Below are 143,181 nucleotides of genomic sequence, written 5' to 3'. Positions count from 1 at the left end.
ACTCAGGACAGAAGGTTGAACCATTTACCCCAAATCTTCCCAAAGAGTTCAGGGCAGCCCCGGGCCTCATAAAGGAGTCCTCCTGAGTTCCGCACCAGTCCACCCCTGTCTCCACCTCCGCATAGTAGGGGGCTTGGCCTGAAACCAGAGTGCCGCTCTATCTCGCTTCGCCACTGCCACCGCTGTCCCAAGGAAGCGCTTGTCGGCCCAAGAGCCGTCCAGGCCATCAAACATGCCTAGAATCAGTCATAATGGGTCATGGGGAACCGTCCACACCAGGGTCTGTGTGAGTTCCAGTTCCACACCCGCCCAGACAGGATAGGGCATTGCCAGATCATGTGATAAAAATCCGCTGGGGCGTGGTTGCACTGCATGCATGTCGGGGAGGACCGCAGCCGGGCTCTTTATAGACCCGCAGGGGTGAGGTATGCCATGTGTAGGTAGTAGAGTTGTAGTAGACGCAATTTGGATGAGGTCGTCAAGGTCTTGGGGGCCATAAGAGCATCCCTTCAGTCCGCATCCTCTAGGGGACCCAACCAACCCTCCCAGCAGGCACGCAGCGTATCTAAGGTTGCGAGGCCATTATTCACAAGGGAGCGATAAATCCACGACACCCCCCTCTACCCAGGTTCCCCATCATCACTTGGGCCTCGAGGATACTAAATTGAGGGAGGTGGGGGACGAAATATGCACCCCGAGGGCATGCCTAAGCTGTAGATATTTATAAAATTGGGAGGAATGAAGGGAGTAGCGCTGCTGCAAGTCTGCAAAGGTCCTGATGTGGTCCCCAACCCAGACGTCCCCAAGACGCGAGATCCCAATGTGGTCCCACCGACAGAGGTCCCGGAGAGACGAGGCCTCTCGCAGCCAAGTGCCACATCACAGGGGCGTCTGTCTGGTAAATTTCTTGTCCCATTTTGTGTAGCGCAAAGCAGTGCGCCAAGCCAAGAGGACCGTCCTAGTGATGGGCGAGTGTGGGTGTGTGTGTGGGGGGGGGGGGGGGGGGGAGGACCTGCGGTATGGGGGCTCCATATAAGTAGGCCTGGAGCTGCGGGAAACTATTGTACAATTTAATGATAAAGAAATATGTTAGTGATGTCAAGGCTGCTCCAATGCTTGCTCGTTTTGTTACATTTACATACATAATCACTTCCTGTGACATTATCTGGGTCACCACGTCATATTTCCTATCATCATATTGTGAAGCAATTTACCGGGATAGAACCTGAAAAATCTCAACTCAGGGTTGGTTAGTATATCTCTAGCCATTTTCAACAATGTTTATGTGTGTTTTTCCAACTAAAAAGGAATAGTAAAAAGAAAGAAAACAAAAGGTAACATTATTAAATCTGATGTATCGGAAGTACATCACATAAATGAGATTGAGAAACACAAATACTAAGAAAGACACCATAGTAACAAATAGGGCCGCGCCCTGGATCAGAGCACATAAAGGGACCGGATGCATCCCCCAGGCAGGCGTGTGGGGGGGTCCGACGTGTTCAGCACACACCTTCACCCTTTTCTCAAGGTGTCAGAGATGAGTTTCTAGTCTCCCTCCCCAATGAGGGACATCCATTCTCTAATCAACTCTCCCCACTCGTAAACCTAGAGTAAATGGGGGCAATTAGGTAGGTGCCATTCCTACGCCAGACTCCAGAGGGGAGCCAGATATCCTGCACACTTTTATGATAAGGCCAGGGTGGACCTCGCACAGCTCACTCACGCACATGCACACCAACAGGTAATTGTATGCTCACTTTATTAACTAACCCCAGAACCCTCCCACCGGGTATGCATTCTTGCCCGGGTCACACCATCTTCCCGCACCCTACGAAGGGGTGACAAAGACTCGGGATGCAGTTCAAAGATACTGACTCCCTACTCAACATTCCTCCCAAACACACCAAAGCGAACAACACACAGCATTGTCCATGAGGATCCTTGCCTACAAACCCAAACTACCCACTAACACAAAGTCATGGTACTTGGTGGACGACTTACAATGCTTGAGTAAAGATTGAGGGCATGTTATCAACCTTCAGGCAGGGATAATGTAAAAACCACAATGCCCCTGCACTTGTACAAAAGTATATATAAGGTGTGTGGTAACAACACTGTCAATTAGCTCAATATGAGGGAAAATGGTTTAGAACAACATCCAACTCCTTCAAGTAGATCAATTGTCAGTAAACGTTTTTCAGACAAAATAGGGAAGGAAAATCAGGATGTAATCCGTTGTTGATGCAAAAGAGTTTTCGTTTATTGTTCCTTTAAGTAGGCCAACACGTGTTTCATCGCAGGGAAACAGACTGCGAATCTTCAGGGCCTAATAGGTGAGGTGCAAGGGCCACCTCGGATACGTGTATTCGAAAGATCCTGTAAGCCGGAGTTTCACTGGTTGAGTGAAGTCGCACTCCGAGACCGGATAAGTCTCTTAAATAAAGCACAGAGTATAAACCGGGAGGAGAGGATTGACAGGTGACTTCAAATACGTGACACTGTCAACCAACAGGAAAGGCGGGTACACCTTGTCGTAGCAGTTCTCCCTCTTGAGTTTCCCGGCGCCGTTTTCCGAAGACTCTGTGCTTTATTTAAGAGACTTATCCGGTCTCGGAGTGCGACTTCACTCAACCAGTGAAACTCCGGCTTACAGGATCTTTCGAATACACGTATCCGAGGTGGCCCTTGCACCTCACCTATTAGGCCCTGAAGATTCGCAGTCTGTTTCCCTGCGATGAAACACGTGTTGGCCTACTTAAAGGAACAATAAACGAAAACTCTTTTGCATCAACAACGGATTACATCCTGATTTTCCTTCCCTATTTTGTCTGAAAAACGTTTACTGACAATTGATCTACTTGAAGGAGTTGGATGTTGTTCTAAACCATTTTCCCTCATATTGAGCTAATTGACAGTGTTGTTACCACACACCTTATATATACTTTTGTACAAGTGCAGGGGCATTGTGGTTTTTTCTTGCTCTAGTATGTACCAAGCTTGGTCCATCTTCGAACGGTTGTGAGGTTTTACCGTTCGCCCCATTGCCTGTACCAATTATTGTATACCTTTGTTTTAAGCTTTAATTTTACGGACACTCTGGTTGTGCGCCTTGTAATTCTGGAATACCTAAAAAAAAACCTCAGTCGACAGGCAGGGATAATGTGTCAGCCACTCCCTTCTCAGCACTGCACCTGCCTCAGCTTCTAACTTTGCCTCCGCACGAACCTCCGTCCACCTTTCAACGTGACACTCAACAGGATTGTTGTTGGCAGGAAAAAGATGGACAGTTGTGGGTTCTTCTGCGAGGTGTAGCTCAGGCTGTGTTAAATGGTTTCTTCTCTGGTCTGGTCAGCAGAAGACGTCGCCAATTTTTTTTGTCGCAGTACCACATTGGGGAAGGTATTGTCCATGAACACCTCCGTCAGCCTTCTTCTGATGGTCTGTAGTAAGGCCTTCAGCCCTAAGCAAACAGTCCTCAACTCCAACAGATTTATGTGAAGTTGAGTCTCTGCTGGAGACCAGAGGGTTCTATCTTCACCTCTCCCAGATGGCCTTCCCAACACATTAGTGATGCAAGACCACTAGCTCTGGTTGCTGGCAAGAAGATGGGCCTACCACTGGCTCACTTGGGGTTTAGTAGCCATCACTGCAGATCTTCTTACAGTCTCTTACGAAATATAGAGACAATCCAACAGATATCCCTAGTGCTGTGCCCATTGGGACTTGAGTTGCCACTATAGAGCCTACACATGGCATCGGGCATGTTTTACCAGCAGGATGCAGGGGGCCAACAAGCCCAACAGCCTCAGTCTTCTGCACTGAGATCCAGGTCAGAGCCTGAAACATCAGGATCATAACACGAATACCCTGGACTCTCCGCTCCAGGGGAAAGGCAGAAAACTGTACTGTACCCATAATAGCTCCAATGAACTGGAGCATTTGCAAAGAAGTCAGGTGGGACTACAGCACATTGACGGTGAACACCAAGGATGTTAGAAGGTTCGCATCTATCTGGGAGTGATTGGCAACTGCATGAAGCAAGCCTGCCTTCAACAGCCAGTTGTCTAGGTAGGAGAAGACTGCTACCAACAACCTCTATAGGTGTGCTGCACCCACCGCCATCACTTTCATGAAAACCTCAGGGGCATTGGTGAGGTCAAAAGGGAACACTTAACTGCAGGTAGCATCCATCGGGCTACAGGAGGGGGACTTCGGAAATAAGCATCCTGCAGGTTCAGCACCACAATCCAGTTTACGGGATGTGGCAGACACGACCAGGGCTAGAATAAAAAGCTTGAATGTACCCTTCCACAGCAAGCAGTTGGGAGGGCAAAGATCTAAAGAAGTGGGAGTAACACCCAGTTCCTACTTCTGTCGCTGGAGCCATCACTATGGCCTCTTGGCCACTAGGATCTGCATTTCCTGCTGCAAGATGGATAGGTTGTCCTCCATCAGCCACCCGGATAAGGGTGGAAGGTGTGCAGGGTGAAAGAAATAGGAAGGTATAGTCCAGAGTGTCTGAAGTGATGGCCTGCCCCTCTTGAGAAAAATATCCAATTCTGCCTCCGATAGGTTTGCTGTATGCTGGCAAAGACTAAACACTAAAGCAGTTTTGTGCCTACAGTTGCCAGGACGGCAGGGGGGATGGAACCGCACATTGTCGCCGCTGTACTGAGCATGGTGTCTGAAAACCAAGGTCTCAGCCACGAAAGGTTCCCATCATAACCATCTTGAATGGGCTGGGTAAGGGATGCCCGAAGGTTAACGGATCACAGTAAAACTTGTACCACTGTATCCCAAAGTATATGAGGCTAGAAACTACATGGTCTCTAGAACATAGGTTAAACCACCTTAACAGCAATCTTTTTAATTGGCACAATGGTATTGCTTTCCCTGTAAGACATGGAAATATCCAAACCTTAGTTAATAAAAAAAGCGCAATCTCTCTGCTTCTAATTCCACCTAGTCAATCAAGTCACCGGTGACACGAAAGATCCGAGCTTCCCAGGAAGTTCTCTCACGAGAAATTTAACGGCGGACATAGTTATATACGTAACTTAGAGCACGAGTCTTACGTGACCAATCACGTGATTCCAGTAGTACCGTCTTACTTGAAGACTGCACGCCATCTTAGAGAGGACTACTAAGTGATTTCTACAATAGTCTGGATGTACACATCGTACGACTTGCATGCACGTGTTAACAAGTGTACTGATACACAATGTCGTGCATACTCACCATCGTATGGAGAACTATACCACGTATCCTATAGTGATCCCCTGCTTTAAACTAAGCATATCAATGTGTATAAACCATGATACAAACTCGCTAAATTTATAATTCAAGCTTGTGTCAAACAAAGTCTCTAGGACATCAGAGATTATGCGTTAATCAAAGATGCATGCCAACTGGGAGCTGACAGCGCTGCTAGTTCATGATCCTAAGTTAATTTAAGTTGATATGAACGTGAATAGACGCCGTATTGAACACCTATGAATTGCCATATGGAAGTCTCGTACCCGTTTGCCTGGTAAAAAAACAAACACTCACAAAATTGTAACCATAAAGTGGTATGCCTAAATGAGAATCCTCCTGGACATGCTATGTATTTACTGCCTTGGTTTTTAAGGTCAGTCCTCAGTCCTTAAAAGGGTCGAATCTGAAATAATATGTCCAAATGTCCAATAATCCAAACAAACAATTTACAAATACATAAGACTGACAATGTGTACCAAATATTATGCTGGACCAACAAACCTGTAATTCATCTTGGGTGTCATGATAGTGATGAGATTGAGATTTTTGTGTGCTAAATTGTTCTCATGTTGATATTATACATCTATCTCGAGATCTGTATGGTGATTTCCAGGTTGAGTTTTTTCATAAGAAACAGCTTTAAGCAGACTATCACCACTCTAGTCCATGCAGACCAATCGGGCTTTATGCCACACCGTAATACCACGCTCAACATACGGCGCCTCCACGGAGTGCTAGGACGATGCCACATGATCCAGGAAGACGCGGTGGTGGTATCGCTGGATGCCGCAATGACATTCGACACGCTTGAGTGGCCTTATATGATAGCAGTTCTCAAAAAACTGGGCTTTGTTCAAAACTTTATTGGATGGGTACGCCTCCTCTGTACTGCGCCCTTAGCACAGGTGGTGGTGAACAACAAAATGTCGGAGGTGTTAACGTTGGAACGAGGAACGCGGCAAGGCTGTCCCCTTTCACCCCTACTTTTTGCCTTCTCTCTAGAGCCGCTGGCGGCCTGGATATGGCAGGACCTCTCCTTGCGAGGGCTCAAATGAACAGATGGTTGGGAGAACAGGATTTCGCTTTATGAGGACGATATCCTCTTATACCTCGCGTCCCCTTCCTAGTCCCTTCAAGTGGCCTTAAACATTTTTACCAGCTTTGGGAGGAATTCGGGTTATTGCATTAACTAGGGGAAATCGCTCCTCTATGTTCTCCACGGGGACCCCCCCCGACAATCCCACGCTCTTGTCCGATTGCAGTGGCCACAGAGGGATTCGCGTATCTGGGAATCTTCATCTCTAAAGATAAGACGAAGCGCTATGAAAAGAACCTCTTGCCGCCTCTGCAGAGGTTCAAAAGGGATGCCATAATCTGGAAAAAAACTCCCGCTGTCCCTACTGGGTAGCAAAACACACAAGATGATAGACGGAATGTTGCACAATGGCAAAACATTCACCCCCAGTCACAGATCTGGGTTTAATCCATCGTTATTTTGCTCACCAAGCCACCCCAGTTCAGACATGGCCATATGCAAATCAGTCTTGACCCTGTGCCTCATGGGAACAGTCCAGCCCGAACTGCCAAGCCATGTCTTCCCTGGACCGGAATCAAGCATCCTAGGACCGGTTTCTGGCTATCAGCCGTCTTCAGCCAGGATAGCTTGACTCCAGTGGCCTAGTGAGCAAGGGACCCACGTCTGGGCATACCCTTCCTACATAGGGTGAACAGCAAAACTATGTGTAGGGTAGGGCAGCGTTTTTTAAGATGATGGCGCTGCCACGATTTTTATATGCCCTCCAAAACTACCCCGACTTGGTCCCACATTAGGTATTTCACGGAACTCGAGGCCACCCAAAGAGACCTTTCGTGGGTCGGTGCGCCTCGAATATCACTCCAAAAACTCACATTGGGTTGGTATGAGGGGGGAATAGCGCTCCCAGATATCCGGAAGTACTATTGGGCAGCACACCTCTCAGCTATAAATCAGGGCACGAACTGTGGTGGGGATGATGCCGGGTATGCGATGGACAAGTGGCTCTTCCCGGGTGGGAACTTTGAGGCTGCACTCTATTCCAAACCAAGTAGATACCCCCTGACAGGGCCCACTAGACACTCCGTCCAACTTTGGCATATTGTCCACCGTAAATTGGGACGGGCTGATAAACTGACGTTGGCTACCCCGCTTTGGGTCTCTGAAAAGTTGGGTACCTTGGGACGCACCAAAGGATTGCATAACTGGGACCTGATAGGGATCTCACATATAAAAGACCTGTGGGGACCTGAAGGGGTGATTACATTTGCATCGCTTCAGCGCGCCTATGATCTAGCACACACAGAACACTTTCGCTATATGTAAGTTAGGCACTCCCTCCAAGCTAACATCCCGCCCGGGACGACACCCCCTGAATCCTCCCCCCCTGGAGGACAGACTGCTGGGCGGCCACCTTCCAGAAAAGGCTATCTCCCTCACATATTAAAAAAAAACATATTAATCGCACCCCAGACCCGTTACATGCACTCAGGGGTAAGTGGGAGGTGGATGGTCTTAAAATCGATGACGTAGAGTGGAGGGAAGCACTTGCCTCTCCCAAGGAAGTAGCAATATCAGCAAAGTTAAGGCTGGTGCAGTTGAAGGTGCTCCACCGTGTTTATATTTCTGGCACCCGATTGGTGCTGATTGCAGGAGTGTGGACGGGCTCTGTAGACGACGGTGTGGGGAGATGGGGACCTTCCTACATATATTATGGGAGTGCCCTCTAATACAAACATACTGGCAGAAGGTGCACAATTGTATGCGTGAGGTCTGGGAGGTGGAAATACGGCCCGAAGCGAAAAGGTGTCTTTTAAATATATGGGAACCCACAGATCTAACAACCAAGGGCAGGTTGTGGGTGTCACCAGGGCTAGTAATTGCAAAGCGAAATATTGCACGCCTATGGGGAGCAGATACACCTCCAAAGCTCACAGCATGGAAGAAGGATATGGACTGGTGCATGCTGCAGGAGAAGACTGTATATGTGGCTCAGGGCTGCCCCCGGAAATGGGTAGCAGTGTGGTCCAATTGGAACGAATATCGAGGCAACCTATGTGAACCTCCCATTGTCCCCACCCTTGATGTTCAGTTAACGCCTTGACTGACCTATGTAATGCTATGTATTGATAACATCTCGTATGCTATGGAACCAGCAACTATGTACTTCATTGCTACTATGTATAAGCTGACAGTAACGATTGCAGTCTCTGTGTGTATTGACCACTAACTTTACTTTTGAAATAAAAAGATTTAAAAAATAAAAAAAAAACAGACATTCTCTGATGATATTGTATTGAATTTGTATGAACGGATGTATATCACTTATAAGTAGTGCACACCTTGTTCTAGAGACCACATAGTTTCTAGCCTCAAATACATAAAGACACAGTGTTTGGTAGACACAAGTGAAGGTGTAGCACACAGATCATTCAACCTTTTAAATTTGCGTTAAAATTAGGAAATATAAAAGGGAGTGCACAATCTACTTGCACAATACTGTATCCCAAAGGGTAAGAGTAGTGGCCTAGAAGGTAGCTGACATTCACAGACCTCAAGGCTAAACTTGGGGAGGAAAAAAATTATGTTTCCTAAATGGGTCTATTCTTTTTCATTCACAACCAGGAAGAGTGGTAGGAAAAGCATTATGATTCGTTTTGCTGGTGGACCCTGTAATAGCAGGCTCTTTGGTGTTTAGTGTTGAGTAAGAAAAGTAGTCTTGCGTAATGCGAGACGATGGCAAGGAGTGGCCTTGCCTGTTAACAAGCAGGCCTGGACATGGTTTTGAGCAAATGACCAAAAGAGTATTGATAAGGGTCTCATTAATTGGTAATAGGGTCTCTGAGGGAGCCCGTCTAGGCTCAAGTACTTCAGTCAATACATTGGTCTTCTCTTCTAAAGAGATGTAAATCTATAACTTTTGCCGACTTTCACATAACCACAGAAAGAGAGGACCTTTTCCTCCATAGCCGAGGGGTGGCAAGGTTCAAGACCAGTACATGGGGCAGTGTCCAGCCCACTGGCATCTTGACGTTCTTCATAACAGTTTTCCTCTTCATACTGGGGAACATAGTCATCCCTTTCCTCATAGTTCTCATTGCAAAGTCAGTGCTAAAAAGACAGTGTAAAGTGTGGGCCCTAACATGTGGTAAGGCCAAGGTACCATAATCAGAAGGATTGCTGAGTGGCTACATGCTGATCAGAGCCGGGTGCGATCTCAGGTGAGGCAGTTTCTGCTAGGAGTTGGACAGGAAGATGGGCGTTGCCGTCTTCTCCGGCATCGATGCGCAGGGTAAGGCATCAGAACCGAATTCAGCACTGCACGTGGTGCTGAGCCTGATGCAGGTCCAAAAGGCACAGATGGTAGACCCAAAGAAGCGTGGCTCAATGGTTAGAGCGGCAGACCCTGATGCAGAGGTCTGGCCCGGGACCAGGGTTCAATTCCCGCCTCGGCGGTTCTTGGACTCAATTTCCCCGGACCTGAATATTCTCGCCTCGGTGCCTAGTCTAATCATGGGTCCCACTCTGTGACTCTGGGCAATAGCTTGCTTAATCTACACAACGGCCCCAGCAGCGCTTGGATGCCTGGCTTCACCTTGGGGGTGCCCAGGAGTGGACATTTCACAGGAAAGCCAGGATGGGTTCCACAGCATTATGAATACAGCGCTACGAGACCTTTGGGTAGAAGTGCGCTATATAAATACAAACACATTTACATTTACAAAGGTCGGAGTCGGACTGAAGGCCTTTGCAGATTCTTAGGGCCTGAAGGAACACTAGAAGGTGCCAGTCAAGTGCTGAATATGCACAGCATTGTCTCTCTGAAGGCCTCTACTTGCTGCAACATCACAGGAGGACCTGGAAATTTAGGGTGCAGTAGGACTAAAGAATTGGCTCTGAGGTGGAACTGGAGTGAGATGGAGGCACATTGATGCTCTCACACCCCAGACCTCTGGAATCCAAAGGTGGCAGAATTTGGGCTGTTCCCACTTCGACTTCTTATGCTTTTGTTTGGACTTTACCCGAAGACTTTGACCGCAATGAAGATCTGCTGCAGGACTTGGACCTTCCTTTCACCTTAGACTTGTCATGGTGATGGAGTGTTCTTATGTTTAGAGATGTAAAGTTTGGCAGGTCCATCTGAGCGCACTAATCGCAGGCCCTGGATTCGTGATTCGACCCGAGACACCATAAATATACAACTGTGTTGGGACGCTCGCAAACAGATGTCCTCTTAGGGGGTCTAATTTTGAAAGAAAGTAACAGTCAAAAGATCAAGGAGAATCTCTGGATTTGTGTTTGTAAGTGAGTAAAGAACTAATGTCAGCGTGCATGGGTGGTGCCTAAATGTAGCAACGCAGGTAACTTCTTGAGCGGAAAGTTTGAACAGAGGCACACAACAATACCTGCCAGCATGCAGAAGTACTGCTTTTAAAGTTTCCTGATCAAGTCTGACACATGGGGTGGGAAATAGTCACAAGATGAGGAATCTTCAGCTGGAAGGATTCCGAAGAAATTTATACTGGGGTTTTTCAGATGGCATAATTAGCATTGCCTGTGGATAATTGAACTCAGGCCAACAACCGTGGACCCCTCTTCGAGATGTATAAACTATTGTACCATAGGGCCCACCAGTTATATTGGTGCATAACATTTATAAGTTCAGCTTTTAAATATGGTGCAAGTTTACACCCACCCCTCCCCCATAATATGATGCTCACAAAACAGTGACACATTCTAGACAGTTTGTATAAATTAAGATGTCCTAGAGATCTCCCAAACTATTTCGTACATTACATTCAAAAGTTCAACTTTTCAGTAATGTGCAGGATTACACCTCTCCCCTTACCCCATTGTTATCGTGCTCACAAAATGACGCTTTCTAAACAGACTTACGTGGTAGCATGTCCAACACACCATCTTCGTACTCCGGTCCAAAATGGTTCTTAATGGATTCCAGTCCTTGGAAGGCTATGCAAGTGCTTCATGGTGGCCAAGACAAGTTGCGAGAAAGGACATCTTCGTAATAGGCTAGTTCAGGACAGTAGTGCCAGTGTGCGGACATGTTCGCCCTCCCTGAGAACACGAAAGACTGTTGATTTTGAACTAAACCTTTAAAAAGTAGGTTAGAAAGAGGCACTACCAATCTGGAGAACAATAGCGATTGAGAACCCAGAGGTTATATGCAACGCGTGTTTTAATACTTAGTCAGTGGAAGCATTTCATTGGGCTAAAAATGTTCTTGATGGAAGTTATTCTACTTTTGCTGACATTTCTGGAATATGAAAGGGATGACGTGCAAGCTATTTTGTAGACATCCACTCTGAATTCCCCCCATTGGAGATGTATTTTATAGAAAGTGAATACATGTAATTTTAGCTGTGATGAAAGTGTCAAAATTACTCGAATGTATTTTGATATTACTGGTAAAATGGGCGATTGCTTAAACGTGATCGCATTTACCGTAAGCGAAATATGATAAACTACGACACATCTTTAGGTAGATGTTTGCACTGTTCCTTCCTTCTTGGACCCAGGTCCAGATGGATATACATCTACCAGTAGAAGAGGACGCTCCAGCACTTCTCCACGTCCAAGTGTTCAGGAGCTCTAGCGATTGCCTCTCCGTGTGCATACATCTGCAATATGCTAATATTAGGATTATACATTTTCAGTGCGAATTATCAAAATTGTGGTGGATGCACATGAAGTCTCTCAACTCACAACTTTTAGGTACAAGGTGAGGGACCCATGTTTGCAAACTGAAGTTTTTCTACCCTCATGGTTGGTAAAATCCAGGGAACTCATCGAGTGACTCTACTGCTTTACAGATACTTTTCGTCTATTGTGAATGTGTTGGGGATGGCCCAGTACTAAGGCGGACATACAATTGGTCAGATTGCAAACGGCCTTTCATTCTATTCATGAAAAACGTCGATGGGCAGACCCCTCTAATGAAGGGTATGGTAGAGAAAAGCAGGTTAGAAAGTGCCCCTTTTCATGTAGATGGGAGCAGTCAGCACTTCATGTACACCTCAAGTTAGTTATGAGGGTAACTGCCTGATGATTTTGAGGAAAGACAGTTTAGCAGAACACTCCTCTTCCAGACATGCCTCGCAGATGGTGCTTTCAGCTGGGGGATGGCGGTTACCAGGAGACATGGCTTATGGTCCGTTCGAAGGGAACTCTTCATCAATACACCTAGCACAGTATTCATTTGCTAAGCAGGGCCCGAAGGTCCAGACAAGCACAGTATTCATCTGCTAAGCAGGGCCCAAAGGTCCAGACAAGAACATGTTACTTATGAGGACTGGAATACATAACATTCCAAACCATAGATGTGAAAAATGCTTAAAACAGGGTACCACCAACTGATGCTGATGTCAGATGGGTCCAGGGGGAGCAGCCCCATCCCTCGTGGGTGCGCTACAGCCACCTAGCGTTGGAACCCTGCCGGCTTAGCGCATTTGCCTATATGTAGGGACGGTCTGATTATCAGCCAAAGTCAGTTTTTAAGCTTTCATGGACAAGAAAGCAACCTTTTTCAAATATAGTAAAGGGTGGTCAAGTTGTCGGTCCATCAACACTCTCAGTTCAGTTCTTACATTATATTTATGTTGAATCTTTCTTCCTGGGGAACCCAATGGTCACCTAATAAATGTTCTCAGAGACACACCATACACGTTCATAGCCGGTTTGGATTGGAGTACTTTGTACTAACAGGTCCTGGCCCTTACAAATGTGGTCTCTTGCGTGACCTGGACAAGGTCACCCCATTGTCATGTGAATTGTTGACATTGACACACCAACAGCTCTTGAAGCAGCAGCAGCATTCTCAAGAAAGCAGGAAGGCATTCTCTGCAGAGTTGGCATATCTGTTCAGAATCAGGTGTAAATCAGAACAAGAATAAGGCTTGCGTTCAGGGAGGCAAGAACAAATTAAAGTTTAGGAGGAGACCCAAATGGAACCAAAGTGGCACTTCTGAGTGCATGGCTTTGGACATCTGGAAAGTTGTAGGGCTCTTAGGAGCAAGTTATCCAGCTAGAAGACCAGGTCCTTTCATATGTTCACATGCTTGAATCCTTACCAACAGGCTGGGAATCCTAGTAAACTTAAAATAGCAGTAAACGGTGCCAAAATGCCCACATTGTTTAGCACATCTACCTCTTTTGAAATAACACAAACTTCAGCCAAAATGATGAAAGTGTCAGCTCTACTACTCCCTGCTCGAGACCACCATAGGTCAGATTTCAAAGGAGAAGTGTTAGAAGATGACATAATAGAAACTGACCCTCTGGAGGGAGGGTTGCTTGTGAATATATGACAGATACCAATGCTGAAGAACTGGAGTTACAGGAGGTAACTCATTTCTTCTACAGTACAAGATCTTTCATATATTCACATGCTTTAATTAGAAGAGCAAGCAATGCATAGCATTATAATAAAATGGAAAATGGGCTCCGCTTTACTGAGAGGTTGCATATGGCCGACTATCCTACTGCTGAACACCCCCCACCCCCCATCCAGACAGTAGAGCTTTGTGAACGTGTGCCCTCTCTTCCATGCAACTGTCGTCACCATGCTTCTGGTGGAAGGCACCCTCACTCTGCCCTGGATAGGACACTTTGCCTTGTTGTGGTAGAAGGTGATGCAGGCAGTAAGCAAACATGATAGTCCTTATGTCAACAGGGGGTAAACCTTTCCTTGCATGTCCAAAGAACACAAACAAGTCAAATGTGCAAATATCTTTTTTTGTCAATGTAAAATATGACTCAACTGCATACATGCAAACAAATAGAGATCATTTTTTGACAACACGGCATGATTAGCCAAACATAAGTACAGAATAACAGCCACGTTTGTGTGAACTCTAAATGCACTTTCGAGATTAACTTTGGCAAATGTCTGTTGGCACTTTTGGCATGAATTTTGATAACCCAGATGTTGTATGCAATGCTCGTTCTTTTATACTCCCAGAATGTTCGTTGGACTAAGAATGTTCCTAATGGAAGCCTTTTACTTTCAGCATGAACCTTGAGAACTCTGGAAGTTGGTTCGAAGGAGGATTTTGTCCTTAGCAAATATGAGAGTGTTCTTTTATGGTAAACGTTGCAACTCTAACTCTCCTTGCTGACACGAGAGCAATCAAATCTATGGTTTTCCTGAAAAGCTTTAAATAGATTTTAAGGCTTGGTTCCAAAGAAAGTTGCTGGACTTGGCTTAATACAGTGTTTAGCTTCAAAGGCACTAAAGGGTGGCGTATTGGGATAGTTTTCCAATTCTTTGCGAGAACAAGAATGATGAAAAGTACTCAGTTTTTCTGAATCTTGAGAGAGCTGCTAAATGGACTCCTACTGTTAAGTACTTAAAGCCCCTTTTCTGGCCAGGTGCAGTAGGTATGGACGTATTAGGTAAGACAGGTGGAGGCCCCTGTGTTTCACAAGCAGATACCCTATCACTTGGCTCTCTAGATCTTTGCAATCGAAGGAGCATGTGGCTACATCCGAATGTTTCTGCAATCGGGTGAAATGTCCACGCGGCCAAACTCTAGGTGATGTTGTTAGGAGTGGCCGTCACGTGTCAAAAGAAGCTGCTAGGTAGAACGTTGAGCTGTAATCCGAACGACATGGATAGCCTCAGTAAGCCACTGTACCAGTACTGGTGAGGCTACACCGGGCAATGAGGATCAGGGAACAGTAATCCGCTTTCCACACTAGCCTGGGAAGTAAAATCAAAAAAATCAAAAAGGAAATGTGTTCGACCAGATGAATTGAACGGTTACTGCCCATGGTTCCTAGATGCCAGTAATTGCAGGCATTGGTACGTGCATTTCTAGTTCTGGCACATGGTGAACAGGGAGGGACTTAGTTAGCTCATTCTTGCTAGAACTCGCATCAGTGGCAGTCTAAGCGAATGCATCCGCTTTTTCTTTCCCACAGTCTGGAAGATATTCCAATGCAACCTCCACATGATTGGAGTAGGCCTGGTCCCACAGCATTTGTGTTTTTTCAGAGCAAGCGAGACCTCACTTCCCATTGCTTTGTGTTGTGTTGTATTACATCAAGATTGTATGTCTTAGGAGAACAGCCTGTCTTGCTGATATCTGGAAGAATGATTTTAGACCGAGTCTTATTGCACACAAAGCCACAATATTGATGTGGAGCATCTTCTCTGGATCCAACCAGAGCCCGTTACTTATTGCATGTGGGCTCCCCAGCACGCCACCGATGCACCTCAAAGGCTGAAAAGGAAGACCCGTATTGAGGATCACTAGAAACCACCACAGCAGCACCTGTTTAAGTTGTCTTGTTACACAGACTGCCATCCGCAGTCATTTGTTGCTACTAATTCATAGATCTGACAAACTGCTTGGGGCAAAATGTTTTTGCCATTGCCTGGAAATGTTATGTCCTTTCCTTTAAGGGGAAGGCTTTTCCTAGCTGTGAATATAGGACTGCCCCCAAGATCTCTAGCCTGGTTTCCGGCACGGACAGTAGATTTTGCTGTGTACATATGAGACACAGTCAGTGAAACAGTCAGAAGCAGGCAGCTGTAGAGTTCATCTTGTCCCCTGATTGAAGAGTCGTCGTCTCCAAGTAAACCTGTACTTGGACGAATGGCTTGTAAAAGCTCGGACAGGCAGCCACTGGTGCCATGGACCTTTGTAAAGATACAACGTGGCGACTTGAGTCGAATGGGAACATCTTAAATTGATCGTACTGCCCTGCCAATGAAAAGTGGAGGCACTGCCTGTGAATCTGGTGTTTGGGACATGGAAGTATGCATACCAAAGGTCCAGGTAACAAGGTATTTCCCTTCCTGCAGCCAATAGTTGATCAGGAAGAATCTAGAGTAAAACCCCTGTTCCTTCAGGAATTGGGACAGCTACTACTGCTCTTTCCGATACAAGGTAAATAATTTCCTCCTACAGCTACTGCAGGTATAAATAATGTTCTCTTCTGAGTGGATTAGGTGGTTTCTGCATAGAGTTTAGTGAACGGCAATTTGCGCCGATTGAAGCACTCAGAAGCCTGTAGAAATGGATTCTCAAACGGGCAGGAAAAAGGGAAACTTATCCCCCAATTGGGGGGGGGGGGAGGGGGTGCGACAGGGGCCTTACGGGCAGCTTGAAGAAGTTTAGCTCTTGGAGTGGCTGAGGTGGCATAGTGTGCAAAATATTGACGGACTGGAAAGGCGGTACTGAGAAATTACCAGTGGTTTAGATTAATTAAAACGTTCCATCCATCACTTTTTTTTATTTTAGTGTATTGTCCTAAATTGGAGTAGTTGGGGTGAAACCTTCATAGGTGAATGTGTCAAAGCCACTGGAAAAAGGTATTACGGTCATCAAGGTGGTTGTAACGACAGTGCCATCAAGTTCGGGATTGGCTTGAGGGAGGATGAAAATTTGTGGGGAGGCTAAGGGTCTGGTTGTAAGCGTGGATGCGGGTGCCATAGCTTGAGCAGTACTAGTGTGGACTTCACTAGAGAGGTGATCGATGACGAAAGTGGAATTTTCTTTGATAAGGGAGGCTTACTGGTGGTGTGGGACAGGCAAATCCAACAGGGCTGCTTCAGCAGAATTGATTACAGTTTTTCTGATCTTGGCCCATTTTTCAATGTTTCTCAGAGGAGAATCCAGACTTTTCTTTGGAGAAGGTGGCTGCAGGCACTTTGGTTTTAGTCAATTCAAATCAAGCTAAATTACAAGATACTTCAGTTTTTGCACCGCTGTTGTGGAATTTCAAGGTGGAGCACTTTGAGACCACCTCGCCTTTCCAGTCATAGAGACAGTCCTGGACCTGAAATTACCAGAACATTTCATAAATTTCCTAAAAATAGCTTACAGAATAATAAAAGCTGGAGATGCACTGGGTAGAGTCCAAGGAGAATAAATAAATGGGCGGGCAGTAACTATTAAGAGTTCCCTCCACAGCTCTTCTCAGGGAATCCCTTACACAACATATGGCTTTTAATGTGGAAGTATGAGACCTCAGCACCTCCAACTTATTGGCTGATTGTTTCAAATGAGGTGAATGTGCTACTAAATAAACACTACTGATGAGACCTACGGTCATTGCAACGCGGTTTACTGCTATTTAAGTTTAACTGGAATTCTCAGCCTAACTGAGAATGATTCAAGCTTGTAAGTCAAGTCAAGTTTGAATTTGTATAGCGCACTACTCACCCAGAGGGTCTCAAGGCGCTTGAGGGAGGGGGGGAGCTTTACTAATCAAATATCCAAGTTTTTAGTTGTTTCCTGAAGGAGAGGTGGTTCTGTGTGAGGCGGAGGTGGGTGGGGAGGGAATTCCAGGTCTTGGCCGCTAAGTAGGAGAAGGATCTTCCTCCCATGGTGGATCTTTGGATGCGTGGAATTGCGGCGAGGGCTTGATTGGACAATCGAAGTTGGCGGGTGGGGGTGTAGCAGGACAGGTGCGTGTTGAGGTATTCGGGTCGTAGAGGGCTTTGTGTGCGTGGGTGAGGAGGCGGAACGTTATTCTTTTGTTGACTGGGAGCCAGTGGAGGTCTCTCAAGTAACCGGAAATGTGAGCTTGGCGGGGGATGTCTAGGATGAGTCTGGCTGAGGCGTTTTGGATGCGTTGGAGTTTTTTCTGTAGTTTGGCTGTGGTTCCGGCGTAGAGAGTGTTTCCGTAGTCTAGTCGGCTTGTGACCAGTGCATGGGTGGCAGTCTTTCTTGTTTCGGTGGGGATCCAACGGAAGATTTTGTTGAGCATACGTAGGATGTTGAAGCATGATGATGAGACGGCGTTGACTTGTCTGGTCATCGAGAGGGAGGAGTCCAGGATGAAGCCCAGGTTACGTGCATGGTCTGTTGGTATGGGTGCGGTTCCCAGGGCCGGTGCCACCATGAGTCGTCCCAGGCGGAGGGGGATGATCCTAAGATGAGAACTTCCGTTTTGTCTGAGTTAAGTTTTAAGCGGCTGTTCTTCATCCACTCAGCTACTACTTTCATCCCTTCGTGTAGGTTGGTTTTGGCGGTGTTTGGGTCTTTGGTGAGGGATAGGATCAGCTGAGTGTCGTCTGGGTAGGAGATAATGTTGAGGTTGTGTTGGCGCGCAATGGATGCGAGGGGACTCATGTATTCGTTGAAGAGGGTGGGGCCGAGTGAGGATCCTTGGGGTACGCCGCAGATGACTTCGGTGGCCTCTGATCTAAAAGGGGGAAGCGGACTCTGAGTTCTTCTGGCGAGGAACGAGATTATCGAGTCCAATGCTTTTCCTTCTATTCCGACGTTGCTGAGGCGTTGTATGAGGGTGCTATGACAGACCGTGTCGAAGGCTGCGGAGAGGTCAAGTAGGATGAGGGCCGTAGTTTCTCCGTTGTCTAGTAGAGTTCGAATGTCGTCTGTTGCTGCGAGGAGGGCGGTCTCGTGCTGTGTTTGGCTCGAAAGCCGGACTGTGAAGGGTCGAGGGATTTGTTGGATTCGAGGAAGGCGGCGAGTTGACTGTTGACGGCTTTCTCAATGACTTTGGCAGGGAAAGGGAGGAGCGAAATGGGGCGGTAGTTCTTGAGTTCAGTAGGGTCCGCTGTAGGTTTCTTCAAGAGGGCGCTGAGTTCGGCGTGTTTCCAGCTTTCTGGAAAGGTAAAGTAAAAAGTCCACATTTGTAAAGCGCACAATCACCCGTAAGGGTCTCTAGGCGCTGGGGGGCCGTCGGGAAGATTAAGCGAGCTATTGCCCAGAGTCACATGGTGCTGGGCTAACCTGCCGCCGGAGCCGGGGATCGAACCGTGGTCCCCAGATTCCAGCGTCAGCCGGGGATCGAACCGTGGTCCCCAGATTCCAGCGTCAGTCGCCCTGGCCGCGGCGCCACACCTCTCTGGCGGAGTTAAGGGAGCAGTTGATGACGTCTCGGAGATGGGGTGCGATAATGGAGTCTGCTTTGTTGAAAATGTGGTGGGGACATGGGTCGGTTGGCGATCCTGAGTGAATGGTGTTCATCAGGCGGATGGTGTGTTCAGTGGTGATTGGGTTCCAGGCGTAAAGGTTGTTGGAGGGGGGGTTTTAGTTCGGAGGTAGGTGGGGTGGGCTGGTCTCCAAAGCTGTTATGTATGTCGGCGATTTTGCTGTGGAAGAACAAGGCTAGAGAGTCGCAGAGGTCTTGGGAAGGAGTGATGTCGTTGGTGCCGGCAGTGGGGTTGGTAAACTCTTTGACGATGTTGAATAGTTCTTTGCTGTTGTGGGCGTTGTTGTCGAGTCGATCCTTGAATGCTGATTTCTTGGTGGATCGGATCAGTTGGTGGTGTTTGCGGGTGGCGTTCTTGAAGGTGGTCAGGTTGTCAGTGGTTGGGTTTTTTCGCCAGGCTTTCTCGAGGGTGCGACAGTTCTTCTTGGATTTCTTAAGGTCATCATTAATGATGGTTTTTCAGGGGTGCTAATTCGTCAGCACTGTGGGTGATCCATTGTGTGAGGTTGGTGGCTGCTTGGTTTGGGTTCAATGATTTTGCAGGAGGGTTTTGGTGAAGCGATGTGAAGAGCTGTTCGGTGCTAATTTTATTCCAGTTTCTCCGGGGAATAGGTTGTGGGTGGTGGTCTTTATGAAGTTGAAGTGAACGCAGCTGTGGTCCATCCAATGGAGAGCTGTGGTGTGATTAAAGGAGATGTGCTTGCTGGAGGTGAAGATTGGGTCGAGCGTGTGCCCAGCAGAGTGGGTGGGGGTGTCAACAAGTTGTTGGAGTCCGAGATTGGCGAGGTTGTCCAAAAGGGTGGTGGTGTTGCGGTCGTTGTTCTTTTCCAGGTGGAAGTTGAGGTCTCCCAGTAAGATGTATTCTTCGGAGGGGAGGGCGTGAGGGCTGATGAAGTCAGTGATGTCTTTGTTGAATTGTGTGCGGGGTCCGGGTGGTCTATAGAGGAGGGTGCCTCTGAGTGTGGTCTTAGGGTCGGTGTGGATCTGGAAGTGAAGGTGTTCGGCGGTTGTGAGGTTGTCATCGGAACTGGTCGTGATGCGGATGGTGTTCTTATGGATGATGGCAATTCCTCCTCCCGTTTGGTTGATGCGGTCCTTTCGGATGATCTTGTAGCCGTCCGGGGTGGCTATGGCGATGTCGGGCGCTGATGAGGCGTTCATCCAGGTTTCTGTAAGAAAGGAGACGTCCGGCGATGTGGTGTCGAGTAGGTTCCAAAGTTCAATGGCGTGTCTGTGGACCGAGCGGGTGTTGAGTAGGATGCACTTCAGGTGGTTAGTGTCGGAGCTCTGTTTGGAGTTTTTTGATTTGGTGTGGGTCCTGATGACTTGCAGGAGTGGTAGGAGAAGGGTCCATGGGTGTGTCCTGGGGCGGCTTGGTAGCAGTTTGGGAGTCGGCCGGGGTTAAGTGCTGAAAGGGTAGCGGAGTCGTACGTTATGCGGGTGGAGAGGAGTTTGCGGGGGGCCAGGGGGTCTGGCGCTGGGCGCGGTCTAGGCGTAGATGGGCTTACCTTTGGCGCGCCTTCAGCGCGCATAGGGCGCGTCCGCTGCGCGTGAACGCTGCGCGCAAAAGCATCTGTCATAAGTGGATAGTGGGGGGGCGGAGCGAGGTAGGGTCAGCTGGGAGGCGGGAGCAGGGTGGAGAGGCGGGCTGGGAGGCAACAAAACAACAACAAAATGGCAGCAAACCAAAGTCGAAGCAGGACGAGATTGGGGCACAGATAAGGCTATTGCACAGATGTGGCCACCGGCACAATCACAATTAACAAGCAATGCGAGCTTACACAAAAAGCGCTACGAGGTCACACAGGCGCGATGTGGGCTATGCACTGAAAGCGCTATAAATATCACTCAGGCAAATTACAAGCAGCCACAATTAATGCGAGCAGAGCACAGATGCTGTTAATGCGATACGATTTTAATTGGTGATGGCAGCAGAGATCAACAAAGCGCTACGATACCAGAATTTGAGGAGGGAGCGACCGCTTCTGATCGAGTCAGGACGGTCACAGCGTAGGTGCGGAGAGGTCGGCCTCAAACTTCTAGTGGGAGGGAGGGTCAAGCTGGGAGGCGGGAGCGGGGTGGAGAGGCGGGCTGGGAGGCAACAAAACAACAACAAAATGGCAGCAAACCAAAGTCGAAGCAGGACGAGATTGGGGCACAGATAAGTAAATGTATGACAGCTACAAAGCTGGATAGCTGCTTCTTTATCCACAAGTGTTGCATCTGTAGGTTGTGTAGAATGGATAATGCTGCAAGTTACTTCAGTCCATCATCTATTGTGGCCTGCTGTGCTTTGTTGACTTATCGAAATGGTTCGGACTGTTAAATAGCATGTCTAGAACTCTTGTAATTTACATCTCGGCAGAAAGAGGTGCTTTGAAGCCAGTCATATCTGAGCAATATTTCTCAGGTATCTGAGGACTCATGAGTGCGTCATGGTGTTTTCATTCTAAGCTAGGTGGATTTACAGGCACAGGTCAGATTTGGACATTTCTCAATGTTTTACCAGAGGTATCAGTCATACCTAGAAATAAACTGTTGCATCAACTCTTAAGGCACAGTTTTCTGCCCTTGGTGTCCAGTCTTGACCTTCCATTCCTGGCGCACTGCGCAAGGACTAAACTATTTGAGGGACAGTCTTCGACCAGCAGCAGAGACGACACTACCTAGAACAAATGAACAAGAAATGCTGAAGAGTCAAGTGCTCTATATTTTTAGATAACCATGCAATAGCAGAAATTATGGCAGGGCTTTTTCTTGGAGACCAAACCTTCCTGGAAAGTTTCCGTAATGTCTTCAGGTTACACGTGTTGTAAAGATTTGCTCTTTGAATCAAAACAGAAAGCAAGTCTTTTCAGTGGTGGGCACAGGGCAATAAACTATGTGCATGCTCAATCAATAATGTTTAATATGCCCCATAGGGGATGGGCTTCCCTCTAAGGGGAGTCAGTGGCATAATCAAGCATGAGCCTGATGCAAGGAGGGATTTGATTCTCCATTGCCTGTCCTCAGGCACTCTGTTTATGTGTTCATCTGAACAGGCAAACTGCTGTGTCACAGTCAAACGAGGAAGTAGCGTCTTAGACATAGGCTGCATCGGTGGTGCAGCAACAACTGGCTGAGGTGGAGACCTGTGAAAGAGCCTGTATGCACTGATGATGTTGAGCGTATCTAACAGTGGGGGCCTGGCAAAGAGGGAAGGCAAAGAGGGGTGAAAGACCTTTAAAAAAAAAAAATCAGCCTCTAATAATGGTTTGGTTGTGAATGTCTAAGCACTGGAATCTGCTCTAGACACTGTCGCTTTCACTATTTAACCAGGAGCCACTTATGATGAAGGCAAATAAGATATTTCCTTTGCTGTCATCAAGGTACCAATAGACTTGGATTTCTTCAACTGTCCTGCAAACTTTACACTCACTAGATGTCAGCTTCCACCTTGAACGAGTGTTGTTGCTGCTGCTGTTAAGCAAGGGGGAAAGAGTCTCCAAAGATGAAACTCAGACAAGATCACTGGAACTACACAAGAGCAGCTTCCTTATTTTGTCTTGGATCCAGGACCTTCGGTACAAACACCTCACTGAAGGAGGCTGCCTTTAGTCTTTCCCAGTCACTCTGAATTTGCCAGCAAGGGTTTTGTAACTAGCACATTTCTTGGCAGTATGTACTGGCTTTAGGTACTAAATGCATCCAATAGCTGGGTTGCAAAAACATGATCTCCACATGATTCACAAGGCCTGAAATAGTGTCTTTCTGCAGGTGTCCGCCCTGAGTAGGTATTCCACTCACAGAGCTCAACCAACCGGAAGAGAACAGAGGAGTTTATCTTTCAGCTGGGGCTGAGAAACGTAACATCATAGGAAGAAATTACCACATATTGCAGTTTAAGATGCTGACATCTGAAGGAAGAAAAAAAAACCTGAGCTCAGGGAGTCTCTGGAGGAGCGGACCTCCAAGCCTGTTCACCCGACTTGCTAGAGTTTGGAAACTTAGAGGTTAGCAGACTAAGGGGAACAATTTTGAAAACTTCAACGTTGGAGTGGAGGTAGAAGGCTTAAGAGGTTTAGGACAGGTAGGGTAATGTGTGAAGAGACAGAGGCAGCAGAAGGGTGACCAGGCGATCAAGATGTGAGGAGGGTATCATTTTTTTTCATTTAAACTATGAAATAAATAGAAGCATGTGATTAACACTTTATACCTCACTGGGGACATACCTACCTGTAAGGCTGATCATATAATCACTAGGCTCCTTATAACACTCGAGTATTGGGTAAGCATTTCAGGTTAAAGAGTGTACACAGGATATCCCATCTCGTCAACCCCACCAAGAAAGGCACATACATCAGCAAGGATTTGGGTGCAATTATGCAGTGGAAAATAAAAGCATCAAAACAAGCCGATTTATCAAACTGCAATGTTTAAAACTGTTTAATATTTAACTTGAAACTGTTAAAATGAAATCTTGCCGAAATGCTCACAGGGGTGGAGTGCGTAGCAAAGTCCATCTTGTTGTTTGGAGAAACTCTTGGCTCCATGTGTGAATGAGAAGACTAGATAGTGCTAAATCTTTCATCTTTTATAAATACATATAGATATATGTCTAAGCTCTGCCCTTCAATGTGAAAGCAGAAAAATACTCAACATCCCACACCTCTCCTCTTCTCCCCAATTAGTAATATCTATAGACAAAATCTATTTTTTGTGAACACACTTCCTCATCCCAAAACCAAAGCAAACACACACCCTTTGCCAACAAGGCTCATAGTACATTTTAAAATATGACCAGAAAATAAGTGAGTTTACAGTCCACAGTAAAATATTTCAATTTTGTGAGGGGGTCAGCGAAGGCAGAATAGAATCGTAAGCAACTGTATGTTTAAGAAAGGGAAGTGGAAAATTTTGCTTTTGACGAGCCTCTTATTTGGCGATAAGCAAGTGCAAAAAAGAGTGTTCACTGATTATATACATATAGGCATTTAATTGTCGTTCTTTTGCACGTCTGCATTCTGGCCAAGGGAAGGGCTCTTGAGGTTTTTCTGTAGCACATGAGCATCTGCCGGTTCTATCCTCTTGTAATAGTTTTTCTTTGTCTCAATAATCTCAAACCCAAACTTTCTGTAGAAGTAGATTGCTGACTCGTTGCTGATCTGGACGTGCCTGAGCAGGGCAAAAAAAAGAATATATATCAATCACAATTTCAGCGAATTTTCTACACGACTGGCATGTACACAGCTGATAATCCACATGGACAGCTTACAAAAACAAATTAAAAAAAAAAACATTCAAAATATCGGCCCTTTTAACTAAGGCAGGCATAGAGGAGGAATGTGTGTGGACGTGTCATCACATGTTGGACACCTCGGTAGTCTGTGTCCGGACAATTGACATGCATCTGTATATAATGACTAGGTTGTCATTTGTTTCAATTTATCATTACAAGATGGCAGATACTCCTCTTGGAGCAGTAAATCAAAAAGAACATAAAAGCTGCCTCAAGGCACGTTTTTGGGATTTAGAGAAAAGGCACAGCTGGACGAGAGTGAAGCGAGGCGAGTTTTGGGAGGGGCAACAGCATGGGGCAGGGAAAATTGGGGGGGGGGAGCACACAAAGGAACGTTTTCTCTCTCTCTCAAGAGGGACTGTAAGCAAAAGAAAAACATGTGTTCCCTAATTTAGAGAGAAAAACAAATCCAGGAAAAGGATGGTAAAGAAGCTACGCTGCAGGGAAGGGATCAACAGCATGGTGGGGAGGGCGCGGGGGTGGAAGGGAACAGCACACAAAGGAACGTTTTTTGCTCTGTCTCTTTCAAGATGTACTGTAAGCAAAAGAAAAACATGTGTTCCCTAATTTAGAGATAAAAAAAATGCATGGAAAGGATGGTAAAGAAGCTAGGCTGCAGGGGAGGGATAACTACAAAAGAAGGAAAGTCATTGATTAAGTGGCAAGCGCATGAGATGGACAAGAGTCAGCCACTGGTAAGCAACAAGCTGAAACCAAGCACCCTGCAAGTAATGATATTGCCCACAATAGATCTTCTACAAGTGTTACATGTATAGTTATACTATAATAGTATCCGCGTCTATTTTTTCATCATCCGCCCCTTTTGGTTAGTAAATTCCATTGCAGTTGACAAGATCTCGTTAGGCAACTGAGACGGTTACTCGGTCAGTGTAGGATGATGCTGTGGAGTAACTTTGCAGAATAACAGTCCTGTCGGTTATCTTACCTCCGTTCTTTACAACACTGGAAATGAGATGTAGAAACCTCCAATAGATCTCAGTGGGTGCCATTGCAGCAGAATCGACTTCACTGAGTGCACGCCAACTTTCACAGCATGCTGACTGACTACAATCACATTGAAGCCGTTGTCTCATGGCATTTGTAGACAAAGCACTGTGACTTCAGCACTATTTAGTGATCACTGGTGAACTGCTTTTCCTGCTGCCTAAGGATGCCTCGCATTCCCCACTGGAGAATCTGTATGGGGTATGGGTGAAATTACATACCACACGCTCTTTCAGAAGAGACCCCCTTCACCGTCCATGGGTAAAGATTGCCTACTCAGAGAGGCACCATATGACACACTACTGATATTACAGCATTTTCCATCTTCTGGTATTGCAACGGTTTAATTTCCAATTTTTCCTCAACCAGTGAAGGTTTTGAATCATATTTGACAAATAAAGTATGCAGGGAATCTAACCCAATCTACAGCTTTAACATTGGAAATCCTGACTTTAGGACAGACGTTATAATACTTCGACTATAGCTCAATTGTCGGATAGTTTTTTACCTAACATTTTTTTTAGCTTTATTCTATTCTTGAAATTTGAGCAGTTTCTTCTTCAGCTACCATAGCGAATGCGAGAAGCAGGTATTTTACCCCTCAGAAAGAAAAAAAAACAAAAAAAAACAAACAAAAAAAAAAATAGGGTCTCAGCCCTGTATGCCCAAAGTCTTTTCCAAATGGGTTTAAGCCAGACTTGTGATTTTTGGGAGGCAAGAATACTATCCTTCAAACAGCAGTTCAACTGTTCCACCTGTCCCTTGCCTTGAGCATCACACAGGACAAAGGTGAGGAGAGCTATGGCGTATTTATTCGAAATGTTTTTCTTCCCCAAGGACGAAAGTTAAACCTGATAAACTATAACCTGCGTTTCTGAAAACCCTTCTGAACTGAATAAAACAAACAAAAAAGTCAACATTACTAGTGGTGGGTTATTGTGCAAATGCCACTTCCAGCTATTTAGGATGATAGTCCAATATCGCTAAGGTAGACCTGCACGGACTCAACTGCACTTAGAAGAGCACGTTAAGTCAAAAGCAAGTTTCTGCCACGCAGTATTTGGCCTCTCCACAAGAAACACTGGCTAGGAGACTATTGCAAGATTTATCGTAGCTGCACAAAGGCAGTATTCTCTTAACTTATCGTCAGCCTCCTAATGCATACACGGCCACCAAAAATTAGATCAGAGTATGTTTTAAAGAGCGGACACACTCCTACGACCATGACAACCTTTATCCAGTAACTGTTCTCAACCCCTTTAGGAAATATGCATTTCCCATACCACGGCAGTAAAGTACCAACCTTGGTCAATTCCAATGCTGCATGAATAAAATCTCCCAACAGACCATGTAATTATCTAGATCCTAGCCATCCCTCGGAAAGGTACTTTTAAACCAATATGAGGTTCTTATATTTGGATTAGGCTTCTTGTAAAATTTTCTCAGATACCCCAAAACAGATTGGTCTATCTTCATGGAAGATATTCTGACCGTCCCACTGGAGTGTTGTTTTAAAGGCCGGGGAAAGCTAAACAAGCGAACCCAGAATTTTTTTTACCAGGCATAAATCACATATCCAAACAATATTCCTGCAATTTGGAGGACACGTTTGCTACTCTACCTCTAGAATTTCTACCACCCCAGGAGACCGAATACTAAGCGTGTTAGAAGAGCATGGCTGCCAAGCATATGCACTTATGTACACTGTAATCACACGCCTTACCAAAATGAAGAGGTTTGCGTGTAGGAGCAGAAACAATTGTTGCTTCTACAGCAATAGAGGCTTGCTTCTTGCCCTTGTTCCAGACAAACTGCAACAAAAACCTAAGAGGTTCCATAATTACACAACAAATCTATTATATTTTACATTATTTTACATAGTCCCATAAAAGAGACTAATTCTCTCATGTATTTGGAGCCAGTACAACTCTAACAGCTTCCACCAAGTCACCTTCGGTACCACTCCTTTACTAAGAGGTGGGATGTCACACATAATCCACTTAAAAATCTTGAAACTAGGAGCATTTTTCAGGACTCAAATTAATCCACTATTTCGCATTGCCTCAGCAAATATTAGCATGACATCTTGAAAAACTTTTACAAAAGAGTCCAAGTCCTTGAAAATGCAGGACATGACCCTTTGAAAAATGAGGAGGCTAAAGACTGTCTGAAGGGTATCCTTCGGAATTAAAACAATCCAGATGGGGGTAATGAATGCGGTAAGCACTGCAGCTTTCAGGTCAATGTGGAGAAAATGCTAGAACCACCGAAATCTCAATTAGGTTTGTTAACGTGTGATTATCTACTACAATACTGTCAAGTCTATGCACAAACTCCTATCCAATTTTTGGCAGAACTACCAGCAATGCTCATTCTGAGGATGCCACCTCAATGAGGAATCCTTCCATGACCATGTTTTCTTGCGCCTGTTGTAGTCCCTCCAAAGCCGATAGGAACCCCTCAAGTTTTGTTTAACAGTGGCTTCCTTCTAAGGACTGTTCTATATTGGGAGCTTTGGCAGCTGCTACAGAACGGGGGTAGTGAAGCGGGGAAGTTCCTTGTGAATGCCACCGCCTCTCCTCCATCCTCTACAAAGCAGCGTCGTGATTAGCCTGTGCAGCCTGTCTGGACACTCTGGCAGTGCCTAGGATAGTTCTCCACTTGGCTGTGCAACACAGCCGGGTGGAGGACATGCTCAGCACACATGATGGCTTGGCCGGCCAAACAGTCATGTGCACTTAAAGAGTGCAAACCACTCCTCCCTCTGCTCTAGTCCGCTCTAAACTGGCTTCAAATGTGCACTGAAAAATAAAATGAAAATAACATTGTGTTATTACCGTTTTATTTTTTGCACTGCCCAAAGAGCTGAGGGGTGACGCTCGTCTGCCTAAGCGGAGGAGCCGTCACTAGTTGGGAGCTTACCCAATGTCAGATAGACGCACAATTTTTTTAAAGTAAAACATTGCTTTCTTTTGGCTGTCCTCCACCTGAAATTGCCTCTATTTCAATACAAGTGAATGGGACAAATACACTCTCTCGATTCTTTTTTTAAATTATATATTAAACCTCCTACTCTCCTCTTCTAAACAGACTGTAAACCTAGAAAAAGTAGTTTGAACTGACTGTTCTTATTTATTCACTGAAAGTATTTGGGGTGTGTGGCAAGTAAGCATCTATTAAGTCAAAGTTTACCTAACAGTCCTACGTTTGCAAAACCTGAATGATATTATGAGGTGCTATTATTCGAACACGGTTATTCACTGGTTACAATAAAAAACAAGCATTTACAATGCAATGGTTTTGCCTTTGTTAAAGTTAGAGCTATTGGCATTGCTCTTGACATTTTTATTTATGTTTTTTTTAACATAAATAAATGGCATTGTCATTTACAATGCCACTAGCTTTATCTCTCGCAAATGACACACACAAACACACACAGAGCCCCCCCCACACACACACACAGAGCACCCCACACACACAGCCACACAAAGCCCCCCACACACACAGCCACACAAAGCTTCCTACACACACAGCCACACAGAGCCCTCCACACACACCCACACAGCACAAGCGGGCAACAGGGGCACAAGCAAACCACTTCATAAAGATATACTGAACTCTAGCTACAAACTTTAATAGAGCCACCCGCGACCAACTGCATCAAAGAGATTAAATACAACCCAGCGTCCAAGGCAACCAATTTCTATGTACTGCAGATTTAATCCACAGCATCAAATAAAGCAGGTTCTCTCCCATGTCCAAGTTGAAAACCTTATTACAAGCCAGCAATGAGACAGTACAATTTAAGAGAACACTGAAATTTACCTGCAACCAAATTTCAGGAAACCATAGCTAAATAGTTTAATTCGGTAGCAGCAGATACAAAATAGCATGGCCAGTCTAGCACTGTACCTCAGGATACATGTAGGTCTCACACTATAAATTTGAGGGATTCTGTCCCCCTTGGACACGGCCGGCATGGTGCTGGTGGGGAACGACGGAGACGGCAGCGGGGCTAGGGCTGTGGAACGGGGCCGGGAAGCAGCGGAGGAAGATGAGGGAGGCAGGGGGCGGGGTTACAGCAGAACGCGCAGAGCTTCTGAGAACTGTGACAGGAACTACACAAACCAGATTGCACATATGGACGTGGATACGCGCCACCGCTATAACCATGTTAGAGTCAGGCAAATGCTTTCTAGTTTGTCATTTTCTCCGTTAGTATAAGGGCGTGACCAATTAAACTGACAACCCGGCACACAAGTTGGAGGAAGTTCACAGATAACATAACCAAGAGGCAGATACAGACAACATTCAAATTAGTCAACTGTGGCAGAGAAAGCCCTTCTTGCGAAAGGGGTAGCGGAGTGGGGTTATAAAGCAGAGGGACCTGGAGCATAGTAATCGCCAGGGGTGCTTGCGCTCCTTAATGAAACCACTGCCACCAATACATGTACAGCATGGGCTTCTTCGCACAGGTACTGGCTCAGTCCCTGTCTATGGTGACGCATTAGGGTAGCCCCCTCCTATCTACAGCGGAGCTGCTCATATAAAGGTGGAAACTGAGATGTGCAAGTTCAATGATGCTGTCTCGATCACTTTCATTTAGTCACAAAAAAATATCACAGTTGCATCACAATTCATCTAGTTTGGTTATTCTGTAAACAGCATAGTTAGGTAGTATTTTATTTACAAAACGCAAAATTGCTTACATTTCCCAGGAAATTTAAACCAAAGAGGTTATTTACGAGATTAAACAGGACAAACATTTTATTATAATTAGAAAGGGATTCGGCTGCTCGAGCAACATTTAATAAAGGAGGGACAGGGTAGGCTAAGATAGAGTCATTATATTGGTTTAAGGGCTATGCTTGAAAACAACAAAGGCACACCGGTGCCAATGGCCAGCAGAGGGGCCCTCGACAGCACCACGTCGGGGGGCACCGACAGAACAACCCAAGGAGGTGGAGTGGTGTGGTGCAGCGGCCAGGGAAGCTGACTTCGGAGCACAGTGTTCATGGTTCGATCCCCGGCTCCAGCGGCAGCTCAGCTCAGCACCATGTGACTCTGGGCACTAGCTCACTTGATTTCCACGACGCCCGCCCCCCCCCCCCTCCCTCCCCAGCGCCTAGAGACCCTTAAAGGTGTGTAGTTCGCACTTTACAAATACGGATTTACAAGGAGTTGTGAGCCCAGACCAGTGGCAGCGACGTGAGCCAGTTACTATCACACAGCTCGGGAATCCTGTGAGCTGCTCCAGTTGTGACGCATTTTTGTTAAACATAGGAATAATGGGGCAGCCACATAAGGGACGAAAAAAGAGAAGGGGAGAGGAATAAAGTCCGCCAAGGAAAGAATGTGGTAATGTTTTGTCTGTCACTACTGAGAAAGATGGTTCCAGCAGTATAATTACGAGCCACTCGCCTTTCACCAGCATTGAAAAACAAACAAAACACCGAGTACGCAAGCAGAGGAAACAACTTGCGAACAGACAGAAGAGCACATAATGGGGGAAATGCGTGATCTAACCTGCAGGAACTAAAGATTTGAGGTGGATGGAAAAATAAACTGGAATAAAGAGCAGTCGACACATTTTGTTAAAATCCTAGTAGCCTTCAGGCTCTGAAAAGGTGCCTTTGGGAATGGCCTGCCTGTGGGAGTCTTGTCCAGGCCTGCCGCCCAGACTGACATCACTGCACGTCAGAGATTCCACAAGGATGAAGGCTGAGAGACTCTGAGGCGAAGGTAAATAAAGACATTTCTGAACACTGTCTCTGTGTGCCCAATAGATTTTAAGGACAGATAGGGATGTTCTGTAATGGGTAGATGACTGATGGGCCGGAATATTCGCAATGCCCGCACAACATTTAATATAATCAGCAGAAGGCTGAAGAGTTTCCTTTGTCTGAAAATGATACCAGAAGGAGGGGCAGGCTGTGCCAGCGGAAGTAGGTGCTGCACAGTAATGTGCCTTACGACACTAGCTGCTCATGCTCCCTTCCCATCTACCGGTTTCTTTCAACCTCTCTCTGACCTGTGTCACGAGGAAGCACCACAAAAGCCTGGATCATGTGCCCACAAGTCCTCTAACGGTACCCAGTGCTCAAATGTGGGAGTTTTCGTGGCAGCAGTACACCCCGTGGAAGCCATGGATGCTAAAACACGCTGTGGCAGTGTGGCAAGAGGAAGTAACCAGGGGTGGCTGGCACCCTCAAAGCCCTACTTACTGTGCGCAGCGGATCAGGCGGCTTCTCGCGGTCCAGCGCTCCTGCCGATCTCCGTTGCAACTGATCCCGAGCCACTCGGTGCCGCGGCCTGGAGGAGCATAGCAGGCCGCTTCTCCTCCCTTCTCGGCTCCCAGAGGACTCCGGCGTTCAGCGGTTTGAAAATGCCGCGGCAGGAAGGCGGGAAACAGAGCCGGGGCAGCGGCACAGCTTCCAGCGGGAAAGGGGGCGGGAAAGGCACGCCATTGCGAGGCCAGCATCAGGAAACAAGCGGGAGGGGGCGGGAAAGGGGGGTGGAGAGACGCAGAAGTGCCGGCAATGCCGGACCAGATTCGGGGGCGTTCCCGGCTTTCGGCTGACGTCGCGTGACGTCGGCAAAAGCCAAAGAATCTCGGGAACGCCCCCAAATCTGGTCCGGCATTGACGGACAGGCCCCTCGTCCAATGGCTAGGCTCCATTTATGGAGCCAGCCAATAAATGACGAGGGCCGACCCAAACCCCACTACAGTTCTCATCAGGTTTTCGCCTGCGCGAAAAAGATGCGCAGAGCGCATCTTTTCGCCAGGCAAAACCTAAAAAAAAGTTAAATAAAGGGACTACCTCCGTGTCTCTGATGGAAGTAACAATAAGAAAGCTTATGATGTAAAGGCCCTCTGAGGCCCAATTCCATCTTGAGCAGGCAGCGGCTATTTTCTGAAGAATCGTCAACACGTCTACCTTTGACGCAGATGCAGTCTGTCCTTATCTTTTCAAGAACCAGTGTGGAGTGGTGTGGCTCACTGGTTAGAGGCGGCAGACCCGGAAGCAGAGGACGGCCCGGGACCAGGGTTCAATTCCCGACGCGGCAGGGTCGTGGACCAGGGTCAGCGGACTTGATAATTCTCGCTTCGGTGCCTACTCTAACCAGGGATCACATTCGGCAACTCTGGACATTAGCTTGCCTCATCTCCACAACGGCCCCCCACATACACCGGGGATGCCTGGTTTCACCTTGGAGATACCCAGCCGGGATCATCTCACAGGGAAAGCCAGGACGGGATCCCCAGTGGTCTACAGCGCTGGGATGCCCCATTGCTGGGGTAGCCATGCGCTTTACAAGACAACCTAACATAACATAACAGTGAAGCATTATGTAATTCAGACAATGACATCAATAAGACACGTGATGAGACATCATTCTGGAACAAGTGCCTTGTTATCTCCATCTCAAAGTCAGATAATAACAAGCATTTGCAGTGCAATAAGTCTCGCATTTGCTCGATTTTGAGCTATTGGCATTGTAAATGACAATGCCATTTATTTATGTGTAAAAACCTGCAATAATAAAAGGCATTTCAGTTTACAATACCAACAGCTCAAAATCCCGCAAATGTAAGTCCTAGTGCATTGCAAATGCTTGTATCAGTTACGTTATGAGACAGGTTCACAGAACAACAACTCCTCCCTGCTTCAGTTGGTAAATTGGCATATCTTTATTACCTGGAGGCCAAGGGAAACCTATAGTGTGCAACCAATATTTATTGACAACACAGCAATCAAACTACCTGGAATAGGTCAAGCAAGAAAAAAACCGTTTTCAAATGTAACTAAATTAGAGTTCATACAAGAGTCTGGACGCAAAGCTCATAATCTGAATCGGCTAAGAGCAGAGTTATAAAAGGTAAATTTCATATAAATTGAAGCATGTTACATTATCCCTGCATGTAACTGAAAACGACTGCAACTGCTCAAGGGCCACAGCATGAAGTCGCACTGCCATCTGCTGGATTACGAGGAAAAACTTTGAGGTTTCAAATTCAAAACATAACTTTTAAATCAATACAAAAACGCACGCTACCATCAACTATATTAAATAAGTGTCTACCTGGCATTAGCATGCCAGGCTGCAAGAAGGAATGGAAAGTAGCTGCGTTATATCACAAGCATTTGTAATGCAATCGGTCTCACAATTGTGAAAGTTGGAACTATTGACGTTGTAAATGATATTTTTTAACTTATATTTGTTTTGTTTGTAGTGGAATTAAGTGGTTTGAATTGCAATTGTTAGACGGTGTGGAATTGTGGGGGGTGGGATTGAGTGATGTGTATTTATGTAGTAGAATTATGTGGTATGATTAATAGATAGGGGTGAGAGCTGTATATAATAGAAAGTAAGACTGAGAGGTATAAGTAGTTTGTGTCTGACGTGGTGAATGAACTGTAGATAGAGTAGGTCGACAAGCAGGCAGTTCCAGGTGACCAACCGCTCTGGCTTTTCCGCAAGAAACGAATAGCCTCAATCCATTCTTCCAAAATAACTGTAGTCTGCACTTCAGTGCATAATTTATTGTGCAAAATAAACCTTAAAACGAACCGTAACTAATATTGCGAATTCCTGGGAGTAGTCTGTTCAACTAAATTGTATGTCTGGAATTTGCACGCTCCATGCGTGACCCCCTGACCACTAGTTTTCAAAAGTAAAGCCAGTTTTATAAGCAGTAGACAAACCAGCCCAGAGGCTACAACGAAGAAACGAACAAGTGTAAAAGCTTTAGAATACCCACTATGTCACCACATAAAAACACGGAACACTCTAACTTTCACAAGTCCCTCCTTTTATTGATTATAATGAGGTCAGCCCGACCTCACCACTATGTTAACATCACATAGGCAACATCGTGGCACAACCCTTTTCGCATGGGCATATCTTTCCCCCAAGACAACACATCACAGTTTCGAACATAAACCCAGTTCTCAAGAAAAATGTCCCGGTTTTAAATTGTGGTGTGATCAGGACAATCTCTGCTTTTGATTAATGCTGCATACGTGTTACATTAAGGCCGCAGCCACACTGTAGGAGAGGGAGGGAGAAATGAAATGAACTCTTTCCCCAAGAGCAGTGTTACAAAAGAGCGCCCTAGGCACCGAAACAACAAAACAAGAGATCAGTTAAGTGCAAACAAGTACTTTTCAGTGCAGTGTTATAATGGAAGAATTAATATCAAAGTTTCCACGTGAAATAAATTCACGATTTGACTTCAAGCTGTGTGATACTTGTTGCATGTTTCCCTGGCAAACCTGTTCATGGCTCGACTCGTGCACGGGCCCTAAGAGCCAGGGCACGTCCTGATAATCTGTTAGATCGCCCACTTCTACCCCCTATGCATCTCACTGACCCTGCCGTGCACATACACTGCACATGCACCCCTCTGCATAGCCGGGCCACGCCCTGTGCGCAGGCACTCAAGTTCTCGAACCTTCCAGCTCTTCATAGCACCCCTTACCCCCCCTCCCTGCCCTTAAGTTGCGCACAGACTGGACATTCAGCTCCGTGCAAACCGAGAGGTAAGGGAACCTTCAGGCAGAGCATAACCAGGTGTGTGCGGAAGGGCAGGGGTGATACTAGCTGGGGAGAGGTGATATAAATCGGGGAGAGCCCGGGGGGTGAGGGGGTCGGGGTCACACACGTAGTTTCCTCAAAATGGAGCACATCAAAGAACTGAAACTGCAACGACCTAAAGGACTTATGTAAAGCGCTCCGACACCTTCGGGTAAAGTTCGGGCTATATAAAATCGCATTAAAAGACTGACGCCAGAGCCAAATGAATTAATTAACTGACACTGGAACAAAGTAAACACGACGAGAAAACTGACACTAAAATAAAAATTAATGAAACCATACTGAAAGGCAAATTAACGCCCCGATACTGGAAAGAAAATCAATCGACAAATTCTGCGACGATTCGAAGCACCGATTATGTAAAAACGAAGTTTCAAATGTGGAAGCAAAACAGGTGCATGCAGTGCAACCGAGAGCAAACTGGCCCAATTAATGGTCGACTAATATACGATGTAAATGTATACATCAGGCAAGGTTTACACAAAGAGCTGACACTGCGGGCGCAACTGCCGGAACTGTCACTAAAGGAGTAAAGTAAAAAGCCTGTGTTTTAGGCAATAAATAAATTACTACCGCGGGTCAAAGACGGTGACTGAGCGGTATTCTGGAGTTTGCGCCTATGGGGGTTTGTGCGATGATAAGTATAGGTCTAGGGGTTCCCACATATTTTTTTACACAATAAAAAATTACAGAAAAAAAAAAAAAAAAAAAAGACGGTGACTGAGAATTCAAAAATAATACAGGCAATCGACACTCTGTATTAACCCCTTCAACGCTGATGACGAGCTGGGCTCGTCATGAGGTAGCCTCCTCGCACGCTCATGACGAGCCCAGCTCGTCACGTAAAGTGCGCTTTTGAAAAAGTAAGCGTACGAGCGGAATTCCGCCCGCACGCATGCGGTTAAGACCATGTAAAGACGAGACCTGATACTAATACCGAAAAAGAACCAGCACCGCCTCTCTTCTACCTCCTCCACCGCTGAGGAATGGGCAGTAATGACGGCAAAAACGCAAAGAAAAAAAAAAAACGGGGCGGAAACATATACTGAATCCCCCCCCTCCAGGACTCCCTGACCTGCCTCATGGTTGCCAAGGCAATATTTCAAGAAATATTGTTGTGCTACCGTAAGGCAGGTCATGGAGTCCTCGAGAGGCGGTATCCAGAGCAGACAAATCTGCTAAACAGGAGCTTTTTCCAATGTCAGGCCTTCGTTTCGAGAGGCCTGCCAATGGAAAAAAGGGGCGTGGTTTCACGACGTACTGAATTCTGCTCCTCACAATATCTCTCTGCCTGCAGCAGGGCATGCCCTGCAATGCAGGCTTCGACCTAAAAAGCAGTGAAGTCTGAATTGACGCAGGGAAGTCAGAATTGTTTATACGAATGCGTCTAAGTTTAGCATATTTATGCACATATGTTACGACAGACAAGGCTATGGATATGTCAGAAATTACGATCTCATAAGATATGGTACAAAAGGACGCAAGTCAATCACTTGTGAGGAATGGTATTTCCTCCCAGATTATCGCGCAAGATACTGCCAGAAGATTATCAGAATGCAGTGATGCTGCTCCATCTCATTCTCCACTGAGAGCGGACACAGAGCCAAGTCTGGGAGAGAAGCTACAGCTCATGCAGGTTTTCCTCTCGAGAGAACACTTGCTCCCAACTACTGAGAACTACAGCATTTGTGGTAAACCGGTATGCACCGAGTTGATTCTCCCAAGAAACTCTAGATGCAAGTTATGCTACTCCACGCTCACTTAGTATAGCAAATAGAAGTAGGTTTTAAGATGCTGGGTTGCTAGATGTCATTTTAACTATGGTGGAAATGTTCATTTTATTGTTGTCTGCAACAGGCATATGTGCAGTTTTAATAATATTTTATGTGGTTACTTTAGATTTACTAAGCAACAGGACGTGACTTGAAATAAATACTGTTAAAGTGCATTTTCCTTAGTGTATTTCTTGTGTGTTATATTGTAGAGAACAGAATTGGGCTACTAAAGGGCCACTATCATAGGATCCCAGTTTAGGAACTGTTAGCAAGCTAAAAACACAAACACCGCTTCAACTATGTATTGTGTGGGGTTGTTTGAGTCTACAACCTGTTTTTTCAAATTCAATCGCTGGTGCATTGTACTAAATTCACTTGGGTGTGAAAGCAAGCCTTGTATAGCTAAGCCAGAGTCTTAGTTTATGCAACATTGGACCTCTGCCAAGGACAGAGGTTTGTAATCTTCAAGTCCCTGTTTCGGTCTGATGTTTGAGGGTTTGGCTGTAGATCCTATGAAGTACTCAGAGTTAAATGCTCTCAGAAAATTTCCAATGCCTCTAAATGGGCATGGGATGGTTAGGTTAAATTAATATCTCACTTTGTAATAGTGGCAGAGCCCTTTGGACACTCTCCTGTAAGCCTTCCAACCCTGTCCTCTAACACTTCCCCTGACAAGAAAGAACCACGTGACTGCTAATGTTGTGGCCACAAAGATGATGTTGAGTATTTGCAATGTTGTGATGGCTGCCGACTATATCACGGTTAGAAATATTGGCCACCCCATGTGGCGGTATTTGATTTTGGGAGGCATCCTTATAGGAACCTTTTTTTTTTTTAATGACCCCTCCCCTCCAAATGGCTTTGACTGTTCTCAATCCTTTTCTTCCCCCATCACAAAGTGGAAGTCAAAATGAATGTTCTCTATTCAGCAGTGTTAATAATACGAGCATGGATTTATGGTTTCCTGCCAGAAGTCATCAACCAGGCATAGTGTCTACCAAGACCCTGGACTAAGTTGGCAGGTTTCATGGACTGCTAGCCCACATGGCAGCTAAGCACATTTTGGCAGTAGAAACATTACTTCTTGCTAAGCCTATTTCCCTTCAAAGGGAACCCTCATAGAAGTAACATAGGCATGACTACTCAATTCTTCTATCTATTTAGGAGGGTAGCATGGAGGAGAGAGGATCTTTCCTTGAAAAACTGTAGCTGCCTTTTTCTAGTGCTACTTGGAGAGGTGCTGCACTACCTTTATGTCCTCCAAATACAATTTTACACTGTGTAGCACCAGACTTGACTGCATCCACATGTAGGGTTGCTACCTTTAGGAGAGAAAAATATGTCATCATTCCTCGTTTTAAAAATCTGAAAAGGATTGGACATGATTCTCAAGTTGAACTTTCTATCAGGACTCAAGAAATATACTCTCTCTCTCTCACTATGGCGAGTCAGATTTTATCAGGGCAAGCTATATTTAGGGCCTTCTCACCCGCTCTGGCATGCTAATAAAGAATAGGTGTTCAATCAGAAAGTGAAGGGGCAATATAGAAGCCGTTAAATCTTGTTTTTATCTGGTCACATTTGATCTATGTATTGAGACATTGGTCAGAAGTCACCTTACATCTTCTTACAATTACTTTTCTTTCTCTGACTGCAGAGTTTCAGGATTTTGTTAAGTGAAATGTCCGACGTGCTGTATAGAGTGTGAAATGAAAGGATGTCGGTTTTTCTTCTAACACTACTTTTATATAGCTAATAAGTGAACTGTACAAACATTTCAATAGTTACGAAAGCCCATTTTTTTGTAATTGTGGGATGAATAAAATATCTTAAACGGATGAAAACAAATCAGAACACTTTATTTGGCGATGTGCAAATGATAAATACGTTTGCTGAAATCCAATTCTCCCAGATTGTTGTACATTATATAGTTTTATCAGTAAAACTATGTTAATGGGAATGTAAATGACAGTGCACTACCACATCATGCTTTCGTAATATATTAATTATATGTGATTACATTAACTGAGAAACACCCATGCACCAATGGCAATGCTATTTGTGAACTAAGAGGCAAGTCAGAGATTGTGTACCGCATATGTGGGTAGCTTATTAAACATGGAGCAAACATTTAATCTGTTTAATCAAACTAGAGGTTTTTTTGTAGAGCAGAAATGCTGAATTCGTATATTTGAAGGTGCTTTCAAATGTGATAAAGAAGACAAAGGAAGTTCTAACAAAATATTTGCCTAGGCTCACAAAATGTGACACCAGGTTACGGGTCAAATACATTACAGTTGGGTTGAGTAGATTAGAGTTACTTGACCTGCGGGTCTAGTAAAAGTTATGATTTTTCGAGGCCTGTCTGAATCTTTTTTTACATTCCGGTTGTCTGTCTTGGTTTACTTGAACTATCAGCCAGAGGTCTTTAAGGCAGCTGTAGAACACATTTTTAAGTGATCTCTGCTCACATTTACCGTTGTATGAACTGATGAGCGGAATATACCACCATTAGGCGAATTTCCAGATTTTTGAACCAACAGGGACAGCAAAATAGTTATTCACAAATAGAGGGACAGAGGGCTTTTATACATGAGGTCCAGCACAGTTGCCCAAATGCAACATGAAAATTAAAGTTGTGCTGTTCCTGAATGGTCTAGAATTTAGCAATATACAGAGGACCGAGTCAAAGAGATGGGAATCCATTTCTTTGGAATGTAATGCGCTCACACACCCAGTTGGGTGTCATGCTTCATCATCGGGCTGCTCCTCGTCTGGCCGGCGCTGCATTGCCTGACGGGCTCCAGAAGAGGGGCACTAGGCCTCCCATCTCGGACTCTGCTTCCAGCGCCATCTTTGTATGCGGTTGCCGCTGGACCCGCTTTCGGGGAGGTCACCTTTGAACTGAGCTGGTCCAAGGGAAAGGGCTGCATCAGGGTGGGCAAGCCAATGGCATTCTGTAAGACATTTTTTGTATACCACAAACTTTTTGTATATTTTTAATTTCGTTGCTACATGAAAATATTAAAATTAATTTCAGTAGAGCCCGGCTGCAGGGTGCTTCCAGTGTGTGTGTTTATCTGTCAGACCTCGCTTTTCTCGTCTGTCTCCTCACAGCATTTTTCTTTCATCGCCCACCCGAAATCACACACAACTGCTGTTCCGCCATTTTGAGAGAACCTGCTGCAACCCCCAGAATGAAGAGCGCTCAAAATATAAAAACAAGCATTGAAAATGCAATAGGTCTCGCCTTTGATTACGTTAAAGCCATTTGCTTTGCTGTACAATACCATTAGCAAAGCAAATGGCTTTAACTTAAACAAAGGCGAGACCTATTGCATTTTCAATGCTGGTTTGTGTATACATCTTCCTCACAAGAAGTACAAGGTCTGAAGAAAATCCTGGAACGTGAAGGTGCATTAGCCATGGAGATAGTGATCCCATGCCTCGCCCTCCATGGTACAAAAGGGATAGAACTGCTAATATGTAGCTCAGGCAAAAGGTCCTAGGAAGGGAAAGAAAAAAAAAGCATTCCAAATTCTGCTTCTGAATACCAAATTGAGCATTTTGTTAAGATATGTGCAGCGATCAAGGATTTGATTGTTGTACGTAGGAGTGGATTAGAGAATGTCAGTTGTACCTCTTAGGACGGTTGGCGCTCCATATCTCTTCCCCTCACAGGCCAGAGTTCAGGTTATCTAATAAGGTGGATTGGCTGCTTTTAGTCTATTGCGGTTTCAATATCCTAATGCGGTGTATGGATACTACTTTGCAAACAAGTACAAACAATGGCTCATAATCTGAAGAGTGGTAACATTGCCAGCATGCAAACCTATGAAACATCAAATGCTCCACAGCATGCAAGATCTTGGGTTCAGGAGTGGATGGTGGGTGCAGCAAATAAGGATCAGAGAAACTACAGATGCGAAAAGAAGAAAAGGGTCCTTGTCTGAATTTTAGTATACCACTTTCAACTCAGTGTTAAAAGCTTTAAAGGGCACTGAAAGAAAAAGTTTACCAGACTAAATGTTCAGCAGAGTCAATTCACTTTTGTACGCAGGAGGTGAGTGCAGATATAAAAAAGTGCATCTATCTTTAAACCCATGACACTACAGCTCTGGTAGTTTTTTAGTTGCTACATATAGATCGGTCGATACTCCCACACTTAGGGTGATTTCTTCATTGACTTAGCTTAAACATACAAATGACTTACCATCGGTAACACTATCTAATTGCTGATTCTTTGCACCAGCAAATCACACTAAGAGCTAATAGTCCATTTGATGGCCCTTGGAGCGAACAAAGTAAAAACTAAGTACTCTCTTGGGGGTCCAAACAATGGAGTCCCTCTTTCTCTTTTGAGGGATGAGGCAGAGGGAAGCACGCTGAAGGGCGATAGCCTGTCCGACATTAAACTGTTACCACTTTCAATAGAAAAGAAGCTTGGGTCCTCAGCACCAGCTTACCTGGCACTAAGGTCGTATTGTTACGGGAATGAGAAGGAAAATGCTACTTACCAGTATGCACTTGTTCTTGGCATGTAGAGCTGCAGAGTTACACACTGGGCATAGATCGCCACCTAGTGTTGGGCCCGGATGTTTGCAGTTGTTTTTGTCCTGAAAAGTCTTTTGGAAGTTACGGGATAGGTGACTCCTCCTTTGGACAATAGTGCGCATGGTCATCCTTAGATTGTTTTTCGCCAGCAGGGAAATGGAGTTTTGTAAGAAACAAGAAGGATGCTCATGTAAGCTGTACCTAATTAAGATAATACTGGAACAGATAAAGGTAGCCGGTTGGGCATGTGTTACTCTGAAGCTCTACATGCCAAGAACAGATGCATACTGGTTAGCATTTTCCGTTTGAGGCATATGAGCTGCAGATTACACACTGTGCATAGATTGTATAGCAGTACCCACTCTTAGCGGCGACCACCCGTATCTGTTGCAGTAGTTTGAAACAGTGTTTTGAGTACAGCCTGGCCCACAGTAGCTTGTTGTTTAGTTTGCACATCTACACAATAGTGTTTTGTGAATGTGTGCGGTGTAGACCATGTGGCTGCTTTGCAGAGGTCATCTAGGGAAATGTTCCCTAAATGCCATTGAAGCCCCTATCTTTCTAGTAGAGTGGGCTTTAGGAGGAACAGATAATGTACGTTTAGCTTTGTGGTAGCAAATCTGTATACATTTGACAATCCACCTAGCTAGCCCAGATTTTGATATGGGGTTGCCTTTGTGTGGTGATGAGAAAGACAAAAAGTTGTTTACATTTTTACGAAAGGATTGTGTTCTTTCAATGTAGTAAAGCAATTCTCTTTTGACATCTAAAGTATGAAGAGCTCTTTCTGCGACTGTCGTTGGCTGTGAAAAGAATACTGGCAGCTCTACAGATTGAGATGGAAAGGCGAAATGACTTTTGGAAGGAATTTAGGATTGGTACGGAAAACAACCTTATTATGATGCATTTGCAGAAAAGGTTCTTGAACAGTTAATGCTTGTAGCTCACTAACTCTTCTTAGAGAAGTAATAGCTACTAGGAAATCAACTTTCCAAGTTAAGAATTGCAATACACATTTATGTAAAGGCTCAAATGGAGGTCCCATTAACCGTGTGAGAACAATGTTTAAATTCCACACAGGTGAAGGTGGTGTTCTTGGAGGAATCATTCTTTTGAGGTCCTCCTTAAAAGCCTTTGTGGCAGGTACTCTAAAAAGTGATAGTTGTTGTCTATTTTGTAGGTATGCTGCAATGGCAGCAAGATGCAGTCTAATAGATGTGTACACTAAGTTACATCTTTGGAGGTGTAGTAAGTATCCTATGATGTGGTGAATAGACACATCTAGAGGATTGATGTTGTGGTTATAGCAGTATATTACAAAGCGCTTCCACTTGGCTGCATGCCATGCCCTAGTGGTGGGACGTCTAGCTTCTTTGATGACGTTCATACAGTCAGGAGAAAGGTTAAGATAACCGAACTCTAGAACTTCAGGAGCCAGATCGCTAGGTTGAGCTGAGCTGGATACGGGTGTCTGATCTCGCCATGGTTCTGGGTTAGGAAGGTTGGAGACCGGTATAGATTTTGGTACGGTACCACAGAAAGTTGCAGCAGTTTGGTGTACCATGGTTGTCTGACCCAAGTTGGAGCAACTAGAATGAGAGTGAGGGAATGCTGTTGAAGTTTGGGCACCACTAGTGGAAGCAGTGGGAGAGGTGGAAAAGCGTACGCAAATTTACCAGACCAGTTCATCCATATCGCATTGCCTTTGGACAGCGGGTGTGGATACCTGGCGGCAAAGCTTGGGCATTTGGCGTTTGTGGGTGGCGAAGAGGTCTATCTGAGGTTGTCCTCACATTTGAAAGAACGGTTGAAGAACTTATGGATGAAGTTCCCACTCGTGGATCTGTTGTGACTGACGGCTTAACAGATCGGCCATGGTGTTTTGTACCCCTGGAACACTATGGCTAAAAGGAAGATGTTCTGAGGTATAGCCCATCTCCATATCTGCTGCGCTAACAGAGTTGCAGAGAGTGTGCCCCTCCTTGTTTGCTTATGTAGTACATGGCTATCATGTGGTCTGTGCAGACTAAGACAGCTTTGCCCGATATGCACTTTTGGAATGCTTTTAGGGCTAGAAAAATGGCTAGTAACTCCAGGTGGTTGATGTGGAGTAACTTTTGTTGCGGTGTCTGCGTTCCTTGCATGGTGTGCTGCAGGAGGTGGGCTCCCAAGCAAGAGAGCGATGCGTCCGCCGCCATTACTATTTGAGGAACTGGCTCTAGGAACGGTCGGCCTTTGGAATGGTTTTTGCTGTTCCACCATTGCAGAGAGCGGTGCGTTCGACCGTCTACCAACACTAGGTCTGTTAATTGACCGTGAGCCTGGTTCCATTGTCGTGCTAGGCACTCCTGAAGAGGACGCATCTGTAGTCTTGCATGAGGCACTATGAATATGCAAGAGACCATCATTTCTATGAGTTGCATGAACACTCGAGCTGGAAGAGTGTTGCAGTTGGAATTTGGTTAGAAGAGCTTGCATATTTGTTATCCTGGCAGGAGAGGGATAAGCTAGCGCTGTGGAGTTGTTTACTGTGGCACCTAGATATTCTTGTACGTGGGACGGTTACAGGTGGGACTTAGTGTGGTTTACTGCGAACCCCAAGTCGTGGAGTAATTGGATGGTGGTGTGAGTGTGTTGTACACACTGACTGTATGAGCTGACTTGTATGAGCTGACTTTTATGAGCCAGTCGTCGAGATATGGGAAGACGTGAATGTGCGGTCCTCTTAAGTGCGCTGCCAGTACTGCAAGTCACTTGGTAAACACTCTTGGTGCTGTTGTGACCCCGAATGGGAGTACTTTGAATTGATAATGCTGACCGTCTAGTACAAATCTGAGGTACTTCCTGTGAGCTGTGTGAATGGGAATGTGGAAATATGCGTCCTTGAGATCTATAGTGGCAAGGAAGTCGTTTTGCAAAAGGAGAAGAAGAACCTGCTGTAGTATGACCATATGGAAGTGGTCTGATTGTATGTACAGGTTTAGTGGTCTGAGGTCGAGAATAGGCCTTAGAGATGCATCCTATTTTGGAATTAGAAAGTACAGGGAGTAAACTCCTCTGTTTTGCTGATGCAGTGGAACTGGTTCTATTGCGTTTTTTTGTAGGGGGATGTTACCTCTTGCCCGAGTAGTATTGAATATTCTTGCGACATTGGATGCTGTTTTGGTGTTATGTTTGGGGGGGTAGATGTTAATTTTAGACAGTAACCTGATTGAATTATTTGTTGCACCCAGCAGTCTGATGTGATGTTGGTCCAGACTGGCAGGAATTGTTGTAGTCTGCCCCCAACTGGAGTGGAATGTGGTTGGGGGGGGGGGGGGGGGGGGGGGAGACGGGACGGAAGTAGGGGAAATTAGTAGCCTTTGCCATAGGTGGATTGGGTAAGGGCTTTGTAAGAGGTAGAGGGAATATCTGAGGTTTATCCCCTGTTGGTGCCTCTGTAAGATGAGCGACGAAAAGAACGTCTGGGAACTTGCGACTGCAAGGCTCCTATAGATTTTGCTGTGTCCGTATTTTTTTCCGAGGGATACGTCCACATTAGGCCCAAATAAGTGTTGTCCATCAAAGGGTTGGAGGAGGATGGCACTTTGTATTTTAGGTGTAAAACCTGAAATGTGTAGCCAAACATGTCTACGTATGAGGACACTGGTATTAATTGCCCTTAAAGCAGTATCAGCTGCATCTAGGGCACAGCGAATAGAGGTATTTGTGATGTTTTTACTCTTTTGTATAAGCTCATTTTCCCTATCTTTATAGATATCTGGAAGGTGCTGCATTATGGATTCTAATTCATCATAATGTGCCCTATCGTATCTTGCGAGTAATGCCAGAGTATTGGCAATACGCCAAATGTTTGCAGCCTGTGACGCTGTTCTTTTCCCTGATGCGTCAAGGAGCTTAGACTCTGTATCTTGTGGGGAAGCCTCGCCTGATGTTCGTGAATTTGCTCTCTTGCGTGCGTTGGAGACTACAAGGGAGTCTAATGGTGCAGGGCCTTTAATGTATGCTGGATCAGAAGGGGCAGCTTTATACTTTTTTCGATTATGGGGTTGATGATGCGAGCCCTAACCGGATCTTTGAAGACTTCTGATGCGTGCTTAATAACCCCTTTAAGCATAGGTAAAGTTGAGGTGGACCTTTGTGTATTATCAAAGGTATCCATAAGGAAGTCTTCCTCCACTGAGGTAGTATGTAGGTCAACCCCATGATATTGGGCAGCCCTATGTACAAGTTGGTTAAATCCCATAGTGTCTTCTGGTGGGGAAGGCCTGGAGGGATACAAGTCTTCTTGTGGGATGTTAGGGACATCTGGGGTGCTATTATCATTCCAAGGGTCAGGTGAGCCAGGAGGAGTAGAATTATCTGGTGGCTCACTATCCGCGCTATCCCCTGTGTCATTAGAAGTGTCCCCATCATCATTTGGTAACGGAGATAGTATAGGGGAGTGATGTGGTAGGGGCGGATGTGGTGAGGGAATGTTAGATTGAGAGGAAGGAGTTGGAGGAGAAGGTATCCTTAGAAGAGATGTTGCAATGTCCTTCTTCGGATGAGGAGCCGGTGTAGGTGTGTCTAGTGGTCTTTTCTTGGGTGTAAGAGTCATTAGACCAGTCTTAAGATCTTTTGCGTTGGGTCTGGACGGAAAAGGTCCTCTGTAGAGGGTAGATCCTTCGGTGTCAAAGGTTTTGTAGTGTAGTTCCTATATTCCCAATATGCTCTGCGCATTGGAATAATATAAACAGTAGTGTAGACGTAAGACTGAGGTCGACTAGGTCTCTACTGACTATATTAGACTTAATTAGTTTTGCCAGCTAGCTCAGAGGTCACTAGAAACTTTCTCGAATGTTCAGGAAAGAGTTAACTCTCCGGATTTAGACAAGAAGGGATTAGGTTCTGACAACCATATAACATGACAACTTTGCTCCCCCAGAATAAGAGTGTATCTCTAGAGTGTATCTCTAGAGTCGTGTGAAAACAATAGACAGCTATTTCACTCAGTCAATCGTGCATACTTAGTTTCACCAGAGTGCAGAGAAAGAGACTGGCGTTTTCAATAAAAGGTGTTATTTATTGAGCAGTCTTCTTTCTCATGCAAGAGAAATGAATTGCCACAATTGCAATACTTAACATGAAGTAAAGTGCGTACAGTAAAAGGAGTATTATAAAATACTGTAAAAGCATTGATATGGTTTCTTAGCCATATGATACTTTCAAATGGATAAAATATATACATACATAAAAACATTAACTAACGTACTCAACTGGTGCTTCTAAATACGCCTACCCCGGTGTACCTGACCTAAGCCTAATACGTGGGAAGGAGTAAGTAAGTAGCAGTTTAAGTTAAGTTGGTTTTGCCAAGAATCTGAATTAAGAATTCTCTTAAGGGTTTAGTCAGCTCCGTACCTTGGTAATAGAATGTGGGAGGTCTTGTATCTCTCTCTTCAGGACTCGATCTCCCAGCAACCCGCAAGGGTGGCTGGAAAAACCGGAGCTGGATTTTCTCGGCTGGAGAAAAAGACAGCGTCTTTCTCAGTGCGTCAAAAGGGAGGGGCGGCTTGCGTGGGCTCTCGCATCAGCTGGGCTCTCGGGCAAGTAGATTAGCCGCTCTGCTCCAAACCACCGTGTGTTTGCTTAAGGCAGCGTTGGTATATTTATACCTGAAAGGTGCCGGGTTTGACGTAAGGTTGGACATAAGACGTCACTAAGAACTAACAGTTCTTTCTGGACTCCAGGAGTTCTTGTTCAAATCAAAACCTGGGGGATTTCCCGGGCTGCTGGAGGCTTGGTTTGTTTAAAGAACGCGTTGTACTTTCTAGGAGTCGAGGGGAGTAGCCTTGCCGTATTTGGACTGCATGCGCTATTACTAAATATGGATAGGATTCTTATGCCTTTATAAGGATATTGTTTGTTATAGCCATATAAGGGCATAAATCGGGAATATCGAATTAGGGTCCTAGATAGAAATACAACAGTTTTTGGGGCACTCGTGAATGAATATAACTAGGAGTTACGCATATATAGCGATTTCCACTCTCACCAGAACCCACGTGTGGGTTGGAAGTATCACCACGCAGAAAGTAGGTTACTCTTACAGCTGTTGGATTTCTTACACGCTAAACTACTATCTCAAGATATGCTTTCTTTAATTACGATCTGTATCTTTACTCTCCACAGAGCACTTCATTGGAAGTTATAGGTATCGTAACAAGACCATTTATTCTTACTCCTTCTTAATTAGTGATTTCTATCTCTCCCCCGCGTCTCCCTGCATGAAATAAGATATTAGCAGTTTGAATATCACGAGCACTGGTGCATGCACTATAGCACGGGCTGAATGCCATGTACTTTATAGTACGCCTACCGAATATCTCACTCCTCGGGTGATAAGGTTTGAAATATCACGGACCAGTGGGAGCTTTAAGTTTCCGTTCTCTCCATCACTGAATTTTATATATATTTTGAATTTGCTTATGTTGTGGCAAATAGTTTGAAACCAAATGGTTATTCTTGAAGTATTGATAGTAATTTTGCTATCAAATGCCCTTTGTTTTCAATTGGTGAGCATGTGATTCACTTGTAATTGCTTACTAATATGCATATGTCTTTTGAGACAGTAAATACTATGAGGAAATACAACACAATTCTGTACGTTTATCTTGTACAGCCCTGAGAAAGTCGCAGGATTACTGCCTACAGCGACGAATAGCTTTGGCTGTTTGGAAGAAATCCAAATAAAGCAAGACTAGAATTTGAATTGAAGACTAAATTGTTGACCTATGCTTTGATTGTGTTATGTGTGTGTATTATTGAAAAGGGAAACCGTGCTTAAAAGTATACGTGTGCTTGGGAATAAGAAATTGGCCCAGTTGCAGCACCCTGTCCTCCTGCAACAGAAGATCCTCCAGAAGTGGCAGCTTGACCGGAGGACAGGGGCTCATGTCCAGGAGTTCTAGGTATCACAAGCTCCTGGCCCAATCCAGTGTCACTAAAATGGTTTGGGCCTAATCATTTCTGATCTTCTGGAGAGGCAACAGCATGCGGTCATGCAGGAGTCCTGAGCGCCATTCTAGGTGGAATGAGTTTTAGAGAAAGACCCCTTTGGATCGACACTGCACATTGTTGGCAGTAGCGAAAAGATTGAGACTAGGCGATCTCCATTGATGAAAAACACCCTGTACCATCTGTGTGTAACTGCCATTCGTTGTCCACTAAGCATCTGCAGCAGAGTTTGTGCGCCCTGCCATTTAAGAGATTCTGCCATCAGAAAAGTTACCTGGTGCTCCAGCCACTTACTGAGGTTTATAGCCTTCTAGCAAAGGACACAAGACCCCCACTTTGGCTTGCTTGTTTCAGTACCACACCATGGGGGTGGCATCCAAGAGCACCTGCGCCAGACTTCCTCCGATGTTGGAAAGGAAAGGCCTTGATCGCCAAACAATTCACCTTCAACAAATAGAGGTTGACCAGATTGCCCACCAACGCAGAAGCAGTGCACCCATTACACTCAAATCTGGCTGCGATAAGGTGAGGGATCTATAGTGACCCAATTGCAGTCCAGCAGCCACCACTGCAGGCCTTTTGCTGGTTCCTCTGAAACCTGGAAACAATCTGATGGATTCCCCATGAGCTATGCACAATGGAACTATAGGATCCCCTGCCGAGCCTGCATATGACATTTGGTAGGTTTCAAAAGCAGGATGCAAGAGACCATCAATCCAAGCAGCCTCAGAGTTATCCACACAGAAATACAGGACTGAGGATGAAACATCGGTACCCTAGCCCAGTGGTCCTTAACCTGGACTGCTGTGGATCCCAACTTAAATCATTTCTGGAATCCGGGGAGCCCCACTGAATCATTATTGGATTACAGAAACTCCCACTGAGTCATTACTGGAATCAAGGCCTAAGCAATTTTGATGACTTAAACCACAAAATACACAAAAATATGGAAACACATTCTACCCATTACACCAATGATGAAATATTTTATTTAATTCACAAACAAACAAAAAAAATCTACATTTTGATGGGAAGGTTGAAGCTTTTCTAAATTCAACTTAGGTCATCCATCTTCCATACTATATTCTGTTTGATGCACTTGTACTGGTCACACAAACCAGTATGAGGAGGGCATCTTAATTTTTAGCCCGCCTCCCCAGACAGCCGTCGCAGGTCCTGGAGTCTTGTTCAGATCCCAGGCACCAGTTTGCAACAGTCGCTATGAGGCTTGAACACTTTCGTTATTGGAGGAGACATCCCTTGCACACTTAAAATGTGGAAAAAATATGAAGGTAAAAAAAACTTGTCCATAGATGGAATAGCTCCAAATTAGTGTTTGAGGGTGCAGAAAGAAAGGCGCCAACAGCACTGTGCATCGGAGGAGCTTATAAAGCATTCTGCTGATCACTTTTGGAGTGGAACAAAGTCTGTGCAGCTCCACCCCACCTACCGGACTCAGTCTGATGCCTGAGACATAACAGTCACAAGAAGAATCTGCGTTTACAAGCATCCATCTGAAATAGCTACTAAATTCTGCATGGACGCTGAAGTATTGAACTGAGAAAAAAAGAAAGGCCTGACAAACATGGATTTTTAAAAATCTAAACTTTTAGTTACCACTCACTGCGCGATATGAACTATTCTAAAATGTTTTCAACATTCTGCAAACACACCTACACATAATAATTAGTACAATCTTAACTTACAAATAAATGTTGTCAAAGGTGCCATCCTTTTCACAGATGTTTAAGACATGATTCAACATTTTTGTTCCTGCAAGAAATAAGATCAGAAAAATAACGTCATATACTGCTAGGGTGAACACCTGCATCAGTCACCTGAAGCAAACATATCAAACGATCATCAGTTCTATTTGCACAACAGAAAAGAGAAACTAGAATTGGTCCCCGATCGAAGAAGAACCTCACACACATTGATTAGCAAAACCAATCTCTTATAAGGGACTTTGACGTACTTCAGTAATGACTGAAATGGAGGCTATTCCAAGGTGAACAGAAAAATGATGAGCACATAAAGTAATATGAAATGCAAAATCCTGCTTATGAAATATATAAGAGGCTGCTGAATCAGTTCAAGCTCATTTGTCTTGGTATACTACCCCAGCAGTTAATGCACTAAAAAAAAATCAGGACATGTAAGCACAATACTACATAAAATTGAAAATTCCAAAGTAAGGAATATGCTACTTACCAGCATGCATCTGTTCTTGGCATGTAGGGCTGCTGACATTCATATCTTGTGCATAGATCGCCGCCTAGTGTTAGGTCCGGATGATTGCACATTGTTGTCCTGGAAGAGTCTTCTAAGTATCGAGAGATAGGTGGCTCCTCCCCCGGACTACAGTGCGCATGGGCATCCTCTCCATCCTCAGATTGTATTTCGCCATTGTGGCAGGGATGGAGTACGATACAGTAAGTGATGTCCATGCTAGAGATTAATTCTGAGTGCTACAGCTGCGACAGGCACAGGGGAGGAGGGAGGGCGATATGAATGTCAGCTGCCCTACCTGCCAAGAACAGATGCATACTGGTAAGTAGCATATTCCGTTCGAGGCATGTGGGCTGCTGAATTCATATCTTGTGCATAGAATGTATAGCAGTCTCCCCCTAGCGGTGGTTGCCCGTGCCAGCTGCAGCAGTCTGAAAAAGAGTCTTGAGTACAGCCTGTCCTACAGCTGCTTGGAGTGTACATCTACGCAGTAGTGTTTGGTAAATGTATGTATGGTAGTCCATGTGGCTGCTCTACATATGTCTGCTAGAGGAATGTTTCCTAGGAAAGCCATGGATGCCCCTAACTTGCGTGTGGAATGCACTCTTGGGGGAACTGTTAATGTGCGTTTAGCTTTCTGATAACAAATTTGTATGCACTTAACAATCCATCTGGCTATACTCGGTTTGGAAATGGGGTTGCCTTTGTGCTGTGGTGAAAAGGCAACAAACAGTTGCTTAGTTTTTCTGAAAAGTTTTGTCCTGTCTATATAGTACAGGAGAGCTCTCTTAACGTCTAGAGTATGTAGAGCTCTTTCTGCCACTGAATCTGGATTAGGGAAGAACACTGGCAGTTCTATAGCTTGATTGATGTGAAACTGGGATACCACCTTTGGCATAAATTTAGGGTTTGTTCGTAGCACTACCCTATTTGCGTGAATTTGTATGAATGGCTCCTGAATAGTTAGGGCTTGCAGCTCACTAACTCTTCTAAGTGATGTAATTGCCACTAGAAAAGCCACTTTCCATGTTAGGAATTGTATCTCACACGAGTGTAGAGGTTCAAAAGGTGGTCCCATCAGTCTGGTTAGGATCACGTTCAGGTTCCAGACAGGCAAAGGTGGGTGTCTCGGAGGAATCACTTGTTTGAGTCCCTCCACGAAAGCTTTAATAGCAGGTACTCTGAAGAGTGAAAGGTGCTGCCTGTTCTGAAGATAAGCTGCCACCGCAGCTAAATTTATACGTATGGAACTGTAAGCCAGATTGCATCTTTGTAAATGCAACAGGTAACATATGATGTTTTGAGTAGATGCATCTAGCGGATTTATGTCATTATTGTTACAATAGATGACAAATCGTTTCCACTTTGCCGCATAGCATGCTCTGGTTGTAGGTCTTCTTGCCTCTTTGATAATATTCATAGAGTCAGGAGGCAAGTTCAGGTAACCAAACTCTGACTTCAGGAGCCAGATCGCAAGGTTCAACTGCTGCGGATCTTGGTGCTGAATGTCGCCATGGCTCTGCGTTAAAAGACTGGGTGTTAATCGCAGCCTTTGATGAGGCACCACGGAAAGTTTCAGGAACGTGGTGTACCATGGTTGCCGTGCCCACGTTGGAGCAACTAGGATGAGTGTCAGTGAGTGTTGTCGCAGTTTGCATGCCACTAGTGGTATGAGAGGGGCAGGGAGAAAAGCGTACGCAAACTTGCCTGACCAGTTCATCCATATCGCATTGCCCTGAGACTGCGGGTGTGGAAACCTGGCGGCAAAGCTTTGGCATTTTGCGTTTTCCCTTGTGGCGAACAGGTCTATCTCTGGGTGACCCCACTGCTGGAAGTATGGTTGTAGCACTGAGGGATGTATCTCCCACTCGTGCATCTGGTGGCTGTGTCTGCTGAGCAGATCCGCCATCTGGTTGTCCCTGCCCGGGAGGTGTTCCGCCATGAGGAATATGTTCCTTTGGATGGCCCACTTCCACATGCTTTGCGCTAGATGTGACAACTGTGGAGAGTGTCCCTCCCTGCTTCTGTATGTAGTACATGGCAGTCATGTTGTCCGTGCGGATCAACACGACTTTGTTGCACAAATGTACTTTGAACGCCTTCATTGCCATAAAGATTGCCATCAGTTCCAGCAGGTTGATGTGCATCCTCTTTTGCTGTGTCGTCCATAGTCCCTGCACTGTGTAATGGAGGACATGCGCTCCCCATCCCAGGAGAGATGCGTCCGTCGTCAGCACAATTTGTGGTACAGGCTCTTGGAACGGTCGTCCCCTGCAAAGGTTTTGTGGGTTCCACCAATGCAGAGAGTTGTATGCACGACCGGTCACCAACACTAGGTCTTTTAATTGTCCTTGAGCCTGGTTCCACTGCCGTGCTAAGCACTCCTGAAGCGGACGCATGCGTAGTCTCGCGTGAGGGACTATGAAGATGCAGGAGGCCATCAAACCCATCAACTGCATAAACACCCTTGCTGTGAGCGAGTGTTGGGGTCTGAATTTCTGAATCAGTAATTGAATGCTGTTGATTCTTGCTGAGTTTGGCTGCGCCTTTGCTGCCAGAGTGTCTATTGTCGCTCCCAGGTACTGTTGTACGTGGGCTGGTTGAAGATGAGACTTTGGGTAGTTTAATGAGAATCCGAGGCTGTGCAGGAGGTGAATAGTGCGGGACATGTGGCTGGCACATTGCTGGGCTGACTTTGCTTGGATAAGCCAGTCCTCCAGATAGGGGTAGACGTGAATATGGTTCCTCCGTAGGTGCGCAGCTACTGTCGCTAGGCACTTGGTAAACACCCTGGGGGCTGTTGTCACCCCGAAAGGCAGTACTTTGAATTGGTAGTGCTGATTTTGTATGGTAAACCGGAGATACTTCCTGTGTGCTGGATGTATTGGTATGTGGAAATACGCATCCTTTAGGTCTAGTGTTGCGAGGAAGTCTCCCTGACTGAGTAATGGTAGAACCTGCTGTAAGGTGAGCATGTGAAAGTGTTCTGACAAGATGTATTGGTTTAGGGGCCTGAGGTCCAGTATTGGCCTGAGAGACCCGTCCTTTTTGGGGATCAAGAAGTACAGCGAGTACACCCCTGTACCTGTTGCTGTATAGGGACGAGTTCTATGGCCCCTTTTTGCAGCATGCTGATGACTTCTTGCTGCAATAAGTCTATGTGCTCTGCGGACATAGGACGGTGTCTTATTTATTTATTCAAAGTTTTATATAGCGCGAACAAGATCCTTACAGATATCAGAGCGCTTCACAGAGACATGGTAAGATAATAATAATAACATACATAGAACATATCAATATACAATCAGGTAAACAAGTAATATAAGAAGGTACAAGTCATTGATCCCACTACAGAGGTGTTCAGGTACACCCTGGGTGTGTGGATGGTTCACACCAATGTCGTAGTATATAGAGAACACTGAGTGGGGGCATCGGGAGAGCGAGTCAGTAAACCACATATTGGTCTGTAGTAAGAGAGTAGCGTAGGAGTGTCCCCATCAAGTAGAAGTATAGAGCCAAAGGACAGGTGAACAGTGATACAAAGCAATGCAGAGTCTCTGATCCAGTACCTATAATGTTCAGGAGATCTTGGCCAGAAGGAAGGTTTTCACCTCTTTTTTGAAGAGTGCAGTGGAGGAGATAAGCCTAGTTTCAGGAGGGAGCGCATTCCAGATCCTGGGTGCCATTCCTGAGAAGGAGCGCTTGTATGTTTTCTCTTTCCGAAATCTACAAGGTTTCAGGAGTAGATTTTTTGTACTTCTATTGGCTCTAGAACCTCCTGATATAGACAACTTTTGTGCGAGGTAGTTGGGTGCATTGTGGTGCACGGCCGCGTGTGTCATAACTGCAATTTTTAGCTGTATTCTGGCTTCAAATGGCAGCCATTTTAGAGACTTTAGGTCTGGGGAAATATGCGAATGTTTTCTTGAGCCAGTAATGAGTCTCGCGGCAGCGTTCAGGGAGGCTCTTAAGGGTGCTGTTGTGGATAGCGGGAGTCCGCTGAGGGCCACAATTCCGTAGTCGATTCTAGGGATGACTAAGGCTTGTACGGCAGTTCGGAAGTCTTCGGCAGGGAGGAAGGGTTTAATTTTCCTCAGTGTGTTGATTTGGAAATTAGCTCCTTTTGTGGCTTTGCTAACGTGCTGCTGCATGTTGAGCTTGGCGTCGAGTGTGATGCCTAGGGATTTCGCCGAATCCACGATGGTAGGTTGGACATTGAATGCTGTTAGGTTATTGAGCCAGGTTTGGGTGGTGGAAATTTTTGCCGGGGGTGAGATGAGTAGGAACTCAGTTTTCAGAGCATTTAGTTTGAGGTGGTTATCGGCCAACCACGATTGAGTGTTAATAAGCGTGGAATTCAGGTGTTTGATATCTTCCGGGGATTGTAGTTTTAGGTAAAGTTGTGTGTCGTCAGCGTACATATGGAATTGGACATTCGAAGCTTGGAGCAAGGTGGCGAGCGGTTCCATGACGAGGTTGAACAGTGTGGGGGAGAGGGAGGATCCTTGTGGAACACCTAGATCTGCAGGCACAGGTGTAGATAGCACATTGTCGATCTTGAACTTCTGAGACCAGTTGTGAAGGAAGGACGAGAACCATTTGAGAACAGTTCCCGATAGACCCATTCTAGTGCTTAGCAGCTCCAGCAAGTTCTCATGTTTGACCGTGTCAAATGCTGATGAGAGGTCAAGAAGGATGAGGAGGCAGGACTCATTGCGATCAAGAATTTGGAGGGCGTCATCAATTATGTGTGTCATAGCTGTTTCCGTGCTATGTTTCGCCCGGAAGCCTGATTGATGAGGATTTAGGAGGTCAAATTGGTCAATGTGTTTTGTTAGCTGGAGTTGGACACATTTCTCCAGCAGTTTGGCCAGGGTGGGGATATTGGTGATGGGCCGGTAATTGTTGAGGTCAGATGGATCTGCTGTAGGTTTCTTGAGTATAGGTGTGACTTGCCCCACCTTGAGGGAGTCTGGAATGAGGCCTTGTTGTAGGGAACTGTTGAAGATTTTGGTCCAGAGAGGGAGGAGCAAGGGGATGAAGTCTTTTACAGCATTAGCAGGTAGAGGGTCTGTGAGGTGATTAGAGGGCTTCAAGGTGCAGAGTAGTTTGTGTATTGCTTCTTCCGAGTAGGTATCGAAGTACAGCCAGGATGCCTTGGGGGTATGTTGGGTGGAGTGGATGTTAGCTCTAGACAATAGCCGTACTGAATAATTTGTCTCACCCACCGGTCTGTGGTAATGCTCTCCCAGACTGGCAGGAAGTGTTGTAATCTGCCCCCGACCGGTGTTACATGGTCCGGGGGCAGTGACAAGGCGTCACTGTTTAGTATTGGCGGAGGATCTGGTGGTGTTACTCCCTCATCCTCTGCCCTTGCTGCCGTTGCCACGGTATCCACCTCTATTGTTTTTATTACAGGTGGTTTGCATGCTCCCTTTATTGTATGGAGTCTGCTGGGATGCCTGGCCTCTCGTAGCTCCTCTGTTACCGGAGCGACGAAAGGAGCTGCCCCTGAATTGTTGTGACTGCAAGGCACCCATAGATTTGGCTGTTAGTGTATTTTTTAATTTTCTCCAAGATTGTGTCCACATCAGGACCAAATAAAAAAATCAGGGTTCACAGGCTGATTTAATAATGTGGTTTGAATCTCAGGTTTGAACCCAGAGATGCGCAACCAAGCATGTCTCCTGAGCATGACACTTGTGTTGATGGCCCTGGCTGCGGTGTCTGCTGCATCTAGCGCACATTTAATGGAGGCGTTGGATATCAGTTTCCCTTCTTGTATCAGTGTTTCTGCCCCCTCCTTGTAGGCATCAGGCAAGTGTTCTAGCAGTTGCTCTAGTGTGTCATAATGCGCCCTATCGTATCTGGCTAATAGGGCCTGTGTATTGGAAATTCTCCAGATATTAGCTGCTTGAGCCGCTACCCTTTTCCCAGAAGCTTCTAATATTTTAGACTCCTTGTCTGGAGGAGGAGCATCACCAGTAGTTTGTGAGTTGGCACGCTTACGAGCATTTGATACCACCAAAGAGTCCAATGGCAGCTGTCCCTTAATGTATGTAGGGTCCACAGGCGCCGGTCTGTATTTTCTTTCGATTCTGGGGTTAACAACTCTTGCTCTTGTGGTTTCTTTGAAAATGTCTCCTGCGTGTTTAACCCCTTCGACGCTCATGACGAGCTGGGCTCGTCATGAGGTAGCCTCCTCGCACGCTCATGACGAGCCCAGCTCGTCATGTAAAGTGCGATTTCGCATATTTCAGCGTACGGGGGGAAATCATGCCGCCCGCAAGCGGTTAAGGACACCTTTCAACATTGGCAATGTTTTAACCAATTTCTCTCAAGTGGAGAAAGTGTCAAACAAGAAGTCCTCTTCTGTTGGCGAAGGTTTGACAGGATAAGAAGGAGTATCAGGAATAGTCTGTGACTCACCCGGGTCAATAGGGTCTGTCTGGGCTGGAGTCTGGTCATCCTGATCCGTATCCGCAGGGTAACTATATTGTTCATTATAGTCATACCCCATATCCTCATTAGTGCGTGTGGGTGAGTATGCAGAAATGTCCTGGCCATGGTACCTTTCAGTCTCAAAAAGGACAGGCTATGTAGAAGAATCCCTTTTCCTTTTGAGTGGAATTTTATATGATTCCAGAGGATTTTCCGACCTGATCTTCCTTTAATAAATAGTAAGTCTGCCAGATTCGGAGTCGATATGTAGCTTCGACTGATCATCATAGGAGGGCTCTTGGTACACAACATCCTCTTCCAGAGGAAGACTCCTTTTTCCCATTGACACCTTCTTGGGTGTTTCAACCCCGGTTTTCGGATCGAGCGCCTTAGGGCGTGCAGTCGGGGGCAGACCGAATTTTATCGGTGGCATAGTGTCTTTAGACAGACTGACCTTCTTCGGGCCGGCGTCGATAGAGGTCCGACCGACTTCGCCCTTTCGTCAATATGCTTCTGGACCTGCGTAGACTTCGGTGCTCGTTGCGTTGGAGGCACGCTCTTTTGCCTCGATTCGACGTGCTCCTTCGAGGCGCCTTTGGGTTTAGGCTCGAGGGCTTTGACGAGCTGTGGCCTGTCGATTCGTTGCTTCGGATCGAGAATCTTCCGAGACTCGAGTCCCTTGTTTGTGTCGCTGTCCGTCCACGTCGACCTAGTCGGTTCGACGTGCTTGACTTTAGTGATGAACTTCAGCGCACCGATCTTTGGCTCGACACCCTTCATTTTTGACCTCGCAGGGTCGTCGACACTTTTTCTTCGTCGAATCCGATGTGTTTGAATTCTTCGATCCGAAGTCTGTCTTCAGCAGTTTCGGTTTCGTTTTTGACTCGATGGCTTTCAGTTTCACTTTCAGTAGTTCGACCGATGGCTCGTGAGATATATTCTTAGCCAGGCCGAGACGCGGGGCTATAGAATGTTCGTCATGATCTTGGCTAAGGCCTTCTGGCGATGCCTCGACCTGAGCCCTTGGAAGTCTTTCAGTGTCCGTTCCGGGCCCCGTACCCACTGTTGGGTCAGGTTCATCGCTTGAGTCATCGACGCTCCGATGGGGATGGGGGATACGTCGTCCCTTACCTCAACGACGTTTTCATTATCGACGTTTTCTTCGTCGTCTTCATAATAGTTGGAGTCATGCTCCGAACCGGGAACCGACTGCTGTTCTGGATCCTCACCCTCGACGACCTCATCGTCGTCTTCATCGAAGATATTCACCGGGTCGGGCGCTGGCTTCGTCATAGTTTGCCTCGCTGCACGTCGGAGCCTAAGCGTCTTCTTTGACCTCAATCGAGCACAAGCTAGACAGTTGTCCTCATTGTGCTCTGGTGATAAGCACATGTTGCACACAGAGTGTACATCGATGTGCGGGTACTTAGAGCTACAAAAGGGGCATCGTTTGAACGGGCTCCGTTCCATCGATGATCGGGCCTCTGGTGTCGAAAAGGCCATGCGGCTCTCTTCGACGTCCTGCTCGAAAAGAACTGGAACAAGAACTCGGCACCGATCGAAATAATACCGACGAACCCGAAGGCCTTTTGGCCTTTAGAAAAGTTTCCGAACTTGAGTAAAGAAAAGTACATCCGAACCCAATGGCGGAAAAAACCAATCTGAGGATGGAGAGGATGCCCATGCGCACTGTAGTCCGGGGGAGGAGCCACCTATCAAGTGATACTTCGAAGACTCTTCCAGGACAACAATGTGCAATCATCCGGACCCAACACTAGGCGGCGATCTATGCACAAGATGTGAATTTAGCAGCCCACATGCCTCGAACATACATTTTAAGAACCTTAAAAGAAAATAGCAAAGGACTGTTTGTAATTACTCCAGACACGGTAATTTTTTTTTTTTTTTAGCAAGTGTTCACATTTAAAACCCACCCCATCATCCGTCCTATGCCAGCCTGATATAGACATGAAAGGAGCGCAACAGAGGAAAACGTTGCAAAGAATAAAAACCGAGTTAGACCAGAACAACACAAAACTATTAATGCAAGTGTCTGGGGGGAGAAAGGTTTATAGCAATTGTTAATTATATAATAGAGCTAGAGGCAGTGAAAAATTATTTTAGCAAATATTCTAAAGGTTTCGCATTGGAACTTAAATACTGAATATTCTCTATTATAAAGCTCTTTATCAAAGAGACTTTTTCAAAATATACTTTCCATTACACTGTTGGTAACTCCATGTAACTTATTTCATCTTGAGTTAGATATCAAATAGGTGGCTGTTTCAGCATTTCACGATTTCTCCTTAAATTGCACAAGAAATTAAGAAAATGTAGCAGTAAAGTCAACAGCTATCAAAAGCTGAAATGGAACAATTCTTTTCTGCAGGCTCCTGCAGCTTCACTCACTGTCCCATGACAATAAGCTGTGGCAGTTCTGTGACACAGCTCAACTCACGAGAACGATTTGTACTTTGTCACAAGTCATTTTTCAACACTTGTCAATCAATATCTATTGTGTCTAGAGACCATATATGTCATTTTATTTAGTGTTTTTGAACATTTCTATGCCTCCACTATCTGTGGAGAACTAGTTACTTACTTTAGGTAATACCTTATCTGAAAGACTATCTAGCTGCAGATTCCTTACCCAAGACTATTCCCCAGGCGTCAGACTAGATCTGGAAACTTTTTCTGAGCAGTCCCCTGACGCGCTGGTAGATGCCATAATTTTGCTTAGCCTGTTTCATGACCATTTTTTTAACATCAAAAGCACTGAGCTAGAGGCGGAGGACCTAACCCATCGTCAGCAAGACTGGGCCGTGCTTGGAATGATGGTGGCAAAACGCAATATTGCTAGACTCTGGGGTTCTAACGTACTGCCCACGCTGAGAGACTGGTGCAGTGACATGGATGATGCTATGGTGGCCGAGAAGGCGGTATTTGTCCATCGGGGATGCCCTGAAAAATGGGGGCAAATCTGGGGGGGCATGGAACAAATTCAGGGGGGATATATGTTAGCCACCGCGAGTCGACTCGGATGAGTGCCTTTCAGATTGAGGGTTGGGCCTGGAATTTATGTCGGTGGTTGTGTCTCCTGGCGTGATGACCTCCGTCCTTCTGCTTGACGGGCACTATAATGTAGGGGGCGGGTCGGTGGCTGCACTGCCAATGTTAAGTATACTGCAAGTGTGAACGTTTGTTTTGTCGCCTTCGAAGGATTGATTGTACTTCACGTGCTTTTAATTTAATGGAAAGATTTGTTACTTGGTTAAAACAAAAATCACAGACCTAAGCCATATCGTATACTTGAAATGTTTGGACTGTGGTACACCTGGTTTCTATTCGCCGCCCGGCCCCATGGTTGTCGGCTACACGGCTGTGTTATCCTATTGACGATATATGAACTCTATTGCTGTTGCGGCCGGCCCGAGAGGTTGTAGGCCTTACGCTGTGTTATCCTGGAAATGTACAATAAAGGTCTTTAAAAAAATAAAAAAAATGAAAAGCACTGAGCCATACCGAGGTATTAAACCAGTCTTCAAGTGAGGTCCTCAAGGACCTCTTAACATGGAAATCTGCGACTAGATAGTCTCTACCACATAAGACGTCAAAGGTAAGTAACTTGTTCACTTGATAAAGACTTCTAGCTGCAGCTTCGTTACCTTAGAATAGATGCCAAATCAATGTCTCCTCAGAGGTGGATCTGCCGACTGTTTATACTAAAGTCCTGGAAGACTGAGCAAGCAAAATGCCCATCATACTGGAACAGACTGTCTAGATAGTAGTGTTTGGCAAATGTGAACAGCAATGCCCACATAGCTGCCTGACAGATGTTAAGGACTAGGACTCTGCAACTAAAGCAGTGGTCACAGCCTTGGCTCTGGTAGACTGGGCTCTCAGGGGGAGTTTCAGCGTAGTAGATTTTAATACAAAGGACAATCCACCTGGAGATGGTTCTCTTTTGCACTGCTTTGACTTTCTTCGCTCCAGCAAAGAACTCAAAGATGATCGTCCAACCGTATGTCTCTAGTAGGATCAATGTAGAGCATTAACACTGGTTTTGGTTACAGGCGGTGGGGGCTCTCCTCTTTTCTTTGGAAGAAGAGAGAGCAAAGTAAGTCGCAGCATTATGGTCTGTCCAACGTGAAAGGTGTCACAACCTTGGGTAGGAAAAACGGCACGGGTACCAAGGACACATTTTTCCATGAATAAGGTAGAGCAGTATACGAAGGGTTGACGGAGCACTTGCAACTCACTAACCCTCCCTACTGGCAGATGTAATAGCCACAAGAAAGTCTGTTTTCATGGTGATCAGTCGAAGAGGGCAACTGTGCATGGTCTCAAAAGTTGAGCACATAAGATCTTAAGTATGGTCCTATTGGGGTGATGGGAGGAAATGTGTTGGAAGCCTTTCAGGAAGCCTATCACCATGGGGGACTTGAATAGGGAGGGTAAGTCCGGAAACCTCAAAAACACAGATGGCAGAAAGGTACCCTTTAACTGGGCCCAAAGCAAGGCCTTGCTGGGCGAGAGACAAAGCAAACAAACATTTCAGATATGGGTGGAGACAGGATCAATGGAATTGGTAGTACACCAAGCCACAAATTTGTCCCATCAACAGGAGTATACAGACGTGGTGGCGAGACACCTGGCTGCCAAGAAGTCACATGCTTTGGGAGATGGATACAAAATTCAGCTGTCAGAGTTCAACCTCTACACTTGCAGGTGGAGTGTGAAGGTTTGTGTAGAACTCTGCCCTGTTGCTGCGACAGGTGATCGTCCCAAAGAGGCAACCAGATCGGGGGACTGAGATTCGTGCTCAGATTTCAGGATATCATACTCTCTCTGCTCAATCTAGAGGCACTAAAATGACTTGAGCCAGATCGTTCCTGATCTTGTAGAGAACTCTGGGCAGGGGTGGTAACGGCTCGAAGGTGTATTGGAGTCCTGAGCTCCACTAGAGATGAAATGCATCTCCCAGCAAGAGCCGCCTTGGAAAATCCTACACTTAGAACTGCTAGTCATTGTTGACAGTGGAGAATATATCTAACCAAGTAATCCGCGAGGCATTGCCAGTGGAGTTTGTCCACCCTGGTGTTTAGAGTTCTTGCCAAATGCTGCACAACCACAAAGAGGTACTGAAGTTACAGCCAAGTCCAGAGGCACAAAGCTTCCTGCACAGGGTCCAGGACCCCACCGCCCGGTTTGTTTTAGTACCACATGGTGTTGGTGTTGTACAAGAACACCTGAACCAGCCTGCCCTTCATGAACAGAGGAAGGAAGGAAGGATTTTAATGCCAAGCGTATCATGCTTAATACCAACATGCTCATGTGGAGTTGGAGCGGAGCCTCCACTGAAGAACAGAGTCCTCTCATCTCTACCGCCCCCAAATAGTTGCCCCAACCCAGGAGTGACACATCTGTTACCACGGAGTTCTGGGTGGGGTATGTCAAGATGTCAGCCGCAGGTCCAATTGCAGTTAATTAGCCATGGCTGCTGGTCTTTTACAGTTCCCAGTGTTGTCTGGACCAGGTCTGAGAAAGTCCCCTGATGCGGACTCAACTGGGGGGGGGGGGGCGGGGAGAGACTGGAAACCCCAACCTTCGCAGATGGGCTGCGACTACCACTATCACTTTCGTGAACACCAGAGGGGTGCTGGTAAAGCTGAACGGGAGAACAGTGAACTGAAATTGCTCGTGACCCACCATGAACCACAGGTAATGCCTGTGGGCTGACAAGTCGGGAATATGTAAATATGCATCCAGCAAGTCCAACACTATTATCCAGTCTCCAAAATCTAGGGCAGACAGGACCTGAGCCAGAATGAGCTTTTTGAATTTTTCCTTTTTCACAAGGTAGTTGAGAGGGTAAATGTAAGGGAATGCGGTGTATATATCATGTGGTTGTGCTACCACACCGTGTGATGCACTTACCAATCCCTTTAGGACCCTTAAGTTTAGTTTGTCAAACCTTCAGCTCAACCCAGAGTAAGCTGTGGCTCTGAGCAGCAAGGCTTACACAAAGGAACAAGTGTAAAGGATTTAAATGGCACCAAAACAATTTAAGAAAAGGGGGGGCGCCGCAGAGAGCGAGCGAGGGGGAGGCGCCGCAGAGAGCGAGCGAGGGGGAGGCGCCGCAGAGAGCGAGCGAGGGGGAGGCGCCGCAGAGAGCGAGCGAGGGGGAGGCGCCGCAGAGAGCGAGCGAGGGGGAGGCGCCGCAGAGAGCGATGGGCGGGTCGCCAAAGAGCGATGGGCGGGTCGCCAAAGAGCGATGGGCGGGGAGTGGTCGCCAAAGAGCGATGGGCGGGGGAGTGGTCGCCAAAGAGCGATGGGCGGGGGAGTGTCGCCAAAGAGCGATGGGCGGGGGAGTGTCGCCAAAGAACAAAAGGGGGTGTCGCCAAAGAACAAAAGGGGGTGTCGCCAAAGAACAAAAGGGGGTGTCGCCAAAGAACAAAAGGGGGTGTCGCCAAAGAACAAAAGGGGGTGTCGCCAAAGAACAAAAGGGGGTGTCGCCAAAGAACAAAAGGGGGTGTCGCCAAAGAACGAAGGGGGGTTAGTGAAGGGGGGGGTCGCCAAAGAGCGAAGGGGGGGTCGCCAAAGAGATCGAGGGGGGTCACCAAAGAGCATCTCTTTGCAGTCCAAAGAGAAGTTCAAATGGGAAAACGCATTGTGCTCAGGAGCCAGGACGAGAAATGAAGGGATCGGGATGAAACACTTGGCTCTCGTTAACAGAGATGGTATCTGTTTCAACTGAATGTGAGGTTTCTCAGAGAGAAGAAAGAGCTCTGTAAACCAGTGCTGCCATGGCCAGGACAGGGCTATGAGAATCATTGTGCACGGTTCGACCTTCACCTTCATGAGGTCTCTTGGAAAGAGAGTAATGGGAGTAAAGGCGTAGGCAAAGATGCCGGGCCATGCCTTGAAAATACATTGCCCCAAGATCCCTGGTGGTGATATCAACTTGCGAAGAACTGGCATTTCTTGTTCGGGAGGGGTAGGGGGTGGGGGTGGGGGGGGGGGGGGGGGTGTAGCGATGTGGCTTCCGGCACTGGAGTAAGATGCTGGTGAGAGCTTCCTGACACAGCGCCCATTCGTGAGAGGAGGACTTTAATCTGCTTAATCTGTCTATCGTGTTTTGGATTCTGGGTGGATGCTCCACTCATAGATACACTCCGTTTCGAACAGCCCACTCCCAGATGCACTGCGCCTCTTGAGAGAAGAGGTGTGAACTCGTGCAGCCTTGCTCGCTGATGCAGTGCATCGTGGCTGTATTGTCCATCCGGATGAGTACTGCTGAGTTACTTATTCTTGGAAGAGAAGCCTGCAAGCAAAATGTACAGCCTTGAGCTCCAATAAGTTGATATGCAGATGGAGAGGAGGCTTTTGCCAACCATCACCGAATTGCAGGTCCTGAAGATATGCTCCCCAAGCTTCGAGAGAGGAGTCAGTAGTTATGACCAACGGAGAAGGTATGCTCAGATAAGAGACGGACAGTTTTTAGGGCTCGGACTCCTCCCCACTGTAAGTGGGAGGAGTTAGAGAACTAATGTTAAAGGAGAAAAAAAAGAAGTATCTTCTAGGGCTTTGGCCGAGAGAAATTCCAAACATTCCTTAGCGTTTTCTGTCATCTGGCCAGTGATTCGTCTTCGTTGTGTTGTCGTTTTAATAGGCTTGAAGTGATAGGGTAAATGTAGTTTTGTTCCGCCATTTTGGGCATATTTCGTTCGTGCTCGCGCAAAGAAGTACATTAATTATAATTAGGAGCTGTCAGGGTGCCTCCGTAAGTGAATCCAGATGGCCGGGCGCGTTCACCATTCAGCCTTACTGTTCGGCTATGCGGTCACTAGATGGCGCTGTGGCGAACAAGCTCGAAGTTGCTGTTCGAGGAAGTGAAGGCGACGTGGATGTGTGAGCGAGGATGAGAGAAGCGTTTGTTTCCCCTGTTACCACCCATCCACGGATGGGTGTAATGTCGTGATCCGCTGGAGAGGTCAGCAGGGGGACGTCTGCCGGCTCTTATGGGCTGGATCAAGGTTTGTTAATTTTTATATTTTTTTGCTGTAAAGTGCCTTGATGGCTGTGTAGCGTAAAAAAACCTTCTAAGCGCAAATTTTAAATATTTGCTATTAACAAGATGCCTCATTGTGCTTTCACCGTGCTATGTCACTTGTCTGCGCCCATTTATTAGGACTGAGGCCTACTTACCTCAATGTCGACACAATGAGGCGTGTGTACACTCGGAAGGCTGGATGTACACAAACACCTCGCTTGTGCCCCCGGCCACGCCTGGCAGGAGTAGCCTGCTTTGCCCAGCCGGGTCCACATACCGTGCCCGGCCAGCCAGACACCACGCCCGCCGGCCCAGAGGGTTTTCTCCATTAGGCAGAGCAGCCGGGAAGGCCGAAGAGAGGCCCCTTCTGTGCACACAGATGGATGTCTGCTCTCCGGAGGCGCTGAAAGGGCTGGGTAACCGAGAGCAGGTCTCACACCCGAGGATTAACACGAGAACCTCACACCTCCAGGCTAAATATACTCAGAACCACGCGCCACCCTTGGTATGGAGCGCGAGGCCCGCCACACGACGGAGTGTGCGGGGGCAACCAAGCCACAGCTCCACTGTGCTCAAGATCACACGAGGAGCTCCCCCGAGCTGAGGGTGACCCCTCGCGGTCCGAAAAGGAGCTGGGAAACCAGGTTCGAGTCTCGGCGGCAACGGCTCACCAGCCTGTGATTCTGGGAAAATCACTTCCTCTCCCCGTGCATCCAAAAATGAACGTGTAAGCGCCCCAATACCTTTGGGTCGAGTTCGCGCTATATAAAACTGCAAAAGACAGAGATAAAAAAAAGAGCAGACTAGATTGAAAATTGCAATTCGAATAACGACGCAAGACTGGTTCAAGGTCTGCACACCAAAAAGAGTCCGAGGTCGGCCATAAATACCAACATTAATGAAGTGTGTGGTGTACAAGGTATGCCAGTGCTTCTTGGCGTAGGCATGTGCACTGCACCACTGCAAGGTGACACTTCCCATATAATTTTTATCGGGCACCCCTAAAGTTAACATGTGCATAGAATATGTGTTTAGTATATCCAACACCTGCACTTCGATCTGGGGGTGAACCCCTTCCATTTGGGATAGGCCGGGTGTGACGGATCAGGGAGAACGAATACTCACACCTGCAGGTTACAGCTCATGCTTTTCGTACAGTTTTCCCTGCTCACTATTCTGCTGGAGTGTCTAGAAGTGAAACACGCCCATGACTACTGAACGTATGAGAGAGGTACTTGCATTTCACTGGTGTGATGGGTCCGCGGCCTCACGCATGCACCTCGGGGGTCTGTGTTGGAACCCAGGGTCGCAGGCTGAATCTGCGTGAATTCACCCTGCCTTTCATCCTTATGAGGTCGATAAGAAGAGTACATTGAGCTGAACACCACGCCCTGTACAATGACACATGATATGTTAAAGTTGCAGTGTGTGTGGGGGGGGGGCGGGGTAAGGGGAGATTAAGTGATTTGCCCAGAATCACAGGATGTTGAGCCGAATACCATTTTCTACTATAGGTAGGCGCATACCTCTCTGTTGCAGCAAGAACCTTCAATCATTTAAAATGCGATGCGATGCCCAGTGCAAGTTGAGTCACAAGTAATATATAGGCTATCGGATAGTCTGTGTTTCATTGATAAAATCACATCGACACATTATTTATATATTAATAATACAAGGTTGAATTTAAGTCTGTGGAGATACATGCCTATCACACAGCTCGCGTGCCATGGACACTCTCTTCAGATTCCCCCTCACAAGCAATGTACCCACACGTGTCATTACACCAGTATTGGGGGGGGGGGGGGGGGGGGGGGGGGTTGTTACACAAAAGCATATGTTACCTGCAGGGGAATGGGCGTGTCAGTCAGAGTGAGTATGTCTTGCAAAGTAAGTGAACATGGCAGTATTCGAACAGCACCGCCCCGTGCCCCATACAATTTGAGTTTTACTTCTTTCAAGGACAGGAGTAAATTAGTATGTAGAACACAACAAGGAATGACTGACTACCCCACACTGTATGGTGATCTCGAGGAAGCGGGTTCCCTTCTCTTTGCAAAGTGTTCGGACATTTCTAAAATGCCCGCGATACTCCTTCGACAAAGAAAAGCGAAGCATTTGCAAAAGAATTCCAGAAGTACTCCTGGAAACCACGACATGACAACCTTCAACGCCTGGTCACGAGTAGGAAGCGCTATATAAAAATGCACGTGAAATCTTCCCACAAGCGCCCCGCTACCCTCTGAGAATTTCAATCTCCTACAAACACAGGAGTAAATATACAGGAGTACTTTTTTTTTTTAACCACAAATCGAAGCCTGCAGATCTACAGCGGGGTACACATTCCTGCGTTGTCTGTACAGAATTGAAACATTCCTCTGCGGTGCGGGGCTCTGCCAGCACAAGCGTTGGCATGCGGCGGCCAATCGAAAACAGAAATGTTATACACGGCATAATGACAGCTCCATTCCGCGCAATTAGCTGCTCTCTAAACTGAAAGAAAAATGTCAACAAGAGGCGCATACTTGAACTGTGCTGTCAGGGTTAAAAGGGCGCCATGATGGTTCCGCGTCTCCCGGGCTGATGGCTTCAAGCCAACACCCAGTTACAAAACCAGCACATGTCGATGCGGCTGATAAGGGATGCCAGAGGTCTCAGCGCCTGGAAAACAATAACGGACCGGTGCGCTACTGACGACGAATCCCGCGTCAGACAACTCAAGTTTCCAGGTCCAATGAACGACTATCTCTGTCAAATCAGATGTCTCTATGTTGGAAAAAAAAAGTCAGATGTCTCTGCGTTTTGTTTTGTTTTTGCAGTTTTTATTTGCAGTTTTCTATAGCGCTGATTCGACCCGTAGGTATTGTAGCGCTTTATACGAGCACCAGCTACTTTACCCAAGAACACATTAGGGACACAGCCTGCGTTTCTGTACAGCGTTGTCTTGCGACAACGCCACGCCACAGTGGTAGTGAGTCTACAAACACAGAGGCAGATTTACAAGCTCCCTGCGCCACTTTAGCGTCACTTTTTGGGAAAAGTGGCGCAAGGGGCTTGTAAATAAGCCCGTGGGTATACCTAGGCCGTCTCTTCCGGAGAGTTGAGGTCTGTGAGCGAAGACCTCTGTGTCTCCTGAAAGAAACACGATCCAGGAAGGTCCGGCTATATTTTGGTTCTGTGGTGCTGGGTCTATGCTGACCAGTGACATCAGAGGCTGCATTATAGATAGAGCGCCCTTACAGTGCACCTGTCAAATGTTGCACAGAGTGCTTTATTAGAATGAATGAACTGCCCCAGGGCAGCCGTGAACTCGCGCTGTCCTGGGACAGCCAATACACGTGAAATACAGAGCAAATGTTTAAAACCTGCTCTGTATTTCACTATGCAAGTGTCAACCCATCTGCACTTTTAAGGGGGATTAGAGGTACCCTTGCAGGCACGTGCATTGAAAGACTACACTCACTGCAAGGGGTTGTTTAGGGGGGATTCATAGACCACCCTTCCCTTCCCCTTCCTCCCTCCCAGAGGGCTGCCTTTAAGAGGCGCACTGAAAGTGTGCCAGCAGTTTGTGGTGCACTTTGTACCTCTTAAAAGCAAGTGTTAAATGCTAGAGTTTGAGTGTCCGAAGGGCAGCTTTTATGACGTATTAGTTGAAAACAGCCACTGTACATTTCATTTGTTTTGAAGCAAAGCTTTTGCATCTTTGACATATTCCCAAACGTTATCTTCCCCAATCGAGTTGTCATTCCATGACATTTCAGTGAAATTTGAATTAAAAAAAACATTGTTACGACCTGTGAGGTAATGAACGAGATTCTACCTCGCTCAGTTACGTAGCAGCGCAGACCATGATCACGGGGGAATCTCATGTTCGCCGTCGATGGGTTTTATTTGTGGAGTTGTGAACCCTGTGAAAAATAGGTGTTTTATGATTGGCTCTGGCTCCAGAGATTGAAGGCACTGTATCTTCATGTTTTTATCCTTTTTACTGCTTCTGAGAAAGTTCATTTCTTTTCCCCTCTCTGTCAGCTGTAAACTTGTCCTTGTTGCCTTGCCTGAGCTATGGCCACTCTCTCTCCATCTCAGCCCACTTTCCATCCCACAGCACCATTTCCAGCTGTGCCCTTGCTGCTGCCTGACACTTTTCAATGAGCAGATGTCCTGTACTGATAACTGACTCTTACCCAAGTTGTCTTAGAAACTTTCATTATTTTGTCTAAGTCCCTCAGAATTTTCTCTTCCCGCGTAGGTTTTTAGACGCCTCTGATAAGGTGCCTTTATAATCCTGTTTTACTTAATCTGTAACAATTGTTGCTGCTGCTGCCAATAGACCAGTGGTAGGATTCTAGATAAAGATAGAAACTCCACAATCACACCCAAGCACTATTCTTGTATTTGACTAAAATCACATCTAATATACCAATACTTTTGCCTCTGTCGTTTGGAGTATTTTATTTTTACTGATGAGATGCATTATTCTTCTCGTACTTTCAAGGGTATCCAAGCATCACATTCCGATGTTAGAGTAGTCCACACTTGCAGTGTAGTATAATGGTTGCAAGAGATGCTCAAGTAACTGCCCAGCAGATGTCTGACCCGGAGCCCCACTGTACCTCTACACACGAAGCAGTCATCTCACGGGCATGCCTATCCTGACCAACAGCCCGAAGGTTGCCCTGTGGCAGGGGACACCCAAAGGAAGTTACCATCCGTTGGGTGAGCGTAGTCATAGAAGTGTTTAGATCCTGCCAGACGGCCCCAAATACACAGAAAGATCATCTCTGCTGACCTATTTGTAACTCCAATCCAGGAATAAACCACCTGCTCCTGTGAAACTGGGCTCAGTAAAACCTCTTTGAAGGTAGGCTGATGCTCCAAGAGAAGACTTTGACAATAAAAGATGAATGTGACATTTGTTCAATACTGCCCTTTAATGCACTAAAATAAAGCATCTTACATGAAATAACTCAACAAATGCTCAAATATGTGATTAATGACATCGCCACAAAGCAAGGCCTCTTTAATGAATATGATTAAGAGATATCTAGGTCAGATAGACTCAAAACACAACTTCTAGTGAGCCAGAAGAACTCCACCAACACATTGGCATTTACAATGCCATTAGCTCAAACTCAAATAAATCCGAGCCCGATTGCATTTCTAATGCTTGTTTTTTTATGCGTCCGACCTGATAGAGCATAGACAATGGCTGGAGTGATGGGGAGTAGAATGAAGGATACAGTTGTCCGTAGCCACTGCTTGTCTAGTTCCTCCTGGATGAGACGCATCCCTAGACGGCTGAATGGAACCAGGGGGATGAAAGATGACATCTCCCATAGAGATTTGTAAAGACTAACTGAAAGAGACCTTTTTTCGTATCAGTTCTGCCGAAGACGTTAGTTTTACTAGTCTCTCGAGAAACGGATATGCTTTGTTGAGGGCGGTGTCAAGTATTGCCTTCAGGAACGAGATAATCTTGCATCCTTCAAATACTGACTTTCCTGTATTCAGGAAAAGGCCTAGCTTGTTGAACAGTGTTGTGCAGGTCGCAGTAACGGATGTGCTGTGCAAATAGATGGCGCCTTGACCAACTATTCATCCAAATATGGGAACACTTGGTGTGTTTGTTTTCTTAGAAAAGCGGCTACCAGAGCTAGGCACTTTGTAAATATCCAGGGCAGCTTTTAGATCAAAAGAAAGGCCTCTGAACTGGTAATGGCTCCTGGCTATTGTAAACTGTAGGAACTTCCTAAGGGATGGGGATGTGGAAATATCACCTTTAAGGTCGAGGCTTGACATGTAATCTCCCTGATTTAAGAGCAAGCGAATGTCCTGTAAATTTCACCATGCACAAGGACTGCTTAAGATCGGTGTTGAGATTCCTCAGGTCTAAAATTGGTTGCAATTGTTTAACTTTTTGAGGACAAAAAAGAAACTGGAGTAGAATCCCTTTCCCCTTTGTGGTGGAGGAACTGGTTCTATTGCTCCTTTTTTGTAGCAGTGTCATGACCTCTAATTTGAGAAGATGTAAACGCTTTGGAACAGAGGAATGCGGTGGAGTATGGGGTGGGGTTTGAAGAAATTCTAGAGTATGGCCAAACTGAATAAGGTTTAGGATCCATTGGTCTGTAGTCATATGCTGCTAGTGAGTGAGGTAAGCAGATATGTTTCCCCTAATTTGGTTGATGACCAAGGGTGAATAGCCGGAGTCTGTAGGTAGTCATTGGTGACGGGCAGTGTCCCTTCCCGGACACCCTGCTCTACCTCTTGGTGCAGGTCGATTGTAAGCTGCTGGTGGTGGTGGATGGCGTTGGGAATACTGTGGACCAAACTGTTGTGAAGAAGATGTGTAAACAGGATAGCGATTTTGCTGATAACCTCCCCTGGAGGATGGAATGCCTCTTTCTCGGGTGCTCCTGTACTGAAGCATCCTCAGCGACTTAGCTGTAGCTGTTTTGATAGCTTGTAAAGCCTCATCCAATTGCTTGCCAAAAAGGGCTTCCCATCGCTAGTAGCCTGTTTTGGACCTCAGACCTGAATGAAATAGCCTTCAGCCAACCCTGGCGGTGTAACAGCAGCACCTGCAAGTTGTCTAAATGCCATTGTGGGAACATACACAGCACAGTCAATAGTCTTTGATGAAGTGCGTTCTCCTTCCTGGAGAATCTTCTTAGTCCCCACTTTTCTGTCCTCCTGCAGATGAATCAGATAGGGTGCGATATCACACCACATTTAGCGGTCATACTGACCAAGAACAGCGAATATTTGCTTCCCTAACTGTCAAGCGCTGACATGGATAAACATCTTTTTCCTATGTTATCATGGCGCCTCCTTCCTTGTCCGGAGGCTCTGATATAGGTGCAGATTGTTTTTGATCTACGCTTTATGCTGCCTTGGACAAAACGGAATCAGCCTTCAGGTGACCCCTAAGGCAAGCAGGAGCTTCTTTGCAGCTTTGTACTTTTTATCCAAGTGGGGAAGGACCGCAGTTATTGTGGCTGGAGTCTTCAGGACTTTTAAGCCCAGTTCCCAGATGTAGCTTACAATAAGCATGGCTCTTTCGAAAAGGCTCTTTTAAATCAAAGAAAGCAGTCCGACTGCATAATGGGCATGGGTAAATCAAATCCCTCCTTTGCTGCTCTTTCAAGCAAGTTGTGGAAACCCCCAATGTCTTTGGGTGGGGAATCCACTGCAGTTGGAAAAGGAGACAATTGCATGGGAATGAGATAATCATCCCATTCTTGGTGGAGGTCACAGAGCTCACCCTCTTCTCTGACATCAGAAGTTGCCAGATTGTGAAGAGAAGGTTGTGGTGTATAACAGACTATGGTAGGCAACAATAGTGGTGTTTGTTGCGGAGTAGCTGATGGTATAGGTAGAGAATATGCTAGTGGAGAGACTGGCGTTGCAATAGCAGGCAGTAGGAAAGTGCCCCTTTTAGCATGGATACCCCCTAACTTTTTGCCAGATACCGGATGTCAACTAGACTGAGTATGCTAAGATCTTGCTAACCAGGCCCCAGCACCTGTGCACTTTCCCAAAACTGTACTTTTGTACCAACAATTGGCACACCTCTGGGCCACATGCAAGTCCCTTGTAAAAAGGTACCCCCTGGTACCAACGGCATTGTGACCAGAGAAGGCCTCTGAGGGCTGCAGCATGTATTTTGCCACCCTCAGAGGCCAAGCTAAAACGTTGGTGCAGTGCCTGTGCGCACAACTGTGCAGTATTTGGATTTGTGTCAGAGTCAGAAAGGTTGAGTATTGGCTGCGTTATGTCAGGATTAATGCATGGTCTAGGTAGAGATGAATTAGGCTTGAGTCAAACATCACAGCAGACTGAGGGCATCACAGGTGGCATCAGTGTCAACGTCCAAAGGACCGGCGCAGATTTTGGTACCGGACTAAGTCTGCAAAGATGCCTACCTGGCAGGAGGCTCCTCTGGATCTTTGGAGCACAAAGGCACACCAAAGAGAGACCGAGGCGTGCCAAAGATGCACAGCATACACTTTATACAGGCTTCCATCTGCAATTTGACTGAAAGATAGAAATAAAGTCTGGGGTGCATCAGGACCAAGATTAGTGTTGGCCCATCAGGGGAATGGGGAGGGACATGTGCACTATGACACCCTTTCGCCTTCTCTGGGGATTGAGAATGGTGGCAAAAAGGGCAGAGTCCCTTCAGGGCTTCCTATGCTTCTTCTTGGACTTACCCCAAGACTTTGACCGCAAAAAAGAACTACTGCAGGAATGGCTTCACCAGCAGGAAGGAATCTGCACTCTCGACTTACACCAGAAGAGGCCCTGCATGGAGTCTTGTAGTATTTTGCCACAGAGCTTTACCTTGCGTTCATAGATGTTTTTAGGTTCATCTTGGCACCGTCACTGCTGGCCTTGCTGAACTCAAAAGCACCAGAGGCACATTTTGTGGGGATCTGTCACAAACATCTGTTTTACACTGTCTCCACAAGGTTTTAACCCTGTAGTCTTAGGAGTTAGGTTCCCTTGAACAGTGGTAGATTTAAGAGAAATCGTTGAGAAAAAAAAATCTCTTCAAGTATAGTTAAAAGTAGCAGAACTCCGGATCAGCATTTGAAGGTGCTGAAAGGAACTGAAGTCATTGTGAATGGGTGGCGCTTATATGTGGCTCCTTATGTAACTTGCAGAGTGCAGTGAAGTCGGTCTGGTACCACACGGCGACATACCAGCGAATAGAAGCACTGTTTTTTAAGTTTCTGGATCCAATCTGGTGCCTGGGGGGAACAACAAGTTGAGGAACAGCGTTGCTGAGGGCTTCTTCTGCTGAGGGCTTCTATTTTCGCCTACACCTTGCGGAACCCGCTTCGCCTCTCTGGACACCTGGGAGCACCTGGGAGCTTTCTGAGGGCGAAAGGACGTTTTCCACAGACCAGGCAAGGCTGCGAGCGTCAGGGGCCGGACTTCGTGTCCCAGAAGTCTCGGCTCCCCTCGCCTCCCGCCATCGGGCCGCTCTCCTTGCTTGCCACGCCCCCCCCTCATTGTAAAACGACGCTGCACCTGGACATAGCGGGATACCTGCACAGAACGGATTTGAACAGCGTTGCTGAGGGCTTCTTCTGCTGAGGGCTTCTATTTTCGCCTACACCTTGCGGAACCCGCTTTGCGGGTCCCGCTGCGCCTCTCTGGACACCTGGGAGCTTTGAGGGCGAAAGGACGTTTTCCACCGACCAGGCAAGGCTGCGAGAGTCAGGGGCCGGACTTCGTGTCCCAGAAGTCTCGGCTCCCCTCGCCTCCCGCCATCGGGCCGCTCTCCTTGCTTGCCACGCCCCCCCCCCTCCTTATTGCTTTATACATATAAGGTTAATCACTCTCCCGCGGCGCGGGAGCGTCCCGGGAGAAGCCCGGGACAAGGGCGGGACCGTCTGTGGCCGTCCGGGGCCGAAGGAGGCCGGGCCGGGCCACCTCTCTAACACCTCATTGTGGACTAGCCAAGGTACTGTGTCAAATTAAGAAATCGTTTTTATTTATTGACAGTTATCGATTTCTCTGACACAGGAAAAGGTCTAGACCTTGCCTATTTCAACTGAAGCAGGTTCATGCTGACTAATCAAAACTGTTCTTGTTTTTGTATAGTTTTGTTATGATTTATTTTAAAAAATAGTTCCGTTAATACTGTGACCTAGCTTCACCATATCTTCCAAACTATTTGAGTGACATACTTGACCCTTGTTAGTATTCTTGAATTTTACAAACATGCCTAGAAAATCGGCCCGTGACGTCAGAACCACTTAATACGTTAGATTCTTTCCTAGTTCAACTGGTGAAGAAAAAAAACAATGAGAGAAGGGAATCTCTAGGCTTGAGTCAATCCCCAATTTTGCGTCCATTGAGTCCTGCCCCTGACGCACAATTGTCTGGGACTCGTCTATCCGATCCCACGACTTTGATTCTCGATACAAATTCCCAAGACATTATCAATGTTATGGATAATTCGGATTTGTTAATTGACCTCTCGCTACATGCAGTGTCTGACTCCGAGCAACAGCACAACACCGCAGCGGAAGTCCTTCCACTTCCGTCGCCTGTCGCCCGGCCAGTGAGAAACTGCAGAAAGTCACAAACTAAACGTGGGGCCAAGCAGACAGGAAAGAAAAAGCCTACCCCACCACCTAGACAAAGGGAAAAATGTGGAGCATGAAGACCCAGAAGAGTTTAGGCAAATCATTGACGATGACCTATTTAATAGGATCTCGGAAATGATAGATATTAAAATTAGGACCATCATTAAGCCACTCATTGGGAAAATAGATAAACTTACAGCAGAAGTGAAAAAGATGGGTGGGTCACAAACTAAGGTGGTCAATGATTTGGAAAATTTAGCCACCCATGTTATGAAACCAGTAGTCACAGCAGAGGTGGGTTCGGGTCCTGATACATGCTTCATGGAAGGCCAAGTACAGCCCACTTTGGCAGGGCAGTTACCATCATCTGAGCCCAGCCAGGTTGTAATTAGAGAGTCGCCAACCTTAGCACCTGCTGCCCCAGCACCACTGAACTTAGGGGAGGATTCAACACAATTCATCATGGCAGCCTCACCCCTAGTCTTAGTACTAGCGAACGTTCCTGTCCTACCCCCTGAGCAAAAAGAAACCTCTCAAGGACTAAAAGATAAAGCTCTACACTGGCTTTCTAATAATATGTATATGGCATCCCAGGGAGTTGACCAGCTAGCAGGGGAAATTGTTACGTCAAGGAGGGTACCATGGATTGGGAATAAGCAAAAGAAATTTAAAGGGGACTGCGTAGTTTTAAATTTTGCCAGCGCAGAAGTACTCCCAAATATCCTTGCCAATATCTTCCCACCTCAACGTAGAAGCGGTTCCATAATTCCGTTTACCTTGAAATTCTTCTATAATAAAAATCATAATGTGATTTTCCCCAATATTCCCAGGCCTAGAAGGTATGCAAGAGCCAATTATTGGGGTGGGGAAAATAGATTTAGATTTAACAACGATCGTCCACACCCGATGATTAGCCATGGGACAGGGCAATACAACTTCCCGATTGGGCAAATGGCCAGAACCCCGGGTTTAAATTGGCCCAACACAAATAGGTGGGGAGTTAGTACCCCGGGACCTGATAATAGAGGACATGGACACGGCTTCATGGCTAGGCCGGGAAACGAACAGTTTATGATGCGCCCCAATACCCCACAGCCCGTGTGGAACACAGTAGTGAATGGTTGGGGTCAGGCGGCCACCCCATTTGAGTGGGGTTTTGGAACAGGGAACAGGTACGGAGTCTTGTCTAACCTAAATGACTGCGACTGACATACAGAGGTCACTAATCTGGGTAATAATGATTCAACCCAACAATTAGATCGGAATAGCCCACACATTAACGGATTACATCCTGATGAGCTCATCCCTCAGTTGGGGCAGGGAGAACATATTATACCTAGACATGACCATCCTTCTATGTCACACCTGCCTGTGCACTGCGTGAATCAGCGCATTGCCGGAGACAAGCCACAGAGCCTATTGAAAGCAGGTTCAAATGATCCAACTCAACCACTACATAATAATGCAGGGGTATTGGTGGGGTATCTTGAATCTAAGTTACCCAGAAACTCGTGCAAGTTGATAAGTTGGAATATAGCAGGGTTAAACGGTAAGCGACAGGATAAGATATGGTCAAACTTTGTTTTAGGTCACCATATTATTGCCCTCCAGGAAACCTGGGATATCTCAGCCAACCTTTGGTGGGATGGGTTTATTAGTTTCACCAAACCAGCTGTTCCCAGTCGTATGGGGAGGGCAAAGGGAGGCCTGCTGATTTTGTTCTCATTAGATTTAAAGGGTAGCTGTAGGCAGATTAGCACCAACTCACCAAACATTTTGATGGTTGAAAGAGTGACTAATAATATTAGCAGGACTATTTTTTATTAATTTCTATAATTCAGGGAATTGCGACCACAGAGGTCAAAATATCACTGATCTAGATAACATTTTAAATTTGGCCAGTCAGAATACTAAGTTGGATACTGAATACATTTTACTAGGCGATTTTAATATTCATCCGTGCAACTTAATTTGCACGAGAAGTAGCATGGAACGTGATGATGGTCTAGAGGGACCCCATTTTGAACACACTTCAGAGGGTGAGGAATTGGAGGATTTTCTTGCTAACTTTGATCTGCACGAACCAGATGGGGGCACTAGATTGCCAACTTTCACTGGCATTCCCCAAGGTACAATAATAGATTACATATTTATATCCTTGGGTATCTTAAACCGGGCGATTTCTTATCGCACAGTACAATCACACTTTAGCGATCATAACCCGGTAGAATTAGAAGTTGCGTGGGGAGGTCATATGGGTTCATCCCCGTTGATAACTAGGCCTGCCCACCCTCTGAAGACTTCAGATCAAGGTAGACGCCTGAAATGGGCTAAGGTGGTACCAGAGAAATTTTACGCAGAAAACTATGTTAAAATTAAGGACCAGGTTGAGATTTGTAAAAATCCATGTGCCCAGGGTCAAGAAATCGTTGAAGCATTTGAAGGGATATGCAGGCAGGTATCACAGGATCTCATAGTAAAGACAAAAAAAAGGTACCCCAGGAATTAAGCGCTGGTTTGATTCAGCTTGCACTAAAGCACATAGATCACTGCTGGTAGCCTTAAAAAATACCTCGAGGTCAAAAAGTGAGATCACCAGACTTAGGAAGATCTACAAGCTAGCTGTCAAAAAACGAAAGGATACTATTAAACAAGAAGCATGGGACAGTCTCCTCTCGGTGGCAGTTTTGAAAGATAGTAAAAAATTCTGGGAGACCATTAAACAGCCCTTTTTTTCGGATGACAGCAATGATTCTATGGACTGTGTCGTCTCCGATGATAAATGGCTGTCACACTTCAAAAATGTCTATGGGGACACTGTTGATGCGACTAATGAAGTTCCGTTGAAAACCTCAGTCATCCGCCCCATTTTTTTTAATCGAAATGAGGTGGAAAAGGCTATTTTGGCCACTAAAAAGCACAAGGCACCTGGCCCCGACGGTGTGCCTGCTGACTTTTTCTTGTACTCACCAAAATTGTGGGCTGAAGTTTTGACAAACGTGTTTAATGCCGTTAATGGTAATTCTGCACCTGTATCTTGGGACACCTCTACCATTGTTCCAATTTTTAAAAAGGGTTCGCGGGATGATCCAGCCTGTTATAGGCCTATATCCCTCCTGGATTCGTCTGTAAAAATTTTAGGTAGAGTTCTTCTAACCAGGTTGAGGGAGAATGTTGAGCACTGTGGTGGGTTGGCTGAAATTCAATATGGCTTTAGGGAAAGAAAGGGCACCATTGAACAGTGCGTTAATTTACATCTGCTCATCTCCAAGTATACTGTGGCCAAGGAGGGGTCCGTATATCTTGCATTTATGGACCTCTCCTCGGCTTTTGACCTAGTCAATAGGTCGAAGTTGTGGGCCATTTTGCTGGAGATGGGTATTGACGAGGCCTTGGTCACTTTCATAGCTACCCTGCATCAAGAGCTCTCTTCTAGTGTACGCGTGACAAATGAGGGCAGGTGTACCACTCCCTTTAGACCATTAAGGGGGGTGCGGCAGGGCTGTATTTTAGCCCCCTTACTCTTCACCATCTATATTAATGGCATGGGCGCACACCTGGGTGGACAGGAAGCCGACGTCCCGCGTGTGGGAGCAATTAAGATCCCGGCGCTCCTATACGCGGATGACGCCGTGCTGATTGCCCGCACGGGTGTTGGCCTCCAGTGCCTCTTGAATGCATTTGGTTCGTTTATGGAGCGACTGGATCTTAAGATAAACGTAACCAAGTCACACATAATGGTGGTGGGTCGAGAGTGCCGTAAGAAGAGAAACAAAACATTCACATGCAGGGGGGACACAGTCTCTAGGGTATCTACATTCCCTTACCTAGGTGTACTGTTCGACCAGAAAGGGTCCTGGGGTCCGCAGGTAAGAGCTAAGAGGTTGGCTGTTATTAGATCATCTTCAGCGATCCTGGGCTTCGCCGGCAGGCTAGGGGCTAGGCCCATGGAAGCTATATTAAAAATCTATAATAGTAAACCCGTAGCCATTGCCTTATATGGGTCTGCATTATGGGGTTATGTAAATATGGAACCAATTCAAAAAGCCGAAAATAGGTTCATCAGAACCCTACTCTCTGTTCCCCAGTCGACCCCAACGTATTCGATCCACAAAGAAGTGGGCCTACAGTTTCTTTCTGACAAGCTGAGCATGGCCCCCTTGATCCTGTGGCTGAAAATGTGGATGAATGAAGAACTCCCACTGAACCATAAGATTATGTCTGACGTGCTGTCCTTGGACAGATCCAAAAAGATCCCTTGGGTGGCTTATTTGAGCAGGGCATTTTCAGATCTTGGTCGTCCGGATCTTTTTTCCTCTCCCGAGAACATTAAGATCCAAGACATCGAATTTGTAAAAAAGTCATTTCTGGAAAGGAAGGAAGCATGTCGTGAAGAACGCGAATTGGATAACCCGGCAGTGAGGGACCACTGTTTATTGGTTAACTCATCATCACTTGCACCCTACCTTGGTTTTGTAACAATCCCCTTCCATAGGTTTCTTTTAACCAAATTTAGATTTAATTTGTTACACTTTTATCTAGGTTCTTTTAAAAATTGGCAGAAACCAGAATTAGCTCCGCCCTGTAGCTGTGACCAGTTCTCAGTGCAGGACACGATGCATTTCGTTATGTTTTGTGGGTTGTTTTCAGAACCAAGGAAAAAATATTTGTTGCCCACACTCAAAAAGGCCGGCTTTACCCAAGTAAGACCGGCTTTGCTTTATCTACAATTATTACCTAACCCCCATGTTACTTTTTGCATTGCTAGTTTTCTGGTAGCCGCCTCAAGGGCGAAAGCTGTCTGTCAAGATTAGTTTTAGAGTAAAATGTTTTTTATCTTTTTTATATTTACGTGTAAATGATATACTTTTCAATTGTATGTTAAATTGCTTCTCATTTAATGTTTTTTTGCCTGTGTAATTAGGATAATTTTATATGAAATGTATTTCTTTTTAATTTTTCTGCTTTGTATGGCTTTTGAGTAAGCCGAATAAAGTTATTCTGACTGACTGAACAAGTTGAGGAATCTGAAATCATAATTAGCAATCAGAAATACAACTTAATCAAAACGACAGAACTATAAAATAAGAGTAGGGAAAGCCAGCCAAGGGCTCTGAAAATCTTGTACCTGCAGTCCACTTGCACATTCGTAACTGCAGTCAATAGCCCTTACTAAAAATCATTAGACCGGAAATGTAAAACCAATCCTATCTGATCTTCGATAATGTAACGAGAGGTCCCTCTCTCTTCAGTGAAGCAGTTTGGTTTTAAGAGAACTTACCTATACCTAGCCTGCGGTAGGGTGCAAGGCAACCCAGCGTCATGATGTAGAGTCTCTTCTGATTCTGGGAGTGATCCACCCTACAGCATACAGCACCTACTGCAATGTCATTGAAATAAGCTGGGGAGAGAAGAGATCACATTAAAAACTTGCTGCAATGTCACTGACAGATGCTTGGAAAACGAGGTCAGATTAAAAACAATATGGAGAAAAGTAACGGAGGAGAAACTGGAGACAAAATATTGATAGATAATTTTATCAAATCATTTTACTATGAAAACACGTTCCTCTTTAACAAAATTACTGTAAGGTAGATACCAGTATGATGATTAAATAGTTAAAGTAGGCAACTGAAGTACTATACCGAGTTTTGCCAGCTCCCCAACCTCCAACACATCCTTGTAGAACTTGTCATTGTAACTAACTGGGAAGATGACCTGGTTTAACCTCTTCAGCTGCTTGATGTTGTGTGGAGTGACATCCCCCAGTTCGATGCGGCTACTGGAACAAACAGGTGCATTAGATCAAAAGTTACACTTATTAAAACTGGGAAGCAGCCGAGTTAACGCTGCTCTCCAGCACAACGTGTCATTTATGAACTAGAACCAATGAGCGATTAATTTACGTCTGTTCTAAATAGTACGCAGCTTAGAATGCATACACACCCACACTGTGCATCCACTCCAAGGGCCACCGAAGGGAAAAGTGTCCTCTGGGTGAAATTAAGTGATCCTGTGTTAATGATTAGAAATGTCAATATATAGTCGCAGTTAGTTTGTAAGTCGCAATTTACCCACGCACACTTAGCAATGCACAAAAACCTACTCGAAAACTAAACTATTAGAAAAGAAAAACCAATTTGTACCATATCCTGTTACAATCCAAAATGGAGGCGGACACGAAAAATGGCAAGCAAAAGAAAGACGGGAGAAAGCAATAGTTATTTTTAAGAATGAACTATGCTAATGTGAAGAGGTTAAACTGCTGCTGCAGTAACTGTGTGGAGTATAGAGGTCTCACGCCACACCATGTTGAAACAAGTCCACTTCCACAACTCTGGGACTAAAGAAACGAAGATGAGAGCACAAGGTTTTATGTACAACATGTACTTATACAACTTATTCTACATTCACAAATAACTTGGAAATCAAATAAAAGCTTAACTAAACAGGACACTTGTAGAAAGGTTAGTCACTTTTTTAGACCTAGGTCAATGTGCAGGTGCACAGGTGTGATCTACCCTCAGCTTCACTACTGGCCCCATTTTCAATAAAGGTCAGATGGGGGGGGGGGGGGGGGGGGGGGCAGGTTCCATCAAAGTCCTTGTTTAGTTTCTATGGCACAGAAAGGAAAGTTCACTTACCACCCGGGCTTTCAACATAGAAACATAGACAACAGTACTGAAGGCAACTGAGCTTCAAGGGAGCCTTATGCAGAGCTTGCTTTTCACTTTCAGGAAAACATTTTTAACAATCCAAGTCCTCGCAAACTGGAGAGGTCACTGAAGCACGACCTCACGCCTGATGGGACGGATACATTTACCAATATTTAAAATCTTACAGGTAAGATCCCACATTCTGTTTCCCTTAAAACGTTCTTTCAGTCTTACGAATAGAGAGAAAAAATAAAAATACCGAACAAATTGTTCCACCCAAAACTGAACTGTCAAAGTTGCGTTTTTGGCCCTTTCCTGTTGCAGGCGCCAGGCCCTCACACACACACAAGTGATGACCAGAGATGTGGGGAAACGCAATATGGCAGGATCCCCACAGATTCTATGACTTCCCTTGCCAGAAATGTGAGGAAGACGTGCTTTTACCCAAAGGTTTAGGATTGCAAGGGCTTCAGAGTACGAAAACCTTGTTGGACCCAAGCAAGACACCACCCAGGACATGCCTGGGTGTCTTTCAGACACGTCTGGGCGAGGGCCCAAAACAAGCAGCTACCCACACTGTAAAAACAGCATGGATTCTGCTATGTGAAATAGGATGTCTCCAGGTCTCGTTTTGGGGCATTTTGTGTCGCAGGTACTTCCTAGGCCCAACCAATCAAGTGGAATACTATTTTTAATCAGGAGACGAGTGTGAACACAGACTAGTAAAACACGTGCTATTATCAGTTGCATTTCTCTGCAGTCGTGCCATCTAAATGTAAGCCAGTGTGCAAGAAAGTAGTCTTTGTGCAAAATGCTGTCTTAATCGAGTGATGGTATGGGTAACCACAAATTTCGAGGTGTATTAAAAGAAAAAAGAAAAAACAGTTCCTAAACCCAGTATCTTATGTACATTCCAGCAATACATAGGTTTCCTTCACATCCATTTCACATTCTTTATATATTACCAGATGAACTGCTTAGTTGGTACACAATGAAAAATTACTGTAAGCTTCTGCTCAGTTGTAGGTTCTTGGTATCCCGTATTTTTGGAAGGGTCTGTTGAATGTAAAAATGTTGCTTTTGTAAAATGGATAGTGACGAGAAGTTACAGACGCGGTAGTCACAAATGCCTTTTTTTCCTACTCGTTTTCACTATATATTTTTTTAATTATTTCAATAGCTAGTTTCTTTGAGAAACCCTTGAGGGATCTACACAAATGACATATTACTGAATTGAGAATTCGGTCTTTAGAAATGACTTTCCGAGGACACCCATGTGTTTTGCAACTGTTTCCACCACAAACGGCAAGTAGGTTGAAACCACAAAAATTAGAATAAAACTAACTCTTAAAAAAAATAATTTAAAAAACTGGTCAAATATTGTTTTGTTGCTACAACTGTTTGTTCTGAAAGATGGGAAAATCGTGATAGTGCCAGAGCAAAACCTTTAGTGGATACAAAAAATTGTTATGGGGGGGGGGGGGTGAGAAGTGTTACACATGCTTTCTTCTGCAGCACTTTTCTCCTCACTCTTCTCCATAAACAAAATTAGCTATGTTTGAGCCATTTTCTCGTTCACCCTCCAGAGAAATCTACAAACCCTGGGTACATTTAGAAACGCCATGATATTGGGAAAGATATGACGCAAATGTGCTGTATACAACTTCTGGGATTTTTTTTTTTTGTTATCTATGGAGGCATAAGCGCAAAGACTCCTCGTTTAACATACAGTCTGCCAAATAACATGCACATTTGCCAAACAGTGCACTTATTAGGAGCAAACCAACTAATTGTATTTTAACTGATAAAGCATACAAGACAACACTTTAAGCTCACCCAGTACCTTTTTTTAATACTAATATTTAAAATAATACTGAACAGATTTACACCAAACTATGATTTGAGTAAAGTTCTACTTTCAGGCCAAGTTTGGCATGTCAGTTTAGCAGCGTTTACAGTAGCTGTAGCCAAATATTGTTTAAAAAAATTGGCATGCTCACACGATATGGGAGTGCTCAGCGCTGCGGAGATTCTGGGATGGGGTGCATCGATGCCTGGATGAGGTTCTGGCCTGGGAATCCAGAGGGACCCTAAGCTAGCTCTATTGTATGTCATGGCTGGGGTAGGGGGCAATAGGTACAAGCGCCACTTACTGTTACTAGGCTTTACATTGGCGAAACGCGATATAGCCAAAGCATGGAAGGAGCCTCAGGCCCCCTCACTAGCCGCCTGGAAGAACGGGATGGACTTCAGTATGGGGCTGGAACAGCCCATATATAAAGCCAGGGGATGTCCTCGGAAGCACTATAAAATCTGGAAGAGGTGGGCAGATTATAGGGGCTTAGACCTGGACCCGCCGCCCGAAAAGGCCACCCTCCTGACTCTCTGATATGCTGGACTACGAGATATCATGGTTGATGCTTTGGTGGACATGTCAAACTCAGAGTATGGACATTATGTTGTTAGTGGGTCAAGCAGCGGCGCAAGTGGGGTGGGACGGCTGTGTTTTTCTTCATCTCTTCTTTTCTATTTCCGTTTTCTTTGCTAAAAATTGCTGAAGCTATTACTGATATATTGATGATGGCAGTAGACTCTGGATGGCAGAGCTTTGCATAACAGGTGTGTTCAGACAATAAAAATCTGTTTAAAAAAAATGGGCATGCTGACGTAGATGCATATGCTAAGTGAGTGCAAATCTGTCCATGGGAGTCCAACGTTCTAAGCAAATTAAAAAAAAAAATCCTGCTCAGTGAAAGCGAAACCCTACCATAATTTCACAGTGCCAACTGCTGTATATATCTAGGTCACATTCTCTTTACTTAGGAGAAACCTGTGGGCCATGGCAGTATATGTTAAGACAGCAGCAATTAAGACAAGGCCCACTCCAACATCACATCACGTTCTACAGACTTCAGAATGCAAAAGACATTCGAGTAAATCCGTCTCAGGCACTCCTGGCCAGTTCGAAGTGTTTCTGGCACGGTGCCAGGCTCAGCTTCCTTTTGCTTGCAAGAACTTTCTAATGATGCTAAAACCAAGGCGGCATGTATCATGAATCCAAATCGGCTGTGAATCATCTGCACTGGTTTTAAAAAGACTCCAAACAGCGACATTTAACAATCTGCAATGTTGCCCTGTCAAAGAAAAACAGTAAAATCCTGCATGCTCACCCAGCTCAAAGAAAGAAAAAGAATAAGCTTCAGTTACCCCCAGGAAACCTACTGGCTTTGCCAGTGTTTTTTTTCCTAGGTACCATTTGCGCAAACACGGCAAAATAAAAATTTGGCCCATTTTTAAATGTTTCTTTTGATTTAACAAAACTCCTTACAAAGTATCCACATTGCATGCACAAACAAGCACAGAGGCCATCTAAGAGATTTTTGATAAAGCAAATCAGTCAAAGATCACCACATGCTTGTGGAAGCACACCCAGCTAGTATTTTTAGGTCTTGGCTAGACAGTGCATGCGCCATCTCAAAGACGCGTTTAATCTGCAGGCTTCAGCCCGCTCACGGGCTTCCCATTTGCTTGCTCCATAGTCAGTCTCATTCTTGGTCACCTTTTTTCCCTGCCATGCAGAGTCATACCTCTTCTTGGGTTTAGCCCTCCCCCAGAGCATGGACCAAGTTACTTGCAAACATCTACTGCTCCAGTTTTTACAACCATTTTAGGACCTACGTTCTTTTTCAGAATTCTACTCAATGCTCATGCTTTTACCATCTGTTTCCTCCCTCACGCCCTGTCCACAGATCACCCCGTCACTGCTATTCCCTTCGTTGCTGCTTTCCGTTTAGCCCACCTCCTCCCTCCAGTCTCGGCTTGCTTCCCAGTCCACAAATACCCCCTCACCGGTCACAGCTTTAAACCCACATTGTAGTCGGTTTCTTTCTAGTGAGTAGTGATGTTGTGACTTTTAATGTCCAGTTGGTGTATAGCTGATGTTCTGATTGGAGCATGTGTGCACAGATGCTATTACTTGGCACACGTATAGTCTGTAAATTTGCCATGCGTGTGGGCACTAGGAGTGTCCGCATGTTAACACCATATGTGGTCGCTCGGTTATACCTGGAAAATCAGACCTCAACTGAATCAGATATACGTTATCACAGGGCACGTGAGAGCTTCTAAAGTACCTATGTCTTCTGCTGTAATTGCATAGCCACGTTGCTCCTGTGCGAAATGACAAACTGTTAGTGTCTCACATTGTTGCTGTTCTTTCATAGGGTGGGACTGTCTTTAAAAGTCTCCCATCAGGACACTTATTCATAGGTGAAGTGTTTCCGTGCGCCATTGTTACTAAACTTGTATTCTCTACCAAGGAGCCAGGCTGAGCCTTGATGTCATCAAGGTTCGCCTACCCCCCAAGTGTCCATGGCAAAAGTCGTCCTTTTAATGTGGTTGCTGATGCAATGTATTTCCTCATGTTCACTACTGTGAAACAGCCCAACACGGATTCTTTCTGTTTTTTTGTGTGCTCTTTTATATAGCATCACCGATTTACATAAGCGCCCGTTACTTTGCACAAAGACGCATTTATTTTTGTAGGCAAGGGGAGATTAAGTGATTTGCCCAGAATCAAGGATGTTAAGCCAATTTGGAAACTCAAACCACTTTCCCAGCTACACAGTCAGCAGCTGTGGCCCTTACGCCACATCCGCTTCCTAGGCTCAGCCTCCATTCCATATTTTGTGATTACAGCCAAATCACTTATCCTCCCTGTAACAGCCCGCATTTGCTGTTGGTTGCCCGTCCACCTCCCGCCCATCGCTGTGTGCCCCCGCTGAAGGCCGTGGCACTGCTCCCCAACTCTGCTTTTCACATTTTTTTGTGCAGTTTTATATAGCGCCAAAACCACCCGAAGGTATTGGAGCACTTTACGGAAGTACCAGTTACTTTACAAAAGGACACAAGGACCAAAAGTCCACTCTATGTTTATTGCCTTGTAGGTAATAGGTCATTGGCAAGAGTCCTCTCTAGGAGCCTGTAAAATGGAGATCCCACAAAAGATGCTCACTTCAGTCACACTGTTGCTGCAACAATGAAGCGATGCGCACTACGTATTTGCGTAAGGTGCAACGGAAAAGTTATAATCAACCAGCGACAAAGAAAATGCTAGAGCTCAATATCATTCTTTGTAACTGCTACAGAACCTCTACAATACAGTTCACGAGACCTTTGACAAGCCTAAAGAATCTAATGCTTGTGCGAGGGAAATAACCCATTGGTGGCTGAGGAACCAAGAATCCGGGCCCTACAAACTCCAATGCCTAGATCCCAGGCAAATAGTTTAGTCCTATCTGCATCAACTCTCAGACTAATCTGAAATGGCTTGAATGCATTACACAATACATACACAAGAGAGAGACTAGGCAGTTATAATATAGACAGAACCCCAACTAATCCTGTACGTCTCAATGTTTAGACATTCCTTTCTAAAACAGCTTATAAACTGCAGCACAGGAAGGAGTCAATGGCAATGCTCCACAGTAGTTTAACAAAATGTTGCCAAGTTAATTAGAATGTACAGACAGCCATACACGAAAATCCCAGACACTCACTCAAAATAAACTACGAGCCGATGCACGTTTGTGAAGGGAGCAAAACATGTCCAGCAGTTGTGCTCGGTAGCCTTCAAACTTGGCATGGTTAACAAACCAGCTCCAGACCCTCCACAGCTATGCTGGTTGCTCAACATGCTAGTATAAAAATAACGTGTCTATGAGCTCAGATTACTTGAAGTGCAAGAAAGGCTAAAGCATCCAGTCGACGCTTCAAAAACTGCTTATTCAACTTCAGTGAGCCCACTAAAACCCAAGAAAGACACCTTACACAAACACCCGGCTTCCCACGGTCTACTGCAGCCAGCCCTGAACAAATTGCTTTCATTGGACCAGGCCACAGACAAGCACACACTGGCTACAAACTGCATTGAACCCCCTCCAACAGTGCTACTGTACCACCGACATGCAAATCTGTGCAAGTAGATATAACGTCTGAGCTGCGTATCATCTGTGAGCAAGACCTCATTGTAGGTGAGGGTTGGTGACACTAGCGAGATCGAAACAAATCAAGCGCAAGCACAGTTTTCTTATAACTCGTCAAGGTCAGTACATTTTCCCAAAGGTAAATCCTAGTGCAGTTTGTAAAGTGTGTCCCCCTTACAATACTCTGGGATCAAAACTGTTTTAGCCCGAGGGAAACATGCGTATCCTGGGGGTTCCCAAACAGACAGGCCGCTGACCTGTTCGTTGAAGACCTTATCCAAAATCATCTACAACCCCGGACCCTCTCCAAATATTTCTCAGTCTAACGCGTCCACAGGGTGCCTGGAGTCCCATCCTGGCGCGGATCTTCAATTTTCACGACGGGGACATTATCCTTCAAGCTGCAAGTGGTGAACCCCCTCTAAAATTCGAGAACTCTGGCGTCACCTTTTTCCCCAGACTCGACCTACAAAGTGCAGCAGAAACACTGCTCCTTCCTGGAAATAAGGGGCAACAATTTGAAATATGCCATGCTCTTCCCAGCAAAATTGTGTGTGCAATCAGACGGTAAGTCGATGTTATTCCTGTCCCCGGAGGCCTGGGACTGGCTGGAGAGGTGGCATTCCTCCGTAGACCGTGATGGCTCATCCCGGGAACAACCTCATGGATCCGACTGTCCTCAAGGAAAGATTGATGGAGTTCCTACGACACAGGTATTGGCAGACTTAGCGCGTACTGGGGTCAACCTGTATTTACTGATCAGCTAAGACACTGACTGTGACGCCCCTGGTTTTGGAGGAGGGGAGGCACTCGGCATCCGAACATTGTCTAGTGCATGTGTTGTCTCCCATAATGAGCGCTCTAAGACTATTGTTAATGTTTAATTGTGCCCTGGTTTTTGAGGGGGATGGGGGGAATCACCCGGAGTGATAGGAGTTACATGTTCCCAGCATGGGGCTACGAGATCCTTTGCAATTGTTCTTAAGGGGGGGTGAATCTTGGGGTAGATTGGTTGTTTGCGTTCCCCTCCACATGGTTAACGTTATGGGTATACAAGGGCACTGCAAATTGGGGTGGTGGGCCGATCCGAGTCCACATTGCAGGGAGGCAGGGTGTGGGGTGGAGGTTGGGGGGGTTCCAGGGTGTTTCATTAAGGTTTTTTTTAAATTTTTGTTCTGTTTTATGAGCACATACATTTGTAGGGTGGTTACTAGCACACACAACGACCTAACCTGTATACTTCTAATATGCATGGGGGGTGGTCCCTTGCACAGGGTTCCCTCTGTGGTCCAGTGGGTCTCCCCGGGAAGTTCTGTCAATTCTCACCAGGGGTCCTGTTCGACCCGCCTATTTTCATTTCCCGGTGTGGTGATTTGTCCCATTGCGCACTGTCATTCCCTGGGCCCTGTGGGAAGTAGGGCTCTTGTTCTCCGACGTAAATTAGTGATGCTCCTATAGCCTCTGCCGCCCTGGGTCGACTTAAAATAATCTCCTGGAATGTGAACGGATTGGGCGACGGAATAAAAAGGGGGATAGTCTTGCAATATCTGAAACGTCACACCCCTGACCTCATGTTGCTTCAAGAAACATATTCCTGGCCTATATATTGCGCACTAAATCGGTGGGGTTATAAACTGCTAGCACACGCGGTTACACAAGGGGGTCAAGAGGGGTGGGCATTCTTGCGCGCGCCTCCCTTCTCTTTCAGGTTAAGAACATTGCACGCGACCCCGCTGGCCGTTTTGTCAGTGTCCGGACAGTGGGTCACTCGCTCAACGTGACCTCGCTATGCATGCCCCCCAAACTCCACTCCTCCACCCTGACTGCTTTGGGCCCTCACATGTTTAATATACCCGAAGGAGACATTTTACTGGGGGGAGACTGTAATGCTGCCCTGGCTGGGGATTTGGATAGTTTACCACCCTGACAAAGTGAACCACAGGGGAAACTAGTGTCTGACTTTCTAATAGCCATGGGACTAGTAGATACGTGGCGCACACACCACCCCTCCCATCGGCAATACACCTTTCTTTATGGGGCTCATGGGAGTATGTCCCATGTTGATGACCTCTTCTGCCAAGCTACACAGCTTTCTATGTTTAGTGACATCACCTTTTTGCCCAGGGGCATGTCTGACCACTCTTCTATCTTGGCTCACTACGGTGGTGTGCCTTCCAGCTACCGTCAGGAGATGGCCCTCAACCCATGGTATCTTCGGGTCCCGGAGATACGGGATTAACTGGTACAGGCCACATCAGATTACTTCGCAGAAAACTAGGGCTCTGTCGAATCGGACGTGACGCTATGTGAGGCATATAAGACGGTTATTCGAGGGTGTGGGGTGGCGGCAGTGGCAGGCCACCGGAAGGAGAAAAGTAAGCAACTAGAGGATATAGAACTAGAGGTGGCCAATCTTGAACGCGTACTAATCGCATCCGCCTCCCCCTGACACTATCCACAGACTTGCAGTGAAACAAAAGGAATATAACAATATAGCCAGGGAGGCGGCCCAAGCACACTACCGAAGCAGCCAATATAGTATATATGAAATTGCAGACAAGGCCAGTAAATTGTTGGCATGGCTCGATAAGCGCAAGTTGGCCAACAGGTGGGTGGCTGAAATTGTGGCTCCTAATGGTGCGAGACAATGCGACCGGGATGGTATTGCTGAGAGTTCCACTAACCATTTTGAGCAACTCTGTCCCTACATCCACCTACCTCCACGCAGGAAGAAGCAGCCAAACTGCTTTCCACCCTCCCCCTGCCAAGGTTAGACCCTCGAGATGTTAGACTGACACCGCCTTGACTCCTGAAGAGGTGTCAAAGGCGACTGGTGCATTGTGATCCGGGAAGGCCATAGGTCCTAGTGGCCAAAAGCAGTCGCTTCGGTATTGGCTCCATTTCTAGTGCGGATGTATGATGAGAGCGTAGAACATGGAATTTTGCCCGAAACACAGCGATGGGCTAATATTGCGGTCATACACAAAAACTGGAAACCCACGGACCAATGTGGCTCGTATTGACCGATTTCCCTCCTCGACCCAGAGGTCAAGATCCTGGCCCTTCGCCTCATCTCCATAAATTAATACACCCGGACCAATCCGGCTTTATGCAGACAAAAAAATACGGCGCTCAATCTCAGTCGCCTCTCCAGAGCCCCCACCGTACAAGAAGATGCGGTAATGGTGTCCTTAGATGCAAAAATGGCGTTCGACATGGAGTGGCCTTTTCGGTTTGCGTCTCTGGAAAGGTACGGCTTTGGCCCGAGTTTTATGTCCTGGGTGCGTCTATTATATGCTAAACCCTTGGCTTGCGTCTTTGTAAATGGTGGCAGGCCGGCAGTATTGAGTTGGGGAAGGGTACGAGACCGGCTGACCGCTGTCACAGCGGTTATTCGCTCTGGCACTAGAATCCTTGGTGTTCTGGATCAGAGGCGACCCCTCTATCCGTGAACTGAATTCGGCCTGGATCGGTCGGACAGGATCTCCCTCGACGCCGATGACATTCTCTTATATCTGGCCAACCCCCGATCCTCACTTCACGTGGTGCTACATATTCTCACTCTTAAGGAAATACTCGGGTTACACCATCAACTGGGACATGTCATCGATCTATGTCCTCAGTGGGGAGTCCCCACAGCTTTCTCCGGGCAGCAATGCTGGCATAGTCACTTACGGATTTCGCTACCTGGGCATCAATGTCACGAAAGATTCAGATGTCCTTCACCAAAAGAACCTCCTCCCTCCCTTGCATCGCCTCCGGGTTGACGTGCAGCACTGGAAGACACTGCCCCCTACTCTACTGGGTAGAGCTGCCCTCTTCAAAATGATGGCACTTCACAGTTTCCTATATGCCCTACAGAATGCACCCTACTTTATTCCGAATCAATATTTCCAAACAATTGATTCAGAGGTCCGCTCACTTTTATGGAACGGTGGCATGCCCCGAATTGCCCTGACAAAACTCACGCGCAGCTGGTACAATGGGGTACTGCTCTTCCTGCAATTAAATCATATTACTGGGCCTCACAATTGGAGGTCGTCAACCACTAGTCTCACCGTCCCATTACAAACCCAGCGTACAGAATGGAAAGGTTCAATATGGCGGCGGGAAAGTACATGAGGGTGTTATATAGGGGGGGGCCTAAGCAGTTACCCATCTATACCCCTACCTCCACCACAGGCTCGATCTGGTACGTGGCAACTGCCTCGTTGGGCTGGAAGGGTAAAATACGTGGGTTACTCCACTGCTGGAATCCTGCCACTTGGGTATGCTATCGAGTCAACCTGGATTTGATAAATGGGACCAGATTGGTGTCTCCGCAGTACTGGACATGTGGGCGAAGGGTGCGGTGGTTCCATTCGGCGAATTACAAGTAAAATACTAGTTACATGAGGGAGAAACGTTCCGATATCTTCAGGCGTATAGTGAGTCAATAAAAGCAATCCCCAAAGGTTTCGATTTGCCAGTAGAGGACAGGCTTCTCGATGACTACCTTCCAGACAAGGCCATCGCTCTGACCTACTTCAAGATACTCAACAACTTACCGGAGCCTCTCGATAAACTCTGCACAAAACAGTCGGACGACGTGGGGAATATACCGGACGAAGATTGAAGGAGGCCCTGGCATCCCCCAGGGAGGTGGCAATCCGGTCCCGCTTTAAGCTTATACAACTTAAAATACTCCACAGGGCCTACTACACCAACACAGCACTTGTTAAAATGGGCCGGACGATCTCCTCACTCCGTTCCCAAGACTGTGGTTCCGTAGTTACTTTCTTGCACCAGTGGTGGGACTGTCGAATTCTTCAACAGTATTGGAGTGAAGTTCTGTCCACTATGTCCCAAATATGTCAGAAATCAATAGAATCCTCCACTCTACTCTGTATTTTAAACATTTGGGATGCCACCCACCTCAATCGCACCAAACAACTATGGGTCTCTCTGGGCTGTATCATAGCAAAACACAATATAGCCAGAACATGGAAGGGGGGAGTTGGGCCCCGACCCAAGGACTGGTGCATGCAGGTCAAAAGGGTGATATACGAGAGCAGAGGATGCCCAGGCAAATGGACTAAAATATGAGGCCCCTGGAACGAAAGCAGAGGGATTTTGCGCACCCCCTTTGACGAGGATTCCCCATTCAATGTTGATAAGGAGACACTTAAATGATCTAATGTCATTGTGTACCCATACCATTATCTGGGTCTAGTTTATGCGATATGCTCACTTTGACAACCGCTCTTTATCTTGCGTTGATACTTTTATTGTATTATTGTTTCTTGAATAAAAAGATTTATAAAAAAAAATAAAACTAATAGCCAAGCAAGAGTGTAAGAAGTCATTCTGTGAGGAATACAGTGTATCAGTTTTGATAAAATACGCAGAGATTGGCAGAGTTGGAATACTCAAGGAAATCGAAGATATCAATGCTCTGTTGGAAACTAATGAACATAAAGAACAAATAAAGAAAGGACGGGTAGAAATAGAAAAAAGGCTAAATAAAACACGAAGAAATCATAAAAGAAAGAAATCTCTACAAATTCACCACAGATAAACGAGATTATGAGACAGGACACGTTTTTACATTCTCCCAAAAAATTTGATACAGTGTTTAGCACTAGCAAACGATGGTGGTAAAAACAGCGCATTAACATCTATCGTGCAAGCGCATTGTAATTTCTCCTCTGCGTAAATTAGCAGTGTAGATGGTAGCATTGAATCTGATGACCGTGTGGGACGAAAGATACCTCAAATACCTACCAATTTCACACCAGGAGAGGAGCTTACTTTTTTAGTAGAAGACCGCTTACAAACTCTACGACCGTGCAATCAAGCGCAGAAACAAGGAGCAGAAGAAACCAACGGAGAAAACAGAGGCGGAAACTACAGAGAAAGAGGCAAGAAAAGCTTCAACAGCAAGAAATGAATAAGGTACCAACGGATGTTGATCTTACTGGGATTAATTTATCTGAAATACCTTTGTCGATTGCAGAAAAACAATTACTGGCTCTTGGGGTTGTCGTACTGTCCCACTAACTGTTTTACATACACACCAACTAGAGTAGATGTTTTTAAATGTGTTCGCAAACTGAAATTGAGAAAGCATTTTCCACTTAGAACTAGATCTACTCAAGGACTTTGTTCAAATTTACAAGCTGCGGATATTAGCACCTTGTTAGCGGCACAATCTTTGGCTAGTGACAATGACATTTGACAAATTCTACACAGGAAAACCTACAGGAAGCAGGCATTACCTGCAACACTCCAACCATTAGCCCATTCAGACCTTCATCTACCTTTATCCCAATGATGCCAAGGGACGCTATTGATGTGTTTAATGACTGTATGGTTGTGGATTTAAAAAAGTTGAATTGTACTGTTATGCAACAAAAGACATCGCAAACACAGAAATACAGTACACAAAGCTCATCCAAAGATTACAAACACATACGTACGTTATCATCAATCAGGCTGATAAGGAGGAGGAGCTTCGCGGGCATCCAAGATGATTGCGTGAGCACAGAGCTCCCGAGACCCGCGCCGCCCTTCGCAAATATCCTGACTATATCCTGATTCTGAAGATGGGCTTTTGAAGGCGACCTTTGGCTGACCTTAATATTCTTTTCGAAATCGGACGTCGGGAACCGCTTTTATATCGACTCAAACTTTTACGGCCTGCCCCCGGACGGGGCTGGGGGCTCTGCTGATCTTCAGGCTGAAGAGTAGTTGAACAACAACGGCCAGAGGAGTCTTCCCCCAGGCGGCCTCACTTCAACTTTCAGTTTCACTTTCCTACTCCGGGTTCTGATTGACTGGCATTCTCTCAGATCTACCCCGGATCCGGCTTGCTTTCGCTCTACTGCTGAGTGCTTTCTTCCGTGAGCGTTTGGCCTCCAGCCCTGTTGGCATTTTCGTTAATTTGGCCCACTTTCGTATACTCTTGGCTTCATTGAGATCGGCCATTTTCACCAGGTCTCGAGGGCCCCTCCGGGGCACCATTTCCAATATGGCCACCAGACCTGACACCGAGAAGCGCAAGACAAAAACGCCTCTCCGAGGGGGACAAACTCAAACCAATGTGATGGATCGCTACACCCATCCTAAGGGATCCCCCTGTGGCACTGGCCGTACTCCTGAAGACCCCATGGTGGATCCTACTGCGCCTACGGAGGTATCGCTTCAGGACGTCATGAGCGCCATCACCAGTATGAAGGCCTCCATGGGACAACAGTATGAGGCCCTCGCCTTCAAGATTGATACGGTGGCTGTCGATGTCACGCTGATTAGAGCGGACCTGGCGAAGACCAATGAGAGGGTCAAGGCGTTGGATTTGAAGACCTCCAGCCTGACTACTGATGTCACGGACATACAGACTGAGATCTGCAACTTACGTTCTTCACAGGACTTGATGGCTCGTCGTCTTGAGGATTCTGAAAATAGGGCCCGGCGCAATAATGTACGCATCATAGGTGTTCCGGAAAATCCCGAGGACGCTGCCACCGACCTCTTGGTGGAAGACCTGGTCCTGAATCACCTCGCCCCCGCCAGACTCAGTAAATTCTTCGCGGTTGAACGGGCCCATCGATCTCCTGGTGGGCAGCTGAAGCCGGGTTGCCCCCCTCCCCCCCCCGAGGCCCATTATTGCCAAACTCTTCCACTTTCGGGATAGGGACGCTATCCTTCGAGCTTCTCGGGAGAGCGGCCCTGTGAAATTTGAAAACGCCACTGTGAACTTCTATCCCGACTTTACTCCACTGGTTCAGCGGCAGAGAATGGGGTTTCAGGGAGTGAAGCGACTGGACCTTAAGTATGCTATGTTGTTTCCAGCCAGACTTCGTATTGTTTTCTCGTCCATGTCGATCATTGGGTCCTATGAGGGGTGTGCTCTGTTTCCTTCCCGGGGATGGGGGGTGGTGAGTTGAGACTGCTGTCCTGGAATGTCAATGGTTTGGGAGACAGGATAAAACGAGGGGTTGTGCTGCAGTTCCTTAGATGTCATTCCCCCGATATTGTTCTTTTGCAAGAAACGCATTTAATTGGTAACGAGTGCCAGGCTATGAATAGACGTGGCTACAGACTGGTCGCTCACACTGGATTCACTTCTGGCTCCAGAGGGGTGGGTATTCTAATCCGGTCCTCTCTCCCCCTTGAAATTGATGAGGTAATACTCTACGACAGGGGGCGCTATGCTGCGCTCACTGGTAGATGGGAGGGTAAGACACTTTCCATACTCACAATGTACGTCCCTCCGGGCCTGCAGGAGTCGACCTTTGCTGACCTGGGGCGGCTCTTACTGGGGCTTCCTGAGGGTCTTCTGATCCTGGGTGGGGACTTTAACTCTGTGGTCTCTGGCACTTTGGATCGCTACCCTCCGAGGGATTTAGCTAGATCTCAACTGTGGCTGGCTGACCTGCTGGAAACCTTTGGCCTTCTAGATAGTTGGAGGTTGATGCACCCTACGCAGCTACAATACACCTTTCATTCGGGGTAGTCTCTCCAGGTTAGATTATTTCCTTCCCAGGGGCATTTCTGATCACTCCCCCCTGTGGCTTTGTGTTGAGGCTGGAGTGGGTGGCGAGGGTAGAGTGGCTCCTATAAATCCCTGGTATCTCCGCAATCCTAAAACCCGCTCTGAACTGCCGAAATCTATTGACCCTTATTACTTCGATGAAAATGAGGGGTCTGTTTCTTCTTCTATTTCACTGTGGGAGGCCTTCAAGACGGTCATCCGTGGACATTCTTTGTCTTTGATTGCTGCTTCTCAGAAGGCTAAATGTGACGAACTTGTACGCCTCGAAACCGACATAACTGTGCTTGAGAGTGATCTTGAAGGTGATGTTACTCGTTCTAAATTGCATTCCCTCAGTCTGAAGCAAGCTGATTATAGAGCCCTTGTGACCGACGCGGCAAAAGCGATGAATAGAGAGCAACAGGGCAGGATGCTTGATTCCGGTCCAGGGAAGACGGCTTGGCAGTTCAGGCTGACTGTTCCCATGAGGAACAGGGTCAAGACTGATTTGCATATGGCCATGTCTGAACTGGGGTGGCTTGGTGAGCAAAATAACAATGGATTAAACCCAGATCTGTGACTGGGGGTGAATGTTTTGCCATTGTGCAACATTCCGTCTATCATCTTGTGTGTTTTACCATTATTGTTGAATCAGTTGATATCAGCTTGATAACACATTTCTGTAGACAGAAGAGACAAGTTCGCAAGATTCTATACAAAAACTAGCCGATAATTCGGTCAGATATAACTATGTCCCAAATCTTGCCAGAAATTCCTACTTTACCATTTAGAAGGATACCCTCTATGAGGGATGCACGTGTAAGAAACAGTCCTGAGGTTAGCATTTCCAATACCTGGCTATCGGCTAGATCAGGTTTCTTCAAGTGCAGCTCATGTTGCGCATGCAAATTTGGAACAAATGTTACAGAATATGTCACTGCTTTTAGTTCTGAACCTGTCAAAATACAAGGATATTATACTTGCAGAACAGATCATGCTGTATACATTATATAGTGCACCTGCCATTTATTACATGTGGGCAGCACAAAACTGCAAGTTTTTAACAGGATTCTGCAACATCTTAGAGCGGTGGTCAATTCAGATCCGAATTATCCTGTGGCGCGGCAACTCAAACTAGTACATAACATAATATCTGAGGTCATTAAGATTGTTATCAGTTCAGTACCCAAAAACATCAGAAAAAAAAAAAAGATTGAGACAAGTGGAATCAGAATTCACTAGGTTACTTGACACTAACATGCCGAATGGCCTCAACAATAGTGATGATTTGCACAATTTTCTATTAATGTGGTTGGGGACAATAATTAATGATGTCATGATGAATCTGAGGTTTGCCTTTAAATTGGTTTTTATTCTTGCTTCAGCCGGGTTTTAGTCTGGGTTTTCCTAGGTTTTATCTGGTTTTAGTGGAGGATATTACCAGTGTGAGCTCTGGGATTTTATCTATTTAAACATCACATTTTTATGATACTGTTTGCATTTTAGTCCGATGGCTGCTATATTTATGTTTTTTTACTGTGATTTAACAATGTATATGAACTGGTGTGGTGAGGTTTTTATCTGGTGGGGTTTCGGTTTAACTTGGTTTTATCTGGGGTTTCCCTCGGTTTTACGGGGCTCTTGCCGGTTTTTAACATTATAATACCAGTGCTACACAAGAATTTGGGACACCTGTCCAAAATAAAAATTCTTAACTGTAAAAACATGATATCTCAAGTTAGTTTTTGCAGCTAAATATAAAATTAATGGGTGCCAATATTTAAAAACACGTATTTTTTCTTATAGATGCTACAAACAGTATAGTCTGAAGATTGGGACTTGTTTGTATACAACTACTAAGCATATCAAGAGATCAGAATATGAGACGATACAGGGGACGTCTGCCAGAAGCTGCTATGTACTTAATTGTATATATTTATTATGCAACTAAGCACTTTCATGCTAAGCACTTTTTTGCACATTTTCGTATATCAGTTAGTGATGTAACAGACAAATTCTAGGAGTGCAAAACTAATTAAGTCAATAGGCCTGGTTTTTATACAGATCAGTTAGTATAACTCGAAAATTAGCACTATGCTATAAGTTTTATTTGAGATATTTTAATTCCAATTATACAAATTTGGTCGGTTTCTGGCTGTGTGTTATGAGCCTAGAAGCACCAAGCTTTCATTCTGTAGTTAGTAGCACAAACAAGAAAACGCGATTTGTAAACAAATGATGTATTCTTATTGATTCGGTCTTTATTTAACCCCTTGACTGCGGCGAAAATTCCGCCGCGGTGCGGGTGATTTACGGCGTGGGCGTGGTTCGGACGGCCCCCGGCCGTCCTCCGCACACGCCCACCGTGACGTCGGATGGCCGCCGGCCGTCCGACGCATGGAAGGGGTTAAAAAGAACAGGCCTCTTTCTATGTTTGCACTCCGTCTCAAACTAATTTGAATATTTGTATCATGTGCTTTAATTTTGACACTATATATATGTACTGATAGGTCTAGCGCGTCATGTGATCAAGGCTGCCGTTGGTCAGTCAAAATGCGTCAGGCTGGGCACTTGCTTACAATGGACTATGCACTTGCACGTTTGAATCTGCAAAAATAAAAAAAGATTTCTCTCCACGTTGTGGTCCATACCTTGCTTTGGATCAGGAAAAGGATTGTTTCAGGACTGTGGCTACTATATGCACACCGACCTATAAGCACACAGACCCATACATTAAAGCTTTGTGTAACTTTTACCCTTGGAGGTACTTTTCGGGGGCGTGGGGGGGAATTTTTGGTGTATATGGGAACGATTTGGTGGAGTGATTAAGACCTCTGGTGTGTGAGAGTTTCTCCAAGGGGAGTCTTAACCCAACTGTTTATCTCGGTTTAGTTTCATGCTCAGTAGTGCTGCTTGACTCCGTTTATACAAGAAAGGAACAAAAGTAAAAACACACTCAGCTTTGATATACGACCTCAAGCAGGTGTGGGCGCAAAACCAGTAATCTGTCTGAAGGTGTACAAACCCAATCTTTTTGACTTTCAAAAAACCTTGGAGCTACATCTTCATGGGAATTCTTGGCAGTCAAACCAGAAGTTTTAAGAAAGGCTCAGCTATTGGTATTGTATTGCAAACAAATGTAACGAATGACAAAGATAAATCAAATAACATCAAATGCCAAGCTGGATAGAAATTAACACGTTTTTTCCCTAAGGTGTCATGTTGTGCAATAGTCACCTACAATTCTCGTTAAAGGAATGACACGCAATATCCTCCAAGCTAAAAACTACCAGTAGCGAGATTTTGTTATGTTATCTGTATTTGTAGAGTGCACGATCACCGCAAGAGTATATTGAAGCTCCAGCAATGCTGTAGGCGTTACAATTGGCAATTCCAGTCCCTACGAAAAGAAAACTGGTCACCAAGCTATACAGGGCGGTACAGAAAAATACACCACACGACGCCGCCAAATGCCTGGCACGGTGGAACACTGACATTGACCCCCCACTAACTAACGAGGCATGGATGAAAATATGCTCCATCACAGGACTACTATCGTCCAACAGCAATCTTCGTATCCTACATCTTAAGTTTATACACCAGACCTAGCACTCCCCTAACAGATTGTGGAGAGCTGGGCTTAGAGCAACTGATGACTGTAAACGGTGTGGACTGGGGGGGGGGGGGGTTTGTACACCTGGCGTGGCAGTGTCAACTAGTGTTTTGTTACTGGGTGAAGATAATAGTGATGCTCAATTATATGACCGGTTTGAATCTGTGTAACACTCCATCTCTCGGCTTGTTGGGGCACGGGCCGCAGTTTAAAGGGAAAATTGGGAACTTTGTACAACTGGCACTGTTGCTGGCGAAGAGGCGAGTTCTATTCACCGGATGGTTGGCTTAAAGATGTTGTGTACTGTCGAGATCAATTAGAGACTTATACGGACGAACTGCCAAGGTCGTCACGGCCCACAGACATTTGGGCTCCACTGCGGGAATACTTGCTGGCTTGTGACGACCTAACTTCTGATTGACATGTTGTACTCAGGACGTTTGATATACACAACCCTTGACACCTCTGATAATGTGATTATGATATGGTGAGATGGGGTGAAGGCCTTAGATACCACTGGATCGCCCATACCAGCATGTTTTATGTAGGGTGCAACTGCAGATATACTACATAACATGACCTTTGGCTATGTTGTTGCTGTTCATAGATTTATGAGCGTCGAGCTGCTGTAACGTATTGATCGAGGTATGCATTTGATGTAATTGTGCTGATTGCTCAATGTTATTTCAATAAAACTTTTTTTTAAAAAGAGAAAATTGGAGCTGAGCAGGTGTGGGCACCTAGCCCTACCTATGGTAGGTTGGTTAATTGAACAGCCAGGTCTTAGCTTCTTGCAGAATTCAAGAAGAGAGAACAAAGGATATGATGTGGAGAGGGAGGTCGTTCCATGCTTAAGGAGCAACGCAAGAACACCCGTCCTCCTGATATGGTTCTGTATACTTTAGAGTTAATGGGTAAGCCTAAAGGCTTTAAGAACATTCAATTGCCTGCCCTTCCATGAGGCTGAAAATGTCACAACCAAGGAATGAATGTAACCCTTTTTTCGTTCCATCCATTTGTGGTTCCCCCACCACCCCCATGCAAGTTCAAAATGGCCTACGTTTTCAAGCTTCTTTCAGATTCTCAATCATTGTCAAACTACAGCACTTTAAGTTTCTATGGTGGACATACGTTACACCAACTAAAGTTAATCGGATGACCCTCTCGCTCCCATGCAGGTCCTAAATGTCATTCACCATCCGCCTACTTCGCTCACATGACATGGACCTGGGAAAAGATGGGCAAATATTGGCGGACTATATTTGCGGAACTGTCATGTAGGATTTAAATCACACTCACACCTGCCCCATTATTGGCACTACTGGGGTTTGTTCATGACGTCCGCAAAGCTTTGTGCTGCTTCATACCCATTGCGCTCATGCTTGCTAAAAGAGAGGTTGCCATACACTAGGGGAGCAGGCACCCACTTGTGCAAAAGGCGTGGCTCAACATCTTAATACATTGCAATACAAATAGTGAACTCTACGCACACTTACAGACATCCAGACCACGCAATATATGGCAGCCGTTTCGCACATATCTTGCGCTTGAGGACACTGCCAATTCACAACAAAAGCAATTATCGTTCACTGTGCCCATGGTGGTACTGTGGGAACACAACACACTGACAAGTAAAACGCGAACCCACTTTTTTTTTTTTAGGGGGGACTGGTCATTAACGATACTTATACAAGTGCTCTTGCGGGCTCTTCACAGTACAACTGTTTATAAAAGGGGATGGAACGTAAAAACCGATTGACTGTCGAGCATGTATATGGTACCGTATTTGCAAAAATAGAAAATAAAGTTTTTAAAAAGCTTCTTTCAGATTCGTACAAACCACTGTGAACAGCGTACACTTAAGACACAGTAGTATATGGCACCCCCACACTTTAATAGATCAGATCAAAAGGTTGTGTGTGAGGGAATTGCATCAATGTTCTTGTTTTCTATATTTTCTAGGAGTCTGAGATAATGAGGACATCACCAAGGTGGAGGCATGGACCTTTATTGGTAGCACAGATCATAGGAGAAGAAAGTCTGCATCCCAGCAGAATCACTCCTTGACCATCATTAGAATGAAGCTCCCATCACACACTAATACAACCCCCATACCTAGACTGTACTTCTAAAATTCCCTTTCTTGTCTGCACATCAAACAAGGAAATATTTGACATGAATTAACAATACACTGTATTATCACATGACATCAGACCGTACAAATCCTGGGTCATAAAAAAATATATATCACCTTACCCATAATTCTGAGGATCTGAAATACATAAATACATTGATAGCCCAAACCCGCCCGCTTGTAAGGAACGTAACAACGAAAATAAAGAGCACCGGATTTTCAGACCTAATCTGTTAACCGGGAATTGTGCCGTTACAAATGTATCTATTCTTGACCTATGGTTCAGACTACCATTTGAAATCAAGTGATCCACCCACATTCCAGCTCCATTCTATTCTCTTACATTCCTCAAACCTTTCAAACATTCAGCATCACTTATGAACCTTGTTCCATTGCAGCCATCACGCTCACAACCTAGACTAATTTTTCCTTTGATACAACTTTTCCGGAGACAATGCAAAGTCGCCGAACGGGCCTGGAGAGCCCAATACGATGATGAGGCAAAACAAACCTACAAAACTGTGATGAAATCCTATCATGGCTTAATCCTACAGGGTAAGAAGGACTACTTTTCTAAAAAAAATTGCGGAAGCAGCCAACTCCTGTAAGGAGATCTTTTCGATTGTACGAGAATTTACGACCCCGCGTGCGACTATAGATCAGGAGATTCCGGATGAGACCTGGGCTGACACTATTGCTAATTTTTTTACAACTAAAATTAGGCAGATTCAGGACTCTTTTTCTCCGAGACCAACAGCTGCTCCTCCTATACTGCCGAATGAGATAGTCCACCAGACGATGCCTGGTCCGGTTTTGTTGAACTTTCCGCCTCTCACGATCTCCTCATCTTTAGATCTGATGAGGAATCTCAAATCAGGATCGCCGTGTGATCCCTGCCCGGCTAAATTCCTAGCTAGAATGGCGGATGTTATTAATCCCCTAGTTAATCCCATTCTCAACCTTTCCTTGAGTCAGGGGATCCTGTCTCAATCCTGGAAACAGGCCATGGTGATTCCTCTCCTTAAAAAGTCCAACCTTGCCCCGGAAGCCCCGTCCAACTATCGACCAATTTCGCTCCTCCCTGCACTTACTAAAATCCTCGAGAAGCACGTCCATAGCGTGCTCTCCAACTTCCTGGAGTCGAATGAACTGCTCCATGCGTCGCAATCGGGCTTTCGATCCAACTTAAGCACCGAGACGGCACTCCTGGAAGTTTCTGAGATTGTGAAGGAGGTGCAGGATGATGGAGGCAGGGTGATGTTAGTCATGTTAGACTTGTCAGCGGCGTTCGACACCGTCCCCCATGAGGATCTCCTCGCTGGACTATAGGACATCGGTCTGGGGGGGACGGTGCTCAGCTGGTTTCGTTCCTTCTTGGCCAACCGCCGACAAACTGTCTGGGCCCCACCCGGTTCTGCCGAAATGCCGCCATTGGGAGTCGGAGTTCCTCAGGGCTCAGTCTTGAGTCCTACCCTATTTAACATCCTCATGACCCCTCTGGCGGATCTGGTGGAGTCCTATGGGGCCCGGATAGTCTCATACGCTGACGACACCCAGCTTCTTTTCACCTGTTACAAGAGCGAAGAATTCGATGGGGAAAGTATCCGTGAGTGCCTTGGGGCTGTTTTCAATTGGTTCCATCTGAACAGCCTCAAGTGCAACTCGGATAAATCCGAGATACTTTTCTTCGGATGCCCTGTGGAACCGGATTGGCATGGTTGGTGGCCTGCTGACAAGTTCCCGCCAGCCCAGTCTTCTAAATGGGCAAAGAACTTGGGAATTAAAATCGACAACGGGCTCACACTTAAATCCCAGGTGGCAACCTTGACTGGGACCTGTTTCGGGATCCTCAGGATGCTCCGAAAGTTTTTCCCTTTGCTGTCTGTGGAGCATCGGAGAATAACTGTTCAGGCCCTCATTGGATCCAGATTGGATTACGCCAACATTTTGTATCTGGGTCTTCCAGAATACCTTTTACAGCGTATGCAGGTGACCCAGAATGCTGCCGCACGAGCAATTTTCGGCCTACATCGCCGAGCCAGTGCCTCTAACCTGCTACAATCCCTCCATTGGCTTCCGATACGGAAGAGGATAATGTTCAAGGCCTTGACATTAGCCCACAAAGCAATGCACGCCACGGGTGCAAAATATTTACAGAAGAGGCTGAACTTTTATCAGCCGACACGTTCCCTACGATCAGAGTCTTTAGCACTCGCTGTAGTCCCACGTATTAAGAAGGCACGTCTGGGAGGGCGATCTTTCAGATTTCTGGCCCCTCAGCTATGGAATTCCTTACCATTGTCCTTACGACTCACATCCAATTTGCTGGCTTTTAGGAAGGGTCTTAAGACTTGGTTATTTGCTGGGTACAGTTTTGTTCCCCCTTCTCTTTTGTTGTTCTGCTAACTGTTATGTTCTTTTTTAGTCTCCTTTCTGGGTCTGGAGCATAAAGCGCCAGGACACTCCTTTGGAGTAGCCGTTGCGCTATACAAGACCCATTAATAACATAACATTAATAACATAACATACAGGGCAACCCTTCTTCTGTTCCATCTCGCATTAGATAGAATCACACAATTAGCCTTGAAAGTATTGACCTGATATGACCCTTGAATTTCGAAATGCCTGTCGCAAGCAACTCAGACCACAAACCTTAACCCACCTCCCCCCTTTACTTTGAATGGTTGTAACTTGCCTTAGTTTCCTTCAACATTTAATATTTCATCCAACCTGGAACCAATTTGATTTGTCCTTTTTCTTCGAAGCATTAACCAGAACAGATTATTTCCCCTCACACTTGACACGCAGGTCTGATGAGCCCCCACTGCTTCCAGCACAGCTCTCTCTACATCAAACTCCTTACAGGCGGAGAGGTGTGGTGCAGCGGCTAGAGTAGCTGACTACGTACCACAGGACTCACGGTTCAATCTTCGGCAGCAGCTCAGCGCGCTTTTTATCTGGGCAATATAATAGCTTACTTGATCTCTCGGACTGCCCTCAGCGCGTTGAGACCCCTAGGGGTGATTAGTTTGTGCTTTTCAAATAAACAGATACATACAGCTAACCAACTTAGTCACTACCCTGAACAAATCAATTAAACTTCTCCGTCACGGCATTAGCTTGAGGATTGCATAAAAACTACCTAAAACATGTGACTCCAGTCCATAAAAATGTTTTTTAATTCATCCAAAGGCAATTGCACACCATTGTCTAACTCAATTTATTGGCACACCTTCCTTAGCAAACATCCGAACACTAGATCTGGCTAGAGAAGTAGTTATCCAACTCAACTTTTATCCATTTAGTAAGTATTTTCAATAAGACACGTGCAAACCCCAAAATTGTACAGTAATCCATTTAATGGTCCCAAAAAAATAAAATCTGACCGTCTCACCCAGGGCTCAGAGTCCAGTATATGCAGACCGGTTCTGCCACCGTCCTTTAGTCTTTTTTGGCTCTCCTTAAGCACAACCACAAACCCATTGCACAACCTCCTTGTAAATTATCAGCCACCCAAAGCATTTACTTCAACACGTTTGAGAGTTAAAATTTGTCCCAAGTGGAACTTCTTGTGTCAGTTCACAGACTGTTACGCAAGGATAGTGGTGGAATCAATCTTCCAACATGCATTAAGACTCCATTCCCTTCAACTGACAGCTCATCCAATATCTTGCAAAAATGCCCAACTGCACCAGTCAATAAATCCTCCCTCACCCTACTCTTTTTTTTAACAATCCTTTTACTTCAAGAACCTCTTCCTCAGCTTGAGCAGCTATCCATTATTCTTGTTTACACTTCGGCACCACATCTACACTTGCAACCACTTCTTCAGAAATCTAGGCTTTCACACATTTTGGGTAACAGCAGCTCTGACCTGCAATCTACCTGCTTGGTAGTCCAACCTTATAGATGCTTTTACAATTTGTACTTAACATGCAGTCTAGCTCCCAGACTAGCTAATGCCACCGAAACATTAAACGCACCTCCACGTTGTAACGAGCAACAATGGTTTAAAGTCAGTTACCAATCTCACGTACTGCAGTAGCCATGCAGTCGATGGTGCTATCATTTTAATGACAAAATAATTATTTCCCAAATTGGTCGATGATCAGAAAGCAAAGACATCCATGTGTCTGTGCTAACTCTGCTTCTATTCCAAATGCATCCACAGTTATACTGGTTTACCTCTTATCAATCCATGTCAATATTTTCACATTCACAATCTCACTTAATCACATCAAACAAGTTCCTGTTTATGCTACCATTCAAACGATTTACCCTTCCATTACAATAACCATAGCAATAACCTCAGTGGCTCAGCTTTATCTGCAAATCCTTTCACAGGTTTTGGGTAGTATTTTATAAGCCCCATAAACGATCTCTGTTAATTCTTGTCCTGTGGTTTGGACCCAGGTTTGGTCTAGGACCGAAAATAGGCCAGGCCGCCATTAGCTAAAAAGTGCCTTACATTACCAAATCAGCATATCTTCACAAGTTCAAAAATGCCCTATGCAGGTGTTTTGAAAGAAAATGAAAACTGCATGCGTTTGCTGCAGGCAATGTTTGTTGTAAATCTCAGGGAAATAAACAGTAAAACCCGTCCCACCAGATCATGAAAACAGGTCCACAAGTAGTCAGAAAACTGGCCCACAACAGATTAGATTGCCTTATGGGCCAATCTGACCCTGGCTAAAACAAAACTAAGGTAATAAAACTAGAACATGTCCTCCGATGTTACGACTGCAGTTAGTGTGTTAACTCTGGGTGGAATCATATTTAATGGTAAGCACTGGAGGCCTAACTTTGAAAAATATCTTGTGTCATTCCACATCAATGCCATCTGTTATATTTGGTAACAGGAAACAATCTACATCATTTTGATTCAACAGCAACGGTCAACATAAATTAGTAACATTGTGTAAGAATGATCAGCACACACTAGCCCTTACACATTCAGAACAAATCAATTTAGTCATAGGATGTACAAACTTTGTTCACAATGACACTATACAGCAAGCCACCCAGCATATGGTAACTGCCAAATATATGTACGTGTTCAAACTGGTGAAAAAAACGGTCAATTGGAAATTGGTCTTTTAGAGAAGAACAAACACGATTTTCATCAAGCCCTGAAGAAGTCTCTTGTAAAGAGACAAAACTCGTTGGCTACATTGGAAAAAGTGAATTTTAAGTAGATGCGAATAAAGAAATCTTTAAGAAAACACATGAATGGAATTTGTGCATCCCATGACTTAATTGATTTGTACTATCTATTCATGAGGAGTTGTGGGTGTGGATCATTCTTATGTAATAATATTATGGAGTAGTACTTCTGTGAGGAAGACTAGCAGGCTGATCTTCCTGATCTGGGCACCACATACATTTGACTAAGTCACCAAAAGTCATAAGTGCCAAGTTCCTTGCCTCAGTCTCATCCTTTGTAAATCACCGAAATTAGCAGCATACAATTAGCATTTGTCATGAGCACTGGTGAAATCCACTGTGTTGCCTCAACAGGTTCAATTACTCCCTCTCGAATCATCTCCACCGACATCTTACACATCTTGTCTGAACAGCAATGGTATCCCCCAAGCTATAGCTCTAAGGCTGGGCATCTTCTTTCAATACAATCTTATGGACATACCCCTTTCAAATGCCCCCAATTTTCCTTTTAACACCTCCGTGGAGTCTAAGATACCTTCAATATCAGCATCCTCTACCACCAACACTTTATCTTAAGTGTTTGATTAATAATGTGTAGATATTGATGTAGCTACCCTAATATTGGAAGTTGAATGTTGGCTACAAAAACCTTGCCGCCTTGGATTTTCTTGTCTCTTAACCTCATCTCAGCCTTCGTAAAATCTAGGGCTTCAATGTTACTCCTTTGAAATCCTCTAGGATCTATTAGTTCCAATTCATTTCTTGCCTCGGTTTTTGAGCACAAATCTTTCACTATGGTAAACAGTGATCCCGAATCCACCATTCGATCTACTGGCTTATTGTTAATCGGAAATATAGCTTTGGGCATTTTCTTCCTTCCTTTATCCTCTTCCTCTCTCTATACCAAACACCCTGTTAATTTGTTAGCACCTCCTCCACCGATACCACACAAGCTTCCATTTTGCCTTAAACTATGGAAAAATGCCCCTCCTTTCCAAATTCCTTATGCTCCATGACATGCAAGGGAATATTTGAAATCTAAAGACTGATAACCGCTTCCACATCATCTGCATACAGTCCTCGGGAAATCTACTCACCCACTCACTATGGCTTGTCAGATGTTATCAAGGCGTGCTATTTTTAGGGCCTACAGCCCGTTCTGACGAGTTGATAAACAGGTGTTCTGTTTACCCAGAAAGAGAATATGAAATAAAGATGCCTTTATATATTATTTTCATCTTTTCACATTTGCTGCATTCAGTCAGAGATCAAATGTCAGCCTATGTCATCTTACAATATGCATTTACTTTAACCTGGAGGTTTTTAATTTCTTTCTCCGACTTGCAAAGTAAGAGGATTTTGTAAAGTCAACTGCCTGACAACCGCTCTGTATAAAGATTGAAATGAAAGCCTGTACAGCGTAGAAATGCTCACATTGCAATCCCTGATTACTAACAGCAGGTGTTGTATATAGGTTCACTTTTAGCACAAGCAGCACAGTTATCGGTGTCTACAAACAGGACTTGTAGCCTGCCTACTTAAACCACATGCAAACTAAACTGCCTGTACACAGAGGGAGCACAGACCGCACCAGGTGGTATGCTTCTTCCGGCATGGAGATGCTTCGCATACAGTTCTTGGTGAATCTTCCACGGATATAAATTAACATGCACAGACTATACGAGGTATATGCATCTCGATGCACAAGCCCTTTGCATACTATTGGTTCATTCTGGTTTTGGGAGGTGTGCATTCAGTTTTCCTTCCCTTTTACTTTCTCACCAACTCCACGGCCCTGTCAGCAGCCTTGTCTTTGGGCATTAACTCATTGGCAAGTAGGCCCTGCCAAGCCCATCACATCTCCTGAACAGCACCTCGACAAGAGATTTATCCTCCGCTCCTTGCGCAAGGTCATTACTCAACCAGCCTGAACCTATTGGAGGCCACAACAAGAATCTAACCAGGAGATACGGTGCGTTATGGCAATCCCACCTGCTCTGCAGTCCATAGCCTACAGCCTATTGGGCCAGACAGCTTCCAAATTTTAAAGACACGAATAGTGAGGAAGATGGGAAGGCGTGCTCCCCTCCCCACAAACATTCATGGAAGCCATCTTTCTAGGCAATTTTGATATATATCTCAACAGCAGATTACACTAAACTGACGAAACAGAATTCATTAGTGATTGTGGACCACGTCAGAGGGGTGGGGGTTCTGTCTGCCTGACAAAAGGCTAATTTAAATCAAGATACCCTGGATACGGTATATGGCATCATTCGGGGGTCTCCTAGGGAATCCCCATGGACACAAAACAGCCGTTTCTTCATTTAACTATGCACATTGCCAACTTCTCCGTACTCCTAGACGGAGCCGATATCAGTAAAACATGTTTAGTTGGATGTTTTTCTCCTTTTATTACCATACCCTAGGGGTTCTTAAGTACTAAAAATCTGGATTTTCTGTTTTTTTTAAAGGGAAAAAAACCGTGCACTCAGTGCCCAGTGTCAACAGGGTGTACCTGGTAGTTAGTTTTAGGATCAACAGTACCGTTAAGCATCAGCTCATCCATGGTATTGGGCTCAGATTGTCACATTCTCAGCCCAAGAACACCCGTCTACCCTGGGGTGCTGAAAAGTTCCCACAGTAGAGAAACGTGCACGTTCACATTCGTCTACAAAATTAACTCGGTCTTTCCTATTGAGGGGAGTCTTATAGTGGAGCAGGGAGCTGCAAGGCCTGCAGGCATTACACAGCGACTGAACAAATAAATACTTTTGTTAATTGAAAGATTGGCTTCCAAACTCCGCCATATTGTAAGCCTGTTCAAAAACTCTACAACTCTTACGCAGCACTTAAACTATGCCCCATCAACTGAACACAGGAGCCGAAGGCACCACTGGGATATGAACTGAACAGCAGAGACCGAAAAGGAACCTTTACTCAAAGAGCTTAAATAGCCCCAACACTTCTAGAAGAAGCATCCGGGATGTTTACATCCAGTCTGGTCACCACTGCAAACATCCGACCCACCAACTATAGACAAGTGCGAAGTTAAATGTCCATAGACAAGTCATCCAGGTCCCAAAAACAGCCCAGTCGGAAAAGCGTTGGCAGACTGCTCAGTGCTTTCCCGGATGTTCCACTCGGAGGATAAACACAGTCTTATCAAGTGCAAATGCACCAGAGTTATCTAGTTATCCAGTGTAAATGCGCAGCCACGGTCATCGTGCCTTGCATGCGCTCATTAGTTAGGAGGTAACAAGAGAGTCCGCCAGAGTACCTAGAGATGAAGTGATTTGTCTAATATTAAACTAGCAGATCAAGCAGAAACGGTCAGATTGGCTGGTCTGCTATAGTGAACAACATTCACTGTAACACAGGTATGTTTAAAGTAACATTTGGTTAAATCCATAGAAAGCTTTGCAGTAAATATACCGAATAATTAATTCCTCAAACTAACGAAAGGAAGATAAATGCTGTAATTAAAACCGCGATAGGCTAGAGTTCTTTTGCTATCCTAGAACACTGGCATAATGAAGTGCTGGCATTTACCTTGCCATAAACAGTGATCAAAAAGCGGTCCTAAACGGAGCCCAGGCATAATTGGAGCCAATGCACACAGAAGCAGTGAATAATCAAAAATGTGACAGTGGGTCCCAAGCTTATTCAGTGCCTGGTATAGTCAGAAATGTGTCAGGATCATAACCCAGACAGAATTCCAACCCTAACATATTGCGAGCACCCCTATAATCAGAGGGTAGAGCCGGAGGAATGCGCTAACAAGACTGCCATCTGTGCCCCTGTTCTAAGGGAAGAAGCTGTCAAATGCGGAGCGGGTACCTGCCCTATGGGAAGAAGCTGCACAGGAGCAGGTTTCCCCAGAACAAGTCCGTTTCTGAAGCATCACATTGATTGGACAAGTAGATTTTTCTATGAAATGTAAAAACCTTGCTTAAGCTTCTATCTCCCTAAAAAAAAAATGCTACAAATCCACCCGACAAGAAATACACCCCGACACCCACAACCTCCCGAGACAAGTCTGAGAGTCAGACTTGGAATGCAGATGCACACAGGGAAAGGAAACATGGTACCCACTTAAAATAGATAATATATAAGACTAAACATCAGATTCAGTGCTAGCCAATATCAAAACCGTTACAGTGGAACCCAAGTAACTAGAAAGAGTAGAAACCTCAAATGACTACTAGAGATTGCTTGAAAAGTACTCTGATGTAACTGGAAGGAGACAAGTGGTGCAATACTCCTAAATAACGTGCTTCGTCCAGCACTTTTGTTGTTTTAAGTTCAGCCATCACACATTAGTAACCCATAATAATGGTACTCCTTGACGGACATCCTGTTCTTGCAGGCATTCAAACTCTTGTATATTAAATATCAGCAGTGAGACAAACTCACTGAGCCATCTCACTTAGACACAAACCTAAAATGAGGGTGGAATTGAGAAACTTATTAACCCCTTCAGTGCTAGGCCTCCACCAGTCCCTCAACAAAGTATTTTTTTACTATTTAGGGTAGTTTGTGCTTAGGCCCCGTAACCCTTTGTTCACATAAAAAAGGTACCCACACCAAATTTGCCTCCTTTTCTCCCAACATCCGGAGGATTCTAAAGGCACCCATCGTTTGTCGATTCCCCTGGAGGGTACCGAGAAATTAGCCAAAATACAGCAAAAAGTTTTTTGGGGGGGGGGGGGGGCGGTTGGCGGGGGAAGAAGAGTGCTGCAGAGGAAAGTCTGCTTCTTCCCTGCAAATAGTATGAATGACGAATGCAGTGCTAAAAAACAAAAAAAAAACATCTCAGTTTTCGGGAACAGGCAGACTTTGTCAGAAACCCCGAATTTCCTACACAGTTTTGGCATTTTACAGGGACATAGCCTAGTTTTCTAATCTTTCGTACTTTCAATCTACTTCCAATTAGTGGTAGAAATGGATGTGAAACCAATAATGGATCCAGAAAAGCTATACATTTCTGAAAAGTAGTCAAAATTCTGAATACAGAAAGGAGTCATTTGTGTAGATCCTTCTAGGTTTGACTAAAGAAACTAACAGTTCAAATAATAAAAAAAAATATTGAAATTAGAGATGGAACAAACCCAGCCATTTATTTGTGCCTACGTTTTCACCTGTAACTTCCTCTAAGTATAGCAGATTTTTGAAAAGCAATATAACGTTATGTCCGCTTGACCTTTCTGGTTGCGGGGATATTGAGGACTTGTAAGTTCACCAAGAAACGGAGGTACCCAGCCAATAACTGAGCTGCTCCTTGCAATGGTTTTTCATTGTGTACCGAGCATACATCAATTCATTTGGTAAAATATAATGCGTGAAAAATAAGTACCAAGGAAACATTTCTGAAATGGGAACAAAATATGGAGTTTAGAAGCAGCGGTTATTGGCCCATCTCCGAATCTGCGGGCACCATACTATGTGAATTAGGACATTTTTTTTTAATGACTTTTTTTTTTTTTTTTTTAAACACTCGGTCTTACATTTGGAAGGCAGAAATGCATAGAAAGTCAACTGGTAAGAACACTTGATCTACTATTCTGTGTTCCCCGAAGTCTTCTGATAAACATGGTACTCCGCTTGCATGGGTAGGCCAAGTGCCCGTGACAGTAAGCGGCCCAAAATGCAATGTGAACACATTGCAAAACAAGCATTTGCAATGCAATAGGTCTCGCATTTGGGAGATTTTGAGCTATTGGCATTGTACATGACAATGCTTTTTATTTAAGTGTTGGTTTTCAAAACAGATAAATAAAAGGAATTGTCATTTACAATGCCAATAGCCTAAACGCTCGCAAATGCAAGACCTATTGCGTTGCAAATGCTTGTTGTACCTGTTGAGGTGAGTAGTGTCCCTGGATCAAATGGGCTTCCAAGAGGTAGTTTTATCTCACACATCCACTCCACTCTGCATCATTCACCCACACCTGCAGCTCACAGAGTTCTCACTCAACACGCCAAGTGCTCTTTTCCCATAGCGGAGTTGTAGTCCACTTTAGGAACATTGGTAATAAATGTGAGGATGGGTGAGGGTTCTTGCCTTTAACAAAGGAATATGTTGCAAAACAAGACAGCGAAAAGTAAGACCCATCCAATGTGAGTGGGTTTTAGACTTTGTGCATGTGTTTTATTGAATTTATCTGGCATCCGGTATGCCTTATGAAGGATTGAGTGCTGTATAACAAAGTGGGCATATTGAGAAATTGTTTGTGGTTATTCAAGCGTTCTTCCCCACTCAGAGTTGTATAGTGCCCTGCCTAGGTCAGTCTCACAGACCTCCCAAGGACCACCCAATGACACTTGGGTGTGTGCTCTCATAGCCCGATCTAGGCAGGTGACAGGGCATCACCCGCTGCCCGCAGTTAGTAATTCTGCATTCATGAATGTGTTGGCGGTTCTTCTGTTGCACGTTTGAATGTGTGCAGACGCGTTGACTATTAGTCTGTGTGACCTTTATGAAGCCCGAAGAGCTCAGTTAGCTTTTAAAAGTGAGACGTGAGAAAATGTCCCTCCTGAAAAAGGTCCATAGTGCATACATACCTATGTTGCTCCAGACTCGCAGTTCAGAGACCGTCACATATCCCTGGTATTTGTGTGGCCCTTTGAATGGTATTGCTGAGGTGTATGAGATGGCGTGTTATTAGCGTTTCCAATGCGGATTAAGGATTATAAACTGAATACTTAGAGCTTTTGCGTTTCATTAGATTTTTGTTTTGGAATAATGGGAATCATTTTATTGGATGATGTGAATAAACCTTTCTTTTGTATATATGAATGTATTGTCTCCCTTGAAGGGGGAAGGGGGCATTAATCAAAATTAAGTTATAGCTGGCCAGAGGTGAAACATGCTGACAACTCTAATGCAACCGTTATCTTTAACTCCCTTACGACTATGCCATCTTTGGACCTCACACGTTGTCTGACATATACACTCCACATTAAATAATGTATAATATCATTGCAATAATGTAAACAAGGTTAGGCCGTGAAACCGAAACCACGGTTGTAGCGCACGAGTCGCCGTGCATGTGCACGTTGGCTGTCCCTGCGCAAGCTGTGATCAGAAGACACGCCGTGCCAAGGTGTGGTGTGTGTGTGTGTGTGTGTGTATGCGCGCACACGGCGGCCGGGGGGGGGGGGGGGTTCTCTGTGTGCGCCGGGGGGTGCTCTATGTGTGTGCATGCGCGGCGGGGGTTCTCTGTGTGTGTGTGCGCCGGCGGGGGGGTCTGTATGTGTGTGGGTGTGTGTGTGTCTGCTTACAAGGAGCCATGGGAGACAGGAAGCGTGCGTGACCTGATCCTACGCGCGCGTGCACATGTCTTGTCTCCTGTCTCCCTTGACTCCTTGTAAGCAGAAATGATTACAATAGAGTCTCGATCGGTTCGCAGTGCGAGACCTAAAAAGGTCAAATTCACTGAAAAAAAAAAATACAATGTGCTTAGCAGTGGATTTTGGACCCTAGCTCAGCGGCATCTAGGGAAACCTAGCAAACCTATACATTTTTTAAAACTAGACACCAGGGAATCTAGGATGCGGTGATGTGTGGCTCTCACCAGGTTCTGTTACCCAGAATCCCCTGCCAACCTCAAAATTTGTCTAACACATTTCCTCACATTTCTGTGTGGGAAAGTTGTGGAATCACCAGGCCAACATATTTCCTACCACAAAGCTTTCCTCCAGGCCTCCTGTTATAATTGCTACCTCATTTGTGTGGGTGGGCCGAGTACATGCAACAAGAAAGGGCTCAAAACATATTGTGGAGACATCAAAATTATCTATCAGGAAAGACCTGGTTTTGCAAGAGGGGTAACCTGCATCTTTGGTCATGGGCTCGGTGGCCATCTAGGGAAACCTACCAAACCCAGACAGTTCTGAGAACTTGACACCAGGGGGAGTCCAAGGATGTGTGGCTTGCGTGGATCCCCCAATGTTTTCCTACCCAGAATTGCCTGTAAACTACAAATTTAGCTTAAAAAAAAAAAAAAAAACTTTTTCCTTACATTTCTGTTTGGGATCACTATCTGGCACAAATTTCGTACCATCCACCATTCCCTTGGTCTCCCGATAAAAATGTTACCTCTCACGGTGGGTCTCCAATGCAGAGTCAGCCTTAAAACGTCAATCTCTACGTTTTTGGCCCTTCCCAGTCCCTTGGCACACCCACACAAGTGAGGTATCATTCTACTAGATGACCAAGGGGATGCTGGGTGGTAGGAAATGTGTGCCGGCGCGGTGATCCAAACAGAAATGATTATGTGGTGCTAAATGTGAGGTTTGCAGGGGAATCTGGGTAAGAAGATGTTAAGGGATCCATGCATGCCACACCTCGCTGGACTCCCCCGGGTGCCTAGTTTTCAGAACAATCTGGGATTGGTAGGTTTCCCTAGATGCCCGCCAAGTCCAGGAAAAATGCAGATGAGCCTTGAGAGAAAAATAAAAGTTGTTTTGTTATAGATGGAGGAATGGGAGACTTGGGTTTTTGTTCCCAGGCTTGGCAGCGATGTAGGTAAACCCACCAAACCCAGACATTTCTGAAAACTAGACACCCAGGGGAGTCCATGGAGGGGTGGCTTGTATGGATCACCCAAAGCTCTTACCCAGAATCCCTTGCAAACCTCAAAATTAACTAGAAAGACAAGTTTGCATTTTTGCATGGGATCAGCATGCCCATTCTGGGCAGGCCCATCCCTACATTAAGGAAATAACATAGTCCCTGGTGCCTAGTGGGCTTTCTGCCCCCCCCCCCACCTCGAGTCTGATCGGGGTGTATTTCCCCCATATACCTTCCAGCAGATGATTGTGCCTATTTTTTGGGAGGGTGGGGTATTGGCATGCCCATTCTGGGCAGCCACACCCCTCTTTTAGATCTAAACAAAATCCCTAATACCTTGTAGGCTTTCTGCCCCCCCTCTATCTGCCCCTGGGGGGGGCATAAAGACTTGTCTTCGGGGAGTGGGGGCATTGGCATGGCCATTTTGGCCAGCCCCTAAGCATTAGAAAATAATAGTTCCTGGTCCCTAGTGGGCTTTGCCCCCCCTCTCATCCTCCCAGGAGCAGATTGGAGGTAACAACCCCCATCGCCCCCCACCCCCTCCCAAAAACAAATTTCCTGGGGGAGGGGGGGGGCCCTGGCCACTCCCCCCTCCCTGGTGGTGGATCTCTGCTTGGAGAATCACCCTCCTGCTGCGATCCCCAAGCAGGGATCCACTAGGGAAGGGTACCATTGGAAAGGGTAGAGTCTCCCCTTCACAATGATACCACTCCTTTCTGCCTAGGTGCTTGTGGGCTGAAAAGGCCCCTCAAGCACGTAGAAAGTGAAAGTGAACTGAGCAGACAGGCTCATTTTACTTTCAGTGTAATGACGGTGGGGCGCCGATCGTCATTACCCTGGGGAAAAAAATGCCTCGGGAAGGTGGGGGGGAAATCTTACAGCTGAGCATAAAAAAACAGTAGCACCGACTGACTTGCCTCCAATAAATTATGTCAGTGCCTTAATCATAATGGGTCTAATCACTTTCTTGTAAGCGCCAATGAATGAATCACATCTAGGTTGGTGTTGCTTTACATGGTAAGAAAGATGTACGAAACTAGATCAATAGTTCGTAAACTTGTGATACTGCCTATTGCTATTGTTTAAAGACTATGGTCTTAATAAACAAAAATTTTGACTTGACTTGAATAGTTCATAAACAACTATAGCTGTATTGGCTCTCAGCTGTTAAAAAAATGTAACTCCACATCTAAAATATCGAGCGAGTTCTTCAAAAGGTGGGCTGGGTTCTGGAGCAAAAAAATGACTATTTTGCAAAAATCTAAAATGACTGAATTAGGATGCAACAAGAACTTCATTCAATGAGCTAGTATAGGAAGCTAACGACTTTCAATCAATAAGTAATTAAAGATAATTTAGAGATTTATAGTGACACCTATTCATAGATTCAAAAGACATTAATTTGGCATTGAACGTAAGGAGGGTGCCCCCCAACTAAAAGGCAGACTTATTTTAATAACAAATAAGGTAAAATGCACAAACTCCTTAAAACACCGAACTTGAATAAAAGGCTGCCCCCCAAATTATATTTTCATTAGGCCATGGTCATTGACACGCCTCCTGCAGACAAAAGCCAGAGCCTAGTTCTAGTTAAAAGTAGTTAGGTTGTTTTCTTTTCTTGTTAAAATTATATATTGTCAACAGTTACAACAGTGGTGCCATCACGCAGTCAGGGCCTCTTCAGTGGAAAACGAGTTCTAAAGTGATGACTCATGGCTCTGCGACATAGCCTTTGTCGCTAGACAATTGGAACTTCACGATGCTTGTACCAGAGATCTATACACTTGATGTTATTACTTTCCGCTAATACTATGATTTATTGTAATGCGCACTAATCTTACATTTGGTCCATTCGGCCTATTGAGCTAACAATGTCTGAATTGAGTTATAGACCGCAAAACTTCGTAGTATTGCTCTAAAGCATCCGCCAATTGTTGTACTGAATAATGCACTGTGGTATCTTATAAATGCTAATAAAAACGTGTTGAAACAAAAAAAAGCAGTTATGTAACCCTCTCTTCACAGCACATATACTGAATGGCCTACTTCCCGAGAGACCAAAAAGGTATACGAGACAGCCGTACGTGGACGTTTAGCCTCCTTCAGAACATTCATTACAGTCCACAAATGCTCCAAATATTTTCACTGGAGTTATTCAGCAGACAGATGTGGTTAGGATCCTTCCAATTATTGGCAACTGCAAATTCTGACAAAATAAAGGGTTTAAAGTAGCAGGACATTGTCTCTGGGAGAGCCTTCTTTAACACATGTAACTATCAACCTCCTTCCTTTCAGAAGGCAACTGAAAACCTACCCAATCCAGATTTCTGTAACCCTTACACTCGCCCAATTATTCCTTCTCTCAAGCCTATAGAAGCAATGAAACTGCAAAGCGGATGCGGCACAAAAGATGTATGAAAATCTTCCTGAAGCAAGATGACCTGGAGGAAATGCTACCGTCTCTGGCATTAGAGTGTCTTGTGTTTGGTAGACTGCGCACTATCCTAACTGTCTCACTGCACACAAGCTAGAGAAGCTTCTTGTGTAAGGTACCAACAGTCTCCTGAATCTTCTCACTAAGTCTCCTGCACATAAATGCAGGAGAAACTGCCCCACTCTAGAACCAAGAATTAAGAGGAAAATTTATGAAGCAGAAAGCAATCCAAAAGGGATGGCAAGGGTCCACCCTACATTAGCACAGCTGATGAGCACGCAAGGATTCCACGTCCTTACGTTATCTAGCTCGAATCCCCACAGAGAGCAAAGACATTCTGAATTTAGCCAACTTTTAGTTAAGCTGATTTGCTTCTCACTGTTGCAAAATAATGTTTTAATAGTATCATTCAGTGTATGGATGAATGACATTTATTTAGCATATTCAAGGCAGATCAGTATGTATGCATCGATACACTGCACAATATATGCAACCAATACTTAGACAGAACATGGATCAAAGAAAGGAAGCAAACAGCAAAATACATTTATTTTAGACTTTTTGCTTCTTTCAATAAGTAAAGTGTTCGGAAACGCAATTGTATTCAATGAATTCCTTAACATGGAGGCCCCGCTAGAAAAGGGCGCGATGACGTCACTGTGCACCTGGCTACGCAGGGAGTTATTTGGGGTGATTTAAGAGCAGATCGCAAAGAGGCATTTATTTATTTAGGCAGCTGTGTTTAGCACAAACATTGCCCAAAGACGCTCCAGCCCTTACTAGAAGAGATAGATCAGGTGAAGATTCCACTTTGCCCAGGGGTTTGCGCATCTGGAGTAACTGCTTGAAAGCACCGCCTGTGAAACGCACGTCCCGCGTCAGACGTTCGTTGACGTCCAGCGCGCGCCGGGCCGCTCCTCATTCGTTCAGTCTCGCGCACAGAGGTATGCCGACTGACAGGCTGAACTGGAATCAGCCGCAACGCCAGAGGCCTTGCGTGCTGCGGCTATCTATACACAGGCTCTTAGTAAGCAGTTTTAGATGGCATTCAGAGCAGCTATTCACTTTCAGCACAAAATACAGGGGCAGAAGAGGGGCCAGAAAAAATACGCAGTATACACAAAAATAGTGTCCTTCAAAAAAGGTACAGATGTCAACGGTAAAAAAAAAAAAAAAAAAAAAGACCCATAAGAATGCACGGGGGTAACTTGTCAGAAGGTGTAAAACACTGGGGGCTGAAGTACAGAATATTTTTTATAAACGAGTCCTATCAGCTTGACATTCTGGTTTAAAAAAAATATATATACCATGTGCCTGGAGTGGACCAACCCTACTCACACAATAGTTTACGTGTCAAAAGGGATATTGAGACAAATCACAAAGCAAAAGCAACGATTCCTCTCACTCAGACCGTACAAACCTACAGTATTGCTAAGTGGGATGACATTAGATGCAACAAGCGTGCAAGCGGCCTTAATCTTAAAGGAATACCCACGACATGGGTAACTTAGCTCTGAAAAGCATACTTGGCTCATTTATACAGGCAAGAATTTGCTGACATGTCAGATCCTCACTTGAGTCTGAAGCCTGGCCAATACGCCCTTACATCGGGGGTGGGGCAGTATGACTCTTAATAAAGGCTACTGGTAAGAGTGCACACAGGTCAAATGTAAAATGAAAACATTTAGAACATTTATTAAAGCACCACCACCACAATCCGAAAGAGAACAGTATGCGCAAAAAAAATCTACTTGCACCTTAACCACATCGATGCTATGCATTTTCCCGCTGTGTGCTGGAAACAACAAAAACACATGTTCCATGACGAGCTGGGCTCGTCATCAGCGTAGCAGGAGGCTACCTCATGACGAGCCCAGCTCGTCATGAGCGTGGAAGGGGTTAAAACTGAAACAAAGCAGAGAAACCCTAATTAAAAATATAACAACTGCTTAGAAATAACTGAAGAACACCACGTTACCTATTTTAACTTTGGTAGACGAGCAAGCTATAGAAAGGGTATTAGTGTTTGCTACATTCCAAGGATAACAATAAAGTCAGAAAGGCTCCTCCAAAAAAACCTATGCTTTGACAAAGAGGAGTACATCCAAGGTTTTAGAGAAAGGGCAGGCCAAACCGAACACAAGCATACACATCCCACTCGCACCGGTTCATCTCTCCTCTGACCTCCTCGCATTATGATGCATTCAAAAATGTGCATTTGGGCCTTGCCACCATCAAACCATGGCTGCACATAAGCCAAGAATTACCACCTTTAAGCCAGGGTCACAACTATACTCCAGTGAACAACATAATTCCATTAATTAATTGTGGGTTTCTAAAGCGCTAGAATCGACTCCCGAAGGAGTATCTCTGCGCTGTAGACCGCTGGGGAACCCGTCCTGGCTTTCCCTGTGAGATGGTCCCTACTGGGTATCTCCAAGGTGAAACCAGGCATCCCCGGAGTATGTGGGGGGCCGTTGTGGAGATGAGGCAAGCTAATGCCCAGAGTTGCCGTGTGTGATCTCTGGTTAGACTAGGCACCGAGGCGAGAATTATCGAGTCCGCTGACCCTGGTCCTCGACCCTGCCGCGTCGGGAATAGAACCCTGGTCCCGGGCCGTCCTCTGCTTCCGGGTCTGCCGCCTCTAACCAGTGAGCCACACCACTCCTCCATGAATAGTATAAATACAATAATTCGACATCATAATGCTGCAGACATAATGCCAAGCTAGGTTTGGCAGTTCGGGCTGGACTGATCCCATGAGGCACAGTGTTAAGACTGATTTGTTTATGGCTGGGTCTAAACTGGGGTGGCACGGTGAGCAAAAGAACACTGGATTTAACCCAGAACTCTTTACTGGGGGTAAATGTATGATTTATTCAGCATTCCGTCCATCAGTTGTTTGCACAGTAGACAGAGACAGAATTATAGCAGGCGCGGTGCCATGGACAGCCACAAAATGTCAGGAATTTATTGTCCAATCGGTGTCCACAATATGGCAAAAATACCATTCCACTATTGGAACTGCCACAATACTAGGGATGACAATATAACACTGTTTACTATCATTGTGCCAACAAGAACAGTATGCTACTGTAGGTTACCACTCTACAATGGGTGCCAACTATATTCTAAAAATTACCACCATACTGCCAGTAATTGGAGTGATGTGAATGGCCAGAATATTCTAGGATTAACCACCACTGTGCCAAGGTGAACCGTATGCCACAGTTGGTCAGTAGCTGCAGATAATATGCCAAACGTTACCAACAACCTGCTAGGATCTGCATTAAGCCACGGATCGACAACACATGAAGAATGACCAAGTTGTCAGTGGCTACAACACTCACATGCATGCATGCATACAGAAAAGTGTTCTCTCAGCACATGGAACGGTCCTGTTGTGTTAGAGTACATGGATGTAAGTTGCAGAATGTAAACTATTTCAACTGCATTTCTATAAGAACATTAAGGCATGCTTATCCTACTGTGAGTCAACATTAAGCAACATTGATGATCTGAAAATTTACACATCCACATACCAGCTTTGAATCACATAAGAACTGCAAAAACGATTTTCGGAAAATCTCTCCTATATTATAAGAAAACTAAAACTGCTTGTAATGTAATATCAGATTGCAACAATCAGGACTCTAGATTTTTCGTACTAATGCATAGTCAAATAGAAGATTTTATTTCCCACACCTAAGCATAGAGTCCATGCATGATCTGCTCACGCATTCCAGACCTTTTCTTCTCATTCTGGTATTAGTAGTGCTGGTCATTCCATTATAAATGCAGAAGTACAAGATATAGAATATGATAGAACTAAACCTGGACTGGATGATCTACTTGTGAGTGGAAACAAGCCTTTTAACCACACCCAGAACAAAAAGCTATTTTGCTTAAGCGATTCCCTACTAAAAAAGCTTCAGCATTGTGAAAAATATAGGACCAGTCTCGCATTAGGTGGCAGAATTTCAGATCTCGGTAGTTCACCCAGTTTGGTGGAAGATTGGTTATCTTTATGCACAGCAGATATTTGTTTACTGCAGAGATCATAAGTTCTACTTGTACATATGTTTGCCAGGTACTATCTAGTAGTGTTGTTGTCAGCTTTGGAGGTCCTGCATAATGTTTTGAGGACAGAGAGCTTGAACAATGGGTTAGTAGGACAAGGATAAACCACAATGTCCTGTTACAATAGCAGGTACTCAAGTATCAAGTCCATTTCACATTCGGTTACAAAACAAGCTTGCATCTCCTCACCATCTGCTCTACTACAGTTAGCTCTACTGTAATTTGCTCCACTGCAAATATATACAGCACAAAATTATCATTATGAAGGAAAATCAATTGCAGCATTTATCAAACAACCCCTAACCGGGGAACAAGTTAAAACAAAACCCTCCCCCAAGCCCCTATAGCCTGTGCGGCCTTGTAATAGCGTACAGTACATCACATCCAAGCCTATATTCTAGAGGAATACGACAACATCGGACAGGAAACGTCTAAGCATCGGGGTACAAGTCATATGGTAGTTAAGCCAGAAGGGCCTGGGAACCATGTCCCCCCCCCGCCCCCCCCCCCAGTTTGTGATCTGGATACTTCCTCGAGAACCGCCTCTCAAATTTTGCACCTCCCTCTCACCCCCATGATGGGCGGGGGAGGGAGGGGTGGGAGTAGAAAGAGTGCACGGTGCCTCACCCCTAAAGGCATGAACCAGCCCTCCCCACCTCCTGGGTCGTCACTGTGGTTTCCTCCTGAGAGAGGAGATATGTGGTTAGTGGGTTCCAAATGTCTTTTGGGCGGGACTTAAATGGAAGCAACTCGGCGTAACACAGCGATTGTTCTGGTCAGGTAGTTAGGTCCTGTATCCATTCCTTGAATTTAGGGGCTCAACCCCGCCCCCATTCAGAACACTGCAGCCAGGATGGTTCTGAATCGCCCAGCAGGCTCCGCATCTGCGCCCCTGTTGAAAGAACTCCACTTGCTAGCGGTGAGGAAAAGATCCTTTTTTAAGATCTGCTGCCTTACATACACAGCACTCAATGGTAGAGGTCCTAAATACCTCCCAAAAAGACTTATCAAACATGTTCCTAATAGAACTTGAGGTCTGGTACGTGTGGTCTCCTACAAATACCACGTATAAGACTAGGTTGTTCGGGAGGAAAAGCTTTCTCTTATCTAGCGCCAAGATACTGGAATGAGTTACCAGATCCCTTGCGTAAAATTGACAATTATGGCACATTTAGGAAACAGCTAAAAGCCTTCCTCTTTTACTTCATTCAGTCCTCTTCCAATCTCAGGATTAGTTCTAGCCAAGCGCTGAGATGCCCCCGGGTGATTAGTGCGCTATAAAAGAACGCATAACATAACATAACATTTGCAAGCCACTCCGCATTTGGCTATGAGGAATCCCAATGCCAGGAACTTTCTGTGCACAGTAACCGTCTTGTGTGCAACCCAGCAGCGCCACTACAGGGTCCGGTTGAAGCGGTAAGTCTAGCATAAGTGACATGCCCTCAAACACCTGTAGCCAGTAGTCCTATATCTGCGGGCATTGCCATGCCAAGTGGTAAAAATCCGCTCCCTCCCTGCATCTCCCACACCTATCCTCCTCACGTAGCCTGAACTTGTAGAGTTTAGCTCGGGTATAGTATATTCTGTGTAAAAATTTATAATGAATGACCCTCAATAAACTACTAGCAGTAAGGGCTTCCGTCTGTTTACAGCCGAATTCCCACTGGCCATCTGTTAAGGGTATGTCACGGTCTTTGTCCCATTCCGCTCGGGCAAGTGGGGTGAAAGATAGCGGGGCATTTTGTATATGTTTGTATAAGAGCGAGGTGACATGTCCCGGGGGTTCCGTTTGTAGAAGTGCGTGTAGCGGTGGTGGCTCCGAGGGATACGACAGTGTGGCGGCTCTCATGCTCTGCCTGAGCCTAATGTGCATAAAGAGGTCCATTTTAGTGGGAGCATGAGCGCCAAAAAGTTGTTCTCTAGTTCAGAAGGTGCCTCCTATATAAAGATCCTCCAATGTGGTGTGCATTAGCGCCTCTAAAATACGGCGACATTGCCCCGCATAGGTAACCTGCAGAAATGGGCGATACACCAAGGGCATCTTAGGTGAGTACAACATTGGGACATTTAATTTAACAAATGCGGCATGAATGGAGGCGGATGAAACCAGTACACACCAAAATGTGCCTGGGCACAGTAGTAATAAAATTCAAAATTGCGGACTTCAAACCCCCCCTAGTGTGTATGGCACCATCAGCGTGTTTAAGCTCAGCCTCGCTTGTCTGCCCCCCCCAGATTAGCAGAGTGACTTGCGTTTTTAGCGTCTTAAAAAAACCTCCCAGGATTGTACGGAATATTAGTAAAAAGATGTATAATTTGGGTAAGAGTCATTTTAACTAATGAAATCCTCCCGGCCATTGAGAGGGGTAAGGATATCCACCGGGTGATGGTGTCTGTTACTTTGGCCATTGTGACTCCGTAGTTATTGCACATCAGCTCTTCTTTGTCTCTAGTGACTCGGATTCCCAGATATTTATCTTCATCGCATTTCCAGACTAATGGGTAGTCTAGTTGGTGCGGCTTAGTCGCACCAGTAAGTGGGAATACTGCCTGCCTACTTGGCCCAATTTATGTTTATGCCTGAGATGACCCCAAATTAAGTGATTTTTCACAAAATAGGATTAAGATGGTCCTGTGGGTTCTTGATGTATAGTGTAACATCGTCCGCGTGTAGTGAGACTAGAAGCTGCCTGGAGGGATATACCAATGCCCGTTCTTTGTGCTGTTGTCTAATATTCGCCGCCAGGGGTTCAATTGCATGGGCAAACAAAATGGAGGAGAGGGGGCAACCCTGCAGTGTGCCTCTCGAGATGGAGAAACTAGCAGATTGGGTGCCATTTAGAAGTGCAGTAGCAATCGGCTGTGTATACAACAACTCCACCCAACCCAGAAAAGCAGAGGGCATTCCCATATATCGTAGGGTGCCGAGGAGATAGTCCCACTCCACTCCACTGAATCGAATGACTTGGTGGCATCGAGGAAAACCGCTACTGCGGAACTTGTGGGATCTATGTCCTGTAGCACTGCCAGGAGCGTTAGGAGGTTGTGGGATGTCGCACGATTAGGGATGAACCCAGATTGATCCTGCAGAACCATCAGGAGAGTAAGCCGGTTAGAGAGCACCTTCGCCAGTATTTTAGTATCACAGCTCAAAAGCGAAAGAGGGATGATAGGATTCACAATGGATTGGGGGTTTATCTGGTTTAAGTAGTGAGACTATCTGGGTCCCTCATGGTTCTCGGAAGGCACCCCTCCGCCCTGGCTTCATAAAAGACCTCTTTTAGTATGGGGGCCAGTTGCTTCAAGTATGCCTTGTAAAATTTTATAAGAAGGCCGTCCGACCCTGGTGCGCGCCCTGACCTCATTTACATTATGGCTAAAGTGATTTCGTCTAATTCCAATTCGGTGCTTAGAAATTCCTGTTGAGTGTCACTGAGCCACGCTAAGGCAGTGTCCTCAAAATATTGAGGGAGGGATGTCAAGTGTTTGACCTCTTTGAGAGGTGTATAATGCTTTGTAGAACTGCACAAATGTACGCATTCGGTCTGGGAGGTTTCTATGGGTTTCCCCGTCCGAGTCCCGTATTTCAGCTATATAGTTAGAGAACTTGGGTGGGCAAACTAGGTTTGCTAAAACCTTCCTTGGGCGATCCCCCCCCTCCATACACTTGTGCCATGATAGTTACGCCTAATTGCATTCTCGGTGTGCAGTACTCGCACACCCCACCCCACCCCCCCACCCCCTTCTGCGGAAGAAAGGTTCCGCTCCAATATTTTAATGTCTTTTTCCAGCCGGCTAAGCTCCCTCCGTATGTCTTTAAGGATCCCCCCCACCCTTTGAGATGCAATATCCCCTGGTCGCGACTTTAAAAGCCTCCCAGACTGTAGTAAAGCTGGGGACCGATACCACATTGCGGGTAAAAACATTTTATTTCTGGTCAGAGTTCGGTCCTGAAGACCATATCTAGAAGGTGCATAGGGTTAAAGTGCCACCGGGCATAAGGTGCTTGGTCCGTCTGGAGCTTTAGTACCAAGTGAACGGGCAAGCGGTCCGGTTCAAATATGTACGTGCCAGGTGAGTGACCGTATCTACCCAGTGTGCCATGCCCACTGATACAAATAAATAATCTAGTCTAGACCATGAAGAGTGGACGGCGGAGTAGTGCGTCCCCTCTTTTTGTGTGGAATGCGTGCATCGCCACGTGTCAAGGAGGCAGTTGGAAGACACAAGGTCCACTAGCAGTTTTTGAGTGGCCATGTAATGTGGTAGCTTTAGATCTATACATCTCTGGGAGAATGGTGGTGTTAAAATTCCCCCCCCCCCCCTAATAGGTAAGCAGAACCTAGCGTCTGGATCTTATTCCATAGTACAGTTAGGGTCAGGGGACCGTCTACATTGGGGCCATAATAATTTGCTATTGTGATGTCTTTAGAAGCTAGTCTTCCCCAAATCAGGCAAGATCAGCCCGAGGGTCAACGTCAGTACCTCCCAGAACAAAAGCTGTATTACGTTTAATAAGGACTGCAACCCCCCCTGGAGTACGTGGAATAAGACGAGAAGCAGCGGTGGGAGGCCCATCTAGCGGCACACACAGGTGCAGACGCAGGGTCTAGATGGGTGTTTTGCAAAAGGGCTATGTGAATTTGGTGTCTCTCCAAGTATCTTGTGACCCGTGGCTTTTTCTGTGGATTATTTAAACCCAGGACGTTCCAGGAGAGTATATGCATCTGGTTATTTATATCTGGCGTGTCAGTCATTTCCCCCTTTAAATAGTAAGGCATTGTACAATTGTGTTGAAAGCTAGGCTGCGTACAATAATCAGGCATTGCAGGGCATGACATCCCCTCCCCCCCCCCTTCTCCCACACCAACTTCCCCAATTTGTCGGGCATAGCTTACCTCCCTGATCAACTACAGACTAAATTAAAGTTTAACAGATAACAAGAGAAAGGGGATCACCCACACGGGGCAGACACTAGGGGCCAGCAGCATGCCAACTCCCTTCCTATGTCCGACCCACATGCCACCATATCTTCGTCAGCCTAGAATCATTTATGGGAGGAAGGTGAGTGCTCGGGCGATCCATTGTTTAGAGTCTCTTTGAACGCAATAGTTCGCTGGTTAAGGTCAAAGAAGAATACTACTGGGGGCCCAGGTAAAAATAAGCTTCAGTTCGACAGTGTGTAAGGTACATCTTCAGTCCGGAGCCAACAATGGAGATTGGGACCTGGAGCGTGATCGGGCGGTCGTCTCTGCAGGGGACTGTTGACTGCATCTTGTAAGGTAATCTTCAGCTTGGCGAGGGTTGGAAAAAGTGTTTTCCACGGTGAGCGATGCGAAGTGTCGCTGGATACAGCATCGTAAACGGGATATCCTGAGCTCGCAATTTCTTCTTAACAGCAGCATACTTGTGCCTCGCCTCTTATACCTGTTGCGTGAAATCTGTGTAGAAGGCAAGGGTAGTGTTTTTGTAGTGGACAGGTTTCTTCTCACGGGCTAAACGTAGCACTGTGTCACGGTTCCGGTAGTTGAGGAATCGGACTATCACCGGGCGTGGAGGTGCTCCTGGAGGTGGATGCGCGTTCAGGCACCTATGTGCTCTTTCTATCGTCATGTGTGTAGAGAAGGATTCTCTCCCGAACAGCTCCACTATAAGTCGTTCAATGAAGTCCTCCATTCGGCCCGTATTTGTCGTCTCCGCAAGGCCTAGGACGCGAGCATTATCATTATTTCACCAACAGCGGGCCTCTAAATCTTCATTTTTATCCGCAATGATCTTGAGGAGTTTGTCCATTTGCGAGACCCGCTCTATGCGGCTCAATCCTCCAGGTCAGAGATCCTGGTTTCGGCTTCTTTGAGTCTGTGGTCGCGCTGATCCAGTTTATGTACTACCGAATCCAGCCTTGCGTTCATGGTGTCCATTTTCGTGTCAAAAGCGTCAGGCTATTTTTCCTACTGAGTAGTAGCACCTTCCAGTCTTCATCTTGGCTTTCCACCACCTCCGATTCCGTATGATCCGCGGAGCCGGGTTTGGATGGTTTGCGCGCTACGAAGGGGAGTTTAGATTGCTTTGTGTCTGTTCTGCCCATCGTGCCCTCTGTATTGCAGTTGGGTCCAAACGACAGAAGTGTAGAGGATCTCGGACTCTTGGGAAGCGAAGCAGTGTAGGCTCCGTCATTTTATACCAAAAAGGCCACTGCTGTACTGCCCCCTCAATCTTGTCTTGCCGCGTATAGCGCCTAATCCAGGTTTCTGCTCTGGGGTATAGTCCTCACACAGCGCGGTCAGTGCCTGTATTTTGGAAAATGAAGGTGGATTATGAAGTATCTGCCCCCTTTCCTCGCACGAGTGCACTGTCGGCAGGTAGTGCGAACAGGTCCCCCTGGATAGTAAGGGCGGTGTCCTCTCAGCCCCCCACCGCAGGGGGAGGCAGCGGGGAAAAGCGTCGCCTCTCTTCAGGGCCGCGCCGCTGGCGGCAGCACCACTCACACTGGCTGGATCAAGTTCAAGTATTTATATAGCGCACTACTCACCCAGAGGGTCTCAAGGCGCTTGGGGAGGGGGTTAATTATTTGTCGAATAGCCAGGTTTTAAGTTCTTTTCTGAAGGAGATGTGGTTCTGTGTAAGGCGGAGGTGAGTGGGGAGTGAGTTCCAGGTCTTGGCCGCCAAGTAGGAGAAGGATCTACCTCCCATGGTGGATCTTTGGATACGCGGAACTGTGGCGAGGCCTTGATTGGAGGATCTCAGTTGGCGGGTGGGTGTGTAGAAGGATAGCCGAGTGTTGAGGCATTCGGGACCTAGTTTGTAGCGGGCCTATGCTGCCATTTTGGAGGCCGACGCGCGTATGTTAAACACAGTCCCTACGCGCCTGGACTGTAGCGTGGCCCCCGAACCGCAAACAGCTGATAGTTTCCCGCTGAACCCACACCATCCGCAAAGGGTGCGACACGTTGGTAGAACTTCGAAGGACTCCAGCTACAGCTCACCAGGTCAGGGAAGATAGTTTGGGGGATCCGCTGTCTGACGCGACGAGCGCAGCTTCGTATTTATCTCCCCATTTGCGACTCCTCACCTCGGGAATGCAGGTCCTGGCCAAAGTGGTGCGCAAAGTTAATTCAGCGCCGCTGACAGTGCTGTGCGTTTCAGTGTTGACAGGGCGTGGGCCACGTCTCCGCCTCAGGCTGCGGTCTTGCGTGACACGCGGGTCTATCTCCCCGCTCCAGGCTGCCAACGTAATCTCTGGCACTGGGATGATCAGCTTTGTATCGTACCGCAATCAGCACTGGCACAAATCACATTGAGTCTGTTGGACCCCCGGGGGTTCCGGAAGCAGTTCGGCTCAACGAAGATCCCTGAAAGTGGCTCACGATGAGTCTATAGGATGGCGAGAGCCTTACTGGTGTGCAGCCATCTTGGTTGCTCACCACCTAGCGTCCCTGCGTACTGTAACTGCTTTAAAACAACTACACTTTGACCTACACCCATAGAATAACTCCACTAACCACGTTAATGCCTAGAAAATCACTTTCCAGGTCATAATGATCACATTTCCACTGCATAATCACACATACATACCACCCATCTGACGCTTTTAGCCCATGAACTTTAAGATAACCTGCTCTCACCTTCAATGTTTTACCCTAACTTCCCATTTTAAGTGTTCACTATTGTATGATGCCCAACCCATTTGCTTTAAAACTGCAGTAGTCCTACCCTCATTAAAGAAACGCATGACGGACACAACATCTAACTACTCTTCGTCGTCCGCTTCCCTTCTTCATAATACTTAAGCCCCTCACCGCATAAAGTGCAGAGGAATGCACAGAAACCCTGTCAGTGAACAGGTTAAAGGCCTTGTCTAACTGCCTGCCTTACCACTTTAATGTTTAACCCCTCCCAATTTGGCTTCTGTATCCACCAATCAACTGAACCTGCTCTCAGCCAACTTCTTCACCTCAGCACACCATAAACCAACTAGCCTACATCTCCTGATCTTCAAAACCATACAGGGGTCAGAGCCAGGTTACTTTTCAGAGACTCAAAGTCGAAAACGTCTTTATTCTGCAATATTTTGCCATAAAAGTATCAAATCATCAATACACAAACAATAAAACATGTTCTTTGATTTTTTTTTTCTCTTGTCTGAAGGGGAGGGTGTGATCTATCTAGGTCCAGGTCCAATAGCGCGTTCCAGTCCCCGCCCAGCTTCCAGGGGATTCCGACCCAATCCGATAATGCCAAACCCACTCTATGCAGAAACCTGTCTTGGTCATAATTCGGGGCATAAATACTGCCCAGCACTATCAGTGTCCCATCCAAGGTACCCTTCACTACGATGTAGCGGCCCTGATCATCCAGCCTCCTCTCAATTTCCACGAATGGCATCCCATGTCTGATCCAAATAGTCGTCCCTCTGGAGAAGGCTGAGTACGTCGTGGAATAAATAGTACCCCTCCACTTCTCTCTCAATTTCTGAGCTTCTGCCTCCGTAAGATGGGACTCCTGTAGGAATGCAACCTGTGTGTGATGCCCAAGGAGAAATGAATGCATCCGGTGTCGTTTCTGTATTGCCCCAAGCCCTCGCACATTCCAGGTAAGAAATCTGTATGACCCTGCAGTCTCAGCTATAACCATCATTTATCAAGTACGGGAATATCAATAGTCCCAGGGAGTTACACCAGGCAAAGAGCGACCAGGAGACCTCATGCCCCAAAACCCACTCTGGGAACAGAACAAACTTGGCACAGCAGGAGAACAATGCTGGGCCCAACATAAGAACAGTAAATAAGTATGTCCAAATTCTGGTGCATACGCCAATGGGGGGGCGGCTAAGCACAAGTACAGCCATCTTGTCGTTCACACCGGGCACCGCTGGCTCAACGGTATTCCAACCCGGGGAAATAATTAAGAATCTAGTCTCAAGCAACAAATGGGGATATGTTTGCGGAAGAAGCGGGCAGCTCGTCGAAGGCTAATCTTGACCAGGGGCGTTTCCTCTATACCCAAACCCAGTGGGAAAGGAGCCTAATGGAGTCCCCCTCTAACAATTCCCCAACACAGTGGATACACAAAGGAAAAAAAAGGGGGATATTTAAAACAGTGATCACTAATCACATCTTAAAGGATACCATGAATCACAACTATGTGGGTCCACATCAAGTTGGTCTGTCCGTTTCCTTCATTATCGAGCATGTCGTCCGCTGCATGGGGCGTGACTGTGGGGAACAGAACTGCGCTATGGTCCGAATCAGAATGGACAGTGAGTCGTCGCAATTTTATCCATGTCCTCTCGAAATGAGCCGACCATTGCCAACACCCCCAGTTGGTTTCTCCTCTGCTGTTCCAGCGACGGGCCCGAACGGCCCGCTCCCCTGCCAGTCCCTGGGGAGCCTCCGTCCTCTTGCCCAGAATCGCCCCTCGGATCATCAGCAGCTCTCTCTTGGGTAGAGTCCTGGCTTCCCTCTATGCCCATCACCTCCAGCCATTCCTCAACATCCGCAGGACTCTCAAAGAAGTGTGTTTTCCTCTCATGTATGATCTTCAGTCTGGCAGGAAAAAGGAGTACGTATTTCAGCTTGGCTGCCTGGAGCTTCTTCACAGCTAGGTATGAAGAGCGCTGTTTATGGACCACGACCGTGTAATCCGGGTAGAGTGACACCCGCTGGTTTTCATATTGTATAAGGGACTTCTCGCAGGCCTTCTGCAGCAGAACGTCCCTATCTCGATAATTTAAGATCTTCACGTTCATCGGAAGTGGCGGTCGGCCAGGTCTGGGTCGGCCAGTCGGGATTCTATGCGCCCGCTCCACGCAGAAGTAAGTATGGAGATAAACCTTCGGCAGCCACGTGGTTGAAACCACTGTTCCATGAAATACGCGGCTCATGGCCCCTCACAGCGCTCCGGCAGGCCTATGACGCGTATATTATTGCGGCGGTTACGACCCTCCGCATCCTCCACCCAGTCCAGCAAGGAGGTGACCTGTTGCTGCAATTGTTGGATCGAAGCAGAGTGGTCCGCCACCGTCGGCGAAAGATCTGCGAGAACAAGGCCTTGATCCTTCACCTTATCCGTCAACTTAATATGATCTTCTTTCAATGGTGACAGATTCGTAGTGAGGGCCCCCAGCTGCTACTCCATCGCTGATCTGGATTCCCTTATTTCCTTTAGGATTAGATCCAGCTTGTCTGTCGACTGTTCCCCGGTAGGGACAGCCTCTGTGGATCCCGGTAGGGCCCGTCTATCCCTGGCGCCCACCGTTGTACACGTGGCCTCAGAGCCTCCCTGGCCCTCAGTCCCTTTTGCTCCTTTTCGAACCATGGTGGTCAGCAATCAATCCTGTTCAATCCCTAAGGAGAGAGCGTCTTTTCCACCGGGTACCATCTCAGGGAGAACTCCCTTTCAAGGCGTCTGTCGCAAAGCCCCGCCGAGGGACGCACTAATGGTAGGGCAAAGATCCGCAAAGTCCAGCAGGCGGAGTGCGAAGAACCAAGACGCCGCAGGGCCAAGGAGAAGGACCCACCAGGGTGTTCCTGTTCGGCGGTTCCGCAACCTCCCAGAGTCGTGACGAGGATGGCTCTCTCGTCACTTCCCGGTTCAACCCAGGTTCCCTCTAGGCAGCAGGCTCCAGGGGCTGGGAGTCAGGACGGCCGTCGTCACCAGGGGGTGCGATGTTGTGAGGGTAGGTTCACCACCCAGACCCACCGGCCAGCCTCAGGTCCGCACCACACGATATGAAGCTGGTGCCACTGTAGGTGTTCTCTTCCACGCCGTAGCACTGTGTTAGTCCTGCTGTGGCAATTCAATGCGTTATATCCCACCAAAAAGAGCACGCCTTAGTCCAGGGGAGTAGCGAGGAGACCCCACGGCGCCGTCCCGATCTGCTGTCAGCAGTTGATCTATTGCCTCCCCCGCCTGTCGGGTCTCTAATAATCACCTCTCCTCTCTCTCCACCGCGGGGCCTAGGCCGCCATCAGCCCGTGGGGGTGCCCAACGCCATCCGCCATTCGCACACCTTCAGCTCCCAGAAAAAGTTCAGCGCTTGCCACAGACGGTGTGTCCCAGGGTGTCCTCCCCCACGCTCACCTCAGACAGAGTGTCGTCGCACCCTGGCGCTCTGTAGCAAGGCCTTCAGCTACCTCCAGTGCCCGGATGAGTATGGACAAGGCGTCGCCATTATGGGTGAGTCCGGGCATAGGGGGCAGGCTGGCAGCGTCGCGATCCCTCGCTGCTGTGTGACTTTTACCTCAGCGCAGGATATTTGCAGGCGAAGCGTTGCCTCTTCGAGCTCCAGACCAGGGTGGGCTCCGATTCGATCACCTTCTCAAGCGCCATCCGGCTGCTTCCGGCGCGGTGGGCCCCAGCCACTCCGGGCACCACTTTCACTTTGGGTCCTGGCCCCTCGCACGGGACTCCACCGCAGCTCCTCACCATCCGCACTGAGCCCGCAAACGGGAGTTGGGTTCACTTCAGGGCTGCCGCATTGCTCCCCGCGCTGCACGTAGAGTCTGGGCCCCCACAGACGCCCCAATCAGGATTATGTCCCCAGGTGGAGCCGGAGCTCTAACGGCAGCAGACCGCCATCATGGTTGGCTAGCCACGCCCCCCAAACATGTTCTTTGATGCTTCCCAAATACAGTTAAGGGATAATTATCAGTGAAAAAAAACAATATAAAATGGAAGTGAAAAATCCTACGCAAAATAGTTTACATTAAATTAAAAGGTTACCTGTTCATATAGTTTTCTTATTTGTAACGCACTCTTGATAAAATTCAATACTGCAAGACATATATGAATCGAGGAAAGCCTTTGACAAAACTCCACAGAAGTCAAAAACTGTTTAAAACCAGCCTGGCGCAATATAGGTGTTAAAAAGGAAGATCTAGGGTTTGCATATAGAGGGCAGAACGAAATTGAGTGACTTGTGCATTGTTTGGAGACATGGTTACAACGGCATGGCGGCAAATCACGGTTCCATTTACACTGGATAGGTGAGGACACTTTAAATTGTAGAACATTGAATCCAAAAAAAAGTTTAAAACAGGCAATTAAAAAGGTTTTCAAACTAGAACAGATAAGGTTCTGTATTTTTGAGTGTGACAACAGACAGGCCTCCACGATCTTCAGGGCCAACATGTTACGTAATCTATTTATACAGGACTCTACAAAACGAGATTTCACAATATCCTTTGCATCACCCTTAAATCGATGAGGGTTGTGTGAAAGTTTCTGGGAGGCCTAATTTATAAAAACCTGTTTTTACATACACCAACCATGGTATCTTGATCACATTTTGAAGGGTTAAACAATCTAGGGTGCACTCGTGCATAAGCCCGCTATGGGGGTTCAGCCAACTATAATCCAGATTAAAAGTGGGGGTAATTTTAACTGGTCTTCTACAAAGTGAAAGCGCAAGTCTTCATGACAAATAAAACTTCCAGTGCTTTTTGGAGATGCCAGTAACCTGCGTGTGAAACAGTTTTCAGCGCGCCGTAGTACATCTACATTTTGGTACCCCACCAGACACGTACATGGTGGCGGAAATACATTTTGTTCGAAATAAAGTGATCTCTGGCAAAGGTTTGTGGTTTAAAATCCTTGAGAAATTAAAAATAGCACATATTTCTAATGAAATCACAACTGGGTAAAAACAGGCTATCTATCCAGCTTAAGTTGGAACTAAAAGTAATATACAGATAATTAAAAACGTTTGCCTTATTAAGCACGCCCCCCCCCAATTCTGAGGGGCTTAGATATTTTGTTTGTAGACCCACGTCATAATATAAGATTTTGACTGATTTATTTTAAGATCTAGTCCCGCCATAAACTCTAGCCCCTCCCTAAACTCTGTGAAATGATCTAAACAAAAATTATGTAAACTATTGGGTGTAAGCACAAGCAAAATCGCATTGTTTGCATATAGAAGGTTGGGTAATGGTTGCCTACCCGTCTTTGGTACAGCTGCATTTGCTTTTAATAGATGTTCGGTTATGCCATTGATGAAAACAAAAATGGGGCAAAAATGCAGCCCGGTCTTAACCCTCTACAGGATTCTATTGGTGAAATTATTCCCCCTCTGGGTCGTAACAAACAGCAATCTTTAAATCATAGGGCAAATGTTTTACCAAGGAAAAAAGGTCTAATTCGAAAGCACATCTTCTGCATTATTACCCACAATTTTTCCCTTTTGACGAATTCGAAAACGCTTGAAAGATCAATAAAGTCCAGATGGACTGCCCCTCCTTTAGCTTTTGCATATTTGCTGATGAGGTGCAGATTTAGTGTTTGCTCGATGGTACCAATACCTGATCTAAACCCAAAATGTACAGGAGTTAATCTTGTTTTCCTTAGTCCAGGTTTCTAAGAGCACCAGGATTACCCTCCTTAGAATTTTAGCAGTAGCATCTATTAGGGAGATTGGTCTATAACAGGTTGGTGATAATTTGTCCCCTATTTTAAAAAAATTAAATAAAAACCTTATCTTATAAAGACAGTCTAGCTCCATGATTCTGGAATCCTACCCTCCACAGCACTTTTCAGGATATTAGTTAAAATTGGTCCCATAGGTGGGTATCTGTTTTAAATAGGTCCACTGGCACCAAGTCAGGCCCAACTACTCCTCTTCTAATCTCATCAGTATACTCAGGATTAGGAAAGCCACCTATGGTGGCAGAGCCTTCAGCATAGCGCCAGCTCATCTGTGGAATAGACTACCTACTGACATCAGAAAAATAGATGAACTGATGGCCTTCCGAAAAAAGGTGAAAACATGGCTTTTCCCTAAAATCTAACTACCCAGAATCAAATGATATCCTTTCCACACCTAATGCACAGCGTTTCAGCTATATGCACAGAGCGCCAGGATGCCCGTAGGGTTGCAGAGCGCTTTATAAATAAATAATCCAATGCTATGTGCATGGATAAAGGGGCTGCGGTAAGACTGAGAGCGGCAGCCCATGTGGAGAGTCCATCCGCAGGTACCCGATCTAACTCTGGCTGATGAAAGATTCCTGGAGAAGGAGTTACCCTCTCAACTTCGGTGATCAGACTCTCTAAATATCTGTTCCTGTGCAATTTAAGATCAGCCAACCAGTATCATACCCTTACAACAAAACCACATTGCACCCCATCCAGATTCAGAATTAGTGACCTTTTCTGACGCTATGACTGGAATAATCAGTAGTCACATTTTAGAACCACCCCTACACTGCAGGCCTTTAAATCTAAACTAAAAATACATCTCTTTACACTGTAAGACAACTCAGAAAAAAATGTTTTCCACACAAGGGCCTCACAATGCAAATATGCTTAACATTACTTTCTTTGGCAACTGTGCGCACTCTGCTGCACATTATTTCATGTGCTCATTTGTCCTTGCTGTTCTTACTCTCCAAAAGCTTATTTTTACTTTTCCTGTTATTCACTCATTGGTTTATTGTAGTACACACTCCCCAGCGACTGTCATACGTACAAATGTCTAACTGGCCTTACATGCAACCATCTCTGTTTGAAATATTACTTTGGCACTTTTTTTTAAGCGGATGATTATCATATGCGAAGTTTCTCACAATGTCAAGTGTTGGTGCGGACTGCGGAATGCTGCACGGAGAAGCAGATTGCCTGCTGCATCTCAGCAACATTGCTTTTAGTTCTGGCATGAATAGCATCTTAAAGACACTCACGAGCAGAGGCGCAACAGCAGAGCTTTAGGCTCAATCCACCAGTAACAAAAAAAATAAACTGCAGGACCGAGCCTTATATATAACCATGGTTTAATATTATAGTTAGCAGAAGGAGCCAAAGAAACTTGACAGTTAGATGGCCAGTTCATATCATTCCACTCTACCTCAGCTTGGTCTGTTAACTTCTAGCATTTAAGTATCTAGTGGACGATAATTAAACTGGTGTATTTATTGCCAATTACAATGAGGAAAGATTGGTGCTCAGTCTGATCTACTGGACGTGAGAAAAACCTGCAACTCAAGTTGCGAGACCTTTCACATTCAGTTTAGGGAAAGGCGGAACTGGTCATGGCAAGTGTTTCTCGTAAGAGTCAGAAACTGGAAGGAAGTGGTTTGTCCCTCCCCCTTTAATTCTCCCTTAGATACAATAATGTACAGTATGATTCAGCTTATTGTATTTAGTAGTTTTTGTTAAAGATGCGGTATAGTTAAAACGATGTTATACTGGCAATTTAAAGAAATCCAGTGTATGTGTGTATTTGTAAGGCTCTAATTACCGATACCATACAACTTAAGCAGAAGTACTCGAAGGGCAAGACAAGGTACTGACTGGCGTCCACTTGGGAAAGATCTCCCCACATTATGTGCATATCTATTTGTTGCAATCACAGCGACAGTTCGCTAAGGAAGGTACAAGAAGGGACATTGGACACCGTGGTTGCCCTTTTTTGGCCTCCTGACGGGTGTGTACTGTGGGTGGGACACAAGGACAGGGCTCACTCTGGAGGCCTGTCACTTCACTCGCCGGTGGTGTCTCCTCCCTCGAACAAGAGTTTAGATTGGTCGAAACTGGACAGAGTCTGCTCGAGAATGCTGTAGTGGTGTGACTAAAAGTAGGCAGCTTATGGCTAAACTAACCCACACTGGCAGTGCCACTACTTGGAGCAGAGTCTCTGTCAGTAAAGTCCTTCTGATCTGAAATCCATTAAGTGAGACGTGCCAAACCAACAATGTTGCTTTAGTTATTGTGTTTTTTTATGACTCTCGAGGTCTCTCCGTCAGATACACGAAATAAGCCCTCCCACCTTTACCCAACCAGACTGGAGCAGTGTATCGCCTCTACAAGGCACTCCGCCGACAGACACCTTGCCTCAAAGCGCGTGAACTCACCCACCGATCACCTCCACCCATATACCCCAGCACTCACCCCTTCATTGTGCTGGGCCCTCGGGGAAACTTCCAGAAGGCACTAGGCTCCCGCGGAGCACCGCGGCACGGGGGGGGTGACCGATTACGGCCTGTTTGGGGCAATGCTCCGGGGTGAGGCCTCCTCCTCCTCCGCACTCTCCCTCCACATGTGGATGGCGCTCCTCACTCTCCAGCCAGACACACCTGACCTTTCACCCGGCCCGCCTCCTGCGCGCGCGCCCTCAACCATCCAACCGCCAACCCTAAAAAAAAGCCTGAGACCCAGGCGGCGAAGCTCCACCCATACCGAGGACAGTTCTCTGCAGCGGCCATCTCAGAAAAGAAACCTTTACTGAGCGCCTGATACAGCGCGCGGCTCAAACATGATTTTGTCATAAATAACTGTCGTTGGTTTTGAAAAGTTTCTAAGTACGCAACAGTTTGAATAACATTCATATACAGGTGAATTAAAATAATATGAAACGAACGCCAAAAAGGAAATATGTATCCTGCAAATGTCAACAACAATTCTATAACAAATATGCCTACTCGATGAATGTCAAAGCACCTTTATCTGTAACTTGGGATCTGTGAATGAAACTACGAAACGTTGCAGGTGGTATATTTCTAAGATGGCCGCCACTGCCACATTTTCTGAGCCATGGACTCGGTTTACAAGGACTTGTCCCTTTTCTGTCTCTTCTACTACCCCCGCCGATACTACAAGAGGCTGTCTGCACACAATTCTATTAGGAGCAGAGGTTTCGGGTTATGCTTCTTTTACTTTAATGCAAAAAACCTGTACCAAATCATCTTACAGTAAACATAACAGTAAACACAACTGAACTTAATTTCCCATGATATGCCAAGACATCAGCACCCTTTCCATCAATCAGGGCTGATAGGCAAGGCCTGCTGCTCCTCCACTTCCACATTGTCCTTCCTATATCTTTGCTGTTCCAGCAGCCATGAGATAAGGGTTATTCTGATATTTTTTATTATGTATAACGTGTTCTGTGCTTAAATGTTGACTATTATACTGACGCGATTGCGTACATGTCAACATTTTAGGACAGGGACGTGGGAGATTTAAAATAAAAAATTGGGAGAGTGGAAATTCCCCATTGACTTCTATTGTAGAAATTGCAATTTCAGGCGGGAGACAGCTAAAATAAATCCATTTTTGGCTTGATAAATAGGTAGTCTCCCGCCTGAATCGAGTCTGTTGGCATGTATGCGATTGTGCGTTGCTCGTGTATTGCTTTCTGAAGTGCCCTTGTAGTGAGGTGGGGGTGGCCCCTAACGATCAGCGAGGTCGTGAATTCCGTGCAGGTGCTGGACAGGGGCCGTGACAAAAGACCTGCGGCGAGAACTGGAGGGCCCAACCTGCGCAGGCGAGTGTAGCGGCAATGCTCTGGTGCTTTTAGGGGGTTCGCTTGAGCTAACTGGCTCCTGGTGTCGCTCGTGCTTGCCCTGGACTGTATGGGAGCGGCCAGTGAATTGAGAGGAATGCCCTGTGGACTAAATAGTATATAGTAGGGCGGCCATATTGGAGGTGAGGAGACAGTCGCTGCGCACCTCTGCGATTCAGCTTCCCCCAGCCTGCAACGCTCAACCGATGCCTACTGCAGTGCCGGGGGAAAACCAGGAAGTTTGTCCCGCCCAGGGTACATTAACTACAGCCTGGCATGCTCCCCCCTATGTATGCGTGGAGGACATCTGGCCATCATCAGCTCGGGGATCTCTTCGGGTCCAAGATCACTGCCCGTGAGTGCAACAACACCCTGAAGGCCGGGCTGAAAGCAAGAACCCTAGCAATGGTGAGAAGATCATGCTGTGTAAATATGTAATATATATTTGTCCAACCATAATCGCTTCAACTTTACTTAAAATGTAACCTTGAGTGAATTTGTGACTTGTATATATGTAACTCTAACCACAAGTATCTGTGGTTGACTTATGTACTTACCATTCGTACCATGTACTACCATTCTTATGTGAATTTAGAGTTTATCTGTTTGTATCTTTTATGTAATTCACGTACTCTGAAGGCCTTATGTAATGCAACCGGTTTCTTTATAAAACGCTGTGACACCTTCGAGTAACGTTCGCACTATATAAAAATGCATAAATACATAAACAGTTGTTGATCCTATGAGGTTTGTGCCTCACACCCTCACGTGCGATCTGCTTTTCCCCATATCTGGCTCAGCATTAATTATGCATGATTTGTTTCCAGGTTTTCATAATTAGCCTTAGCCTTGGCTTACTGAGACCGTGATCTCACTGTTTCCCTGACGTGGAGTGGAAGCGAGGAACAAGAGGGCAGGTGAGTGCTCCTGTATAGCGTGCAGTCCTCTTTTTTATTGCGGGCGCTCGATCGCACATAAGACTTTTAAGCAGTGTAACTCAGTTTCAATCTATGGAGCTCTGTGCTAACAGTGTTCTCCTTCTACGCCCTACTGGGGCTGCAATAATTCAGTGAGAACTAGGATCTAACTGCTCCCTCCACTAATACCGGGTGTCCATTATTGGTAGTTCAACCAAACTGTACTCCACGTAGGCTGTTTGGGGTTCTGATTTGCATATAGCTGGGTCTGAACTGGGGTGGCGAAGTGAGCTAAAGAACGATGATGTATTTAACGCAGATCTGTGACTGAGGGTAGTGTCTGAAAAGTTTCAGCGCTCTGTCCATCATCTCTTTCTTGAGGCCAGTATGTGGTCATGTTTGGCCATTCCTGTCATGGCAGGATACTATCAAGGGGAGTATGAAGGATATGATGAGTACGAGTACCCAAATGACTACTACTTTGAAGAGTAGTTGGTGGAGGCCATTGGTAACTCTGTGCAGGAATCTGTAAACAAAGCTTTGGCAATCACGCTTCGACCATTTAGATGACTTCTCTATCGCTATGTTGTCTGAGACCTGGGCAGAGAACTCCCAGGAGCTAATGCACCACTCAGCTCGTCTACTTCTAACAATTGAGCCATCTTGGCCTCACAAGAAGACCTTGGACAAGATTGCATAGAACGCACTTTTTGACCATGGATGAGTCTCTGAGCCTCAGGACCCTTCAAGCTCTTCAGCACACAGATGCAACTTGAGTTGGCGAGTCGTCCCTACCTTCTAAATCCGACCTCTCCCAAGAAGAGTCCCCTCCTCAGGCACAGAAACGCAAGCGCAAGACTCACTTCCTTGATCCATAGGGTACCCAGGACAGACTCCTGGATTTCTATCCGAAACAGATTGTACATCTTAGTTCAATTGAGTTCTGCCCCTCTGCCAATTATAGCACACTCAATAAGATGATGGATGGAGTGCTGAAACTTTTCATCCACTCACCCCCAGTCAAGAGACCTGGGTTCAACCCATCATTCTTTTGCTCACTAAGGCACACAAGTTGAAACCTAGCCATATTCAAATCAGTCTTGACCCTGCTCCTCAAAGAAACAGTCCAGCCCAAAAGGCCAGGTCAGGTCCTCCCTGGACCCGAAAGAAGCATCCTGGGAACAATTTTGGGGTTTTGCCCCTCATCAGCCAGGCTAGCTTGAATCCAGTGGCACAGCGAGCAAGGAACCCGTGTCTGGGCATACCCTTGGCCACTTAGGGCGAAAATAGCAAAAACAACAAGATGATGGATGAAGTGCAGAAACTTTTCAACCAGTCACCCCAGTCAAGAGAGCTGGGTTGAATCCAACATTCTTTTGCTCACTATGCCACCCTAGTTTAAACAAAGCCATATGTAAATCAGTCTTGACCCTGTTTCTCGTGGGAATAGTCCAGCCGGATCTGCCAGGCCAGGTCCACCCTGGACCGGAAACAAGCATCCTAGGACTGGTTTCAGGGTTTCACCCATCATCAGCCAGGCTAGCTTTAATGTTTGGGATAACTTTGTAAATGATTTGGGGAAATTTATCGCAACTTTCTCAATTTTGGACAAGGCATAATCTTCGCTTAAGAAGGTCTTCCACGGAGGAGCTTCGCGCGCAATCGAGATGGCCGCGTGAGTTCAGGGCTCCTTCCTGAGACCCTCGCCACCTCCCGCATCTATCCTGAATTTTATCCTGATTACGACGACGGGTTATTGAAGACGCAACCCAGCTGATATAATAGCTGCTTTCAGAAATTGATTTGGACTCCGTGAACCGCAACTACGATACTTTGAACTTTTGTGGCCTGCTCCATGGAACTACCCGGGGCTCGAGTCACTGTGGTGCCCAGGCAGTAGTTGAACAACAACGGCCGACGGGGTCCTGCTCACAACCTTGGAGTTAACTTTCGGTTTCGTTTTTGGTTCCTCGGCCTCCTCCTATCTCAAGACTGCTCTGGCAGCCCGGGATGCAGCCTGACCCCGCAACTTCACCGTGTGCCAGCTGCTGAGTGTTTCTAGTCGTGGGATTCCAGCTGGAACTCGCTTTTGGAGATCCCAGTGGGTGAATCGTGAGGAGTCATTTTTACCATGTCTCAAAGGCCCCTCCGGGGCGCAACACCCAATATGGCGGGCAAACCCGATAGCGAGAAACGAAAGACCAAGACCATTCACCGGGGGGGTACTTGTCAAGGTTGGCACTCCGCAGGATCGGTGCGCCGTGATAAAGCTCCACCTCCGGACCTCCCGAACACCCTGAATATGTAATCACAGGTTGTTCAAGTGATACGGTGAGGGAAAAAAAAACCAAAAAGGGGAAAAAACCCGGGAAAGGAAAGGAAGGGGGCTGCTGGGAAAGGGAAGCTGTAAAACAAAGGTACACAGGTTAATGCAGTTCTTTAACCCTACACTCATTCAATTCTCGCTAAAAAAAGGAAAGATATTTCACCTGCCCTTTTCTGCCCTTTGAGCTTCCAGCCAACACGTACTCCTCCTTCTCTCCTTCCCTACACAACATAAATGCCAACATTAGAGTCAATAA

At 45.8% G+C, this 143,181-nt stretch overlaps 1 protein-coding gene across 2 annotated transcripts; it reads right to left on the bottom strand.

The window, feature by feature from the left end:
- Nucleotides 1-23,616: 23,616 nt before the first annotated feature.
- NAA50 (N-alpha-acetyltransferase 50, NatE catalytic subunit) lies at nucleotides 23,617-138,535 on the bottom strand. Of its 2 annotated transcripts, none has more exons than XM_078656674.1 (5): nucleotides 138,290-138,535; nucleotides 80,896-81,032; nucleotides 80,532-80,651; nucleotides 50,137-50,203; nucleotides 23,617-24,373 (listed from the first exon to the last, which is right to left on the bottom strand). In XM_078656674.1, the coding sequence occupies exons 1-5, from the start codon at nucleotides 138,295-138,297 to the stop codon at nucleotides 24,193-24,195; spliced, it is 513 nt and encodes a 170-aa protein (XP_078512800.1). In that variant the 5' UTR covers nucleotides 138,298-138,535; the 3' UTR covers nucleotides 23,617-24,192. The 2 variants fall into 2 exon arrangements, with proteins under 2 accessions (XP_078512800.1, XP_078512801.1); XM_078656675.1 differs by having other exon boundaries at nucleotides 80,896-81,029; nucleotides 138,290-138,518.
- Between the last annotated feature and the right edge of the window lie 4,646 nt (nucleotides 138,536-143,181).

Source organism: Lissotriton helveticus, chromosome 8 (assembly GCF_964261635.1).
Source record: "Lissotriton helveticus chromosome 8, aLisHel1.1, whole genome shotgun sequence".
Lineage (NCBI taxonomy): Eukaryota > Metazoa > Chordata > Amphibia > Caudata > Salamandridae > Lissotriton > Lissotriton helveticus.
This window is presented reverse-complemented; position numbering and strand designations above follow the sequence as displayed.

What these genes read in the sequence shown, in the direction of transcription:
- NAA50 (XM_078656674.1), bottom strand. An exon ending in TGGGGAGCTGGCAAAACTCG is followed by an intron (nt 80,652 to 80,895) that starts GTATAGTACTTC and finishes TTCTCTCCCCAG; the next exon opens with CTTATTTCAATGACATTGCA. An exon ending in CTACCGCAGGCTAGGTATAG is followed by an intron (nt 50,204 to 80,531) that starts GTAAGTTCTCTT and finishes TATTTCTTGCAG; the next exon opens with GAACAAAAATGTTGAATCAT.